The 137,467-nt window shown below is 52.0% G+C and overlaps 3 protein-coding genes across 4 annotated transcripts; 2 read left to right on the top strand and 1 right to left on the bottom strand.

Moving 5' to 3' along the window:
* Nucleotides 1-29,332: 29,332 nt before the first annotated feature.
* On the bottom strand, nt 29,333-120,621 carry TYW1B (tRNA-yW synthesizing protein 1 homolog B). 2 transcript variants are annotated; one of them, XM_066333121.1, is made up of 15 exons: nt 120,411-120,621; nt 119,621-119,761; nt 118,981-119,082; nt 117,957-118,151; nt 116,353-116,634; nt 115,372-115,479; nt 104,707-104,812; nt 92,258-92,310; nt 89,148-89,266; nt 81,004-81,113; nt 75,463-75,640; nt 71,190-71,325; nt 51,315-51,425; nt 43,209-43,376; nt 29,333-30,353 (listed from the first exon to the last, which is right to left on the bottom strand). In XM_066333121.1, exons 1-15 carry the CDS (start codon nt 120,543-120,545, stop codon nt 30,132-30,134), a joined length of 2,166 nt encoding a protein of 721 aa, XP_066189218.1. In that variant the 5' UTR covers nt 120,546-120,621; the 3' UTR covers nt 29,333-30,131. The 2 variants fall into 2 exon arrangements, with proteins under 2 accessions (XP_066189218.1, XP_066189219.1); XM_066333122.1 differs by lacking the exons at nt 104,707-104,812; nt 115,372-115,479; nt 116,353-116,634; ... (2 more) ...; nt 119,621-119,761; nt 120,411-120,621 and adding an exon at nt 96,169-96,301.
* Nucleotides 120,622-122,253: 1,632 nt separating this feature from the next.
* On the top strand, nt 122,254-128,395 carry SBDS (SBDS ribosome maturation factor). The gene is made up of 5 exons (XM_066333127.1): nt 122,254-122,436; nt 123,106-123,235; nt 124,451-124,651; nt 125,209-125,373; nt 126,013-128,395. The coding sequence occupies exons 1-5, from the start codon at nt 122,309-122,311 to the stop codon at nt 126,139-126,141; spliced, it is 753 nt and encodes a 250-aa protein (XP_066189224.1). The 5' UTR covers nt 122,254-122,308; the 3' UTR covers nt 126,142-128,395.
* A 235-nt stretch (nt 128,396-128,630) lies between these two features.
* LOC136369964 (coiled-coil domain-containing protein 183-like) lies at nt 128,631-134,070 on the top strand. Its single transcript, XM_066333111.1, is given in 14 exon segments — nt 128,631-128,957; nt 129,041-129,162; nt 129,302-129,373; nt 130,068-130,235; nt 130,362-130,466; nt 130,610-130,717; nt 131,309-131,437; nt 131,548-131,625; nt 131,628-131,786; nt 132,042-132,202; nt 132,537-132,696; nt 132,817-132,936; nt 133,154-133,250; nt 133,871-134,070. Coding segments are annotated over 14 exon segments (1,815 nt in total). The 5' UTR covers nt 128,631-128,734; the 3' UTR covers nt 133,984-134,070.
* Nucleotides 134,071-137,467: the final 3,397 nt, after the last annotated feature.

Genomic DNA, 137,467 nt, shown 5'->3' with positions numbered 1-137,467 from the left:
GCGGGATTTTTTTTTTTTTTTTGCTGCGCTAACACCTGAACGAGCAAAACATAAACAGCTCCTCTCCTGATTTCCTGAGAGGTGGCCACCATCGAGCACTTCTCAAGGAGATTAGTGGCTGCTTTTCCAATCCTATTTCAAGCCTCGAGGAGGCTGCTATTTGTCAAAAGTGTTACTAACCTCCAATAGGCACCAGGATAAATGTTTGCTGGCACAGCCTCTCTCCCTCCGGATCCATGCAGGAGAGAGGCTCCCAGGGACCCCGCTCACCTGGGACCCGCCTGCAAACACTCAAATGGGCTCTCGTTAAGGTCAGGGCACCTTAAAGGTGCGCCCACCTGAGACGGGGGCGAAGGAACAACAATCCATAATTTAAGGAAAAAGCCACGTTCTATGGAAATATAAACAGAGAGTCACTCGGTTAAGGAGGAGAGGAAAATCCCTGGCTGAGCGGGGCAGTTCACAGTTCAATGTTCTCTGGGAACAGGGCTCCTGCCGAAGGGCGAATGATCAGCCCAGCTAAGGCTGGGGTGGGTGACCGTGCTGGGGAGAGGAGACTCCAGCGTGCAAACAACGCTGTCGTTCCCAATAACCCGGGATTCGCTCGGCGAGGCTCTCCAGAACTGCTCTGCATTGCGAGTGCAATGCGCATGGAAGGATGTGGCAAAACTCCCCTAACCTGGGAGAGAGGGGGGACGGAGAGGAGGCGAGCGGCGGCAGCGCGGCGGGGACCAACTTCTGCCGTGATTTATGGGCCAGGCATCCCAACTTATCTTCTGCTGAACGGCAGCTCCGCGATATAAGCAGCGAGGGGGGGGAAAAAAGCCACAACTCCGGGTCATGCACTCAATTATCTCAAAGGGAAGGAGGGGAGAGGGAAGGGAGCAGAGGGGGCAGGACAGGCGGCCCCGGGCCCCAGGTGCGCGGTGGGGAGGCTCCTCCTGCCACCGGCCCCGCGTGAGCCGCAGCCACGCGTTCGACTTTCTCCCCGGTAAAGGAAAACACATGGGAAAACCAGGGGGATGCTCCCAGCCGCCAGCCGGGAGAAGCCGTGCCCGCAGCCCCGTCCCTCCGCGCGTACCTCCAGCCGCCGGTGCCCGCGGAGCCGCGGTGCCCGTCCATGCCGTGCCCACAGAGCCCGAGGTGTCCTGGGGAAGCGCGGGCGGCTGCCGTGACTTGGGAATACAGAATATGGTACAAGCTTTAATTAAAAGAGTCTGAAGGCTCTCTCCTGCTCGCTGGTCCTTTTTTTTTTTTTTTTTTTTTGCAGTACCGGATCGGATTTAAAGGGCTAGAACCCCAATTTGGCACTGCTGCTGCCCCCGGAGCGCCGCGCTGCCGCCCGGGCCTGCCAGCGCCAGCATCCTGCCGCCGCCCGTCGGGGGCATCCTGGCAGCCCGCGGGGCCGGAGCCGGCGGCACCGGGAGCTGCGGTGGCAGCGGCAACAAGCTGGAAATCAAGGCTCCTTCCAGCAGGCGCGGTGGGTGGCGAGAGGGGATCCCGCAGACGCCGGGGTAGGCGAGGGCAGCCGGAGCGCTCCTGAGGGCGCACGGAGCAAAGTTGGTGCTCTACCAGCGCTCCAGAGAAGTGGGAGGAGGAGGATCGTGTCCCTCTGTTCCTGGTGATGCCACCACCCCGTGGCAGTGCCCAAAGGCGTTGCCCTCCCAGTGCCAGCCCTGGGTGGAGCGGGGTTGTTGGGAAGGGCTGCGTCACCCAGGGTGGTGGGGAAGAGCTGTGTCACCCCAGCCCAGCTCTGCAAGACGGGGTCCTCAGCCTCCTGCCCGCATCCCGTGAGCAGGGAAGCAATTCCATTTGGATTTGGAGGCCACTTGCTGGTGCCAAGGCAGTGGGGAGACAACCTGGCGCTGGCAGCGTGCGAGTGACGCTGATCCTTCCTCCATCTCCAGGTCCCTCTCCAGATCCAGTCGTTCTCCAGACGTCCATGAAAACACCCATCTGCAACAGGCTGGGCTCTCAGTGCCCCCTGGGCTGCTCGGCAGGGCAGGGATGGCCAAGACATGGCGTCAACCTTTAATCTAGCTTTCTCAAAACAAGGAAAGAGGGGACGAAGAGCAGGGTTTCCATGGAGCCCTCCTTGGTCCAGATTTTGAGCTCAAATGGAAAAAACCAAAGGAAACAAGGAGCAAATCTTTCTTCTTCTACTTTTTCTTCTTCTTATCTTCTTTTGCCCGGTCTGACCCCCAGGTGCCCCCCTCCCTCCCCGAGGCTGGCTGGGAACATCCCGCTCTCGATGTCCGATCGATGTGTGCTGTGCTCTCCGGGCTGACCCGCGTGTTCTGGCTTCCTCTCGCCTCATTAATTACACCCAGGGGTGGGTGCCAAAAGGAAAAGCTGGTTCTAATTCCATGCTGCAGCCCAGCTCCAAGCTGCTGGGATAATTAGCAGGTTATTAATGAACCAGAAGATTCCCACCATGGAGGGAGGAAGGATGGGGAAGGAGGGGAACACCATTTGGGCCTGATTGGAAAACCACAGTGGAGTGGAGACTCCGTCCCTCAATCCAAGGCTTTTGAGCCGCCTTCAGTGCCCAGGAAGACGCTCCCAGCCCCGGGGCTGCCGGACAGATCCGCAGAGCAAAATCCAAGGATTCTGCTTGGCCGGGGGCCACGCTGGGAGCGGAACAGCTCCAGCTCCCAGCCTGCGGACATCCATCTGGTTCTGGGGATGGAGGAGGTGGCTTTGGAGCCTCCTGCTCCAGTCCTGGGTGATGGTGACTCTGGGCTGTGGGGTTTGTGGAGCATCGCCATCACCATCTGCCAGGGATCCTGCTGGGGGCTGGGGAGCGTCACCCCAAACACTTCTCTTTGAACCTCTCATAAACTGTGGGAACAGCCCAGTCTTCCTTCAAAATCAATCTGATACCAAGTGTTGGTACCATTTCCCCGGGTTTAGGCACCAGCTGAAAATCCCTGGGAAAGGCAGAGCCTGGTGGGAAAGTGCCTCTCTAAATCCTGAGGGGCAGGGGTGGGCTTCCAGCAAAACCAGGGTGTCCTCAGAGGCTCCAGCCCGAGCTGCTGCCATCTCGTGTGTCTCTCCAAGGCATGTGGTTGTTGTTCCTTTAATTATTAATCCTTGCATTGACGTAATCAAATTTGCCCAAGCTTTTAACGGATGCCTTGATGTAAAAAATGAAGAATAAATTTCTTTCCCTCCCTGAAAACTTGTCTCAATCCCATGACCAATTTTATTGCCGTTCTGCTCTAATTTTAAATATAACGAGAAACATTAAGGTTTTCAATTAAAAGATCCCTTCCTTCAGATATTGGAACATAGCCTGAAGTGCAGACCACGTGTGATATTTTTCATTGGGATGGTGTGGGCTAAATCTGATTCCCAGATCAAACACAGTCAGACTCAGGCTGGAGAGGCTGAGCTGTTCCACTTCGGGAAGGGCCTCAGCCTTGTTTGTGTTTTTAGCTGACTCCTTGTGTTTCTGAAATGACCCTTGCATTTATTCCTTCTCTTTTGTTAGCCTGGGAGTCTGTGGTGAGCGGCAGATGAACCTCATGATGCCATCCTGGACTTGTGGAATTTTTGGCTTTTGACTGCAATACATTTGTTTTTGCCTTTCCTTTAGAATGAGCTGAACCATGGCCACAACAGAGGAGATGCTGCTTGTGTAGGGAGCTCAAACCTCAGCTTGATGCCATCCTGGAATCGTGGAATTTTTTGGATTTTGACTGCAAATACTCACTTTTCCCTTTTCTTTAGAATGAGCAGATCCATGGCCACAACAAAGCAGCTTTTCCTTTTGCAGTGAGCTCTAACCCTTCATATGCCACAGTTTCAGTGTTGAGTTCACTGGACACCATTAATGTGAAGTTTGGGTCATGGGAGGTTTTTTCTTGTGTTCTCTCCCACAAACCTTAAATCTTGCACTTGTCCTCCAGCCTAAATTGTGCAGGTGGGCCCATCTGGAACTGTGTCCTCAGGCCAGGTCCCCGGGAGGGTTTGCAGCTGGGCAGATGTTCAGCCCCAGCAGGAGGTGCCAGCTGGGCTTGCCGGGGTGCAGCATCGCTCCCTGCCCACTGTCGGAGCTCATTTCACTCCTGGTGGATTTTGCTTTCCTAATGGAAGTGGCACCACTGATTGAACCGTCCCTGAGGGTGCTCAAGGACTGTTTCTCACAGAAACATGAGATGGTTTGTGCACATGAGGTGGAAAGACAGAGTTAGAGACTTCCAAAAGGCACCGAGGGAGAGGCACTTCAGTGGAGAGGAGCAGAGCCGGGATCAGCCCCTGGCTCCACCCGCCTGGCCCAGAGCCCGCAGACCCTGCTTGTTCTGCACGGGGCACCTCTTGTTTCCAGCAGCTCAGCCTCCCTTCCCCAGGCCCGGGGCTGGTGCCCTCAGGAGCAGAGCTGGGCAGGAGCTCATCCCAACACCACCTCGTGTTCCTGCTCCGTTCCTTTTCCAACCCAACGAGGCTGCTTGGAAAGCCAGGAATGGCTGAGCTCACGGGAGAGCTGAACTTTCTACTCTTGAGCCAAAGAGTGTGAATTTTGTCTTTTCTGAGCCCACGAGTTTTAACTTTTGCCATTCCTGAGCTCAGGAGTGTTAACTTCTGCCATTCCTGCAAGTTGTGATGTGCCAGGATGCATCTTGTCTCACTCCATCAGGTTTTTTGGAGGCCACACCACCTCACTTGCTTTGGCTTCAGGGTTGGAAGAGCCCCTTGCTGCCTTCCTCATTCCGAGTTCCCAGAGCACAGTCCAGGGGTTTCAGTGCTCAGCCCTCCCTCTAACTGAATTAATGAATTCCTGATTCCCAGAGGGGTTTCTGTGATAAACCTTCTGTGCTGCATGGAGCAGGACCCCAGGGATCTGCTCTGGGCAGACAATGGCCTCTCCAAGTGTAAAATTGTGTCAGGCCAAGGAAATTGCAGGCTGCATTTGCAATGAATCACCCAAATTACAGCCCTTTAATAAAGATAAAAAGCAGAGAGAATAGAACACGCTGCAAACCTATGGGCAGGGGGTTGGTCTCCTGAATCTGAAGGCAAAGCTTTGAAACCCTTGTTTGCTTTGCACAGGGGGATTGATTTGGAGAACTTCAAAAGGAATTTGGAAACAAACAAAAAACTGGTTAAACATGGGGGAGCTGATAATTACAAATTATTCTCCTTTTTTCCCCAGATTTGTGAATTAAACTGCATTCCTGCTGCCTGGAGTGGCTTTTCCCCATAAAGCTTCTGCCTTCTTGATCCTGCCCAGCACAGGATGGGCTTCAGCTTGATCTTGACCCTGCTCAATGCCAGGTTGGCCTCCAAGGAGAGACCCTTTCAAAAGCTGCAAATCTGGCAAAAAACCACCTCAGCTTCTCCTGTGTTTGAAAGGCAGAAATTGGTATCAAACTAATCTTTACCTGGTCTGCTGGAGGAGGAGATGATAGTGACAAATAAGAAGCAGTATCTGGGTTCCAGATATGGGGAAAAGGGATTTTTTGTTTCCACAGTTGGTGGGTGATATTTGTGCAAGACACACTGAGAGCCAGGGCTGAGCAGGACTGAGAGAAACTGTCCGTGGATAAATGATGGGAATCCCCACTTCCACTTGCAAGCAGCTTGGGAGAAAAATGTGAAGGAGTCCTAAATCATCCTATTTCAGGATATAAATCAGCCTCTAACTGCCAGTGGGAACAGAAGAGCCTTTATTGATGGGTTAGGTTTTCCAAATGTAAAAGAGGAACTAAGGAGCTGTGAGCTGACAGCTTAAACAACTGCTGCTCCTCTCTGGCTGCTCCCAGCTGCAGCCTCAGGAAAAGCCGAGGTCACAGAGCCAGAGCCCCAATCCCTGAACTGCCCATCTTGCTCCCTTCCACGGATACTGCCCTCCTCAAACTCCAGTTCATCCTGGAGCAGAGATCCCAAGGATCTGGTCTTCCAACAGGTTTCAGGACAAGTGGTTGAATAAGCCCAAAATAAATTCTGTGAGAGGAAGAGACGAATTCAGCTCTGTCCTGTGCAGAGACAACACTGCTGCCCAGCCCAAACACGAGGCTTCAATCTCTAAAATCACAGATTCCCTGAGCTTGGGAAAGGCCATGTGGATTTCCAACCCTTCTGGGCATGGGGACTCACCCCTGCCCTGGGAAGCTGTGCCAGGGCTGGACAATCCTTTCCCCAAGGGAAGTTTTCCTGCCAGGCTGGTGCAGGCTGAAGGAAGGAGCTGAGAGTGCTGGGTGAAGATTTTAAGGCCATAACTCCATGGAAAGCAGGTCCTGTTGGCTCTGGTGCCCACAGAGTTTTTTGACTGGTTTTTGTTGCCTTTAGCTGAGTCACACACAGCTGGAAAATTCCAAATTGCCTCAAATCAGGAAAACCTTCAACTAAACCCCCCCAAGGTTTTGTCCCTGCAGTCTGCTCTGCTGCTCTCCCTGCCCCACACCTGCAGCCCTGGCTGCATTTCCGGGGCTTCTCCATCCCCACAGTTCTCAGCTGCCAGCCCAGCTGTATCCCTCCATCCATCCAGGCAAGAGGGGAAGCCAAGGAGAGCCTCAGCAAAGAGCCCAACCTGCCCATTCCCTATTCCTGACGCATTTTTCAGGCTGTTGGGGTGACTTTGTTCTCTTTTGCTCTTTCAGGAGGACACAGAGCTCACATTTAGGATGGAGTGAGTCAGGCTTTATTACAAGCAGCCATATCCCCCGTGTGTGGTTTTTCATGTGCCACCACCAGTTCTCCATCCAGCGTGGCCAAACCAGTCCATGCCCAGCTCCAGGAGCCCTGTCCTGGGGCACCCAGTTCTGTTGGGTGGTCTGGCAGTGTGGGACAGAGCTGGGAACCCTCAGCACCACGGAAACTCAGTCCCTGAGCCCAGGCCCTGCCACCTCCATCTGAGATCAGTCACATACCAAAGGGGCTTTGCAAGTAGTTTCCAGACTTTCTTGGCCTCTCCAGGCTTTCCAGCCCCCCAAGAGCCAAGGAAAGGGGCTGGTACTGGGCTCAGGTGTTGCACAGAGCAGCAGCCCCTGCCCAGGAATGGGATCCTTGCCCAGCACAGGGACCCAGTCCCAGCACAGGGACCCAGTCCCAGCACCTCACCCTGGCTGGGGGAGTGTCCCCAGCAGGGAGGAGAGAGTTTGGCTCCCAGTTCACTAGAGCAGGAAAACAGCCATCCATGTGCACTGGGAACCACCCAGAATCCCCAAATCCTGCCTGATCCCAGCACAGGCAGCACCTGGAGCTGCTGGAGGAGCCCAGAGGAGGCTCCAGGATGAGCAGAGGGATGGAGCAGCTCTGCTGGGAGGAAAGGCTGCGAGAGCTGGGAATGTTCAGCCTGGAGAGGAGAAGCTTTGGGGTGAGCTCACTGTGACCTTGCAGGGCCTGAGGGAGCTGACAGGAAACATGGAGAGAGACTTTGGATAAGGGATGGAGTGACAGGATAAGGGGAATGGCTTCCCACTGCCCAGGGGCAGGGCTGGGTGGGATATTGGGCAGGAATTGTTCCCTGGCAGGGTGGGCAGGGCTGGCACAGGGTGCCCAGAGCAGCTGTGGCTGCCCCTGGATCCCTGGCAGTGCCCAAGGCCAGGCTGGACACTGGGGCTTGGAGCAGCCTGGGACAGTGGGAGGTGTCCCTGCCATGGCAGGGGTGGCACTGGGTGGGATTTAAGATCCCTCCCAGCCCAACGCTTTCCATGATTCTGTGATTCCATAACATCGTGACAACCAGGGGGGGTTCAGTCACACTCCAGCCCCTCCGTGCTTCCATCTGCTGTGATTTTGGCTGGATTTTGGTTCGCTGGGGCCGTGGCAGAGGCTGCCGTGCCCTCGGGCTCCGTTCTGCCCCCGAAGCTCCCGGGCAGCCCGAGTGGACTGGGAGCGGCTCCTGCGCTGCGCTCGGGCGCCCGCGGCTCCGGCGGCTCAGCACATTCATTAAAGCGCTCTTTGAAGTGCAGCTTTTCTTCCCTGAAATGCATGGCACGATTTGGGGCCACCCGATTGTGTCACTGCCCCGTGGGGAACACACGACCCCTGCCCCCCCGTCCTGTGCCGGGAGGGAGCGGGGAAGGGAAGGCTCCAGCCTGGAACGGAATATTTGTGTCCCACACGGAGCAGAGGCAATACTTCAAATAAAACCCCCTCGTTCAGCCCTGCCAGTGATGGCAGCGCGTGTTTGCAGCCGGGAATGTCTGTCCCCTGCCCCGTGCCCCAGCAGAGGCTGCGGGATCGGTCCCTGCTCCCGGGATGTGGCAGGAGCAGCTCCGGCTCCTTGCCTTGGCTTCCCGTCTCCATGGCGATGCTCTGCGTCATCCTCTGAGCGCGGCGACATCAGCCTGTGCCACGGCTGGCCTGTCCTGGGGACAGCGCGGGGAGCGGTCCTGCTGTGCTGGGGGACGGGATGGCATTGGGATGGGATTCAGACGGGACGGGACGGGACGGGACGGGATTGGGATGGGATGGGATGGGATGGCATGGGATGGGATGGGATTGGGATTGGGATTGGGATTGGGATGGGATGGGATTGGGATGGGATGGGATTGGGATGGGATTGGGATGGGATGGGATGGGATTGGGATTGGGATTGGGATGGGATGGGATGGCATGGGATGGGATGGGATGGGATGGGATGGGATGGGATGGGATGGGATGGGATGGGATGGGATGGGATGGCCAGGAATGCTGCTGGGCTGCCTGGCTGTGCCCAACCCTCCCACAGGAAAAGGTTGGGAAGATGCACAAAGCCCCCTGCTCCAGGTGCCCTGCAGAGCCCGGTGGAGGGGCTGCAAAGTCACCTCCAGTGTCACCTCCCTGCTCCCCACCCCCGGCACGGGTCACCCTGTCCCCTGAGGAGGGATTTTGTCACCCTTGCCACGCTGTCCCCTGCATGGGCAGTGCCTGGCCCTCCATGGGGACAGCTCACCACAAATGCCAGCTGGAGTTTGCTGCCTGCAAAGAAACACTCAGATCAAAGGCAAAGCCCCACCCAGGAGCCCAAGGGGTGCCCAGAACCTCGGGGTGTCTGTGCTACCCCTTCCCCACGGCCCTGCTCAGGGCTGGGTCCCTCCTGCTCCAGCACCTCCCAGCAGGAGCAGAGGAGCTTCCAGGGATGGGATGGGATGGGATGGGATGGGATGGGATGGGATGGGATGGGATGGGATGGGATGGGATGGGATGGGATGGGATGATGGCTCTTCACTTTGTGCCTGGCCCGCAGGCAGATGTGCTATCCACACTCATCAGCTCTAGTGCAGCCCCCAGGGGAGAGGAGATGGCCTGAGGCAGAAAAAAAAAAAATCTGCTAAACTCCCAAATTGGAGAGGAAGATTTTATTAAGGCGTCTTGGAAGGAAGAAGAAAAATAAGAGAGATGTGTTTGGTTTATTTGAAGCAGACATTGGAACCACTCTGGCTGTCCCAGACCCATCCACCCCCAGGCTGCTCTGTGCCTTTATCCTTCCCTAAATCACCTCCCCTTAATCAGCAGAGGCAATTGTTCGAACGAATTTTAGATTAAAATTAAAGAGTAAGAGCTTCTCCTGCCTAAAACCTCATTTTGGGTTAATCCTGTATTTATCCTAAATGTGAATGAATCAAATAATTGAAGGACAAGGACATGAGAACAAGGAGTATCATCATGGAGAGGTTCCCATTATCGTGTGTGGGATTACATCCATCCAATTCCGTGCTGGAGAATGTGGATTAACCCTTCCCGTGGCCTCACCACATCCTGGGAATCCTCTCTGCTGCTGGCCCTTGCTGGCCATGCCCTGGGCTGGAGGAGCAGCAGGAGAGGAGCAGCCAATGGACCATCCCTTTGGGATGAGGAGGAAATAGCACAGTCCTGGCGGGTCCTGAGGGGGGCAGGGGAGGGGACAGGATGGGAGCAAACAGGAGAGAGGGATGGGAATAAACTGCAAAAGACAGGCAGGTGACAGTGTCCCTGTGCCACCCTTGGCTTGGCCACCGAGCAGCTGCTTGGTCAGGCAGGATCTCCTCAGGGATGGAGGGGGCAACAGGGGCCATCCTGCAAGAGAAATGCCTTTGGGCAAGCCTGGAATTGGGATAAATGCCTTTGGACACAACTGGAATTCTGGTAAACGCCTTTGGACACCCGTGGAGTCATGGTTTGGGAAGCTGCTTGTCAGAGGAGATTCTCCAAGCAGGGTCCACCTGTAGAGCCCCCTGGGAACTCCTGCTCAAGCTGCTGGAGGAGCCCAGAGGAGGCTCCAGGATGAGCAGAGGGATGGAGCAGCTCTGCTGGGAGGAAAGGCTGGGAGAGCTGGGAATGTTCAGCCTGGAGAGGAGAAGCTTTGGGGTGAGCTCACTGTGACCTTGCAGGGCCTGAGGGAGCTGACAGGAAACATGGAGAGAGGCTCCCTGAGAGCCAGGAGCAGCAGCTGGACAGAGGAGCTCAGACAAGGGACCTTCCTCATGAAGTTCCTCCAGCCTGGTCCCAGACTTCCAGAGGAATCATCCTTAGCTGGGAGTGTGACCCTGAAGAAAGAGCTGGAAGGACTCCCTGGACAAAAGGGGCTCAGGAGGTGGGTGGGGTGAGAAGCTCAGGATCAGCAGGAGATGGAAGTGAACCAGGAGCTGGGAAGCCCCTGGGATGGGTTTGTTCCCATGGTCACCCCTGCTGCTCCTTCCCAGCCCCTTCCCAAAGCTCAGCCTGGGCCCAGGGCTCTGCACGGGCTCTCCTGAGCCCCAGCCCCGGGCACCTCGTACAGGGAGGTGGGATGTTTTTCCAGGATTCAGAGGCCATTCCGAGGCAGGAGCATCCCCAGGGATGAGCACATCTCTCCGTGCATGAAATCCCCCAGCCGGGACAGCTCAGGGATCATCCCCTGGCCTGCTGCAGGAGCAGAGAGGAGAATTCCCACCCCGCTCCCCTCTCCAAAGGATTATCCAAGGAGACACCAGCCTCACAAACACCTCCTCCCCAGGGGCGTTTTTCCTCCTGTGGTTGTTCAGTGAGTGACAAAAGGTCTCAGGGTTTTGCCACGAATAATAAAAAGCCAGTGCAGGAGCAGGTTCCAGCTTCGTGACCCCTTTGTAATTCCTGGCAGTTCCAGAGGCAGCCTGGCTTTGCACAGAGCTGTGGCTGCTAAAAACACAAACCTGCTCCTGCGGGGTTTATTTGGATTGCAGGAATCCTCAGGTTCAAGGGAAAAGAGGCAGCACTTGGCCAACCTGCACTTGGCCAACGCAGCAGTGCAATCCTGTCTGGCACCAACCTGCCACGACCCGCTTCACCCACGGAAAACACATTTCCCAGGTGGAACCAACAGTGGAAATTCCTGGGCGGCTGTCCTGTCCCAGTTTCCACCTCTTCTCACTCCCAGTGATGATCACCCCTCTGCTCTGCCCCCACCTTCCCTGGGAGTCACACCAGGAAAGGGGGAGGGCACCAGTTGCTCCAGTTTAGGGAGAAAGAAATGCAGTGGTAGCAACATCACACATGTGCTCAGATGTTAAAGAAAAGAACAAGAAAGAAAAAACCCAAACAAACTAAAAGAGTAAAACTCTGGAAGAAATGAAAGGGAAACAAATCCCAAAGCTGGGGCTGTTCCTGTGAGGAGCGCCCTGAGGAATGAGCAGGCATGGAATGGAAATGGATTGAGGGGATGTATGCAGAGGACAGTCCAGTCATGGAACCACTGAGCAGCTTGGGCTGGAGGGGACCCACAGGGATCATCCAGCTCCTGGCCCTGCACAGACACCCAACAATCCCACCCTGGGCATCCCTGGGAGCTCCTGGAGCTGTGGCAGCCTCAGGCTGTGCCCATTCCCTGGGCAGTGCCCAGCACCCTCTGGGGGAAGAACCTTTCCCAAAATCCAACCTGACCCTCCCTGGCCCAGCTCCAGCCCTGCCCTGGTGCTGTCTCAGGGAGCAGGGACCGGCACTGGCCGGGTGCACTCAGAGCCCTCCCCAGCAGCTCTCTGGTGGATGTGGCCCCTGGGTTTGGAGCAGGAATGCTTCTCTCATGAAGCTTTTGCTGCAGGCAGCTGCTTCGGTGGTGCGAGACGGGCCAGGAGGGCACAGGGCGGGGAAGGTTTGGGTTTGGCTGCCGCAGCCCGGGATGGTCCAGCCCCGGGGCAGAGCCGGGGGATGCCAGCGAGGGGCTGCCGGCGCCGTGTGCCTGCCCTCCCTGGGCTGCGGGGCCGGAGGTGACAGCGGGGCGTGGGCAGCCCGGGATGGAGCCTGGCCGTGTCCCTGATCCCTGCGGAGCCCCAGCGCATGGAGCGGTGCCTCTGCTGCTCGCCCCGGCCACGAGGGCTCTGCCCCCCCAGCTCCCACATCAAACATCACTGCCCGGCCAGTTCTACCCTCACTTCAGGTTCATGGAAAAAAAAACACAAACTAATCCAAAGGAATTGTTTTGCACGACCTCAATCCATTTAAGGCGGGTTCTTTTCCAGAATGATAGAAGCCATTTATCGTTAAAAAAATATCTATGTCATATTATTGCTCCTGTGATTGATGGCATTACAGATGCTGATGGAGCATTAGATGTGACATCACAGAATGCTCTTATTTAAAGGGACAAAGTCAAGTTAAATTTACCAGCCAGGGGAACGAGACAGGGAACAAATCCGGTTCATTAAAACTGCTCCTGACTCCTGTCAGAGTGCTGTAATTTGTTCAAATACACATAATTTCCTTTTCCATTCTGTTAGGACTGCAGAGAGAGACACGGTGTCAAAACCCAGATCAAAATGATGGAGTGCTGCCAGAGACACCCAGGGTTTGTCAGCCGGGGCTGCTGATCCCTCAGGAGCAGAGGGATTGTGAGGGATTGTGAGGAATTGTGAGGAATTGTGAGGAATTGTGTCCTGCTGCTCCCCAGGCTCTGCCCCAGCACCCCCAAACCTCCTCAGCACCCACACCTGGCTGCGAAGCCTCTCCTGGGAAACCCTCAGGGGAGCAGGGAAAAACCCACAGCGATTTTTGCCTCAGCTCCAGAAACATTCCCTGATTTCTGGAGTCCCACACAGAGCTCCTGGGACGCTGAGGGCTGCCACAGGCTGCAGCCGGAGTCAGGATACAACAGTCAATGAGCCAAAGGGGCAGGAAGGTTTGATGGGATGGAGGTGGGAAGGAGAGTGAGGGATCAGGCTGCAGCACTGAGGGAAATGCTGAACACCTGGAAGGAGAGGGGACCAGAGCCTGGAGATGCCCGGAGAGGCAGAAAAGGAAATGCCCCATGGAGGGTCCAGGGAAACAGCAATAAAGGTGCAGGTAAAGATGTTTTCAAGAGTGGTTTAGGAAGCTTAAACTCCCTTTTATGCAGGACTTCAATTTGCATGGGCTGCCAGTGAGATCTGAGCTACAGAGAACCTGACTTCAGGATATTGAAATACCTCAAACGCAGTTTGGGCTCTGAGGATGGAAGGTTTTCACTCTGAAGAAGTGCCCTCAGCATGACCAGCATCTTCCAAAGCCTCTGGCCAGGCTCCTGCAGATCCATCCCAGGAACCTGAGCCGCTGCAGGAACGGGATTGGAGGCAGACTGAAAGCTTTGCCCAAGAGGCCATTTCTGCCAGTGACCGTGGCTGAGTTTGGCTGAGCAGTCGCCTGGACCAGGACGCAGTGGCTGCCAGCCCCTGGGCTGGAGCCTGGGGAGTGGAGCAGGAGCAGCCAGCTGGGATCCAGAGGGGACTCACAGGAGCAGGCTGCTCCATGGGAAAGGAGGAGAAAGCAGGGCCAGGGCCCCAGGCCCGTGTCAGGGACACAGGAGCACAGAGGGACGGGGCAGGGCTGGGGCTGCCCAGCACAGCCTGACAGCAGGGGAGGCTTTGGGGAGCACAGGACGGGGCAGGGCTGGAGAAGGCCACTGTGGAACCCTGATCCTCAGGATGGTGTCCAGGCAGGGACCCAGGCACAGCACTTGGCTCCAGGGCACGGCTGCTTTTTACCCCTTGGTAGATCAGCTCCCAGGAGAGGCTCCTTGGAATGCTGGAAGGAGGAGCAGCTAAACTCCTCCAGTGACAGGGTTTTTTCTTTTTCATTCCATTCCTGCAGCCAAGGAAGCTTTTCCAGATCCATTTGATCTCCCCTTATCACCCAGCCCAGGACACAGATGGTGCTCTCTCTACATTCCACTCCAATTCCGTGTCCATTCATCCAGACATTTTCTCCTCCCATTCTCTCCTCCTCTCTGGCCCGTCCCTGGCAAAGGCCCAGGGTACCCAGGGGTGCTCTGTCCACTGCTGCTCAGCAGGAACACTTCCCTTTTCTCTTCCAGAGCCAGCTCAGCCCAGCACCCCAGGAGCTCCACACCAAATTCCTCATGGGAAGCTCCTGGCTCCCTCAGTCGTGGTTCCAATCATCCCCTCTCCAATGAGGCACCCTGGTGGGTTATTAAACCCCTCCAAAAATCCCCTGGAGACCCTCCAGCGTTGCCCTGGGTGTGTGGGGCTGGGAGTGCCCCTCAGCACACAGCCCTTGGGTTGGGACATGGAGCCCATCCGTGATCCTGGATCTCCTCAGGAGGCTCCATCCCCCTGGGGCAGCACCAGGAGGGGCACAGAGGGCAAAACAAGCAGAGAAGAATTAAATGTGACCCACTGCAGGGTGTCCCGGATTTTGGCTGCCTCTGGCTTGGAGTTAGCTCAGTGCAGTTCTCCCCCTTGTTCCTGCCAGGGCTTGATTTCCTCATCCCCAAAATACAGAATGAAGAGAGAAGCTCTGGAGGACTCAGGCACTTGAACAAATCACAAATGTGCTGCTTCATAAATCCTAGTGTGGCTGAAGGCTTGGGAGCTGCAGGAAGGGATTGATGGATGGGTTTTTCTGTTCTTATTAAGCCTAAAAAAACTTTCCCAGGAGATGTAAGGCTTTGATACCTCCTTCCTTCTGTCTTTGGGACACCCAAGGGAAAGGAACAAATAAGAATATTCCTTCTCCTGCCGTTTCCTCAACTGCACATTGAGCAAATCCCCTCAACTCTGGAAGGTTTTGTCTTGTGCAGGGCTTGGTCAGAGAATTGCTGCTGTATTCCTGTATTCCTGCCCCTCCTGGGGCTCTGAGGGGAGATCTGGCTGGGCCAGGCTCTCCACGGACACAGGACTCACCTTCCTCTGCCCCTTGGTGACAGAGCCTGGAGTCCCAGGGCTGTGATGGATAAGGCTCCATCCTGAGCCCAGCACCCAGCACATCAGTCTCCCCAAACTTCATATTTTTGTGCCTCCAGGTGAGGATAGAACATCTCCAATCCATCATTTCCAGCAGAGCAGGGAGGATGTGGCTGCAGTCCCAAACTGTTGCTCTGGGGATGGTGTTCATGACTCAGCCACTGCTCCTGGTGTGGGAATGGACAAGAACCAACCCCTCCCATGTCCCTCCGCCACCTGCAAGAGCAGCTCTGAAGGATTCATTTTGCTCCCAGATTTTTGCTGCTTTTCTGTTTTAAAATTGAAATCTGCCATGGCCAGAGATGGTTGAAAAACTCACACAGCCTGAAGGCTTTTCTTGCACGAATTGCAGAATCGCAGAGTCACTGTGGTTAAAAAACTCATAATTCTGAGATCATCGAGTCCAACCACCCCCAGCACTGCCAAGGCCACCACTGCCCCATGTCCCCAGGTGCCACATCCACAGGGCTGTCCCCAAGGGATGGGGACTCTGCCACTGCCCTGGGCAGCTGTGCCAGGGCTGGACAACCCTTTCCATGAAGGAATTTTCCCAATATCCAACCTGAGCCTTCCATGAGGTTCCCTCTCCTCCTGTCCCTGTTCCCTGGAGCACAGCCCGACCCCCCCGGCTGTCCCCTCCTGTCAGGGAGTTGTGCAGAGCCACAAGGTCCCCCCTGAGCCTCCTTTTCTCCAGGCTGAGCCCCTTCCCAGCTCCCTCAGGAGTTCTCCAGCCCCTTCCCAGCTCCTGGGAGTTTCCACCCTGGCAATCCAAAGCTCGTTAGTGCTGACTCAGCACCTTCAGCCAGTGACTCTCACAGCCGGGGGTCTCTGAGATGGGATTTCACCCATAAAAAAAGCCTCAGTGAGGACCCTCAGCCCCTTGTCACGGGTGGTGGCCCCTGGTGGCCGTGGGGCTGTGCTGAGTTGTTTGGGCTGTGACAGGTGTGGGAGTGACAGACACGGAGAGCTCAAAGGAAAATGTCCAACCCCCCCATTTGATCCAGTCCAGCTCTTATTAGAAATGCAAGGAAAGTAACCAGGCATATGCAGGTAGCACCAGGATGATTTATTTTATTACCCTTACAATTATTAGTAGAGCCCAGAAGCTCCTGAGGCACAGCAGGATCATTGGAATAACACATGGAAGCAAAGTGCAGAAAAGGAATAGAGCAGAAGTGAGGTGTGCAAACGCCTCATGCACAAGGAAATACTGTGATCCAGGATTCCCAGTGCTGTGAAACTCGGAGCCTTCCTTAGGCAAATCAAGGAGCAGCTGTTTGGAACTGAAGAGCTTAAAACAGGCAGCACAGAACAGTTCTGGATTTTGGAGGGAATGCCAAGACTGGGGGATCACAGACAGGAGAGATCACTTCTGATCCTCCCTGGGGCTCTGCTGGAGATGGAGGCTGGATGGATGGAGCCAGCTGGGGGCTCAGGCCCAGGGCAGTGAGCCAGAACCTCCCCTGCAGCCTGCTCCTGATCCAGGGGCTCCAGGGCTTTCCCTGGAAGGGGGAGATGCTGGGGAGTCCCTGGTTAGCAGCAGGGCTGAGAGCTCCTCCCTGCCTGACCTGCATCCCCTGCACTTGGTGCTCCCCAGCCTCCCAGATCTGCCTGGTTTTCCATCTGGGATCCTCTCCCGTGGGATCCCCCGGAGCAGCAAATCAGCCCAGCTCACTGAACTCATCAAACACATCAAACTCCTCCCTGTGGCCTGAGCAGATGCTGCCCAGGCAGGGGTGACACCCGCACAAAGCAAAGGCCACCCTGGGTCACCTCGTCGAGCTTTTCACCCTTCCTGGAGCCCGTGGCCTCAGCAGGGCCCTGACTGCTCAGTGCCAGGGATTGGGACAGCAGAAGAGATGGAGAATCAAAGGACTGGGACATTGTTCCTGCAGCAGAAGCCTGGGGTGATTCCAGACCTGAGCCTGTAGAGCAAGGGACTAAAAAATGACCGGCAAGGAAGGACTGGCCAAGACCTCTGGGAGTCCCAGCTGGAGAAAGGCCCAATCCTCTCTTCCCAGTGAAAGTTCCCCTGAAGAATTCCTGCCATTCCCAGAATCTCTGCATTGCTGATGGTGCGGCACTTTGGACATGGGACAAGAGCTCCTCGTGTATTTTAGGGATCCTGCAGAGCCTTTCCCTGTTCTCCTGAGGGATTGGATCCTCTCCTCCTGTTCCCAGGCAGCAGCAGACAGGGCAGTGAGTGAGGGCTGCTCCTTGGTTTTACAGCTGCACAAGGAGCAGCTGCAGGTGCTGGACCAGTCCCAGGGACACCGAGGATGTGGCTGTCACCCTTCTGCCCCTGCCATCACCGGTGACACCAGGGGGGACAATGAGCTGCCATCCAAGAGCACCTGTGAGGAGGTGGGAGGCTCTTCACGGTCCAGTTTTGTCCTTCCCAGCTCCTTGCACCTCTCCAGGGGGGATTGGGAGGGTCTGGTCCTGTTTCAAGCCCTATTCCTTACAGAGCTCTCCAACTGTCACCTCCCTAAGGATCATCAGGACACTGTGGGACTGGGGAAGAAGGTGGTGGGTTCAGGTGGCTGCCCTGGACCTCAGGAAGAGCAGGAATCTCTTGATTATCCCTGAACAGCCCCAAGGCTCTCTTGGCTCTCCTTGGTTACCCTCTCCTGGTTATCCCACTTGGTTCTCTCTGCGTTTCCAGTGTGGGCTGGAACCTGCTGAGCCCACAGCAGAACCTCATCCTCCCAGCTCGGCTCAGGCACCACGTGAAGCATCTTTTTCAAAGCAGGGGAGACATTTGATTGTCCATAAATGTTCCTTGGGCTCTGCACAGGAGGATGTCGGTGGGAGGACACAAAACTGACATCAAGAATTCCCTAAATCCAAGTTGGGGAAATGTGTCTGCCATGGAGCCCCAGCTGCCCGGGGCGAGGTGTTCACAGCAGCTCCTTTGCTGCCTGGGGGTTCCTCCCCTCTGCATGTGCCAGCAAGACTATTTCTATTTCTCAGTCCAAGTCTCCATCAGTGCTTTTCCTCTTTCCCTGGATTTTGGTGGATTTCAGACCGTGCCAGTGCGAGGTTATCAGTAAAGTGTTCCTCAGCTCACTGGTGTGGTGCTGAGGGCCAGGTCAGGGTGGGGTTATCATTCCAGCCCTTCCGTGCTGGGTGATCCAACGGGAGGCAGAGAACTCCACAAAGTTGGTTCCTGGCCCTGGGACCTTGGGCAGGGCTTTGCTTTCAGCTCAGTGGCTGCTGCCGTGAGCACATCAAACCCAGGCTGGGGTGGGTTCGGGGCTCAGCTCCTTTGGTTTCCCAGGGAGCCAGGGCACCCCTGGAACAGCTGGATTGCCCAGGAGAAGAGGGAAGGGCTGGGAAGGGCTGGGGGGTTGTCCTCAGTTCAGTGGGGATGAGAACAGACACAGCCCCAGGTGGAACAGGCTCCAGATGGGTTCCACCTGCAGCAGGAGCCTGGGGAACCCACCCTCCTGCCTTTCACGGGGTTTTCACACAGGAGTGAAGAAGACGACAGAGGCAGAAAAGGGCTGAAGGAAAGACACAGAGAAAAGGGAACTTCCCCAAGCTGCTGGCATTTGCTGTGAAGGGTGAAGGGCAGGGACTGAGCCCGACCCCTTCTTCCAGAGACCTCTCCTGTGCTCTCAGCACTCCTGCAGCAGTGGGTTCACTGGCTGCCTTTCCCTGCGCCTTGAACTGGAGTTTATCCCGCAGTTAACACAAGCCCCTGTCAGGGTGATGAGTGTGAGCACTAAAGGCTTTGCATTTTTAATGGAGGCACAGAGCTCTCACTGGAGGGAAGCTCAGGCCGAGCAGCCCTCGAGCCTTTGGGGCTGGGTTTGGAGGGGAGCTCAGCTTTGCCATCGTTTGTTGGTGCAGAATGTGCTGTACCTGTGTTGTGCCCAGCGCCCCCCCAGCAAAGCACCCAGCTCAGTTCCAGGGCAAACCCTGCCCAGCGCGGCTCTGGGCTGCCCAAAGCACTCCCCAGACAGGGCTAAAGCCGTGCTGTGCCCTCCCTTCCTGAGGAACTGATGAATAACTAATACAGCCACTTGACTCCACTTGACCCCTATCGTTAATTCTTACAGCCGAGGGAAGGCTGAGGCCATGGAGCGCCCAGACAGGGCTGGGATCCTGTCCTGGTGCCACAAACCTGCACACAAAACTGGAATACGGATGGTCAACAGCCCCCCAGCCAGCCACAGGGTGATGGTGCTGCAGGGAGCTGTGGACCCCAGAGGCTGAGCCAGGGCAGGGGCTGCTCTGCACCAGCCTTGGGAGAGGAAGCTCCAGGGTGGGTTTTGAAAAGCCCAACAGGGGGCTCAGGAGAGGGAGGAGGCAGACCCAGCTCTTGCAGCTGCTTTCTCACTCACACCAAGGAATCACTGGCCTTGCCCCAAAGCCTGGGTTTGGTGTTCAAGGATTAACAGCAGCAGAACAAATCCATGGCCAGCAGAGTGCCAGGGAGCACTGAGGGCACAGGAACTGGTGCCTTGGGAAGATTGACCTGGAACAGAGACTGAACAGAGCTGGAGAATAAAGTAGATATTTATTGAGAGGCCTTTAGGGTACACCTTGGGCAGGACAAGAGGCTACACCCAAGGTGGATCCCAAATGGTCACTAAATGGTCACAAAATGGATGACCAGTCACGAGGTCTCACACTTTTATACATTTTGGCTCATTTGCTTATTGGGGCTTAGTTGTCCAATTACAGCTTCAGGTTGTGAGGTCTCATCCTTCTTTTTCTTCACTTCAGCCCACCATGTTTGTGCTTTTGGGATGAAAGCTGTCCTTTGTCTCCAGCAGGAAAAGGATTTGTTTTGTCCCTCTGCTCTGTGCAGAGCTGACTAACACTTAATGTGAGGCACAGAACTGCACCCCTGGGCAGCACAGAACCTGAAAATATGAAAGCTAAAGGTAAAGCATCAGAACAAATCCAGGCCAAGGGTTTAACGTCTCATAGCATTGCCTTGTTTGGATCCATCCCTTCAGGATGATCCTGAAGCCCACTGGGACAGGACCAGAGCACACGAGGGTGTGAGGTGCAGCAGGCAGGGCTGGGGCTCAGGGAACTGGTTCATCCTCCAGGAGCACCTGGAACCCTCTGGACCAGGCTGGATCCCCATGGAAGTGTGTGAGACCCGAAATGACGTGGAGCCACAGCGACACGGGGCTTTGTGGGGATGTTTATGGGCTCCTACCCCGTGGAAAAGGAGCTGATAAACCTCCTGGAGCTGCCTGTGCTTGCACTGCACAGCAGATTTACAGCCTCATCTGCACAGCCCTGCAAGGACACAGCTCCCTGTCCTCAGGAAGGACAGCACTGCCTCTCCTCCTCCTCCTGGCCCAGCAGCTCCTTCCCTGGCTCTGAGACTTTTAACACAGCCCCAGCCCTGGCTCTTCCCTCCCCTTCCCCAAGCTCAGCTTTTGTTTGCCCAGCTCCCCAGCCCCTCTCTCAGAGCCAGCCCAGCTCCTGAACCACCCCAGCAGCACCAGTGGCTCTGCAGGGACCTGCCCAGGGTCACCCCCAGCCCCTGGTCCCCTCCTGTCCCCTCCTGTCCCTCATTCACAGTCCCTGAGCCCCAAATCCCTGCTCTGTCTCCCAAACCCCTCGTGCTGTGTCCATCCTCCTGGGCTCAGGTCCCCGAGGAGAGGGGCTTTGGGAGCCCTTCCCTGGCCCCTGCCCCTGCACACAAATATATTCTCATGCTCCCAGAAATTCACATCATTAACAGTGATGAGATTAAACATTTTCAATTTAACAATTTCCAGGTCCCCGAGGGCTCTCAGTTCCCTTTGTTTTCCCTCTCCCTTCCCACTGCTACAGCCCAAAGGAGCCTGTTTAGAGGAGATCCAGCCCTTGCTGGCCCTGGCTGGAGGGTCCTGGCCCTGCAGGGCTCCTGGAGAGGTCTCTGCCTCTGGCACACAGAAAACAGCTCCAAGTGACACCATTCATGTCACCAATCCCTCTCACCCTCCATGATGCTCCCTGAGGCTCACTGGAATTTTTGTCACGAGGTTTTTGGTCTGGTTTCACAGGTTTATTTTTTCCCCCCCCTTGCAAACAGGAAACTGCTCCTGCTAAATGCTGTCCCTGCTTTTCTGGCTCTTCCACTCGTCTCTCTCGTCCACTTCCCATTCCCACCAGCCTTCCTTCCCCCTCCCTGCTGTGCCCAGGCTTTTATCTCATGCATCATTCATCCCAGCTTAGTGCCTTCTTTTAGGGCAGCCTTCTGGGAGCTGCAGCTCTCCTTGAATTCCTCCTCTCCTCCTGCCTTGCCCTGGTTTGCACTCACACACACTTTCCCTGGAGTTTTTTGGGGAATGCTGCATCCACGGCAGAGCAGGAGGGAGGAGAGCAGCCTCCACACACCTTGCACCAAACCTGGGGAGACTTCCATGAGTCTTTGATGTGCAGAGCCTGGCCTGGGGCTGGTTTGGGCTAGCAGCTCTGGCACTAACACACAGCCACTGGGAGGGGCCAGGGTGACATCGTGGTGTCCAGCCTGGTAAAACTCAAGGTGCAATTGTCCAGGAGCTGCCAGGATTATTCCCCCAGGCTTTGGGAATGCTCAGGGACGATGCTGTGGTGGCTTCCCAGCCATGGTCCTGCCCCCAGCAGCATCTTTGGGAAGAGCTTTGAGAACAGATCCCATCCCTGCCCCTGCCACCGGGAATTTTACCTGGGACTCAAGCACCCACAGGCCACTGAGGTGTCCCTGCAGCTGCCCCCACAGCGGTGTCCAGGACTGACAGGGACAATGTTTCCAGCCTGGATATTTCCATTGCCTTTCTCTCTTGTTTGGTGGCTGCTCCTGGATCCCTGGAAACGTCCCAGGCCAGGCTGAGGGGGGCTCTGACCAGCCTGGGGTGGTGAAAAGGGTCCCTGCCCATGAGCTTTGGGGTCCCTTCCAACCCCAAATGCTCTGTGGGTCTCTGGTCACCAGTGACAACTGAACACACTGGAAAAAAACCCAAATTCCCCAAAACTGTGTTCTTTGTGATACAAATGATAGTCCCAGGGAGCAAGAACTGAAAGACAAACACAAACAGGAGAAAAAGGTTGGGAAGGGTATTCCAGCCCCTTGGTGGAGCCTCCCAAATTTCCACTGGTGACAGAGGCCTGTAAATGTCCCAGCTCTGTTCCTGACCCCCTTTAAGAGAGAAAAGCTGCTGAGGAATCCCCACCTTTACCAGGAGAGCTCCAGCTGGGATTTGGGCTCTGGCTGGGAGGAAGAAGGAGGCAGAGTCATTCCTACTGCCTTCCATCAGGAGACGCTCTGGGTGTAATTCCCTGGCACACTGGGCCAGAAATGCACACAAATTTTAGAGGCAGAACGTGGCAAATTATTGCTGAGGGGACAGAACTGATTTGGGGTGTTTTGGGCTGAACTGGATGGGTTCATCCCAGCAGCAGCTCCTCTGCTGACTGGGAATCAGAGAGCTTTGTCCAGGCACCTCCATAGGTCTTGCACCTTGGGAGAATGGATAAATAAAAATCACTATAAATACAAATATAACAGGTACACACAGCAGCCATATGACTTTCCACCTGCCTTTGGGCTGTTGGGTGTTTGGCTGCCTTCCCCCAGGGGCTGTGGAAAGGCTGGGACAGGGACAGCCACCAGTGGGGTGGGATCTGGGCATGGGCAGCTCCATCCCAACCACCCATGGACCCCTCCTGGGAGTGCTGGAACTTCTCCAGGGCGGGGTGAGGCACAGGGGAGATGCCTTGAGAGGCAGCTCAGCCGTATCCAATGGCAAATCCCATGGATCAGGGATGCTTGGGCTCGTCCCAAGGCAGTGCTCTGAGATCCCCCCAAGGCTGGAATCCCGGGAGGAGGGGCCCCATCCACCTGTGCCAAAGCACATCCCAGGAGGGGACCAGCCCTAAAGAAGGACACCAGGAGTGCTCTGAGGCTCTGCCTGAGGGCTGGTCCCACCTGGAGCTCCAGACCCGGAGGGCAGGGATCAGCTCCAATCCCTTACTCAGCGTTTGCAAAGCCCCACTCCCTCTGGAGGGGATTTCAGATTAAGCTCTTTAAGTAACAAAGCAATATCTCTGTTTTAAAACTCTGTTTAATCCCATAATCCTGAGGGAAGGCCTCTCCTACCGCTGGGGAAAAAGGAGTTGGAGGTTTTTTGCTGAGGGAGACATAATGACTTCATCCCCACATAACTGGGTGATGTTTGCTGATTAGACACAGAAAGCCTTGGGGAAAGTTGCACTTTGGATAACAATTTAAAGATCTTTACGAAAAAACCAGATATCCCCAAAACTATCCTAAACCCACGGGAAGAGCCAATGGGAGGGGGGGGAAAGATGTTCAGGTGACCTGAAGGTGCAAAGAACAGAGTGGGTTTGCCTTCACTGCAGGAGGAACTCAGGGGTCCCCGTTAAGGGACCCCCAACCCACAGCTGGCCGTGCTGGGAACCAGGGGTTGGACATCTGAGATGGCCCAGGGCAAGGCTCAGATCCTACACGGAACAATCCCCAGAGATTTTGGGGTGGAAGGCAGCTCTGGAGGCCTCCAGCCCAACCTCCTCACTCTCAGTCAGCGCTGGGGTCACACTCGGTCACTCTGGGGCACACAACCCCGCAGGGACAGAGGCAGCACAGGAGCCAGACCTTCCCCTGCACCCTCCCAGCTCCCCAGGGAATGCTGCCGGGCTCTGTGCAGGAGGTTTGGGATCCCCAGGGCCTCCAGGTACAGGGAAAGGAGAGGACCAGCCCGGGGTGGTCCCTGACTTTGAAGGCTTTAGATGGGAGATAAGAAACGTCAAAACCTCACATTGTGTTATCAAAAGAGGAGTGAAGCCCTGCAAACAGCCTAGAAAATCCTGAATACTGTTGATAAAAAATAATATCGAATCTCTAAACAATGTGAACACTCGTTTTCTGTCTCACACTGATCCTGCTACGAATCTTTCTGAGTTTGTTCAGCACTACTCATAGTTAAAGTGATCTCAGCACTAATATCCAAAGGAAGGAGCCAGTGTGAGCTGGAAACCTGTTACAGATGTGGAGCAGGTGGCTCCTGCCAACATTCCTCCAGAGCTGCTCCTCGCTGGGTTAAAGTCTGGGACATCAGTCTGCGAAGGAGAAACACTCTGCTGCCTCTGGGAGCCGCTTGTGTCACTCAGAGACACGAAGGGAGGCGGGAACAGCTCTGATTGCAGGAGCTCCTGCGGGTGTTTAATGGGCACCTCGGGCCACCCCACACCAGAGAAAGGAGCTGCGGCTGTTTCCTTTGCGGTGTCACACTTACAGAATCAGTCACGGAATCTGAGCTGGAAGGATCCATCGGGATCCTTGACCCAGCCCCTGGACGTGCACAGACATCCCAACAGCCCCATCCTGGGCAGCCCTGGCAGCGCTGGCCAAATGCTCCTGGAGCTCTGGCAGCCTCGGGGCTGTGCCCATTCCCTGAGGAACACAAGTCTGCCCAAAATTCCATCAGCCCAACGCTGCCGACAGCCCGGGCTGGTGGCTGAGCAGGGAAAACCTGCCCTTGGCTCACAGGCGGGTGTGGGCATCAGTCAGAAAGAGAAAAGAGGAGTAAAGGTTTTACCTCCCCACCCTGGGCCTGGGAAAGAAGCAAATAAAACAAGAGTCCAAGTGAAACCTCCAGGCTCGAACAAATACATCCCCACTGCTTTCAGCCACAGGATGATTGGAGCTGTGATGGATGGGTGTGAAGAGCTGCCCAGTCCAGAGGGGCTGAGAGAGGACGGGAACCCCCAAATCCCTGAAAGCTGCTGGGCACCTGGATGTGCCCTGGAGGAGAAGAGGGTCTGAAGCTGTTTGAGCCCGACCCCCCCGGCTGTCCCCTCCTGTCAGGGAGTTGTGCAGAGCCACAAGGTCCCCCCTGAGCCTCCTTTTCTCCAGGCTGAGCCCCTTTCCAGCTCCCTCAGCCTCTCCTGGGGCTCCAGCCCCTTCCCAGCTCTGTTCCCTTCCCTGGACGTGCTCCAGCCCCTCAGGAACATTCTGGAGTTGAGGATCCCCACGGCCAGGATGCACCAAACCCATTTCACGGCAGAACTCAGCAGCCAGGTCCCATTTCCATAACTCTGTGGGACCAACCTTCCAGAGGGGTCCGGTGCCATCCTCCCCCAGTCCCAGCCTGGGCAGGGATGGCCGGGTGCTGGTGAGGCTCAGGAGATGAGGATAATTTGACAGGAGGCTCCAGCGTTCCCGGGAAAGGCGCCCCGGGCTGCTCGTTGTACAGCTGCTTACTGCTGCCTTTGATGCTCTCCCTGTTTCCCAGCCTACACGTGTTCAGCGCTGAGATGATTGAACAGCCCAGCCCCTGGCACAGAGAGGGAGTTTAGCGGTGCTTGATCTCCCAGATGGTGCCCCAGAGGTGAGGATTATGTTGTTATCAGCATCCCTAAAAATGCTGCTGATGGAACAGCAGAGACAGGGAGGGGATGGAGGATTTCTCTCATCAGGATTTCACCACCTTTTTTTACTTTTTTACCAGTAATTGCTGCTCTCAGAATTTTTTAACAGTTTCTATGGGTTTTGGTTTCGGTTTTTTGGGTGTTTGGTGGTGGATGGTTTTTTTTGTTGTTGTTTTTTTGGGGTTTTTTTGTTTGTTTGTTTTTTGTGGGTTTTTTTGTTTGTTTGTTTTTGAGGTTTTTTTTTTTGTCTTTTGGTTGGGTTTTTGTTGTTGTTGGGGTTTTTTGTTTTTGTTTTTGTGGGGGTTTTTTTGTTTGTTTTGGTTTGGTTTTGCTTTCGTTTTGAGGGGCGGTTGTTTTTTCATTGTTTTGGGGTTTAGGTGGTTTTTTTGGTTTTGTTTTTGATTTTTTGGGGTTTTTTGGGGGGGTTGTTTGGGGTTTTGTTTTTGTTTGTTTGTTTATTTGGGGTTTTTTTTGTTTGTTTTTTTTTGGTTTTTTCTGGAGTAATTCCTTGCAAACCTTCTCATTGACTTTGGTCTGTCCTGAAGAGATGGGGAATTTTTGGTTTAAAAATTTGTATTTGGAAGATGTCCCCAGTCACCATGCCCTGGGGGTCTGACTGCCCATGCCCAGATGAGGCATCCACTCATCCCAGCAGCTCCAGAGGGCCTTGAGCCTGTCCTGAAATGGGATGGGGAGAAGATGGGACTATATCCTTGAGACAGAAACCAGCCTCAAGGAATCTCAGAATGTTTTGGGTTGAAAGGGACCTCAAAGCCCATCCAGCCCCACCCCTGCCATGGCAGGGACACCTCCCACTGTCCCAGGCTGCTCCAAGCCCCAGTGTCCAGCCTGGCCTTGGGCACTGCCAGGGATCCAGGGGCAGCCACAGCTTCTCTGGGCACCCTGTGCCAGCCCTGCCCACCCTGCCAGGGAACAATTCCTGCCCAGTGTCCCACCCAGCCCTGCCCTCTGGCAGTGGGAAGCCATTCCCTGTGTCCTGTCCCTCCAGCCCTTGTCCCCAGTCCCTCTCCAGCTCTCCAGGAGCCCCTTTAGGCCCTGAAGCTCTGGAATCTCCCTGGAGCCTTCTCCTCTCCAGGTGAGCAGCCCCAGCTCCCAGCCTGGCTCCAGCCCCGGGAGCAGCTCCAGGCCCCTCCAGACTTGGGCACCAGGGATGGGGCACTGGGTGGTGGCAGCCCTAAATCCTTGCACTCCATGGGCTGGAATCTCCTCCACTCTCCTTGGCTTCCCTTGTGCTGCTGCTCCTGGGTTTAGGGGTGAAGATCTGGCCTGGCAGAAGGAGACTGGGGTGAGGGTGGGTCCCCTCCTCTCAAACGTCACTGCTGGACCTGGGACCAGCCACCTCCAGTCCTCGCTCTGGCTTCTGGGCTGGGGCAGGAGGAGAACCAGGAGAGGGGGGGACTGCTGAGCTCCCACCTCTGGGAAAGCTCAGCTCCAGCAGGGCCAGGGCTGCCTTAGAAAGATTTCCCTGGAATTTTTTGCCTCCCCTTCCCCACAGTGGAAGAGCAGAAATGTCCTGGCTGGGTTGGGTCCCAGCTCCTGCCCCAGTTTGTGGGTGACAAAATAAGGACGATGCCCTTCCTTCAATTCATTCCCATCTCTTCTTCCTTCCCCCTCAGGGCACAGCAGCAGCTTCAACATCATAAATGATTTAGGAGCGGAGCCAGATGAAGCCAAAGCTGATGGATGACAATGCTCTGCTTGGGGGAATGTTTTCCTGCTGGAGGTTTTTTGGAAACAAATATATTTATCCTTATTCAAAATTGAAACACAGCCCCCTCCCTGGGTGACTCAGGCCCTGAGTCAGGATCCAGCAGGAGCACAGCTGGGAAGAGCCCATGGAGCAGCCAGGAGGGATGCAGACTGTGCCAGGGAACGGGGAACTGGACCAAACACAGGAGCCCTCAGGGCTCCTCAAATTCTCCTTGGTTTTAAGGGGTTAAAATGATTTTTGTCCATTTTGCCCCTCAGGGTGGAACCTCCCGAGTCTCCAGGTTGGGTTTGGAGGCACCAGGTCCCCCTTGGCTGGAAGTGGCAGGTAGGACACGCTCTGTGCCTTGGCTGTGGGCAGAACCCTCTGAAGCGGGCGGGGCACAGCTCTTTGGGCAGCACCAGGGGCAGGAGGGAGGACGGGGAGCCCCCTGCACCCAGCTGCTCCATGGGCTGTGATCCACATCCAAACCTATGGAAAACGGGTTGGAATTCGTTATTAAGTCAAATATACTCAGGGCAGCATAAGAGCATGGGCTGGTCCTGAATGGTGACACCGGGGAGCTTCTCCCTGACCGAGGTCACTTTTCCAGGAGTGCCTCCCATTCCCTCAAAGCCTCCCTGTGCAATCCCACACCCTCCAGCCCGGGAGCAGCCGGTGAGTGCCAGCCCCTTTGAGCTCCTCCAGGGGCACTTCCAAGGGAGGCAGGAGGTGCTGCTGTTGGACGGCAGCAAATCGCTGCTCCCAGCACGGGCAGAGCAGGATCCCGGAGCTGCAGCTGTGCCAGCCGGGTCCCCAGTTCCCCGTGTCTCCAGACAGACAGAGGGCCGTGTTCTGGGGACTTGTGTTCTCTTGTCCCACTGGAGTGCTGGGTGTGAGCACATCCTGGATGGATTCGTGCGCAGGAAGATTCATTCTGAACATGAAGCAATTCCAGTGGAACTGCAGGAGCGAATCCTGCCCCAGCTGCTCTGGGGGCAGCTTCCAGCTGTGGCCCAGGTGGGTGTCCTGGTTCCACCCTGCCTGGCACTCAGGGTTCTGCTTTCCCACAGGGCAGGGGAAAAGCCCCACTTTAGGACACGGCAGGTGCCAATTCCCATGGGAATGCTGTGGCACTGACCCCATGTCACCCACACAGCCAGCTGGGAGCTGTGGGGAGGAGCAGGGAGAAGAAGGGAGGGAATTCGGGGACACAGGGAGGGTGTGGGGGAGGATGGGGGGAGTGTGGGGACTTGGAGAGGACGGAGGGAATGCAGGGACACACGGAGGATAAAGAAGGATGGAGGGAATGTGAGGACACAGAGGGGATCAGGAGATGGATGAAGGGAGCACAGGGAGGATCAGGAGAGGCCTCGGCTCCAGTGAGACCTGTGAGCTGCCAGCACTCACCAGGGTGAACAGGGGACTGGGATGGACTGGGGGGGTTTGTCAGGGAGGTGGATGCAGGATAGAGGGAATTCAGGAAAGAAGAGGTGCTGAAGGGCTGGGACTCATTGAGGGGAACATGGTGGGTCCTGGTGGACACCAAACACACCAGGCCCCAAAATTCCAGCTGATGGTCCAGGGTTAACTGGAGTCTTGTGTCCAGGGAAGGGAACAGAGCTGGGAAGGGGCTGAAGCCCCAGGAGCAGCTGAGGGAGCTGGAAAGGGGCTCAGCCTGGAGAAAAGGAGGCTCAGGGGGGACCTTGTGGCTCTGCACAACTCCCTGACAGGAGGGGACAGCCGGGGGGGTCGGGCTGTGCTCCAGGGAACAGGGACAGGAGGAGAGGGAACGGCCTCAGGCTGGGCCAGGGGAGCCTCAGGGTGGACATCAGGAGGAATTTCTCTATGGAAAGGAGGGTCAGGCCTTGGTGGGGCTGCCCAGGGAGGTTTGGTGTCCCCATCCCTAAAGGATGGGCTTTTAGTCTTCCCACCCAAATTATCCCAGGATTCTGTGATACTTTAAAAATACACTCAGGAAAGGCACTCACCATCCATCGCCCATGTCCCCCCCGATGCTTTCCCTTCCACCCCACATGTGTTAGGAAATAGTTCTTATGTAACATTTGTGCTTCTCCTCTCCTTCCAATCCATCTCCCACCCTCCCTGACAGACCCTGCTCAGCAGTCACACACCAGAGGCACTCTAGGTAAAACTCCTTTATTTTCCTTCTGTTTTAGAAACTCTTTGTACAGCTTAAGAAAAGAGGTTGCTTTTAAAAAGAAATGGAATCCTCATCCCAGGGATGCTCCATCTACAGCCCCCAGCTGGACACTGGGCACACCCAGCTGGAGCCTGACAGCGCTCTGCAGGACTGGGCCTGCTGTTTAGGGCTGCTGGCAGTGGGATGACACTGCTCCTAAACCTCATTCCCAAAGCCATGGGGTTGCAAGACACTTGGAGAGGTATCAGAAGCTGCAGCTGGTATCCACGGGGTGCTGTTACACCATTCCCAGGTTTTGGCTTCTTGGCAGTGGGGGTTTTACAGGAAATGGCACCTGAACACCTTTAAAACACCTGAACCTGAACAAAGCCCCTAAAATGATGCTCCCAGCAGAGATCAGCTTTTGGATCCAGGTCTGGCTGTGGCCCCACCTGCCCTGATCCAACCTTGTGGGGCTGAAATCCTCTGATATTTTTCCTTAGGGCTGTGGAATGTTGTGCTGCCAGGTTCTCCTTGCACAGGAATCCAAAGAACCCTCTGGGCCCACATCCCACTCCAAACATCCTCCACGGAGGAGACCCCAGCACTGCCCTCACCCACTGCTGCTGAACCACTTCTGATTTCTCTCGAGATAAGAACGTTATCAATATTTTCATCCAGGAAGCCCTAAAAACAGGAGGGAAGGGTTAAATCCAGGCTCACCCCCTTCTCAAACATCAGGATAATCCAGTTGGATGGATCCAAGATCGGTGTCCTGGGAAGGCCAGGGTGGGGCGAGCCCTCAGCACCCCGAGATGTCCCGGGCCTTGTGCTTCCGCTGGAATCTCACATCCAAGGGGTCAAAGCCCCGTTCCCTGGCCCCAAAGAGGGCCCAGGGAGGAGTCCTGGCCGTGTACTCGGCCGCTGTGAAGGTCCTGGAGCCGCCGCTCTGCTCGTACTCCCTGACCAGCTCCTGGAAACGGCTGTAGTCGATCCACGTCCTCCACTCGCCATCCACCTGGAACTGCAGGAAAGGAAACTGTGAGGGAGCCAGGGAGCACCAAACCCAGGTTATGCTGATAGCACCTGGGTAGGGATGAGCTGGGATCCCCAGCTGGTGTTCTTCTAATTTCACATCACACGGAGGTGCAGGTAAAGCTATCCAGAGGCTCCTGTAGGATACAGCTTTAATAAGAAAACAGAAGGAATTCAGGTGGATAAGTACCCAGAGCCAGCAGGGAATTGATTCTCCACCACTACTCTGCCCCTGTGAGACCCCCCTGCAGAGCTCCTTCCAGCTCTGGAATTGTCAGCACTGGAACAACCTCATCCTGTTGGAGCGAGCCCAGAGGAGGCCCCAGAGCTGCTCCCAGGCCTGGAGCCCCTCTGCTCTGAGCCAGGCTGGGAGCTGGGGCTGCTCACCTGGAGAGGAGAAGGCTCCAGGGAGAGCTCAGAGCCCCTTCAGGGCCTAAAGGGGCTCCAGGAGAGCTGGAGAGGGGCTGGGGACAAGGGCTGGAGGGACAGGACACAGGGAATGGCTTCCCACTGCCAGGGGACAGGGCTGGATGGGACATTGGGCAGGAATTGTTCCCTGGCAGGGTGGGGAGGGCTGGCACAGGGTGCCCAGAGCAGCTGTGGCTGCCCCTGGATCCCTGGCAGTGCCCAAGGCCAGGCTGGACACTGGGGCTTGGAGCAGCCTGGGACAGTGGGAGGTGTCCCTGCCCATGGCAGGGGTGGGGCTGGATGGGCTTTGAGGTCTCTTCCTACCCAAATCATCCCAGGATCCTGTGGTATCTCCATGAGGGCTTTCCTGGAGCCTTCAAAGTCCCAGATCTTCCCCCACTTCAGCCCAACTTTCCAGGATAGGAGCTCCTAAAATGCCTCCCAAAGCCTTCCCAGGCCTCCTGCCCTTGCCAGCTGACACTTCCATGAGAAAGCCCTTGGTGTGGGGAGCTGGGAGAGCCCTGAAGGACAGGTGTGGATTTGGGGCCAAGCCCAGGTGCCCCTTGAGGAGGGATCTTGCCAAGGTCACCCCAACCCTGAGCATGGGACTGTGACCCCAGGGCAGCCCAGCCTGGGACAATGACCCAGGAGCAGCACCAGAGCCACGTGCCAAGAGACTGGGATGGATTTGGGTGACTCTGGACAGAGGCAGGAGGGCGGCGTTTGGGAACAGGGGAGATGAAGAGGTTTAACGACACAAATCCTCTTTCCATGTGAAGAATGGCTCACTTTGACAAGCTGGAGCTGCATTTGTCTCCCAGACCTGCTCTGCTCATTTAGCCCCAGCCTCGGCTGAAGCCTCAATTAGGATTTATCTCAGCTAAGAGCTTATTACGCATTTCATCCAAAAAAAGAGGGAAAACAGACTGGCTCCTTGGTTATTGTGGATTTTTTTCCCCCCAAACTTGATGGCTGTGCACTTCAAATGGCACTTGACTTTGTGCCCAAGAGCTAAAAGCTTTTTTGGTTGGGAAAACTGCTGACACCCCTGAAATTCTGCAATCAGCCGTGGCTGATGATCCTCCACCCCTGCCCATGGAATTACAACGTGTCCCTGCTGAAGCCAGAGCCAGGAGGGGACACTGCAGAGTCACAGCACTGGGAACTAGTCCTGGCATAAATCAAGGTGCCCAAAGCTCATTTTTCTTGTGCCAAGGTGGAGACACGTGTAAGGCCACCAAGAAATCAATGGCAAAGGAGACATCATGTCACCTGTAAAGGAAAAATCCCAATGCCAAGGAGGATCCAGGCTCTGCAGAGCTGAGCTCCCTCCCGGGGTGGGAGGTGACGATGTCATACCTCACATCAAACTCTGCTCCCTCCAGGCTTCATCCATGAACACTCAGCAAGTTAAAGGGCAAACCTCAAACCAAAGGATCAAGCAAAGCCTTTAAGGCACAAGGGGGGAATGGCTTCCCATTGCCAGAGGGTTGGATGGGATACTGGGAGGGATTTCTCCCTAGTGAGGGTGGGGAGGGGCTGGGATGGAATTCCCAGAGCAGCTGTGGCTGCCCCTGGATCCCTGGCAGTGCCCAAGGCCAGGTTGGACAGGGCTTGGAGCAGCCTGGGACAGTGGGAGGTGACCCTGCCATGGCAGGGGTGGCTCTGGATGGGATTTAAGGTCCCTCCCCACCCAAATGATTCCATGATCCTGTGACCCCATTCCCACCAGAACAACCAACCTGGGATCTATTCCAAAGCAGATCAGTCAATAATCACCATTTTCAGTGCAGTGACAGCACAGCCATGAACCACAGTGCCAGAGGGGCAGGTGTGTCGTGGGGAGAAATGGCTCCTGCTGAGGAATAAACTCTCCCAAACGCAGAGTGGGGAAGAATAGCCCCAACTGCCCCCGAGATTGACCGCTTGGATTTGACAATGTTGTGATTGTTCCACGGGTAACAAAAGATTTAAGGCTCATGACAGCATGCATGTAACAGGTGAGCCAACCCTAAACATCCCTGGGATCCCAGCCTAACGTGGGCAGGTGTTTTAGGGAATTCCTCATTGCCTGTGGAACCCTTCAGGGTAGTAAATACATCAACAGGAGAAATGGCTCAGACCCCTCCCCTGGTTCTTCTCCACGCTGGAATCAGTGTCACAGCTCCTTCAGCTGGCCCTGGGCTGGCTGCAAAGAGAAACTCTCCCTCCCTGAGGGCTCTGCTCAGCACTGGGGTGACTCAGGAGCCTTCCCTTGCCTCTTGGAGCCCCTGAGCTCCCAGCCCCAGGGTGCCACCACCCACTGCTCCCCACAGACCAGGCACGGATGCACAGCAAGGAAAACCCTGATGGAATTCTGCAGATCCTCCAGGGCACAGAGCACTGCTCCAGGCAGGTATTAATGATGGGATACAGGAAGCACAGGAATGAGGGGAAACTTTCAATCCCCGGCTGGGCCATGCTGGAAGGGAGCACAGAGGGTCAGTGGTGTCACCTCCCTGCTCAGGCAGGGCCATCCCAGAGCACAGGGCACAGGACTGTGTCCAGAGGGCTCTGGAATATCCCCGCTGAGGAGGCTCCAGCCCCTCCCTGGGCAGCCTGTTGAGGGCTGGGCACTGCCCAGGGCAGAAGTTGTGCCTCCTGTGCAGGGGGAATTGCTGGGCTCAGTCCCTGCCCGTTGCTCTGGTGCCACTGCTGGGCCCTGGAGCGGAGCCTGGGCCCTGCTCTGCCCGTCCCTGCACACAGGGACACCCAGGGCTGAGGGCCCCTCTCAGCTGGGGCTCCTCTCCAGGCTGGACAGCCCCAGCTCCCTCAGCCTTTCCTGGCCATGGAGATGCTCCAGTCCCTCCTCATCCTCACAGCTCCTGGGCTGGCCCCGCTCCAGGAATTCCTGCCCCTGCTGTGCCCAGGATCCAGAGCTGGGCACAGCACCCCAGAGGTGCCCCCAGGGCTGGGATCCCTCCCTGACCTGCTGAGTCAGGACACTTAACTAATTAACAGTTCATTACCCCAGGACACACCACTGGCCCCCAGACTCTCTGCTGACCCAGGGACAGCTCTTATCCCCCAGGCCCCCCTGGCACGGGGCAGCCCCACAACAGAGGGGCCAAGGGACAGAGGCACTGTCCCTCACAGAGCCCCAGGCCAAACTGAGAGAGATCCATGTATCCATACATCCAGACTGGGAGAGATCCATAGATCCAAACTGCGATAGCTCTATGTATCTGGACTGGGATATATCCATATATCCAACCAGAAACTGGGATTAAATGGAGAGCCAGGTTCCCGGGGAGCATCTCCAGAGCCTGGCTGAGCCCTCCCTTTGCTCCTGAACTCCCAGGAATGGCGCTGACCAGGACATTTCTATCAGTTCTCTTTGGCAGTAGAGTCACAGCTGCTCTCACTGCAGCGGGAGCAGCTCCTGCTCCCAAAATCCATCAACATTCCTGAAGGAGAGGAGCGACACTCCAGATGTCTTCTCTCATCAACACATTTTCACAAGCACTTTGGGTAGGCAGTTTGGGAACACGTGCACAGATTGAGGACAATCCAGGAGGACCATTCACTACATTCCCCCAGAGAGGAGCATTGCTGAGAAATAATCCCAGGTTTTATCTGACAAGAAAATCCCAGAAATAATCCCAGATGTATCTGACAAGATAAAAATACGTGAGTGAGGCCGGGATGTGACACAGGGAATGCTGAGGAATGGAAGGCACCTAAAACCAATTCGTCTGTCCTACCAAGGGTAATGTTGTATTTCCTTCAGGGCCACCCATGCTGGCATGAGGAGGCTCCTCCTGAGCCACTCACTCCAGTCCTGCACCACAAACATCCAGGGGATTTTCAGGAAAGGACTGAACAGCACAGTAGAGCGGAGCAGAAGAGGAGTTAAGGAAGAGAAGGCTGTGTGGCTCCTGCAGACCCCATCCCTGCAGGGCTGGAAGCACAGGGTCCCTCTCCCCTCCCGGAGCTGTGCTGCACTCCAGGAGCCCTGGCAAGCACAGGGGGAGTGGGAGAGGTCCCAGAGCTTTGGGGCTGCCACAGCTGCTCTTTGGTGAGAATTCTCCAAACAGTGGGAGCGGAAAACTCCTGCAGGATCACTGAGTCCAACCATCCCCAGCACTGCCAAGGCCACCACTGCCCCATGTCCCCAAGTGCCACATCCAGAGGGCTGTAAACCTCCTCCAGGGACAGGGACACTAACGCTACCCCGGGCAGCTGTGCCAGGGCTGGACAATATTTCAGGAAGAATTTTTCCTCAATATCCAAGCTGAGCCTCCCCTGGCACAGCCTGAGGCTGTTCTTTCTCGTCCTGAGGATTCAAGGATACAAAGTCTTCGAATCCAACAAATGGATTTTCCCTGGGGAATGCATGAGATTTAATGGTTAAATACAGCAATTTTCACAGAGTTTTCAAGACCAAACACCAAAAATAACAGTGGCGAGCAGGGAAACCAGCCCCACAAAAAAAACCACAAACAAAAAACACAACCCAGAACAAACAAAACCTTTGCCTTCCAAACCAAACACCCTAAAATAGGAAAAAAAACCCCAAACCCAAATGAAATACCAGAAAAAAAACTCCAAATCCCTCCCCCCCAAAAAATAAACCTGAAGAAAACAAAACAAAGCAAAAAAACCCAAATCAAACAAAAAACCTCAAAGCCAACCAAACCAACCCAAGCTCACCAAAACCAACCAAAAAAGCTCCAAACCAGACTAAGACTCCTCTCAAAGTAAACCAAACCCCAAAACAAACAACTGCAAAAGAAGCCTCACAGAAAATTCCAAACCAAACTCAAAAGCCACACAAAAACCAACCAACCAAAACCCAACCAAAACCAAACCCCAAAGCCACCAATCAAACACTTGTTGCACAGAGACTTTTGGAAATTTTTAGGCATTCCTGGCCTGCAAAGATCCCAATCCTTGCACTCCTGAGCAGGAAGCAGAGGGAATTAGCCTCCCTCCCTCACTCCTGCATCCATTTATCAACATTCCTGAGCAGAATTCCTGTCTCTGAATTATCTCCAGGACCCCTTAGGTCTTGTTTTCCTGGTGTTCCATGAAATCTGCTCTGCTGAGCTGAAATCCATTCCCTGGCAGTTCAGCAAGAGTCTTGTTCTGGGGACGTGGAGCACAGCTCTGCACACAGGACACATTTAGTTAGGTTTAACTTCATGGATTTAGTTTGGTTACTTTTAATCCCACACTCACACATCCATGGAAATTCCAAAATTTCAGAGATCCCTGCAGCCTGTTTCCCTCAGCTGGGAGAGCTCCCACTGGAGCCCCCTCATCCTACACAGACACACTGCAGGTCAATGAATCAGTGTCTGTGATGTTTATTTGGAACATTCTGAGGAAAAGATCCGTAGTAGGGATTTCTCACCCTAAGTTTTCTTGCCTTCTGATTTTGGAATCTTTGTAGTCGAGATGCTCAGGCAGCTTCATGTAAATATTGAGAATAATCTACTTTGTTTACATATTTCTCCTCTGGGAGGGGTCTTTTACTGATGGTGATGTTCAGCTCGGAGGTCGAAGAGGTGACAACCTGTGTAGCCAATCTTTTGCCTTTTGATAAAGTGTATATAAATGGAGTCAGAAAAATTAAACTAGAGCTTTCCTGCTTGACCTCCTGCTGCCTGCCTCGTTCTTTTGTGTCCCTAACAGTGACAGGGAGTCTCATCTCTTCGGGACCCTGTGGCAGGTGCTGGAATAACTCAGCATCAAATCACAGTGAGATCCATCGATCTGAGAGATGGGAATATTCCCGTGGATATATGGGAAGAGAGGAATATGAAATACATGAAGAGTATTTATATATATTTGTTTATAGCTATTCAGAGAATCCCAGGAGGAAAGGGACTTTAAGGATCATCCTATTCCATGGGCAGGGACAACTTCCATTGTCCCAGGGTGCTCCAGGCCCCATCCAACCGGGCTCTGGAGACTTCCAGGGATCCAAGGGCAGCCACAGCTGCTCTGGGTGCCCCGTGCCAGGGCCTCACGGGGAAGAATATTTAATGTATGTATATAAAAACACTCAAGAACCCACTATATATAAATAATGTATATTTTATATATATCCTTGTATATAAAAAGGAGGTATTTATCTCCTATATAAAAGGTTTTACAGCATAAAATACATATATTAAAAAATTGGTAAATCCCCAAATAAATCCATCCCTCCAAGGTTTTACCCTGGCCACACCTGGCCACTAACCCCCACCATTCCTGGATTTTCTCCTCCCATTTGGAGTGTCCCTGAAGTGACCTGAGCCACCTGCAGACCCCAGAACAGCCCCAGGTAGAGGATGTCCCTGTGATGCACACCCAGCCCTGGGGGGACACATCTGGACTGTCCAGAGGGACAGCAGACACCCCATGAGCTGCGTGCACAGGGCTCTCCCAGCTGATGGAACTGCAATCCCACAGCAGCAGCTGAGAGGCTGGGAAGGGCAGATCCATCCTGCTCTGTGCCTGGCACAGCAGAATTCACCTTCACAATTCCCCCTGGAACAGGAACATCCCACCTGCCTGGGGCTGCCTGGCCTGGGCTCACGGGACAGCCTGGGCTGGGAGGAGCTGCAGGGGCTGGAGCCGGAGGTGTCAGAGCAGAGGTGACCAGCTGGGACCCGGGAATGAGCTCCCACTGCAGCTGTGGCTACCAGTCCTGAGCCCTGTGCCCACCAGCAGCGCTGCCCTGGGCACGGCATCAAAAAGGCTCCTGGGAAAATGATCTGGGTGGCTCCATCCTGAACTCCTCCATTTCCCTCTGAGGACAGCCCATCCCTGGGATAGAGCAGCAGCTTTTCACCTTCCCACAGGCTGCCATCAAACACAGCACGATTCACCACCTGCCAACAGCAGCTCTCCAAGACAAACAAATAACTCCCAGAATTATGACCCCCTCCCTTTCTCACCTCATTAAGGCTCACAATTATTTAAGGCTCCTTTTGTTTGACAGGGAAAGTGACTGAACTGGAGTCACTCAGCAAAACAAGGAGAAACATTGTGTGAAATTACTCTGAATAGGGTCACAATGCCTGGCAAAAATCTGCGAACACCTCCAGAGGCAGCACATGGAATGCCTGGAGATGGAATTCACTGTTCTGGATTCCCAAAGGCTGGGACAGCCCGAAGTGCCCTGAGCTCTGCCCAGCGGTGCCACAGCCCATGGAGCCTGTGCTGACCCCCCTGACCCCGGGGAGTTATTCCAAGCCCGCTGCCGAGCAGAACAGCCCAGCTGCCAACGGAACCAGGGCTCCATCTCAGCAGCTCCCATTCCCAGGGATCAAAGCCAGATTACTTCAGCACAACGGAGAGCTGCTTATAATCACTGAGACATTCAGCCCAGCAGAGCCACCTTCTTGCTGCCAGGAGACAAGGGAAATGGAGAAAACCTTCAGGAATTCCACCATCCCGTTCTCATGCCTGGTCTAAGGAGGCTGCTTGGCTGCTGAGACACCTCGTCCACACTTGGGAACACCTTGTCCACACCTGGGCTCCACCCCATCCCCTGCTCTGCTGCAGATCCCAGGATGTTCCACCTCTTTGTGACCCTCTGCCTCCCGGGTTTTGTTTTCTCTGTGATGCTGTCCCTGGATCCGGGATGCTGAATCCCAAGGACAGCTCCCACTCTCCGAAGGACTGAGGCAGGAAGGAACTAAATGTGATGGACTCTTTGTCCTTGATCTACCCCTTGTCAGGGGATGTGCAGCTGGTAGTGAAGTGCTTCCTCTTCCTCCCTAAATATAGCTGGGATGCTCAGCACGGGATGCTCAGCATGGAACAATTCAGTGCCTTCTCCCGAGCTCTGGAGCCTCCTGGGCCCAGCCAAGCCTGGCAGTGCCAACACCAGGAGGAAAAGGCCAAGCTCCTCCTGGGTGGGACGATTTTGTGGCTGAAGGAGAGGGATGGGCACCTCTGGCCAGGCTGATCCCTGTCCCCAACACCTGCCCTGGAGGTGCTATGACACCCCCAGCACTGCAGCCACATAGAATCCTGGGGTGGTTTGGGTGGGAAGGCACCTTAAAGTCCATCTCATTCCACCCCTGCCATGGGCAGGGACACCTTCCACTGTCCCAGGCTGCTCCAAGCCCTGTCCAGTCTGGCCTTGGACACTCACAGGGATCCAGGGGCAGCCATAGCTTCTCTTGTGTCAGGGCGTCCCCACCCTCCCAGGAAAATTTGGATATGGGAAATGAACTTATGGAAGGGATGTCCCCAAAAGCCTCTCCCTTTGTTGATGCCAAGGTGACCTGGCCATGCTGGAGAACACAATGCTATCCCAGACCACATCCAACAGGGAAAGAATCCAGCTGGTGAGGCAAGGGAGGGCTGGAGAACACAACTGCACCACGAGGATCCATGGATGGACACTCTGCTTCTGCAAGTCTTTGCTTTAGGCTGGAGGGAGGTTGGGTGTTAGTCCCTTTTCCCAGGGAACAAGTAACAGGACAAGATGAAGCAATCCCAGGTTGTGCCAGGGGAGGTTCAGGTTGGGTATCAGGGAAAATTTCCTCACTAAAAGAGTGGTCACAGCCTGGCACAGCTGCCCAGGGCAGGGGGGCAGTCCCCATACCTGGAAGTGTCCCAAAGGTGTGTGGACATGGCACCTGGGGACATGGTGGCACTGCTGGGTGGACAGCTGGACTTAATGATCTTGGAGAGCTTTTCCAACCAATCCTTGGATTCTAAGTCAGGCCTACCAGATTAATTAAGGCAGAAAGGGCTGATGGCAGCAGGGTGCTGAGCCCACCCAGTTCATGTCACCTTGTGAGTGGAGACCTCCAGACAGAGCAGGCACTGGAATTCCAGGAGCTTTCCCTGAGCTGCGCATTGTTCAGTCATGTGGAAATCAGCCCTGGGGTCACAGGGATGCTCAGACATGGAACCCAGGAACATGTCTGGGTCAGACATGTCACAGGCATGGATCCATGCCACAGACATGGAGCCCAGGAACTCTGGGAGTGCTTCAGCTGCCTGAGGACAGCAGCAGAACACTGACTGAACTGGCCAGAAATTGTTGTAAAGCCCCAGACAGCTGGAAAACAACCACCTGCTCCAGGGGGGAAAGGGTTAATGAACAAAATGGGCTGGAAGTGCCAGGACGTGCTTCAGGACAAGGACAGGGTGGAACACACATAGAAAGCAAATCCAGCGCCATGGGGCCAAGGGGTTTAGTGCAGGAATGACCAAGATACTGAGCTTCCTTCAGAGAAATCCTCCCTGCAAGTCAGCTGCAGCACCTTCCCCCCTCTCACGAGCTTGTTTGGTGCTCAGGGTGCACTGACTGTCCCACCAGGAACAGCAGCAGCCTCAGGCCTCTCTCTGGAAAAGGCCTCTTGAATTAACTATTCCATTAAAAAGTTGCTTCTGTGTGGATATCTCAGCCCATTAGTTCAAAGCGATGCCTAAATCCCATTTTTGTGATTATGGTTTATGGGATTTACTTGAAAGCAAAGAGAATTACTCAAGAATTCAGCACTGTTGCTATAGAATTAAAGAAGATGGAGCCCAAACATCAGGCAACTCTCAAAGAGAGATGGGAACCAGAGGAGAGCTGGGAGGAGCATGCAGGAAGGGCAGGGAGCTCCCATCCTTGTGAGCCCAGACTGAGCCAAAGGAAAGCTGCACTCAGCCCTGGCTGTCCCCACTTGGCCCTGGCAGTGTCCAAGGTCAGGCTGGACAGGGCTTGGAGCAGCCTGGGACAGCGGAAGGTGTCCCTGCCCAGGGAAGGGGTGGCACTGGATGGGCTTTAAGGTCCCTTCCCACCCAGAGCAGTGTGGGATTCTGAGGACCTGACACCCACTGCCCCAAAGCTGTGGAAATCCCAGTTACAGGTGGATCCTCAGGGCACAGGGAGCAGAGCACAGGGGCTGTTCTCTCAGGTGATCTTTAGGCTTCTGGGAAGGGTAAGTGGAAATCAAACATCTTGCTGTGAGGATTCAGTTTTTAGGACTTTCTGAGCTCCTCCAGGATCCAAAGCTCTCTGAGGTTAAAGTGGGACCGATCATTCTGTGGGTGCTGGAGGCTCCAACGAGCACCTGCCCTGTAGCTGCAGACACTCCCAGAGAGCAGAACCCACTGCTGGCCAGCAGGGAAAAGGGATTGTGTGTGGCAAGAGACCTGGAGGCTGAATGGGAGATTTTTAAGACCCTGAAGGCCCCCAAGTGCCCCAGTTCTCTCTCAGCACCACCCTGTGACCTCCAGAGAGAGAAAATAACAGCAGACAAAAAAACCTGCAGGTTGCTCTCCTTAAAATTCCTTTTCTCCCTAAATTCCTGTCCTTAAGAGGCTTCAGAGCTCAAGTCCTGACCTGTCACTCATCACAAGCAGGTGCCAATCAATGAGTCCCATCCATCCCAGGCAGCAGCTCAGGATGAATTATTCCTGACATTCCCAGACTCTTTCTTACAGGCTGGCATTCAATGGCAGCACTAAATTTATCAGGAGCACTGTTTGAACATCTCCAAACTCAGACCTAGGAAAACACAGTGAAATAAATCACATTTCTTAGTGATTTTTATTACACTCTTTCTGCAACTCCTTAATTTTTTAAAGACTCCTTTGATTTTGCAATTACTCACTCCAGTTTGATCAATCACAGAGCACAGGTTTTCCTGCAAATAATAGGCACTGACAGATTTTATTCTCCACTAGAGCCTGAAACTCAAAAATTAAACCCTAATGGAAATAAATTCATTTTTATTAGCTATTTTAGCATCGACAACAGATTGTTTCCCACAGACACCTTCTGCTAATGGCTGTGGAAGGAGAAGCAGCTGTTGAATTCCTCCTGGGCAGGTACCAATTTATTCTCCTTGCTAATGGTGAAAGAATTCTCCTTACTTAAATTCTGCCTTAAAAAGGTTTCTGCAATCTGTTTGTTTGCTTCCCTGGACCTTACAATGCAAAAGGAGATTTTACTTTCTCAGGAACAGTTGCCAGTGGCAACAGCCAGCAGTGAGACTGTAAATAAAGCCAATTTAAGGTGAGATCAAACACAACCAGTGCCAGGTGTCCTGGTTTTCTCTGCTCCTACCCAGCTGCTCCATTTGCAGATTCCAAAGTAGGTTTACATTGGATATTCAGAAGAAATTCCTCCCTGGGAGGGTGCTGAGGCCCTGCAGGGTGGCCAGAGAAGCTGTGGCTGCCCCTGGTGTCCAAGGCCAGGTTGGAGGAGGCTTGGAGCACCCTGGGATCATGGAAGGTGTCCCTGCCCATGGAATGGGATGGGCTTTAAGGCCCTTCCAACCCAAAGCATTCCAGGAATCTACAACCTCATCAGGTGCCAAGCTGGCATATTATCATCTTTTGCTGTCCTTCTATTAATCTTTTCTGAAGGTTAGAAAGCAAATATGTACTCATTATTTTTCATTTCCTGCATCCTTTAAAATGATTTTTTTTTTTTGCATTTTACTTGTATTTCATTTCCTTTCCACTACTTGAAGGGGAGATGGTGACAAACCTTTCCAGCAGTCCCAGTTGCAAGGGCTGATAGATTTAAACAGCAGAAGGATAAATTTACATTGGATACAAGATAATATTTTTTACTATGAGGGTGTTGAGGCCCTAGCAGAAGTTGCCAGAGAAGCTGTCATGACAAGAAAGTCCCTGAGGGGCTGAAACGTGTCCAGGGAAGGGAACTGAGCTGGGAATGGGCAGGAGCAGCTGAGGGAGCTGGAAAGGGGCTCAGCCTGGAGAAAAGGAGGCTCAGGGGGAACCTTGTGGCTCTGCACAACTCCCTGACAGGAGGGGACAGCCGGGGGGGTCGGGCTGTGCTCCAGGGAACAGGGACAGGAGGAGAGGGAACGGCCTCAGGCTGGGCCAGGGGAGCCTCAGGGTGGGTTTGGGGAAATTCCTTCACTAAAGGGATGGTCAGTTCCTGGCACAGCTGCCCAGGGCAGTGTTGGGAGTGCCCATCCCTGGAGGAATTTAACATTCCTGTGGATGTGGCACTTGGGGACATGGGTTAGTGGTGGCCTTGGCAATCCTCAGGGACTGGTTTGGCTTTCCAACCCAAATGATTCTGTGGTTCTCTGATTCAAATGTGGTGACTCTGCCTCTGGAGAGGTGGCTCAGACCAACAGGAAAACAAAAGAGCATTTCTTGGGTCCAAGTGGCATCCAGGGGTGTGAAGGGCTGGAATCCTGGGGCATGCCATGGATTCTCCTGGCCATGACTGGAGGGGTTTGGGCAGCTTTGAAATGTCCACCCCAGGAGGGCTTTAACACAGGTGTGCATGTGGCACTTGGGGACATGGGTCAGTGGTGGCCTTGTCACTGCTGGGCTGGACATAAAGACCCCAGAGGCCTTTTCCAGCCTGAACAATTCTGGGTAACTGTGGAGAACAAGGCTGTTAGAACCAAAGGCAGCTGCTGGCCCTCCCCAGAGCAGCCCAGGCCAGGCTGCCCCGTCAGCTCACCTTGCTGTGGGCCATCAGCAGGCAGTTGGAGTGCTCGTGCTCGCAGGCGATGCCGTAGTCCGGGAGCAGCCGCGCCAGCTCCTGCACGAAGCTCACCACCTCCCCGTGCCACGGTACATTGGCCATGGTCAGGCTGCTGGCAGAGCTCTCCCCACAGTAGGTCACACCCTGGGGACACAGGGAAACAGGGACAGTCAGCTCAGCCCTCCCCAGCCCTGGCAGTGCCAGTCACAGCAAACTGCAGCTGCTGGCTCTGCCCCCCTGATGATGAATCCCATGGCAAGGTCACAGATTCAGAGATGGCATCAAAAATGGGTCCCTCCTGCAGTGACACATGCCCAAGGCACGGTGCAGGTGCCCCCAGCAGTGACACACAGGCTGGGCTTTATCCTGGAATGCTGCTTTAACGGAGTCAAAGGCAGGATGCTCCTGAGTGACCAAGGGATCTTGGAGAAGGTGACTGGGGTTGGAAACGTGACAATCTATCTGGAAGAGTCTCCTGGACAACCAATGCCATGTCAGTAGGACACTCCCAGAGATCCTGTCCATGTGCTACAGAGGAAACGAGCTCTGAACCTCTTCCCTCCAGGGCTGTGATTTCTGCCCTGTCCTCTGGTATCTATACCCAAATCCAGCAGGTCCCTTGGTGGGTCATACCCGTCCCATACACACAGAGGTGACGGGCACCAGGAGCATCCCTGGGCACAGCAGGGACTGACACAAAGCTCAGCCCCTCCCTGGTGGCAGCACTGGGGCTTTGGGGAGCAGCTTTTACGTTGTGCTCTGGAGACACCCCCAGAACTGACCCCAAGAGGTGACATGGTTCAAGGACACCTCCCCTGCAGATCCCAGGGTGTTCAGAGAAATGGGGCTCCTGCTCAAACCCACCCCCAGCCGAGAATGGATGGAGGGCTCGGAGCAGGACACGTGTCCCTCTGTCCCCACAGAGAGTCACACGAGCACTGCTGCTCTGGGGGACTGCTCAAGGAGTGGAACACCTCCAGCTCTCCCACACCCCATCCACCACCTTCAGGTTCCAAATCCCAGAGTTCCCAAGGCTAGAAAAGTCCTCCAGGATCATTAAGTCCAGCCTGTGACCAGTCCCCACCCAGCCCAGAGTACTGACTGCTGTGTCCTTGCCTCCCTTATCCAGCCTCACCATTCTGGGGCCAGCTACTCCTAACTGGGAGATGTGATCACCTGAATTACTGATCTATTCTCAGCCATTACCTCGAATTTGCTTTTCCTTTTTTCTTTCCCTTTCTTTTCATTTTTCTTCCCTTCTATTTTTCTTTTTTTTTCCTTTCACTTATTTTTTTCTTTTTCTTTCCTTCCTTTCGTCCTTTCCAATAAAATTCACTGAGCTCTGGTTTAACCAGTGCATGGCACAAAACTCACTCACAGAACAGAACACTGTAAAACACTGAATGTTCCTTGTCCTGTCATCTGCCCCAAACCACAGGCAGGTCAGTGGGTGGTGAGCACTCAGTGTCACCCACTTGGAGTGCGGACAGTGCTCGACTATAGGGTGTCCTTTAATGTCTGCTTGAAAATATTTCACAGCCAGGATCATGATCCATGTCAATTCCTCCCAATCAAATAATTCACTGTCAATTTCCCAGCCATTAATCTGCCACTGCTGAGAGATCACCCACCAGATCCCAGGGCTGCTCAACCCTGGCACCCAAAGGGCACACAGAACAAAGGGCTTTTCCTACAGACACGACCCAGCCCCTCTGCTCCCCTCTCTGGGCGGTTCCAGCCCCGTTGCTCTTGGGCTGAGCTCTTTTATTTCAGTCACAAAATCCCATCAAGCACCAGCCTTTACAACATATTTTTATGGATGGCTGTGTCTGGCCTGCTCATGATCTCCCTCCTGGGAAGAACACTCTGACCTCCTTTAAAAGGAATTTGCATTCAGGTTCATGTGTGGCATGGCCATGGCACCTGCTCTCAGCTGCCACCATGCTCCCAATCCCTGATTTACCGGCATTGCCTTGGACATGGAATGTGCAGACACATCTTTGCCAACACTTTCAACCAGAGCACAGGGCGCATACAGGGCTACAGGAGCAACAGCCTGCTGCTAATTGGGAACTGTACAAGTTTTGAAAGCAATTACTTTCTCACCCATAAATTTATGAGGGACCCCCTATTAATCTGTCTAGGCACCATAACTCAGAGCCAGCCTGGAGGAAGATTGACAGGGCACAACCCAGGGAGTGCTCACCAGGGATGTACATTCAGGCTTTTTTAGCCCAGCTCTGTAAGTCTGAACCCAGAGTTTAAACATGCTCATTCTCTATTAGTCAGTGTTACATCAGAGCAACCAGCCATGCAAATCAGGGGTTTGGATCCCCAAAGTTCAGCTGGAGACACACAGCAATATTCTCCCCACACTCATTATCCAGATTATGATTTGAGCAGCATGAAAAATGCATGAGTACAGAGAGGGAAAATTCTTCAGAAGCTCCAACATGATTCATGCTCTCAGTAAACTACAAAGATATCGTTTACAAGCAAAGAAAGCACAGAGGAAAATGGAATAAGTGAGTGTTTGGCTGCCTGATTAATTCCCAGCACAAATCAATGGGAATCAGCTTCCAGCACACCGAAGGAAAGCAGCTTTCAACTTCCCCAACTTCTTCAAACTAGAGTTAATTAACAGCTGATAGCACTTAAAACCCATGTGGAGTTGATGAGGGCGGTCACGTTCTGCTTTGCAGTAATACATGAAGACAGTTATTAAGACATCAAGAATTAAAAAGGAAAGGATCCCATTGTTCACCCAGAGCTCTCTCCCCAGCCTCCCTGCGGCAGGAATGGCAACGATGCTGCCTCTTAATTACCTGCTTAATAAGGTTGCTTTGAGCAGCCTAATCCACAGAGCTCTGGCCAAGTACCTTGAAATGCAGAAGCCTTTGAAAAGCATCCGAGCTCTTCATGGTTCTGCCAGGATGAATCCAAAGCAACTGCGCTGGGCATGCTCTGGATTTCACAGAATCATAGAATCATGGAATGGGTTGGGTTGGAAAAGGCCTTAGAGCCCATCCTGTCCCACCCCAGCCATGGCAGGGACACCTCCCACCATCCCAGGCTGCTCCAAGCCCCAGTGTCCAGCCTGGCCTTGGGCACTGCCAGGGGCAGCCACAGCTGCTCTGGGCACCCTGTGCCAGCCCTGCCCACCCTGCCAGGGAACAATTCCTGCCCAATCTCCCATCTATCCCTGCCTCTGGCAGTGACACAGGAAGCCATTCCCTGTGTCCTGTCACTCCAGGCCCTTGTCCAAAGTCTCTCCATGTTTCCTGTCAGCTCCCTCAGACCCTGCAAGGTCACAGTGAGCTCACCCCAAAGCTTCTCCTCTCCAGGCTGAACATTCCCAGCTCTCCCAGCCTTTCCTCCCAGCAGAGCTGCTCCATCCCTCTGCTCATCCTGGAGCCTCCTCTGGGCTCCTCCAGCAGCTCCAGGTGCTGCCTGTGCTGGGCCCAGGGGTGATCTTCAGCTGTGATGGAGCTGAGTAAGCACATTCCTGCCCCCAGGATGTGGCTCCTGCCCGGGATGCAGACAGCCAACAATCCTTTCAATCCCCAGGGCTCTGAAGGAAACGACTACAGCTGACAGTGCTTTGTTTCTCCACTCACACTCCAGACTTCCCAATTTAATTACTGAACAAAACAGTTCTCTTCACTCCAAGCCCACAAATTATAAATTAAATTGAGTCTCGTGCAAATTAACAGAGAAGAAAGTGTAGGCCAAGCTACTGAATGATGGAGACACTGTTTAAAATCTGGAGCAGCCATGATCCCAGACAAATATAAAGAGCCTCAGTGCCCCGTTGATTGCAGTCTCTGCAATGAAAATGCTCCTGAGCTGAGCAGCAGCACTCCCCAAATTCCAGCCACAAGGCCTCATGCACCTCTGCTCCTGCTGCAGTGGACTCAGGCAGGATTCAACTCCTTGGCTGCTTTTAATCATCACTTTCAAGCTGATTTAACAGAAGCCATCAGTCCTTTGTGTCACTTCAGTCTGCAGGGAAGGCTGGAGATGGCTGGTTGTGCAGTACAGCCCCAGTATTTCCCAGCAGCTCCCCATACACCCCACACCCATGGCTGAGGGCCAAGAGGTGCTGCTCTGCCTGGAAATCTGCAGGGCTTCCCTGGAAGTGGAAACAATTCCTCCTGGGAGAGCTGAACTCAAACACAAGGTCCTGCCTTTCATTCACTCTCCAAATGAGCCAAGTGGGAATCAAGAGAGGAACGGTCACTGCTGAATCACCCCCTCTGCTCCAGGGTCACAACCTGGGTGTGAAAATTTTCCTGGGTGGAAGAAGTCCTCCAGGACCACCAGGTCCAACCTGTGACCGATCAGCCTGGAGAAAAGGAGGCTCAGGAGGGACCTTGTGGCTCTGCACAACTCCCTGACAAGAGGGGACAGCCGGGGGGGTCGGGCTGTGCTCCAGGGAACAGGGACAGGAGGAGAGGGAACGGCCTCAGGCTGGGCCAGGGGAGCCTCAGAGTGGACACCAGGGAAAAATTCATCATGGAAAGGGTGGTCAGTCTTTGGAAGAGGCTGCCCAGGGAGATGGTACAGTCCCATCCCTGGGGGGATTTAACAGATGTATGGATGTGGCACTTGGGGACATTGACAGTGTTGGTGACTAGTTGGATTCAGTCCTGCATGTCCATCCCAATTCAAATGATTCTGTGATTCTCTAACAGCAAGTGGCCAATGCTGGTCGTTCTCCAGGTGTGTGGAAATCATACATTGTTTGGGTTTATTCAGAGCAGGTACCAGAATGGGAGATTCAGCTCCCTGTCTTCATCTAAATTCCAGCTGGGATAGCAGCAGGATCCTGAATGGGTGTTTGACAGGTGGGGGCAATCGCCTCTTGCTGCATGCAATTAAAAACTCATTAAGGCACAGCTCATTTTCTTCATTATTTTAAGCAATTAAATAATCTTTCCTGTTTAACATGACAAGAGTGAGCAGATTGGGATAGACACTTCCCTGTGGCCCTTCCTTGCACACGTTTACTTGGTCACTTCAATTCTGCAGCCAAGCCTCAGGCACCAGAGCAGGAGCTGAACCCAGACCAGCGCCCTGAGCTCGGCTGGACACCAAGATTATCCATCTATGTGAACAAAATCAGCAGGAAAATCAGCCAGAAAAGAGCTTCCAAGTGGCTGAAAACTTTCACAAAGGCTTAGAAAGATTCTGCACTGTGACTTCGATCCTAGCTGTGCCCAAGTCCTGCCCACAGACACCGTGGCAGGAACAACCCTCAAAGGGACAAAGGGCCAGCCTGGCAGCTTTGGGTTTTCTCCTTAAATTCTGAGGGATATGGGGAAACAGGAAGGCTCTGCTCAGGCTGGAGCTCACACTGCTGCTGTAAGCTGGGTGACAAAGCTTCACTCTGCCCAGAGAAGCTGTGGCTGCCCCTGGGTCCCTGGCAGTGTCCAAGGCCAGGCTGGACAGGGCTTGGAGCAACCTGGGATAGTGGGAAGTGTCCCTGCACATGGCAGGGGTGGCACTGGATGGGTCTAAGGTCCTTCCCACCCAAAGCATTCCGTGATTCTAGAATTCACCCCCAAGATGAAGTCTAATCACTGACCCTGCACTGCTGAGCTCACTCTAGCCCATATGCCCAAGTGCCATGTCCAGTCATCTTTCACATCCCTCCAGGGATGGACACTCCACCCCTGCCTTGGGCAGCTGAAACAAGGCCTGACCTCCCTTTTAGTGAAGGAATTTTCTCAAAAGCCACTCTGAGGCTCCCCTGGCCCAGCCTGAGGCCGTTCCCTCTCCTCCTGTCCCTGTTCCCTGGAGCACAGCCCGACCCCCCCGGCTGTCCCCTCCTGTCAGGGAGTTGTGCAGAGCCACAAGGTCCCCCCTGAGCCTCCTTTTCTCCAGGCTGAGCCCCTTTCCAGCTCCCTCAGCCTCTCCTGGGGCTCCAGCCCCTTCCCAGCTCTGTTCCCTTCCCTGGACACAAAAATGCTGCACACCAAACAAACCTCTGGCTTTCAGAACCCAAAGAGGGCACCATGGCAAGAAAAAGAGTTCTGGCACATTCTAGGCCTTAAACACAACCATCAGCTCTGTACAAGTGTGACAGTGACACACTGGGATTAGAACAGATTAAGGCAATAAATCAGTTTGATGCATTTTTAATGACTCAGTCTCCCTTTACTACTGGCTTAAGAGGGAGAATGGGGTCCCACAGAGTTACAGCAATGTGAGGCACTCATGGAAATGAGAACAAGGATTAAGCCCTGCAAGAATCCAAATCTCTCTCCATTCACCCTGTGAGCCTCTCTGGAGCAACACTGGATTAGTTCCCTTCATCTGAAATGGACGTCATTTATCCCAAGTCTTCAACTAGAAAATCCCCAAGCTCAGAGCCATTGTTGGGCAGAGCTTTGCAGAATCTCCTCATCACCCTTTGTTGGTTGGCTTTGAGCACCACCTGGTCCTTGACTTTTTACTCTGGCACACTGAGGGGCTGGAAAAAAGAATGCTGAGGCCTATCCACATCCCAAATATGCTTCATTCTCAAAGGAACACACAAAAAAACTTTTAATCAAAAGTACCAAGTCTTTTGGGGAAAATTGCCTAGTCCCAAATACTGTGTGACCACCACAGTGTGAGGCTGGACCCCCAGTGTCACCATCCCACTACTGAATTCTGGGAATGTCACCCAGCCTCTCCCTGCCCCTCACAGGGGAGCTGTGTTCAGAGCTCACAGAACAGGGTTCAGAAATCCATTAATATCTCTGTCTCAGCTCCCACAAACAGGGTTCAGAGATCCAGATAAAATCCCTGTCCCAGCTGGAAGAGCACGAGGAGTACACCTGTGACCGACCACTCACTCACCTCCTTGGCAGAGCAAGGCAGGATTCTTCCAGGGCAGAGCTCTGGGAAAGCAGGACTGTGACACTGAGGCAGAGGGAAGAGCAGCCCATGCCCTGCAGGAGTCAGATGTTTGCCCTGGAGAGCTCCCACTGGGTGAATCCAGTGCTGAAACATCAACTGGCACCTGCCTCATCTCACTAATTAACATTAATGCCCCAAGCAGAGCAACCTGGACAGCAGCAGTCCCACAGCCTCTGCCCCATCCCTGCTGTCCCCTCCCTGGCAGGATCCTGCACAGCTAGGGAGGCACCCAGGAACGTGGAAAACCGAGGGGTTTTCCCCAAACCAAATTCCAAACCCAAGCAGGGATGAAGCTCCCAACTTCAGCAGCACACCTAGAGAGAAAACCTCCCCATGCTGAGTGAGAGAAGGTATCAAACCTCCACAGCAAAATCCAGGCTATTTCTTCATAGCAGCAGTAAAAAAAGGTTGAAAAATTAAAAAAAAAAAAAAAAAAAAAAAAAACAGGTTAAAAAATGAAAGATGCTTTAAAAAAATTATAAGAGAGAAGGAAAAGAGAGAAGATAAAGGAGAGTTCAGGAGCAACAGAGTCGCACAAACACAGAGCTGAGGGAGCAGTGCTGCTCTGCAGGAGCTGCTGGGGGAAAATGCTCAGAGCACTTGGGAAGGTGCATTTTTTGCAAGTTTGTAACTTTTTTACTGTCTCTACTAAATTGATTAAGCCCAGGATAAAGCCTCTCCTGCCCTATTGTATCTCACATCTCCTGCTGGCAGCCCTCAAATCCAACCAAACACATCACAGAACCTTTCCCTTGGCAAAATTCGAGACCAGAATGGGAAGAACCCTACTCCAAACTACCAGCTGAACCTGGAATATTTTGTTTCAACTGTCAGTTGATATAAAGAAGGAATATCTATTTATCTTTGTTTTCACAGAAATACAAAAAAAGACCAGAGAGTGATGATTCTGTTGGGTAGAAATCGAGGCTGGCTGGTACAGTTTGGTTTGTAGCACAGGGAAACCTGCTCCAAAAGCACACACAGGATACTAGAAAACATCACCTGAATGTTAATTAATTATTATTCACTAATATTAAAAGCAAGAGAGGAGTTTCTTATGCATCACTTTAGAAGAATTTACTTACTCAGAAAGTTTAGACTAAAGGCAGGGGGGAAATGGGGACAAAACAATGGTAAATCCTGCTGGAAAAACTAAACCAGCTCCATGCAGCTCACCTTGACCTCAACGAAGTCTGGTTTCCCGAGGGATATCAGGTCAGCATAAGCTTTGACTTCATCCACATTCCAGGCTTTCACTAGGGTCAGCCTATAAACAGTGCGTTGTTGCTGGAATAAAGGAAAAATCCCATTAACATCCTGTTCTGACCCAGGAACAAAGGAAAAATCCCACTGACATCCCATTTTGACCCAGGGAAGATATTCCAGCCTTGCACACAGATTCAAACAGGAAAAAGAAATTAAATCATTCTTTTATTCCAAGAACTCAGAGATTGAACCAAACCAGACTCAAAGCTGTTCCTTCAGGAAATCTGCTCCACAGCACCTGGGCTGAGCCACTTCATGCCACACTTATCCTCCCTCTGCCACACCTCACATCCCGGGCACTTTGTAAAGAAGTTTAATTTAGTGGCAAAATAAGCAGGAAATGTCTCTCTCCCATTTACTTCCCCAGGCACAAAACCTCCCCATCAGTTACAGGTGTTTTATTGCACCCAGCTGGGTCATCTGGCACTGGGGACTCTCACAGTGAAACATGGAATGATTTATGTTGGAAAAGCAATCAAGACATGGAGTCCAACCTTGACCCAGCAGTGCCAAGGCCACCACTGACCCATGTCCTCAAGTGCCACATCCACGGGGCTATTAAACCCATCCACCACTTCCCAGCACAGCCTGCTCCTGTGTTTGACAATCTTTCCTTGAGAAATTTTCTCCAATATCCACCCTGAGGCTCCCCTGGCCCAGCCTGAGGCCGTTCCCTCTCCTCCTGTCCCTGTTCCCTGGAGCACAGCCCGACCCCCCCAGCTGTCCCCTCCTGTCAGGGAGTTGTGGAGAAGATTTCCAGATCCAGCTTCCTCTGGGGAAGGTGGCAGACAACACTCCCAGAACTTCTCTGCTTGGAGTTATTCTCCAAGTTATTGGTTTGCCCTCTAAGGGCTGCTCTCCGAAGGAGTCACCGGTGACAAAAGGCCTCTCAACAGAAGCACTTGGACAGGGAACAAATCCACTCTTCAGTCCTCACATCCGCTTGTTTCCATCTTTCCCCTCCCCTTCATCTTCTACTGATGTTTTATTTCACTTATTTTTGGAATTTATTTTTATTTATAGAGCAATTTTCCAGCAAATCTGCAGTTTGGATTAACTCCTTTGCTGTCCCTGCACACTGTGGACTGGAAAACATAAATGCTGATCCCAGTGTGGGCAGCAGAGGAGGGACTGGGATCCTGCCCCTGTGCTCAGGTGAGAGCCACCTGCAGAGCTGCCCCAGCCCTGGGCCCAGCACAGGCAGCACCTGGAGCTGCTGGAGGAGCCCAGAGGAGGCTCCAGGATGAGCAGAGGGATGGAGCAGCTCTGCTGGGAGGAAAGGCTGGGAGAGCTGGGAATGTTCAGCCTGGAGAGGAGAAGCTTTGGGGTGAGTTCAGGGTGACCTTGCAGGGCCTGAGGGAGCTGACAGGAAACGTGGAGAGAGACTTTGGACAAGGGCCTGGAGTGACAGGACCAGGAGGGAGAAATTCTTGTGAGGGTGGAGAGGACTTGGCACAGAGTGCCCAGAGAAGCAACATTTTAATCCTTCAGAGCCTCTGCCACCTCAGTGAATTCTGCCCTCTGCATAAAAATCATGGTATCACTCACCTACCACCCATTTCTGTGTGTTCCACGGGGGGAAAAGTCATTTCTACACCAATTTGCTATGGAAACCTTCCAGGTTATTTACTAAGAAATAACTAGAAGAGAAACAAATAAACACCAGGAGCATCTTTTTCCAAATATGTCAAGAACTAAACCAGCTGACCTCCACCCATGGCATTTAAGCAGATATTTAAAGAACAAGAAATGTGTGTGATTTGAAAGGATTGGCAAAAGAAAGGTCAAGAGACAAGTACGAAATCAACTGTTAATTACTGAAGAGAGAAGAACAGTAGAGGAGTTAATACAGAAAAATAAACACAGTGTTTTCACATAACAGGGGAAGAAGAAAGCAGAGGGGAAATATCTAAGGAGGAAAATCTACAGCGCACACACCCCGTCAGTCCTGTGGAATGATCAGATAGCAATTAATGGGAACTGGCTCCCCACAGGGCGGCTCCCAGTGGGGAACAAGTGCAGCAGCTTCAAGGCACCAGTAAATACCAGTTTGTATTTAATATAACTAGTGGTGTTTCATAGCAGCCCCAGTGAAGGCAGCACATCCTCCCAGGCAGGGAAGTGGGCCTTTCTCCCATTTAAATCTCATTTACTACTCTCCGATTTACATCCCAGCTAATTTAGAAGTTTAAGGTCAAGGGCTTCATAAAACTAAATGTGCTGTGAGTCAATTTAAAGGGCTTCTCCTCCCACGGCAGCACTGACAAGGAGCAACTGCAGCCTCTGTGTGTGCACCACTTCAACACCTGAACTACCCCAAAACCTGCACGAACTCACCACAGCTGAGTAAGGAAAGCAGGCAAGGAAACTGAAACTGTGCCAAAGGCAGACAGCCAACAGGTAGAAAAATCAGAAAATTAATCTGGAGAAGCCTCTTTCCAGAGGGCAACATCTCTGCAGTGTTGCTGAGCAGAGAAACGCTGGTAGAAGGCACAGATCAAAATGAGCAGTATCCCAGAACGTTATCTGGGAACAATCCTTGCAGACTGCCAGCAGTACAAACAGCCAGCCTGTGTTATTCATGGATTATTTGTATTTGTTGTACAATAGGGCCCCAGGAGATCCTCTCATAAGCACAGCAAAACAAGAAATAAAGAGCTTAAGCTGTGAGAATTTAACGATCTAAAGCATCAGGCTATGAAAGCAGCCTGGGATGCTCCACACTCCGTGTTTCCAGGAAAAGCAGCTGTTCCTCCACTCCAGTCATGAGGAGAACACAGAGGAAGAGGAGTTAGTGTGAGAACAGCCCTTCAGATGGGTGCCAGTGAAGGCTGTGGGTCTGGTTTATCTCTCTGTGCACAGACTAGCCTGGCAGGGAGGGGCAGTTCCAGGGCTCCCAAAACTGCAAGGCAGTGGGGTGGGTTCCTGAGGCTCTTGAGGGCAAAGGTGGGCACAATGAGCCAGAGAACCCCAGCCTTTTCCCTTTGGGCAATTCCTGCTAAAATCCTTCCAGGCTACCCCAAGGAACACTGCAGCCCTTGAATGTCAGGACAGGGCACTGGGGAAACACAGACTGACCAGGCTTAGGGGAAGATCCTGAGGGTAAAGAATCCTTCCCTTGGGTGGATCTGAGATCCTGGTCTCAGCACATCCAGCAATGGTCCCAGCCCCGAGGCTGCCACAGCTCCAGGGGCATTTGGACAGTGCTGCCAGGGATGCACAGGGTGGGGTTGTTGAGGGGTCTCTACAGGGCCAGGATTGGACTGGATGATCCCTGGGGGTCCTTCCAGTTCAGGACATTCCATGATTCCCTGAGGAAGACCAAACCTTCTGTCTCAGGGTGTTTCATGCCCCAGTCCCACACCAGCGGTGCCCAGAGTCAGGATTAGGATCACCCCCACATGGATACAGCTCCTTCCCTCCAAAGGCTCAGCTGCACCCCAGAGGAGTCCCCAGGCTGCTGCACGCCTGCCCCGCTCCAGCAGCTCCTGCTGGAACACACTAGGCACTGGGAAGCTCCCTGGTCCAGCCTGGAGAGCAGTGGGACAGATCCACCACAACAGAGGACTCGGTGTCACTTTGACAAAGTGCTTCCTTCCCACTCCAGTAACCATGAGGAATTTGGGCTGCTTCTTTTTTATCATTTCTTTTAAATTCCTTCCCCCTCAACATTCACCTTTTCCTAGATCAAATGTAACTATGCTTCATGAAACATCCCAGGTCTAATCCCAGGAGAAAGAGGGAAGGGGGAACACATCATCTGCAAAGAGCAGGCTGCTGGAGGGACACGGGCTTGGCTGGGGCAGGGAGCAGCTCACTTCTCCAACGGGAGTAGGAGAAGCATCTTCCTTCTCTGGGCAGCCCAGCAAACCATCTCCCTTCTCCAAGGGGAGCAGGGAAACATCCTCCAAGACCTTGGATCTGGTCACTTGAACTCACTCTTTTGTTCAGGCAGAGAAACAATGTCCTCCTGTTTGGAAGTAAATGGAATTACACCCAGTTTTTTGTTTCAGCTGCTGGCTTAGGCTCATGTATCCTGAACACTTACATGCATTTCTTAGGTATAGATAAAATTATTTTATTGCCATTTCATCCACTGACTCCTCCACAGAAATCCCTGTTTTTGCAGCTAATGAATCTCAACAGAAACACAGCACAGCTGGACGCAAAAAGCACTCTTGGGGGGAGGAAATGATGGTGCAAACACTAAAGAGAACCTGCCCTTTGTTTCACACAACTTCACACCCCTTTGCCAGCAATGGATGAGGAGCAGGAACCACTTCAAAGGCAACTCCTTTCATCAGGATTTTCCTCCTTTCTTCAAGGAAAGGCTCCACTTGCATACTCCTTTCATAACACTTTCTCAGAGCTCCTGAGCTGGCAGGAGCCGCTGTGATCGTGGCAGGAACCAGCCCAAACAGGGCGGTGAGTGCAGCCCGAGCTCCCCGGGGCAGGAGCAGCCCGGAGCTGCCCCTTCCCAGCTCCGCAGCTGGGTCCCTGCCCGGGTTATGCAACGGCTCCTGAGCGAGCCAGCGCTGAACAGAGATATCACAGCAATTCTCACACTTGGAAATGGCTTGTCACAGGGATGTAGAGCTGGGAAAAAAAAAAGCCCCTGCAGCCAAACTCTCTTCCCCACAGCCAGTAAGGAGCTGCTTTATTCAGAAACCTCACCAGGGAGGAAAGATCCAAAACACAGCCCGAGGCAATCTCAGATCCCAACACTCCCCAGATTCCACGGCTTTCCAAAGCCTTCCAGTTCAGCCCAGAGACAGAGCCCCTCTAAAAGGGCTGGAGGTCACTCCTGCCTCTCCCAATCCAGCTCTGCTGAGCTCCCAGGAGCTCTGCACATCACAGAATCCTGGAATGATTTGGCTGGGGGCATGTTCAAGTGCCTCTCATTCCACTCCTGCCATGGGCGGGGACACCTCTCCCATCCAGCCCTGCCCTCTGGCAGTGGGAAGCCATTCCCTGTGCCCTGTCCCTCCAGCCCTTGTCCCCAGCCCCTCTCCAGCTCTCCTGGAGCCCCTTTAGGCCCTGAAGGGGCTCTGAGCTCTCCCTGGAGCCTTCTCCTCTCCAGGTGAGCACCCCCAGCTCTCCAGTCTGGCTCCAGAGGTGTCTCAGACCTGGGAGCATCTCCATGGCCTCCTCTGGACTCTGCAGGACACATCACACTCCAGAGCACTGTCAGGGAAGGCTCAGTGTCCTTGGAAGGATGCAGATGAATCCATTCTTCTGGTAACCAGGAGCCTCCCTCCCCTCATGGGCTCCTGTCTGCACTGGGTCCATCCCACACTGGAGGTGCCACTCCCTGTGACACTCTGAGGGTTGGGGAGAGCTCAGCTGAACACACTGCACAGCACAGGAGGGATTTTTTCCCCTCACAGCTGAACTCAGCACAGAGCACAGAAGTTTTCAGCTTCCTTTCTTCAGGCAAATGATCATAAAGCAAACCCTAAGCAGGCTCTGCTGCGTAGGAACCCACAAAAACACTGAGCGTTGTTCCAGCAGCTGCTATTAATACTCAGGTGAGAGCAAGTGCAGCCTTTGTCTCCAGTGCTAAAAAGGTGCTCATTAGCATAGGCTAATTAACACATTAACTCTGCTGTGAAACCCCAGCAAAGCTCAGTGCTTGAGAAGTCAGTGCTCAATCCTGAGGCTCAGCTCCAGAGCCCTGGGCTTCACCCAGCACCTCCCAGTTGTCCCCACTCATCCCCAGGATGAGGACAAAGCCACCCCCACCACTGTCACCCTCTTGCTGGACTCTGCACATTTCACCTCATATTAAGGACCTTCTTTGCCTCCTGTCTGCGTGTGGGGTAAAGCAAAACCAAATTACTGATACTCAAGTACTCGAGAATCTGGATTTTCCATGATTCTGAAGTTTCTGAAGGTTCAAAACCTGGAGATGGATCACTTGGCCCTGTGTTTTTCTGCTGTGATGACCCAAAAGTTACTGTAAACTCTGAGCTTAACTGGAATTGAAACATTTCTAATTTTTAGAGGCAGCCTTTAGTTTTCAGTCACACTACACTTCCAAAAGTGAGGTTTTGGTTGGATTTGGATAAACCAAGTTTATTACTGCATAAAGCCATCAGAAAATAATTTGCAACATGGGCATAACAAAAATGTGAAATATGGGTATTTAAAGTAGGGCTCAGAAATTACTCAAGATTTGTGTTTTCAGGTATATCTAAGCACAAAAATATCTCTTTAAGTGCTCAATTTTTCTCAGCTGAGATTTAAAAACTTCCCTCAAAGCAGATGGAGTGGGTGGCACCTCTGCCCATGGCTGGGAGGTGGAAAGGGATGATCTTTAAAGTCATTCCAACCCAACTGATTCCAAGACTCTGAGCGCTAATGCCAAAGAAACTGAGATGTTTCTAAAAAATAATCTCGAACTTATTAAAAAAACAAACATAAGCCCCAAACCAAAACACAAACCTGGCACTACCTTTGCATGTAAAAGCCATTCCTACTCCTTGTGAGGGAATCAGGAAAAAAACCTCATTAGGCAATCAGGAAAAATACAATTACAAGGTGATATCCACATGATGAGGACTGGTCCTGCATCTTGTCTTGAAACTGGAGCCCAAGGCAGTCCCTTTAAAGCAGTTTTTAATTCTTTCAGCTTTAATATAAATGTGTAAGAACCAAAATTGTCTCTCTGAAGTATAATTATTGTGAGGAGCAAAGCCTGATCTCCATATAAAATTCCTTGTTCTTCTAAGGCCTTGAAGATAAGATGAAAACTGTCCTGAATAATAATTAGGAAAACAGCAAAGTTGGACTTTTGGTCTGCATCAGGTTTTTTATCAACCAACATCCACTGCCCTGGTGTTCCCCCCAGCTCTAAAATCCTGCCTGGAAAGAACAAGAAAGTCCCGCAGTGAGATGAACTCATCAGCACTAATTCCCAATGTGAAACTTTACACCAGAAAAGCCCCTCAGCCTCTGCACAGCCCTGCTGAAGCATAAGCACAGGAATGAAGGAACAGGACTGGAAACCAAGTAGAAAAAACCACCAGATTTTACTCCCTTCCACACTCACTCTTCCTGTACTTGCTTGTAATCTACTTTATTGCTTCACACTTCAGCAGAAATTAATCAGATTATTGGAAAATTTCTAGAAATAAAACAAAGTACAGCAACAGCTTTGTTTTGAGAGCTGAAAATGTTGTTCTTAAGTAAATCCAAACCATGACTCTTCTTTATCCATTTTCCATGGACTAGGTTTTAGCACACTTACCCTTGGAAATCAGCACCAACAACATTCCAGTGATTATTTCTCTCTTTCCCATATTACAAGTGCAGTTTCAAGGAATCATGTAAAATTTATATCCAGGGAAAAAGAAGCCCAATGCAAAGGAACTTAAAATAGAACAGCATGAAAACATATCCCATCAAATCAGCAGCAAAACCCACTTCAAGCTTACTGTTAAACAGGATGAGATGGTTCTTCTCCCAGGCAAGAGTGGATGTTCCACTCCAAACAGGCAGGAAAATCATCAGCAGGAGTCTGGGGGTGCTGCCCTCCACTCTGTGCCACAGGCAGAGCACTGCCAGGACCCAGCCTGGGCCAGGAGTGGGAACAAAAACCAATTCCAGCAGCAGAAAAGCTCCAGCGAGTTCCTGCCCGAGTCCCTGTGACTTTCCCAAGACTCAAGGCAGCAGCCTGACAGGGAATGCTGCTGGGAAGGCTCAAGGACAGGCAGGACCAGGACCTTTTCTGCCCCTGGGCTGGAGCAGCAGCAGGGACCTGCCAGGCACATCCCAAGGGACAGGGCCTTGTCCTGCCCCAGCGGCTGCTCTGCCTCATGACAGGAGCTCAGGCAGCCCTGCCCTTGGCTCCAGCCCATCCCTGCCTCCCGTCAGAGCTGCTGCCTCTGGAGAATCCCCAGCTCCTCCTCTCTCACCACGGGAATGGTTCGTTCTCTACTGCCCCATGACACGGCCTGGGGAACACAGACCAGGGCCCGGGGGGAAGAGCCCTTCCCCCAGCACTGCCCAGGGCAGCTCTGACCGTGTCCCCAAATGCCATGTCCCCAGGGCTGCTCAGTAAGTGCCCATGTCTGGTCAGGTGCGGGAAAGAAGAGGCTTCAGAGGGGGAAGAGCTGAAGGCAAAATCTGGGATTTCCCCCAGACTCCTCTCCTTTCACATTCCCCAAAATGTCCCAGACACAGCTCCACAGTCACATCCTGATGCTCCATGACCTGGTGTCACAGTCTTGGCTCCTGGAACAGGATGAGGGAGGTCCTGGAAGTCCTTGGAGAGGCACCATGGCAAAGCTGTCATCTCACAGTGACAAACCTGTCACCTCAGGGCACAGTCAGACCCCAGCAGCACAGGGAAGGCAGGAGAAGGACAATTTAAAGAATAAACTACAGAATAAACTACAGCCCCTCCAAAGAAGGGGCTGGAGCCTGTCCAGGGAAGGGAACAGAGCTGGGAAGGGGCTGGAGCCCCAGGAGCAGCTGAGGGAGCTGGAAAGGGGCTCAGCCTGGAGAAAAGGAGGCTCAGGGGGAACCTTGTGGCTCTGCACAACTCCCTGACAGGAGGGGACAGCCGGGGGGGTCGGGCTGTGCTCCAGGGAACAGGGACAGGAGGAGAGGGAACGGCCTCAGGCTGGGCCAGGGGAGCCTCAGGGGGATATTGAGGAGAATTCCTTCATTGAAGGGATGGTCAGTTCCTGGCACAGCTGCCCAGGGAGGTGGTGGAGTCCCCATCCCTGCAGCGGTTCAGAACACGAGTGGATGTGAGGACAGGGTCAGTGGTGGTCTGGGCAGTGCTGGAGGAATGGCTGGACTCAGTCCCTTGGAGGCTTTTTCAGCCTCAGTGATTGTGTGGCAAGAAGAAGCAGGCCTCTAACAACACGTCAGTGTGTTAACACACAGACTGGGAAATACCTAGAAAGGGTCTGAGAGTAGCACAGGCATAAAGGAAACGGGGGAGAAAAGGAGCTCAAAAAGAGCAGCTCAAACTCAGCCCCACTTTAGGCAAACCTGGGGCTGGGGCAGGAACTGAACTTTCCCAGAGTCACTCCAGATCCAGGCCCAGAGCCCAGCCTGCCCCATGGCACTACCAGCTGCTCAGGAGTTTTAAGCCATCCCAGTTATTTATACACCCAGCGAAGACTTGGATGCTTCCTCACAGATCTCTGTAGCTGGAAATCTCAGCCAGGAAAACAACTTCCCACTGAGATTTCCCAGCGGCCTGAAAGAATATTCCTCAAAATTGCTGTGTTTTGCTCAGCAATAGGGGAAACAGGAAAGGAGAATAAACTGTATTTTAAATAACCCTGTAATACTGAAGGATTGAGGGAGTAACTGCAGATCAGCTGGGAGGAGGGAAAGTTTGCGGGTGACCCATTTGTGGCCTCACCACCTGAAGGATTCCACAGGAAGGATGGTGAGGGACTTTGGACAAGGGCCTGGAGTGCCAGGACAGAGGGCACATCTTCCCACTGCCAGAGGGCAGGGTGAGATGGGATATTGGGAAAGAATTGTTCCTGTGAGGGTGGCACAGACAGAAGCTCAGCCACAGCCTGAGAAGTGGTGACTGTATTTATGGGAACAGTGACACTCATTATCCTGAGGAGTAACAAACCAGCAATGCAACTTCCAGTGATGAAAGCAGAGATTAAGCTACCATAAAAACATAATTACCTCGTTAAAAAACACTCTTGAAGGCTGTGAAGCAAATGATTTATATTTTTCTTCTGGGTTTTGTCCAAATCATCTAAAAATAAATCTGAAAGCCCCACCAGGATTGCTGAAAATCCTGCCCGGTTCACTTCACAAGAACAGTGTAAACAAGGAGTCTAACATAAATTTCTCTTATTGATTAAGCAATCCCTGCAAACCCAGTACTCTTGTAAAGCCTTAATTCAAGAGTTGAGCTCTAAAAGAACTACAATTATGGGCTTTAAACATTTTAAGTGCCCATTCTGGTAAATAGGTGAGCTTGAGCTGGGGCTGAGAGAACTCCTGCAGGTGCTGGAGCAGAGCAGGGGAATGATAAAAATTGCAACACAGGATTTACTCAAATCCTGAGTGTCTGTGAATTCACAATGCAAGGTGTGCTCCACCTGAGGAGCCTGCCCAAGGGACACCTGAAATTGCACCATCTCAAATTACAGCATTCCTTCAGAGACCCGGTGTCCATGAAACACCTTCAGATCCTGCTGCTTCCACAGCAAGCTGGACTCGGAGAGGCCAGAGGGAGATCAGAGTCCCCAGGATTGTTAAGCAAATTCCAACCATGAGCTAGAAGGACATAAAAGCAATGATGCAAACACACACACACTTGTACAGCTCTGTAAACAGTTGTTTTCTATTATTTGTATTTATTACGGATCATCAACTCTCCAGTTCCAGGGCTCATCACCCCCGAACCCTCTGCTGCCTTTAGCACGAAGCTGGGTTTAGCACTAAGCACTTACAGAGATCATCTGCAGTGCATCTCATCTGGTTCTTGCACCAAATCGATTTTGTTCCCCTTGTCCTGTCACTCTTTGCCTGTGTAAAAGTCCCTCTCCCTCCTTTTAAAAGGCCTCTTTAGGCTCTGGAAGGGGCTCTGAGGTCTCCCTGGAGCCTTCTCTTCTCCAGGAACACTCCCAGCTCTCCCAGCCTGGCTCCAGACCTTGGAGCATTTCCAAGGCCTCCCCTGAACTTGCTCCAACAGGTTCATATCTTTTCTGGTGAATTCTATGAATTACCACATTATAATCAGAATTATATTAATTTCTGTGAATTCAATGAAAGATGCCCCAGCAGCTTTGCAGCTTCAGAGGGGACTCTGAACCCTTGTGCTGCAGTTCTTGCACTTCTCCCAAGAATTGCCAAATCCAACAGCAGCTTCACTAAAGGAGAACACACAGGACTTGGCTCCCAAGTGCACAACCTGCAAGTCAACAACCTCGAGGGGTCACTGGAACAGCCATGGAAACCACGGATGTGCCACATGGTCTGGGAGGTCACAGCCAGCACTTAAAGCCACCAGCACATGGCCAGAGCCACCAGCTCCCAGCTCCCCATGGCCTGGTGGGGATGGACAGGAGCAGGACCAAAGCCCCCACACTCCCATGGAACAAGGGAAGCAGCACTCCCTGGCATGAGCCTGTACTGCCCAAAGTCCCTCTGACAAAGGAAGTTTGGGGTCTCTGTGACCCAAAGGAGCTGAACTGGGAGCTGAGGGAGAAGATCAGTGAGCAAGTACTGAAGGCACAGCCATGCCCTGAGTTCTTCTGCCACATTCCTGCTGCAGCATCCTGCCCTGAAGGCCCAAATGAACTAATCAAGCCCAGTCCCCTTGGAGCCAAGCACACCTTGGGGCAGGAGAACCTCTCTAAGCTCACCCACAAGACACTGGCACTGAAGAGCCCTGGGCACCCCGAACATGTGTCCATGTGTCAGTGCAAGCCTGGATCCAGCATTCCAGCCCTGGCATCCAAACACTCCTGCAGACAGCCCATCACAGCCATCCTTCAGGAAAGGATTTCTCCTGTCTCCAGAGCAATGTCTTCCTGATTTTGCCTTTCCCAAACCCAGGAGTGTGTTCCCACCATCACCACATTCCCAGAAAATCCCTTTCCTTGCTTGCAATGCCTCTGCCTCAGTTATGCACTCCCCAACCCAGATGAGCAAACACATCACTCCTGCAGATGCTTTGTCAACTTGTCTTTCCTGAAATGTCAAATGCAAGGATCCAAAGGAATGGATTCAGTGAACCCAATAAATGCTTCTCACCTGACTCCTCGTGTGAGAGCTGTTGGTGATCCGTGAGTGAGGAAAGAAATGCAGAGTTAATGCATTTAACAACTGGAGTACAGTGCCCTGCCCTGCACAGGCCCAATCTGTGCCATTCAGCACTATTAGCTCATCTTTACAGGCTGAAATAAAACCTTAGTTAAAAGCAAAGTGCAGCCCCAAGTTTCTCTTGTTGCCACAAGTAGAATTTTAGGGTTGTTCTTTCCTTCTGCAGAGTTCCTATAAAAACACACACAGGCTCAGCCTCCTCAGGGGGCCTGTCCATGAAAACTGCTCTGGCTCACAACCAGAGAATGAAAATGTGACCAAAGGTCCCCAAGGCCACAAAGGCTGCTGAGGGAGCTGGGCACTCCCAGACCCAAGCCAGGGAACGGAACAGCGCCTGGCTGGTGGTAATAAATAACCTGGAAGGGGAACAGAGACTGGTTTGAACCAAGCTCCCTAAAAGCCAAGGCTGACATCTCTCAGGCAGCTTGTAGAAGAGCTCAAGGCAAAGGAGAGATGCTCTTTAACAGAGGCTAAGAATTGCAAATGCTCCCTACATGTTCAGCAGCAGAAACGCTGAGGCAGATGGAGAATGTCTGCTGCCTGAGGAGGGAAGGGATGAGTGCAGCTGGAAGGGGAGGAGGGCCCTGTTACTCCTACTTCCCAAGGCCACGGGAGGGGGCAGGGGCACTTTGTCCCAACCTCGAGGTGGCACTGGGCACCTCTGCAGCCACAGCCAGGAGCAAACAGTGCCATGCCCAGGCAGGATGAGAGGAGGGGCTTCACCTGGGGTCATGGACCGAGAGAACATGGATTCCACCCCTTACCTGTGCTCGGGCTCGCTGGGTGGCCACAGAACCCTCCCTTCCCCCAGCCTCACCCTCTGCCTCCCCAACACACAGGACAGCAACAGCTGGGATAACACATCCCTTTGACTGGAGCTGTGCTCTGAACATTTCCCCTCTTCCTTGCCTGCAAGCAAACCAGGAGGGACTGGCACTGCCAGAGAAATGAGATTTCACTCCCTCAGCAGCCAAGCATCTTGCTGAAGCCTGGTTTGGATTGCTGTGAGGACACTGAAAGGACAGGATGGATTTCAGAGGCAATAACTCCATATTAACATCATACCTGTGTCACACTCCTCAGGCTGCATTGCCAAAGGCTTTCACCACAAGTCTCATTAGCAATCCCATTAAAACAAGAACACAGCTGGTGAGAGCATTTACTGTGCAGAAGAGTAAAATTCTTCTAAATTTATAGTGGCAAAATTGATTACTGATTCTACATCTGTTGCAGATTTTACATTTAAATTCTCCTTATAAAGTCCCTCAGCTCAGAAATATCAGACATGGCTCCCCTCCCCCAGGAGCCACAGAAATCATCTCCCTGCAAATCAAATGTGTCTTTTCATAAAAACAATTGTTCCTGTCATTTATTACACAATAATCAGCACTAAAACCTGCTGAGGATGTAACTCGACGTATTTATGCTGTTTGTAATCACACAAAGACAAGGGTAACTTAGAAGACAGGATAATGTTGGGAAAAACAAAAAGAGTTAAGTAAATAGCAGCAGATGCAAGGCTGGGAATGTTTAAATATCAAACTGGTCTCTTCATCACCCAGGAACGTAACAGGAGCTACCTGTGAGCAGTGTGAAAATGCAAACCCAGAGACAGTAATGGGAGATGCATTTCTATCTCATGTTTTTGTATCTTTCCCTGGATAAACCATTCCTAGCACATGCCAGCAAGGAATATCCAGCCACCAAACCCAGGCACTGCCAGTGTGTGATATCCTAGCACAGGCAGAGGGAACCATTTTGCTTCTTGATCTTTTTTTAACAAAGGAAAAAACGCAGGTGTCTGCTCCACTTCTCCTAGCAAGCCCTGACCCTGGTTCTCCAGGAAATCCTCATCCCCTTGAGGCAGAAAAAGGTTAGAGGTTAAGGTTAGAGGGCAAGGTTAGAGCCCAGATCTGCAGCAGTGTCACATGTGACGTCCAAAGGCACAATCTGAGATCCTGGAAGTGCCAGTGAGCTGCTTCCTTTGCTTTGTGACCCTCCTGGAAGGAGAGAAGGACAAGGTTCTGCTCCATCATCAGTTCCTGCCGTGCCACACCATCCCATTAACCCGCAGGGCTGATTCCTGCTCTGTGCATGTCTCCAGGCTGTTTGTGAGAACATTGGCACCTAGCCCCTGCAGGTCCCAGCAGCCCAGCTCTGCCTGCCTGGCTCTGGCAGCACAGCAAGTCCTGCCAGGCCAGCCCGTGCCCGGGACAGGATACATCATGAGGAACTCAAGGAGGTACAGACAGAGGAGGTGACACCACACCAGTGCTGGAAGATGTTCCTCAGAGCACAAGTGGCAACAGGGACCTTCAGCCCAGAGCTCAGTGAGCCCATGGACACCCATGGAGCAGCAGCTACTTGTTCATGAGTGTTTTGTTCAACCCAGGTCAGGAGAGGGAGTCGCAGCAGCTCAGGGAGGAATTCAGCAGTTGCTGTGGGCCACAAGCTGCAGGCTGACTTGGTTGTCCGTGGTCCCGGCCTGGCCCAGCCCAGAGCCAGGGCCAGAACCTTTCCCCACAGCTCTGCGGCCGCTGCCTCCCTTCATCTGCTGCCTCCCTCCGGCCACTGCCTCCCTTCATCTGCTGCCTCTCTCTGGCCACTGCCTCCCTCCGGCCACTGCCTCCCTCCGGCCACTGCCTCCCTTCAGCCACTGCCTCCCTTCATCTGCTGCCTCCCTTCAGCCACTGCCTCCCTTCGGCCACTGCCTCCCTTCGGCCACTGCCTCCCTCTGGCCACTGCCTCCCTCCGGCCACTGCCTCCCTTCAGCCGCTGCCTCCCTTCGGCACAGCCCAGCACACACAGCTCAGAGCCCCCCGGGGCTGCGGCTCCTTGCCAGGGCCAGCGCTGGGGCAGCTCCCAGCTGGGCCCCGGGGGAGCAGGGACAGCAGCCCGGGGAATGGCTGGGGCTGGGCCAGGCTGGCTCCAGGCCGCAGAGCAGCAAAAGCTCCTTCCCATACAGGAGCAGCTGGTCCACTGACCAAACTCCCCAGGGAATGCTCACAGCCCTGAGGCTGCTGCAGCTCTGGGAGCCTTTGGACACCCCTCCCAAGGATGCCCAGGCTGCCATTGCCTGCACTCCATCATCCTTCTGCCTCCCTGTCAGCTCAGCCCCTTGTGCCATTCTCACCTCTGCCTCTGCCTGTGTGTCCACTCCAGGGGCTAGCAGAGCTCTGCTGGCTGGGGCAGCAGCAGGGCAGCCCCAACCTTCCCCTCTCTGTGACACCACAGGTGCTGGAAGCCCCCACATGCCCTGCCTGGAGACGCTGCAAGGGAAGCAAGCGTCGGCACTGCCTCTATTCAGCACTAGTGACCGGCCATTGAGCAGCCCTGGCCCGGCCTGCTGGGCCTTCCTCTGTACACAGCTCCAGGAAGATCCTCTTTGGCAACCCCCACCAGGCCACAGGCAAGTGTCACATACACTTACACAGCTCCAGCCAGAGCTGACTGACAGGCGGTGCCCAGTAAAAAACAGAAACCAAACAAACCCTGGGGGCACCTCGGGAGTAATCCTGCCCCTCTTCTCAGCCCGGGGACATCTCTGGGCACCTCTGGGCTGCACAGCAGGGACAGGAGCTCCTGGAGCGGGGCCAGCCCAGGAGCTGTGAGGATGAGGAGGGACTGGAGCATCTCCATGGCCAGGAAAGGCTGAGGGAGCTGGGGCTGTCCAGCCTGGAGAGGAGCCCCAGCTGAGAGGGGCCCTCAGCCCTGGGTGTCCCTGTGTGCAGGGACGGGCAGAGCAGGGCCCAGGCTCCGCTCCAGGGCCCAGCAGTGGCACCAGAGCAACGGGCAGGGACTGAGCCCAGCAATTCCCCCTGCACAGGAGGCACAACTTCTGCCCTGGGCAGTGCCCAGCCCTCAACAGGCTGCCCAGGGAGGGGCTGGAGCCTCCTCAGCGGGGATATTCCAGAGCCCTCTGGACACAGTCCTGTGCCCTGTGCTCTGGGATGGCCCTGCCTGAGCAGGGAGGTGACACCAGTGACCCTCTGTGCTCCCTTCAGGCCTGGCCCAGCCTGGGGTTCTGTGAAGGCAAAAAGCCCCCTCAGAGCCGCTGCCAAGGGATGTGAACCACGAATAGAACATGTGCTGCTCTGTCCATCACTATCTTCTATCCAGCTGTTTTTTCCCAGGGTTGGGTAGAAATCCATTAGCACTTTTTCACACTGGGTCACTGCATCCCAGTTCCATTCCCCAGCAGAGGATTCCCATTTGTCCTAGCCAACATCCCTATTGCTTGGGAAAATCTCCAGTGATTTAAGGACAACAACCAGGACAAATTCCCAAAGTTCCTCAGCCTACAGAATTTGGTCCAGTCTCCCTGAGGGAAACAAAACAAACCAAATACCTAGAGGATCCCAAATCATACTGTGCCGGATGAGAGCCCACAGACCATGGGTTGTTTTCTTGCTCAGCATATCTGGTTAAAGGTACTTTGGAAAAACCATCAACTTGATACCAAAATCTCCAGGGATGGAAAATCTTCCCCTTCCCTCCTAAGCTGGACCCTCATCACTGGTTTGCAACCCATTCCTCACTGGATATGGATTAGAAAGCAGCAATGGCTGAAAGAAACATCTTCCAGCAGAGATACCTCATCCTGATGATGATTCACAGCCTCAGTGCCTGCTCCAAGCACTTGTCTATCAAGCCAAGTCACCTCTCAATCACTCTCACAAACTCAAAGCTGTCAGAGGATGAGGCTCCAAAACTCAGACGTGGTGTTTGGGAAGGGCACAATCTAAATTGCACATGCTCATATCTTTCCCTCTCCATTTAATTTCAGGGGTAGAGGATTCAGGACAAGAAACAAAGGGAGCCTTTGAGAGTCCACCTGCTGTTTAACACAAACTCCTCTCTCAAAAAGTGCTTCTCAGCACAAAAAATTTAACATGGAGATCATTTCAATAAGAGCAGTTCTAGAAAGGATTAAACTTGCTCCAAGCAGCAGTGGACAAAGGCGGGGGGTTCATGTTGTTTGCTACAGAGAGAAATAGCACAAAACCTTTTTATCTTTTATTCCTGGGCTTCCTTTGAAAATGGATGTTGCAACTAATCCCCTACATGTTGGATGAGGCTGTCAGATCATCCTGGGAACAATTTGTTATTAAATTCAGTCTTTTACTGAGGCTCAAGAACTTTGTGCAGAAGTTCAGTCAAAAGCATGAAATCCAGCATCAGCACAACTGGGCCAAGGCCAGGCTGGATGGATGGGGCCTAGAGCAGCCTGGGCTGGTGGAATGGATCCCTGTGGGCTGGAATGAGGTGAGCTTCAGGTCCCTTCCAACCCAAACCATTCCAGGATTCTGAGCTTCTATAACCACCTCACTGGGACATGAGGTTTGAAGCCCATCTTTGCCTAGGCCCTCCCATATTTAACAAGAACTGGGCTTTGACTGGAGGAAAGAGAACAACCAAGCCAAACATCCTCTCTCCTTTCTCACTTAATACCATGTCCTTCCATCTTCCTTTCTCCTGCTTCTCAGTCTGGATTACCAAACCAGAGGATTATTTTGTCACCACCCACCCTTGCAGCCCCAGGCAGAGAGGGATCAGGACAAGCACCTCCCAAACGCTACAAGGGTGACCTCAGCAGGCATAACTTGTGTTCCTATAACTCCCTTTGCCCACTTCTATTTTTCAGTGTGCCCAGCTCAAAGCTGCCCATGACTGCTCAGCAATGACTCAGATGAGCTGCAGTGCCAGCTCCTCTCGGCCTCGGAACGACTGAATCAGCCTGGAAGGTTTGTCAGGCACCAGGAAAAATTGGGACTTGTATTTGTTTCCAGATAAATTAACATCACCTTCCCAACAAAAGGCAGCAGCATTCCATACCCAGCCTGGAAAAGGGCCTGTATTTCCCAGGAATTCTCAGCCACCACCTCCCATATTTCACAGTCTCACAGAACAACTGCAAGTTCAGGGCAGGGCAGGTGGGAGGGGAACAGAGAGGTGCTGCTGCCCAGGAGCATTCAGAGGTTTGGGTACCAGAATCCTGTGTTTGGTGAGTGCAAGGACTGTCCCCTTTGCTGGCACTGCTGGGGCACCTCCAATCCAGAGTCAGTTTTGTGCCCCTCAGGACAATGCAGACCCTGAGGGACTGGAGCATGTCCAGGGAAGGGAACAGAGCTGGGAAGGGGCTGGAGCCCCAGGAGCAGCTGAGGGAGCTGGAAAGGGGCTCAGCCTGGAGAAAAGGAGGCTCAGGGGGGACCTTGTGGCTCTGCACAACTCCCTGACAGGAGGGGACAGCCGGGGGGGTCGGGCTGTGCTCCATGGTTAGGCACTGGAAGGAGCTACCCAGGGAGGTTTGGAGTCCCCACCCCTGGAGGTGTCCAAGGAAGGCCTGGATGTGGCACTCAGTGCTCTGAACTGATAATAAGGTGGGCATCAGGCACAGCTTAGACTCCATGGTCTGGGAGGGTTTTTCCAACCTCAATGATTCTGGGATTAAGAGAAAACCAACAAACAGCAGCTTCCCAAGAGTTCCTGCTGTCCCTACATGTGATGCTGCCTTGTGCAGCTGAGCAGGGCTGGCAGAGCAGGGTTTTACCAACTGGAACAACCATTAATTGGCTCTTGCGTTATCAGTGTTTCAAGGACCCTTCAAAGTGCAGTTGCTTGGAGGAGAAAATGCACCTGCTAGTGGAGCTGCTCTCTCCTCTCCTCTTCACCTTGACCAGGGTATTTTTAGCTGTATGGACAGACTTGCCAATACTTTCACCTTCAATTGTTTGCAAGGAAACTTCTCCCAGTAATGAACACTCAGAGTCAAGAGAGGCAGCAGGAAAGAAATGATGGGCAAAAGCAACTTCCCAAAAGGCTTTTTCAGTATTTTGTGCCTTCAGTACTTTAGCTCCCCTTCTTCCCACAGATTTCCCCGCTCACCGAGAATTTAGTTTGCACTTGATTTCAGTACCCTCAGAGTTTTGCCTGAAGTTTTGCACAAGAGAGCTGTACACCCCACACAAAGCACCTGACCATGCTGCCCACGTGCCTTTGCAGCAGAAAGTGCCACTCAATTCCTCTGAGTCTCACAGATCCACTAATCTAAGTTCACTTGGCCGAGAATGGTCCAACACTGTCATCTGAGAAGGAAATTTCATTATTCCAACAAAACCTTATTATTCAAAGGCAACAGTCTCTCTTGGCTGTTTGTCCCAGCAGGTAACGTGTCAATGTCTGTCAGATCAGTAAACAGCCCTGGCTTCTATCAGAGCCCAGGAGAAGGAGCAAGAGAGGCAGACATGCTTGTGAGGCACTATTCTTATCCATTCTTCTGCTGCTGGGCCCAGAATAGCTTCATTAATTACTCCAAAACTCACCTGTCACACAGAGCCTGAGCTGACACCACCCCAGGGCCTCAGGTCACTGCTCAGCTGAGTCCAACACACACAGGGCAAAGATCCCCCCCTGCTGCTATGCTCAGATTCCATGGGTTGGATCAATCTTCCATAAAAAAAGCAGATTTCTCTGCAGCAGGAGGGTGACAGAGCAACCAAACTCCAGCACGCACGTTTTAAATGTCCTTTATGTGCTCCATTTCAAGGGAGCCTCTGAGAACCAGAGCAAAGGAAAACAGGGGATTTACAACTCTTCCCTGAATGTCCAGCTTTCCTTCAGCAGTCTGATTTTAGTGTAACCCCTTTGTTAGAAAATCTACTATTTGATAATCTCTTCATCCCTCACAGCACCTTTTATTCACAGTGTTTACTGCCCCATTTGACACACTCTGCTCTGGAAAACCACTCAAAACTGCTGCACTTCACAGACCTGAACATCCCAACAACAGAAATATACTCCAAACACACCCAGAACCCACTCCATGGTCCATCTTAAAGCCTCTCAAGTCTTCTACTTGTGCAGAAAGTAGAAGCAGGTAAGGTGAGAAGAAAGAAAAAAGGTGTGGTGAGCCAGCAAAGTACAGAAGGAAGGAAAATGTCATTTAAAAGTCCATTCTTAAGTGGGTACCTTTTCAGCCAAGGCCTTTAAGCTGTCTAGAAACCTCTGCCAGAAGTCCTTGAAGAGGGGTCTGTCAATCCTCCTCAGGCTCTCCTTGGTGCTGGCATCCACACTGACATAGAGCTGGGTCACAGGCTCCAGCCTCCTGCAAACAGAAAAGGGAATTGCTGCTTTAACAAATCTGCTGCTGGAGTTTGTGTTCTCCTACAAAAGCAGGAACAGGAACTGGACAGTATTTCCAGGGAAAGTTCATCTCTGCCAAGTGACCAGCAGCAGCAGCAAGGTGTCTAAACAAACACCCCAAAGGCTGAGAACTCACACACACAGCCCTTGGCTGACAATTTCATTGTCACTTCCTCCCTATACCAGGACAGATTTTACTCCACTGGAGCTGTAACACATTGGTGAAAGGCTTCCCAAAGGAAGGGGTTCAGGTGAGGCATGGAGAAGTTCTGCCATGCACAAAGCTCTGCCCTTTCTCCATGACCTATTTGGCCCATGGAAAAACAATCCTATTAAAAAAAAAATGGACAACAGGAGGAATTTCTCCAGGGAAAGGATGGTCAGGCACTGGAAGGGGCTGCCCAGGGAGGTTTGGTGTCCCCATCCCTGCAGGTATCCAAGGAAAGGCTGGACGTGGCACTCAGTGCTCTGGGCTGGGGACAAGGTGGGGATGGGGCACAGCTCGGACCAGATGATCCTGGAGGGATTTTCCAACCTCAGGGATTCTGTGACCCTAAATTCAGCCCTAATAATTCAGCCAATTCCTACTGCTGGACATTCTGAACTCCCCTGACCTGTAGCAGGATCATTAATGACATTTTTGAAGAGATCTCAAAGCTGTTCAGAAAATAAACCCCCACACAAACCACCACTCCTTCCTTCTCTCCTTCCACTGCCAAGGCTCTTATTCCACAGAAATCCTGGAGCAGAGCCTTTCTGGTCACAAGTGCTGGTCCCAGCACCTGGGAGCCCAACACTGGGAAGTCCTGAAGGAATTAAACATCCTGTGCTGTGGGAAGAGCCTGGGTGATCCTTTCCATAAATGCCAAGGGAATAAAGGAGAAGCAGCAACACCACAGTCCATCAGCAAAAAGATCAAAGGGATTAAGAACAACCTAGAAAGGAGATCCCTCAGAATACCAGGGATCACTGAGGTTGGAAAAGCCCTTCAGTATCACCAAGCCCAGCCTACGCCCAATCCTCACCTTGTCACCAGCCCAGGGCACTGAGTGCCACATCCAGGTCTTCCTCGGGCACCTCCACGGCTGGGGACACACCTCCAGGATGGAGACAAGCCCTTTACACTGACACAAGTAACCAAGGCAGTGAGTGTAACACACCCACCCCTCGTGGCATCTCCCACCCTGGGGGCTGCAGGATCAACAACCATGTCCCAGCATACCACAGAGCTCTCAACATTTGGGGACTGCCTTTTGGGAGTGTTTTCTGTCAAGTCTGTAATGAGCAGGCACCAGTCCCAGCTTCATTTGGTTCTCTAGAGAAGATGACAAGAAATCAGAAGCCATTGTTCAGCTGCCAAACAGTGCCACCTAAAAATACACTGTCACCCAAAGGTGACAGAGGGATACCAGAGTGAGACAGACCACGGCTCTTTGTGTCCAGAAAAAAATCCACCTAATGTGGACACTCAACCAACCATTGGAACACATTCTCTCTGTGTGTATTTAGACAGCAAAATGAAATAATCTAGAACAAACTGAACGTTTCAGGTTAAAATCTCAGTTTTGTAAACAAGTTTGTCAGGACTGGCAGCCCAAAGTCACAGACTCCAAAATGACCAAATGTTCTGGGCCTAAGTGAATTGAAGTGCTCAGTTTCCAGGAATACTGAGCCAAACTCTTTCTTTACTCAGTGCTGTCTTTGCTTAATTAAAAGGAGCCCTAGTGAAGATGGAGCAGGTGCTTCCCAAAAGAGGGGCTGAGAAAAAACATCTCTTCTCAAACCTAAGGACAGGCAGGAGCCCAAGTCACTGTCAGCATGGGGGAAATGAAGGAATAAGAAATGATCCCAGGGAGGGATTTCAGTACCAAACAGGAATGGTCCAAAGGGCTCAGCATGGTTGGGAATCGAGCCTGAGTGAGCTGGGCACATTCTGCCAAGGGGGAACAAGGAGAGAGGGCAGCCATGGGTGTAGTGAGATCAAGGACTCAGACTGGTGTTTCTGGGACATAGCTCCAGTGCAGAACAGCAGCAAATCCAGCTGTGTGGTATCAGGATGGATTTTGGGTGTGAATTTTCAAGCTAGCTCAGACACCTGAGGTGAAATTCAGGAGACCAAATGCATGGCATTTACACATGGACGTGGACAGAAATCCTGAGCTGAAATTTTCAGCTGAGCTGTGCCACCCAAATAAATTGACTTCAGGCCTCCAGCTCTGAGGTGGCTTAATCAGGCAGGCAGGACAGAGGAACAGGACCAGGAACACCAACACCAAAAATGAGCATTTGCTGGTGAGCATTAATAATCATCTCATTATTGGTATGATTATTGATCATAAAGGCAAACCCACACACAAGGGTTGTTCACACAGCCACAGATCAGACACAGGAGCCAGGCAGGGGTTCAACAGGAGCTCACCTGGTGTAAAACCTCCCTCAGTTTATTGTCAGCCTGGGGCAGGTGAAGCTGCAGTCCAGAGAGGAAGAGGAGAGGAAGGCACAGAGGGCACTTGCTGGAGCCCCTGGCCTGAATCCAGCAATACCCCACACCACGCTGCCCTCTCCCTGAAGGGGTTGGGAGTGATCTTAAAGCTCAACTCACCATGGGCAGGGACACCTTCCACTGTCCCAGGCTGCTCCAAGCCCCAGTGTCCAAACTGGACTTGGACACTTCCAGGGATCCAGGGGCAGCCACAGCTTCTCTGGGCACCTCTGGACCTCCCCACCCTCCCAGGGAACAATTCCTGCCCCATATCCCATCTATCCATCCCTGCCCTCTGGCAGTGGGAAGCCATTTCCCCTGTGTCCTACCCCTCCATCCCTTGTCCCAAGTCCCTCTCATCTCTCTTGCACCAGAGGTCACCCTGCCTATTGCAGGATGAACTTTTTAACTACAGCTCCTCTGCTGACAGCAGTGACAGAAGTGAGCTGGGTGCCTACTTCAGTTCCCATATTAAGCAAATCATCTGCTTTGATGAGCCAAGGATCAGTTGCAATTTTTAAGACAGCAAGACTAGCATTTTATCCCCTTCATTTTTGTTTCTTTTTAAAAAGATTCAGCAGATCCAAAAAGTGCAGCTTCAAAATAGAGTATGTGCTCTCTTTTTAAACTGCTATATTTAGGAAAGAGCAATTTCTATCTACCAGGCACATAATACATGACTTAAAGTAACTTGATTACACAATTATTCAATCATTTGGAATGCCTTTGTAGTGTATAATTACTCACTCCCAAACTGCCTGTGCTCCTCCCTCAGTGCCAGATTCAGACCATGAGGAGTGCAAAGGAAGCTGTCCCAGGAGCACTGACACAGAGGAGGAGCTGGAATGAGCTGGGTGACACACCAAGGCCACCCTGCCACAGCTCCAGGGCTGGATTTGCTGCTGTTCTGAACTGCTGGGATTCTGAGGAGCCTCAGCCTCGCTGGAGCTGCATCTCCCCACCTGCTGCACTTTCTTGCTACACTGCTTCAGACTTTGGTAACAGCAGCCTGGATGCTCCAAAACATCAGAAAAAGTGATTCTTTACCTTTGTAAAGACTCTGAAAGAGCTCATTAAAGTGTTTGGAAGATTTCAGTCAACTCCCTCTGAGGGAGGTAAAGTGGATCCCACTTTGCTGATGAACATGTCACTCCTCCTTATCCTGCTGGGGATGCTGGGCAGGACAGAACTTTGGGTTGAGCCTTTACAGCTGCTCCTCCGGGGTCAGAACAAAAATCAACCCCAAAAGGCAATCTCTGAGCTCAATGCCCTGCAGTGGCTGGCAGAAGGACAGAAGTTATCCCTGCCCCAGGCACAAACCACAGCTCACTCACTGCTCCCCTCCTGCCACACCTTCAGAGGTGCCATATTCCATCTTCTCTGCTTCTACAAGCAATCACGGTTTCTTTAGAAGGTACAGAAAAGAAAATCAAACTGAGGGGGAGAAAGGGATGAGAAGGAGCATAGGGAGACTGAAGTTAAAATCAGATGCTGAGAGGGATTTTCCATTGTGCTCATGCAGAGCTGACTCTGAGGGACCACTAAATGGGATCAGGACACAGGTCAGCACTCCAGTGTTTCAGCAGAAGTTTAGTAGGGATTTCCTGCAGCTCCTACCTGATCTCCTCGGGGAACTGAGCGTTGGTGACCAGGAAGGTGGAGATGCCATGCTGGTGCAGGAGCCTCACAAAGCGGTTGATGTGTGGGTACATGATTGGCTCTCCCACCAGGGACAGGGCACAGTGCTTCACTGCCAGGGCCTCCTCCAGGCGAGCTGCCTTCACTCCTGACACACCTGGAAAGAGGAGAACAGCCCTAAATCAAAAGTGGACAGGGCCCTGAGCAACCTGGTCTGGAGGAAGGTGGCCCTGCCCGTGGCAGAGGTTGGAACAAGATGATTTTAAGGTCCCTTCCAACCTTTCTGTGGTTCTGTAACAAATCCCCCTTCCAAACATCTGTATACAAAACACACCCTGACACAAGGAGGACTGAGAAGAGCAGCTGGAGCCCTCCCAAAGCAGAGGGGACCAGGCCACAGCCAGGGAGCAGCTCTGCAAAACCTGGAAAGCAGCAGCACCCAGAGCCTGGGGCTGGGTGTGCCCTGGGCACTGCTGAGAGCATCTGAGCCAAGATGAAACATTTGAGCCAAGCTCTCCACTGCTGGGACCTCAGGGATGCTGCTGAATGCTGAGACACAAACAAACGCAGGGCAGTTCAATGCCACTTCAAGCAGGTGTGTTAAGAAAACAGCCCAGCTCATGGCTGTGCTGCTGCTGGTCCCCATGGGCATCCAGGAAAAGCTCCTCCTGGAGGAGCCAAGCACAGCTCCCCAAACATAGCAAGGAACTAAACCCAGACTGGAAACACAGAACATGCAGCTCTGCAGAGGATGTGATCAAAACAAAATCCAGCACATGGCACGGTCCTGAACAGCCAGAGACCTTTCAGAAGGAAGAGGAAAACACAAGGAGCTCAAATGTAGCGTCCACGTGAAAACACCACCCGAGTCCCACTCCTGATGCCCACGGGAGGGAGGGGGAGCTGGATGCTCCTCCAGCACACCCACACCTGACCAGGTGCTCAGGACCCCAGATGAAATCACCTGCCTCCAAACAAACCTTTGTTCCAAATCTGTCAATTCACATTTCCCTGACGTGCTTTGATGTACTCGAATCCTATCTGAGGCTTTAGACTGGGGGCTGGTCTGTTTTAAAGATAAAAAACAAAGCGTGGAGTGTGAATCCAGGTCCTCAGCTCTCCTCTCGTTGCCTTGACGCTGCAGTACAGAAAATTACAGCTCTGCTGCAAAGCCCAGATAAAAGAGGTATTTGTGGATATTGCTCCAGCCTCACGTAGCAAAGCTGGTTTGGAATCAGAGCAGGGCTCAGTGCATTTTCAGGCAGCCAGGCTCAGTCCTGAGGAAGTGACAGGACTAATGGTTATTCCATAGAAACCTGACAGCACTAAATGAGAGCTTTATTGGAGAAGAAAGCAGCATCTTCAGCACATGCTGAGACTGAAGGACTAAGTTTCATATTCCTAAAACTACTGCAAGTCAGTTTTGAAATTAATTAATTTCTCTCTCTCAGCATTTTGCATCTGGACTCTCATAATTACCCTGGCCAGCTTTATAAGCAGAAGAACAAAATCCCAACATCCCCTAAAGTTTTAGTGGAACTTTCCAAAAACAGTTTACACCAAACCTGGCCCATCCACTCAGAGGAGGAAGTGGGTGTGTACACAACCATTGGAGCACACAAATCACCAGCCAGGAAGGGACAAACTGCCCAGGACTGGTGTATTCCAGGAGGGTAGGGACTCTCCTGAATCCCTATGGCTGTGCTCCTGCCATCACCCCCCAGCAGAGCACATCTCCCTGATATTCTGGGGAAAAAAAAAAAAAAAAAGGAAAAAAAAAATGCTGATTCCAGCTGCTCCACTAACTTGGGAAAGGAGAGCCTGGGGGACAGGGAAATGAGGGATCTGCTCCATCCACGCTGGTCCATGGGTACTCCAAGGATTTCCTAGAACAGGTCATGCATTTCTCTTTGGCTTTTTCCCTATATTATCAGACTCCCACTCTCCCATTCCTGAGTTATGTTTCCATCCTGTGTGTGCCCTTTGCAAGGGCACAGAGATTTACAAGTCACTCCCCAGAAAAATGTATCCATCAAATAAACTTCCCAGGCTCACTCCCTATCAGTGAGGTGTCTCTCCATCATTTACTCCAAGAGAGAATTATGGGGCTTTAATGGCTGTGCTCTCCAAACCCAGTACAAATTGTGGCAACACTAAAGCAGAAGATGATTTATCATCACCTGCAGGCACCAGAGTATACAGGGCTATCCTGTAGGGTATCCTAAAGGATAAAGGGACATAAGAATTCTGCTCCTTCAAAGCAAATCTCATTTTTACTGCCATGGGTTGAATGAATAAAGCACCAGATGAGCTCACCAGTTTCTCTGACCCATGGAATGAATGTGTGGATGGATCTGCCTGCAAAGCTGTGGGACTGGGACTGAAAAGAGCACATCAATTTACTCAAATAGCTCAGGGAAGTACCTGAGCAGCAGCCCCAGATACTCCAGCCCTGAGGACTCCCCAGCTAAGAGTCCTAACTTCCCATGGTTTGATTCCCCAGAAGCCCAAACAGTCTGCTCTACCTCAGGGGCCATGGTCCAACCCCTCAGCCCTGCTGGGACACCTCTGGAGTCCCTGTTGGTGCCCAGCCAGTGCTGCAGGATCAGACACATTAATGTTGGGATATGGAGATGGAATCCAACCATCCAGCACTGCAAGGTCACCATTAACCCGTGTCCCCAAGCACCACATTCCAAACAGTTTGTAAATCCCTCCAAGGATGGGGACTCCAAACCTCCCTGGCAGCTGTGCCAGGGCTGGACAGCCCTTTCCATGAAGGAATTGTTTCCAATATCCACCCTGAGGCTCCCCTGGCCCAGCCTGAGGCCGTTCCCTCTCCTCCTGTCCCTGTTCCCTGGAGCACAGCCCGACCCCCCCGGCTGTCCCCTCCTGTCAGGGAGTTGTGCAGAGCCACAAGGTTCCCCCTGAGCCTCCTTTTCTCCAGGCTGAGCCCCTTTCCAGCTCCCTCAGCTGCTCCTGGGGCTCCGGACTCTTCCCTGGACACAATCCAGTCTCTTGCTGTCTTTCCTGGAGGTGCCCCAGCAGTGCCAGCACATGGGACAGAGCCCAGCCACAACCTGTCCTCCATTCCCTAAAGCAACCAGGGCCACCTCACTGCTCCAGCAGGTGGTTCCTGCGGTTTTGCTGTTTTTTTTCTCAAAAATCAATCCCAATAAATGCCCCTGGTCTCTGTGCAGAGCTGCTGGGCCAGCTGGAGAAGCCACTCCTGTTCCTGCCCAAGGCAGCTCCAGCCCTGGTACCACATGCTGGGGACTCTGGTCTTGCCAGAGCTGAATCTTTGCCTGTCCCTGGCTCAGTTCACTCGCATTGCTCCTACTCAACTTGGCTTTTGCTGCTTCCTTTCTAACAACATTTCCCCACACACCTGAGGGAAGAACGACGTAAAATTCACTAAATGGAACAGGAGCTCCTGGGCTTTTCTTACCGATTTTTCTTCTCCTTAATAAACTTTAACTCACAGCAGCCGGGACAAGAATGTTGCCATCTATCACTAGAAAAATAAACCAGTTTTTCTTTTCCTACTTTACAGCACAGTTCTGGTCCAGAGCTTTTATTTTTTCTCCTTTCACAGTTCCAGGTCAATGGTAACTGTGCTCAGATGCACAGGCACATTTCGAGTAATATTTATGCATTTGTTTAACAGAAAATAGGCTCCAAAAAGAGAGAATTGGGATGTCCCTGATAGGCCCCCTGACACTTCAGCAGTATTTCAGATGCCAAAACATCTATTCACAATCGTTCCCTCTCCTCAACCCATTTTGGGAAGACAGCAGGGTCAGGGAAGGAGAAGGTTATTCCTCAGTCCAGGGTGATAATGGCTTTTCTCCAGAGACTTGAAAGCCTCCAGAGCTGGAGGGTTCCCACCCCTCCAGGTCCCACCCTGGCTGAACAAGCTCATTTTGATGTGTAACTTGACTCTCCCAAAGAGAAACCAAGTCTCTTGTCCCTTGTTCTGGGGACAGGGACAACAGACAGGTGGGACTCCCAGCATGGACTGATCTGAGGCTGTGGGTCTCCTACAGAACTTCCCAGTGCTCAGAACCATGGAATAAAGGAGGTTGGGAAAAGCCTCCAGGATGATCAAGTCCAAACGTTCCCCCAAGTACTGCCAAGGCCGCCACTAAAACTGTGACCCCGAGTGCCACATTGACATGAATTCTGAACATTTCTAGGCATGGAGGCTCCACCCCTGCCCTGCAGAGCTTGTGCCAGGGCTGGACTCCCTTTCAGTGCAGAAATTTTCACAAAATCCAACTTGAGCCTCCCCTGGCCCAGCCTGAGGCCATTCCCTCTCCTCCTGTCCATCCTTCCCTGCACGCATTGGCTCAACCATGATGTTTCTCCAGGTGCCTCTGACATAAAGCCCTGCCCTTAGAGTGTCTCTCACCCTCCCCAAACTCCCCAGAAAAGCTGCTGAGGGTGTTTCAGTACCACCATTCCCTGGGGCAGGGGATGTTTGACACAGTGCCAAAGAAACCCCAGGCTTCCCTGGAGCTGCTGCTCCAAACTAGTGAGGTGAGACGAATGAAGCCCACGGGGCCCTAACCTGAGCTATTTTTTCACCCATTATCCAACCGCAGAGATTGAGACAGAGCCGCTCTGCTTTGCTGACAGACGGTTTTGTGCCTGTTACATCCTGGATCCATTGGATTCTCTTTGAGCACAGCCAACTTAAACAATCGAGTTCCCAAAATGACAGCCAAGGCTAGGGCTCATCTTGCACGTTTTATGGCTGTTCCACTCCATCTGTGGTGTTCACAGGCAGCTGGGGAGAGCAGAACCCTGGAGCTGTCCTACCAAGCTGGCAAGCCCTGCCAGCACACACAGCTGACCTTGGCAGAGCAACTAGACCATCACATTTGGGAAATAAAACCCCCAGCCTTCTCTATAGTTATAGACACAGAATATCAAACTCCCAGGGAATTTCAGGGGGAAGCAAGCTGCAGTGATTTCTAGAGGTGCTGTGGAACTGCAGCTTCAGTCACAAACACAGGTACAGAATAATTCCTGAAAATCAAAATCCCCTGCTTGCTGCTGTTTCATTATTAACGAGACAAACGCAACCCAGAAGTTCCAGGGCTAACACAAAGCTGGGTATTAAGGCTGGCAGTGTATTTTCTATAAGGGAAGAGGCTGATTGCTTTTGCTTCCTACCTGCCCTCACTTTTCCAGAGGAGCCAGGATCCCTCATCATCCAGGCTGGCTTTAACCACTGTGGAAGTCTCTGTGCACACCAAGGGAAAGGATTTGACAACTACCAGGATGCACCAGAGGCAACTCCACTCTACTCCCTCCAGGCAGCAGCACATACTCAGTGGCTGAGACTCACTTCAGAAAACATTAAATGTGCCACAGCAGTTTCTTCTCCCCCATCTTCATGATACCCTGAACCTCAGGCCTCTTTCCCATAGGACCAGAACGTTCTCACCTCTTCTGAAGATGTCACTGCTGGTTATCTTCTAACAGCATCAGGGGTGGGGACAGAGGAGAAGTTACCTTTGAACTGCTTGATCATGTTCTGGTGCTTCTCAATGGCCTCCTGCAGGATCACCTCAGGCTGGTCCATCTTCCACCGCCACTCGGTGCCCACGGGGTTCGTGTGGTGTCTGAGGGAAGAGGGGACAGTCACTCAGTGTCACCTGGAACCCACCTGGAGAACTCACCTGTCACCTGGGGCCTTTGGCATCAACAACATGCAAAACAACAAGAAATCCCCAGCAACTCCTGCTGCTGCCCCAACCTTTGGATGTCACCTCTTGAACGCCACTCTCACACCCCTCTCTTCCAGGCTATGGTCTCCCAGAAGTAAGAATGGGCCTTGTGGATAATATTAAACTTTATACGCCTATTTTCAAGCACAGGTAAAAGGTTCCCAAGCTAAAATAATGTCTGCAAAAATCTTTGTAAAGAAAGGGAAACTGGTTCTGCCTCCTCTTCTGCTCACAGCTGCACAAAGCTCTGGAGAATGGTCCCAGGCCATTTTTGGTTCCATTTCAAAGGTACCAAGCACCACCCTGAGGACAGGATTTCTTTCTACCCCGATGTTTGTGTGGTGCTCTGGTATCAGGACAGATGGGAACAGGCTCCTCCAAACCCCCTGAAGACAGCAGGAAGTCTGCATTGTACCAAGAATGCATTCCTGGGGGATCTGGGTCATCTCCCAGATTTTAATCCCTCTGACCCAAGCAGGTTGCAGGGGAAAAATCCCAAATCTTCCATCTGAGGAACAGCTGGGTCACACTGGCTTGGGAAGCCAACCTTGCCTGCAAAGGATCACTGTCCCTGTATTTCATTTTCTTGGAAAACAGCAAAAGCCAACCCAGGTAAATCAACCCAAGCACCTGGAAGACCCATGGATTCCTCCTTTCTTATTTTATTGGTATGAGAGGATCATCCAGGCCTTAAAGACCATTAAGGATTACTATCATTCACTGATTAAGGAAATCAGTGAAATTTTGTGGGTTTGCCTCCTTGTTCTCTCTACATCTTTTCCTGCTTCATCCCAAAATATTCTCCAAAAGTCCCTTCAGTTTTTCCCTACCACTCACCCTGCAGCCACAGAGTTCATTAGGAGCAGCACATTGTGCTGGGTCTTTCACAAAAGCTCTTGGATTAACTCACCTCTGGATAGGAAAACAAGGCCAAGCAAAATATACTCCTGAAACCCCATTTTCCAGCCAGGTGACCTCTGCTACCTTCACCCCTCTCCATCATCCCTGGAAGTCAGTTCCCTCTCAGGGAACATCTGAGAGATTGCAGCTGCCTTCAGCCTTCCAGCTGCAGGGGATTAGGACAGGACTCCCAGCATCTAACAAAGGACAGGGAAGCACATTTCAGGATGAGGGGGCTGGTCCAGTCATCACCAAAGGCTCCCAATGATTTCTGGAAAAGGGGAAAGTGATTCAAACTGAAAGAGAGTAGGTTTGGTTTGGATAGCAGGAAAAAAATTCTCCCTGGCAGGGTGGGCAGGGCTGGCACAGGGTGCCCAGAGCAGCTGTGGCTGCCCCTGGATCCCTGGCAGTGCCCAAGGCCAGGCTGGACACTGGGGCTTGGAGCAGCCTGGGACAGTGGGAGGTGTCCCTGCCCATGGCAGGGGTGGCACTGGATGGGCTTTAAGGTTCCTTCCAACCCAAACCAGTCTGGGATTCTGGGATTCTCAAAGTGAGAAAGACCTGCAGCTGCACACTCTGACAGTGCTCAAATACAAACTCCAAACCCAGGCTCAATAAAATCAGCCTTTTGGCCCAAACATTTCTTCATCCACTTCAGGAGCAAAGATTCAAACACTGCTCTCAAACTTCACCACCTCAAGAATCCTTTAAGTCAAAGCAGCTTTCTGAATTTCCCCTTTATTTCCTCATCTGGCAACACTGAAAGTTTTCTGAATGTCAGCTATAAAAGGCATTTATAAAACTCTTCCACATTTAACTGCAAAACTTGTACCTTGTATATTTAATAGGGCCAGCCAGCAGGAAATCAATAGGCTCTGGGTGCACCCTGGACAGCTATTAGTGTCCAACAGGCCCTGCATTTTTAACACATCACACTGTTTAATAAACACACCAGGTCAAGTCTACAGAGATGCTTATTTGGCAAAAAGGAGGCTCTCTGCCAAGAGGAGGATAAAGCAGTAATGCCTTGGGCTCAGGAGATTGCTCCCCGACTCCCAGCACAGAGAGAATTCCAGAGTCACCTTCCCATTCCCCCCAGGCTCTGTGACCTCCCATCATCCACCTTACTGGCTGCACCAGTATTGAGCAGGAATTCGTGTCAGGGATTCCTTCCTTTCCAAAATAGCACAAGTAAAATGAAATCTCACCCAAACCCACACACAGCAGAAAACCTTGATTTTAGCAGAGATTCCAGGTGTGAAACACGTTTGGTTTGCTCCTTCAGAGAGACACCTCAGTGCCACAGCCCCACAGACTGCAGAGAACATTATGGGAAGCTCCTGCTGGCTCCCCTGGAGTCTCCCCATCCACCCAGCCTGTTCCCATCCAGCTTCCCCTGCAGGGTCAGCACACCTCTGATCCACCAGGAGCAGGGGACAGCATTCCCAGTGTCCCTGGCAGGTCCTGGGAGCCCTGTGAAGGTGCAGCTTCCCCAGGGCTGTGATCTGCCTCCTCAGTCACTTGGGGGCTATGTTAATAAATCAGCTTTTGCTTTATACATTCTCCAAATGGTTATTAAGAAGCTCTGAGGGCAGATGCAGCTCAGCTATAAAATATCATTTACTGCAGGCATTGACTGACCCAACGTGATACCTGGTGGGGAACAGGAAGGTGAGGAAGTGCTGGTGGCAGTGACATGAGAGGACAGAGCACACCATTCGCAGGGAGAGCAGGAGCAGAATAAAAATATGAAGAATTCAAGAAGCAGTCTCAGTGAACCCTGAGAGCCAGCAGAGAGATTCCAGAGGAGAAGAACTTAAGGGAAAAGAAGTTCAGGAGAAGTGGCAGTTTTGGAAGCTCTATTAAGGCAGAAGTGCAAACTGCAGCAATAAAAACCAAAGACAGAACAACAAAATCAATCTGCTCTTCTTCAGCCCTGTGAGCCTCCAGCAGCAAACAAAAGGAGGAGACAAAAACACAGGGGCATCAGCAGAAAGTGGAAGGCAAAACATCAGCCGTGACCAGGAAAGGACACATAAAATAGATCACAAGGACTTTCCCTGGAATGATGGGAGCAGAAAGAGGGAGACCACAAAAACAGCTTGGCCAATGCACAAGCCAATCATGTTTAATGTTCCTGCTGGTACGATCTGAAACCTGGCTGTACCTTGTCTTCTGCACCTCCTGAGAGCAACAAGAGGGCCCCAGATTGGGCTGGGCAGAGACTAGAACCAAGAATCTGAATGAAGTGCTTTCCCCAGAAAGGGTATAGTCACCCTGGAGCAGGCTGGATAAACTGGCTGACAGGATCAGAGGGTGCCAGGGCTGGCTTAGACTGGATATTAAGGGAAATCTCTTCATGGAAAGGGTTGTCACAGGGCAGTGGTGGAGAGGTCTAAGGGCCCCATGGATGTGGCACTTGAGGACAGGGTCTGGTGGCCTTGGCAGTGCAGGGGAAACAACTGGACTCAAGGATATTAATTTTCCAACCAAAAGAATTCTGTGATTCTCTTCCAACTGAAACCTTATAGATGGAAGATGCCCCATGCTGAAAAGCTCATCCCAACTCTGAGATGCTCCCTCTTTGAAGAGCAGAATCTCCTGAAAGGCAGGTGATGCTCAGTATCCTGCGCTTGTGTCCACCCACCCCATCCCTAAACCCTGCTCAGCACAGCTTCCCACACTATTCCAAAACTCACTTGGATGTCAAAAGTGCAAATTCACTTTCAAAGCCCCCAGTCACTGCCCCACATCAGTGACTGCTGGACCTGGCACGAGCCCCTGTAGGGATAACCAAGGCCAGCATGGACATTTCACAGCCCATAATCTGTTTATATTCACTACTGAGGCCATGAATTTGGGAGCTGATTGTAGTAAGCCCCAGGATGTCCAAGAAGTCCAAGTCCAGGAGAACAGAGAGAGTCTCTGAGTTTTCAGGCTCAGCTTCCAGGTGCTCCAAACCTTCAGTGTCCACTCCTTTGATATCAATACTCCCCATTTCCCTGAAGAATTTATCCTCTGGAATCAAGTTACTGAGGAGAAGCTTTTGTTTTCATCTGTTTTCAGTTTCTTCCTAATTTTTTAATGACGTTAAGAACTTCTCCTGCAAAAGACCATTAATTTTTAATCTCTGTATTTTGCAGGGTTTACTGTGATGCCTGGCTTTTGGCCACCCACAGATTTAGTGTCTGAATACAACTTCAGTTGCTGTCTACAAGCAAAACCTGAAACCTCCAAGCACAGGTATAAGTATTAAAATTACAGCAGAAGAAATACGAGCCAATTTCTTCACAGGATATTTCACTCTGTCTGGTTTCACTCCTCCTCAGATGCAAAAGTAATAAACCCTATTAATTTAAATCTTATTTAGCTGTTCCATTTCTCCACAATAATTGATTGGGCTTTGGACACTAAGCCAAAAACCATCATCAAATCAGGTCTGCCTGGTGCCTGTGCTGCAGGGAGATGTCACAGAGCTCCGAACCCACACTTGCTCTAATTGATTAAAAGATTTGGTCACTTGCACATTTCCATTTAGGCAATTAAGCTAAAGAGACACAGTCCCAGTGAGAGCAGCTGGGAGCAGGGATGGAGAGTGACAGACTCCCTTGGAGGATAGGATTATGACTGGGGATGCTGCAGTAATTAAGGTGTGGGGTGTCCCCTTCAATGCTTTTGATGGAAGCCTCAGTGCTGCCTGGGGGGACACCAAACAATCCACCTTGGAGAATCGCGGAATAGCCTGAGATGGAAAGGACCACAAGGACCACCCAGTTCAACCCCTGGCCCTGCACAGACACCCCAACAATTCCACCCTGGGCATCCCCAGGGGCTCCTGGAGCTGTGGCAGCCTCAGGGCTGTGTCCATTCCCTGGGGAGCCTGGGCAGTGCCCAGCACCCTCTGAGGGAAGAGCCTTTTCCAAAATCCTACCTGACACAGCTCCACCTGTTCCCATCTCCCAGTCTGCTTTTCCTGTCCCCACAAAAAGCTGCCACATAATCCTGCATCCCTAACCTCTCTGAAGCAGACAGGCAGGGAAGCACGAGCCAGTGAGGGGGCCCTCGCAGCTGTGAATGCTCCCAGGGACAAGGGGGACAAGGAGAGCATCCAATGCAGAGTGAAGTCACACCTCTGACAAAACCTGAATTTTCTGAGGGTGTTTCAATACTGGCTCCAGCCATGTGCTCCAGCAGAGGTGACTGCCCACAGCAGGGGTTGGAACTGATGCCCTTAAAGGCCTCAACCCAAACCATTCTGTGATTCCATGATTACTGGTTTGGGGCCAAAATGTGCCAGTCAGGACCAGCCAATTCCAGTGATATCCAATTCCCAGGGAAAGCAGCTGAACTGTAGCATTTCTTGCCAAAGTGAGGAAGAGAGAATAAACCAGTTCCTTGGCCTTTCCTTCAGCCATCCAGGGAGAGGATGGTGGTTGTGCAGTTGGAAACATTGGCAAAATCCATAAATGTCAACATCCTGAAAGAAGAAATCAAGAAGAAAGAATCCCAGCAGCTTTATTTGCAAGGCAGCATGCAGAGCTGAGGAGCCCAGCACAAAACCTGTATGAACAACATTCTGCCAGCAGCAGATCAAAACTGGGATTTCACATGTCTGCACCAGCACAGATGGCACCTGCTGCTCAGGAGCTGCCTTGTTTATCCTGCCCATCCACCAGGGCCTGCACTTCCACTTCAGTCCCACACGCTGAACAATCTTCAAGGTGTAGGAGATAAAACAAGAAGTACAGAGAGGCCTGACTGCAGGGTTTGGGAGCTGGGCTGGCACAGGATCAACAGGGATTGGGTGTGGCAAGGAGGGAGCAAGATCCCTCTCATAGCATCAGGAAGACTGCAGCAGCTCAGGCACAGGAGCTAAAAGCAGTTCTGGTTTAAGTCAAGCTTAAGGTCCTGGGATGAGCCCCAAACTGAGCCTTACATCTTCCAACTGAAACCTTCCAGTTTCCAGGGGAGGCCTGAAGACAGCTGCATTCCATATGGGAGAGTCCAACATCTGCCACCCACCTTACCCACAGCAGGGAAATAAATGAATCAATGCTAAACCCTCTGAGCTCAGTGCCCTGGGAAGCTGTTTCCTTCCACTCAGTGATTCAGGTTGTAGCCATCAGGAAAATCAGCACTGCAGCACTTGTTGTCATCAGGCTGCTGCTGCCAGATCCCTCTGAAGTGACAGGTGACAGTGACAGCATGATGAGTTAGACACACAGGGAACAGTGCTACCTTCTCTGGGTCTCTACACTAATGGACTGATCTATCAATTATTGATAAATCTGTACTGTCTCATTTATCATTTTCTGCACTCCCCAGTTCACACTTGCTGGATTTCCCTGATTCAACCTATTCCACATCCAGGCCGCTGCCAGGAAGTCCTGAATGAGGGCATTTAGATGAGAAACTGGAAAATGCTCTGTGGAGCAATGCTGGGAACAAAGCCTCTCATCCTGACAACATTCTTGCTTGTTCTTTAGCATGTACCTTGTGTGTGGGGACAGAGGGACAAGCACAGGCAGGGCAATGTCCCTCCCAGCACAGTCCCACTGCAGGACTCCATGCACACCACGTGGAAAACAGACATGAGCAAAAGGTTTCCCTTCCCAGTCACTGCCCTGCTCTGAAGCAAAGCAGAAGCTGCACAGTAAAGGTACCACTTGCTGCCTCCTCCCCAGCCAGGGTATGAGGAAAGCCCATCCAGAGCACCAAGGAACTTTGGAGCAGACTCCCAAACGCAAACTGCAGAAGATGCCCAGTGTCCAATGCTCATATTGAACATGGGAGACAGCATTTAAGAGCCCTACAAGTTAGGGCAGTCCTTTAGATGCTCCCATGAAATGTCTGCATTATTAAAACATGATGACTATGAAAGATAATTAGAGGCACTCAGAGAAATTTGGTTGGTTTTGCATGGAAACATTATCACAGAATCCCAGAATGGTTTGGATGGGAAGAGACCTTCAAGCCCATGTCATTCCACTCCCTGCCATGGCAGGGACACCTTCCACCGGCCCAGGCTGCCCAGGGAATACTCACTGACATACTGGACCACCATCTTCCAGGCTGGGGGATGGAATGGGTGTCGTTGGCAGCCTGGGGTAAGGTGTAAGTCCCAGAAGAAGTACAGCTCCCATGGGATGATTTAGCAGGGTGGAAGACAAAAGAGCTCAAAACACAACCTCCCTGTCCTCCCACTCCAGGCACTCTCACGTCACTGCTGGCATTTCTGCCGAGCCTCAGCCTCTTCCCAATCCCACCCTGCACTCCCCCAGCCTGGCACACACCTCCCTTGGAAGCCCAGGCAGGAGTGAGTGAGTAGTGGTAGAGAAGCTTGGATCCAGCACAGCTCCCTCCCTTCAGGAATTCACCACCAACAGGAAGTCATTGAGTTGAGGACAGATTGTCCAGCCTAGAGAAAAGGAGGCTCAGGGGGGACCTTGTGGCTCTGCACAACTCCCTGACAGGAGGGGACAGCCGGGGGGGTCGGGCTGTGCTCCAGGGAACAGAGACAGGAGGAGAGGGAACGGCCTCAGGCTGGGCCAGGGGAGCCTCAGGGTGGACATCAGGAGGAATTTCACCATGGAAAGCATTGTCAAGAATTGGAAGGGGCTGCCCAGGGAGGTTTAGAGTCCCCATCATTGGAGATGCCCAAGGAAGGGCTGGACATGGCACTCAGCGCTCTGGGCTGGTGACAAGGTGGGGATCAGGCACAGCTCAGACTGGATGATCCCGGATGGTTCTTTCTACCTCAGTGATTCTAGGATTTATCAGCTGCTGTTCTTGGAACGCAACCATTACTGAGTGATCACTTTTCACTTGTTTAGAGCAATGGAATTGGTGGGAGTGAAGCTACTTTAAATATGGAAAATGGTCCAATTTCCAAAGACACTGCCATTGCTCAGCACCTGGGGGTGTGCACACCACACAGCCAGCCCACACTCCTCAGAGCACAGCTGGCTCAGGGACAGCTGCCTGTGTCCCACACAGCCCCCACCCTGGCCAAAGCCCTGGCTGCCTTACCTCCAGCAGAAGACACACTTGTTGGCACAGGCCAGGCTGGGGGTGGCCTCCATGCAGCGGTGGCTCTCAATGCCGTAGAAGGTGTGCTTGTAGCAGCCTCCTCGGCCCCGCAGCATCGACTGAGGGCAGGGAAACACACAGCATGAGAGTTAAAAACCCATCTGGGGTCAGATTGAGGGCAGGGGAACACACACACACACACACACACACACACACTACAAGAGTTAAAACTCCCCCTCTGGAGCCAAACTGAGGGCACAGCCGTGGATCTGCTCCCTTCAGCCACCTGTGACTTCAGTTCCAAGTCCAGCAATGTCCTGAGCAGGCCTGAGGGACACCAGTGCCACCTGCCCCGAGAAACTCCCAGCTCCCTATAAAATGTGACTCCTTACATTGCAGCTTGACTGCATTTAGGAGGTCAAACTCATCCCTGTGTTAGAGGAGAAAGAACTTTAAACCACTCAGTCCCTTCTCTGGCAGACTCCAGCACAACAATGTGCTCGCCCACAGTTTTTCAGACTCAGCCCATGAAGAGCAGGTGAAGCCTCTTGAGCTGCAGGAAGTGTTCCTGGAAAAGCTAACTCAGGAGCAACAAGGATCCATTTCAAGGCTGTCCTACTGAACACTCCATTCTTTTCATTTATCTGGCAGAGTATTTCTTGCAGCACTAAATTAAACAAATGTCCTGACCTTATAAACCCTCATTCACAGCCGACAGTGGCTCCAGCAGGATGCTGCACTTCCCTTCGCAGCACAACCACAGCAGCTTTCCCAACAGGATTCAACTCCTATTTAACATGCAGGCAGCTTGCAGAAAAGGCTGTCTTTCATTAACTCAGTTAAATAATAAAAAATGAGAAAGAAACTTTACTACTCTCAAGAGAAAATCTGAAATGTAACACAGCAGCTTTTAATCTGCCTTCCTCTTCCTGGAGAGTCCTGGTGATCCAACAGAAAGGAACAGCAGGGAAAAACCTACAGCTAATCCCAAGCTGGTTGTACAGGTGGAAGATTAAATGACATGGAAAATGCTGTTGATTCTACCCATTCTTCAAATGATAGAGACTTCGGGAGATTGACAAATTCAGGAGAGCAAGTTATATTTGGCTTTTCCTAAGGCAAACAGACTCTTCCTGAAACATACAGGGTTTCTGGTTTTTTCTGGGATTTGACAGAACCCAATCTTTTCCATCTGAGATGCCTCTATGAAACTCTACTTAAGGCTGATCCTGCCAGTCCTGCTCCTCCTCTCCTCTGATACAAATCTCCACAAAGGCTCCTGAAGACTTTCACACACTGGTGTGAACCTGAGGCAAAGCCATTGCCTGGAACCGATTTCAGCTCAATTTATTAGAAGACTTTACATCCAATTCCTGCTTAAGCTAAAAATAGTGTGGGCCCATCTAAGCACACAGAGCTGCTATTTATTTTGTGAAATGGCTTTACCATGCTGCATTAAAGTCTAGGTCTTTCATAAAAATAGGTTCTCTGGCTTTCTCAGTCACGACGTTGAGGTTTGGCAAGTTTTTCTTTAAACATTTTGTGATCATGTCTGCCACTAAAAATGATAGAAGAGAGAAATGGGTGTAAGAGTGACCAGCAGAGCAGCAGTGGGATCAATGCATGCTACAGCACTCCTGACAGCCCAGGGTGGGCTCTCAATGCTGCTCAGGAGAACAAGGCTCTTGACCAAACAGTTCATTGACACCAGGCACTGCAATGAAAACTCTCTGCAGCCCACCATGGGATGGCATCTAAGGGCTCTTTCAAAATGAAACAAAGTTAATCCTGCAGCAAAGGAGAGCTCAGACAGCAAGGACTGATCACTGCCACAGCACAGGAATTACGGGTGTGCTGGTATCTTAACAAGGTGCTGATTCCAGAGGTTCCCATCCAGGGATGCTCAAGGGTGCAGGAAGTTGCAACATGGTGGGTGAAGGGTCTGGAGCCCCAGGAGCAGCTGAGGGAGCTGGAAAGGGGCTCAGCCTGGAGAAAAGGAGGCTCAGGGGGGACCTTGTGGCTCTGCACAACTCCCTGACAGGAGGGGACAGCCGGGGGGGTCGGGCTGTGCTCCAGGGAACAGGGACAGGAGGAGAGGGAACGGCCTCAGGCTGGGCCAGGGGAGCCTCAGGGTGGATATTGAGGAAAATTCCTTCATTGAAGGGATGGTCAGTTCCTGGCACAGCTGCCCAGGGCAGTGGTGGAGTCCCCACCCCTGGAGGGGTTTTACACTGTGGGTGTGGCACTTGGGGACATGGGGCAGTGGTGGCCCTGGCAGTGCTGGGGAAATGGTTGGACTTCATGATCTCAAAGGTTTTTTCCATCCTTAATGATTCTGTGATCAATGTTGCTTCCCAAATGTACAACATTAGGGACCTGTGAGCTCCAGACGGACCAGCCAAGGACAGCTGAAACTACACCCACGCTGAAGGGGCTGCAGTTTGTTCTCCAGGGCTTTGTGCCTTTACTGGGAATGTTTTTAAGTCTGGAAACTGCTTGAAAAGCTACTGAGTTCCAGCTCCTCCAAGATCCACGTGCAAGGCTGGAAGGAAGCAGCATCACACAGCTGTGCTCACACCCACAGACACTGTACACAACCACATCCACAAACACCCCACAGAGCAGGGAAATCATTAACAACAGTGAAATCAAACAACATCTCCTCGTGGAAATCTGATCTGATAAATGCTGAGAACCAGGGGAGCCCTGACTGTCACAACCCATCCCCAGGACAGGGGCTCAAACAGTCTCATGTGCCTGTTCAGGTGTGGCAATGGCTGAGTTATCCCTGTCCCACAACCTCACACCAGGGACAGAACCCTCCCACCTTTCCCTCACATGGATTTCAGTAGGCAGAAGATGTTTTAGCAGCAGAACAGCAGGAAAAACCAGAAAAGGATGTTCCCAGCTCTGTGCCACAACTGCATTCTCACTCTTTGCAGAGGGATTTTAATAGTTGGAAATGCAAGGTTGTAGTTTGGAAGATGGAATTTGGGTTTGTGCAAATAATAGCACATTTTAAACTGATATTTCATCAGGAAATTGGAGTACCTGAGCAAGTCGCTAGCTTTGTTTTTATTTATGAAATAAGAAAAGGAAACAGATCATACTTTTGTCCATCGGCAGAGCTTCACCCCAGAATGGCTCCCAATGAGTTTATAACCTGAGAACAAAACACAGATCATCAAACAATTGAGTTTAGTCTGCAAGAATTGACATACAAATATACCAAGTGGTACCCAGACTGACTGACACCATGAACTCAATGCTGCTCCTCCCCAGTGGCCCCAAGGTGACACCACCAGCAATGACAGTGCCACTCCAGCCACCTCAGCCAAGTTGAAATGGTTTCTTTTAGTGGGACATGTACTGATATCGCTGAGTCTGATTTGAACCAGGGTGCCCAAGGGACTCCTGCATGGACTGGATGGCAGAGGCTGGCTAACCCAGGCTGTGGGACAGCTCAGAGACCCAAGGAACAGGACAGGGAACCAGGAGCATCCCCCTGGCCCCAAGCCATGACCCCAGAACAGCCTCCTACTCACAATCCAGGATCCCTGTCCCAGCCCACAGGACAGGAGCTGATTCCCAGTGCAGCTGGGAACTGCAGCCAGGGCTCAGCCTGAACCCCACCTGAGCTTCACCAGTTCCACCCCACTGTGAGCCACAGGGAGGGAGCTGATCCTCCACACTCAAAGGAAAGCTGAGCTCAGATCAGCTCCTCATTCCCCAGCCAAGATCAACACAATTCCATTCCAATGGGTCCAGGAGGATTAATTGCACAACATTTATTAAGCACTAAGTGCTATTATTACCCAAACTGCTCGAGTGGGGTTATATTCCTCTTGGAGAGAAGTGCTTAGAGGCCATTATGTCCAAAGGATTAAAAGTCCCTTCAAAAATCAGCATAAAAATAAGAGGGATTTGAGACGCCTCACTGCGTCCCTCACAGTGGCGTTCAGACGTCACTGGCCTGGCTGTTCCCAAACCCAGCACCTCTCACCTGCCTACTGCAGGCTGCTGCTCTTATTGACACTTTCAAGGGAAGGAAAAATATCAAACTTAGCTGTCAAGTCTTCTTCCTGCCAACCAGCACAAACTTCAGCCAAAGCCTTCAGCCCAGCAAACTGGCCTTCAGCTCCTCCACAGAGCAGCAGCGCAAGTGCCCTGCCCTGCTCATCTGTCCCTGAGCAACTCTGGCACAGCAAGGTCCCAGCAAGAGCAACTGCATCCCAAAGTCCCTCACACCTGCAAGGACACCGAGCCAGCCAGGAGCAGCAGATGCCACACCAGCTGCAGCAAGCAGAAATTAAACTGTGTGCACACAAACAGGGCTAACAGGGAATCAAACAATGCTCTGCTCCTGCCATTCAAACCCAGCAGGGACCTGCACAGGCTCCTCTGCCCACTACACCTGATGGTGTGTGATCCATCTCCTCACACTGGAATATGCAGGCAGAGTGACCTCTGCTGCAGGAAGGCTGGAGAGGGACTGGGGACAAGGGATGGAGGGACAGGACACAGAATGGCTTCCCACTGCCAGAGGGCAGGGTTAGATGGGATATTGGGAAGGGACTGTTCCCTGTGAGAATGGGGAGGCCCTGGTACAGGGTGCCCAGAGAAGCTGGGGCTGCCCCTGGATCCCTGGAAGGCCAGGCTGAACAGGGCTTGGAGCAACCTGGGATACTGGAAGGTGTCCCTGTCCTGTCCCTTTAAGGTCTCTTCCAGCCAAAAGCATTCTGGGATTCTATGACAGCCCTTCTAGGACAATCCCCAAAGGCACGTGCAGTCTTGGGGACACCTTTACCTCAGACTGGCTGGGACCCAGAAGCTGCCTGTACAAGCTTCCAGGGGCATGTTCCACACACACACAGCTGCACGTGCCTGGAACCCAACACCTCCCCACCCTGGCTCTGTCCTGCCTCTTTCTACAGCTTTCTCTGCAAACAGCTTGTCCAGCAAGGTCTAATCTCAGCTGAGACCTCCCTGCCCTGCTAAACTGTGTCCTGACAGGATTTGTGGATGAGAGCTGAAAAGGTGCTGCATTCCTCCTCCCTCTAATGCAGCTGTCCAAGGCACACTCTGCTGCTGTCACCTAGCACAGCCCAAGTCTTATTTTTCCCATTTCTCCAAATCCAGCACCAGAAGTCATATAAGATTATTTTCTCACAGATCACTTGTCAGTAACAACAAAATGGTGGCTTTCAGATGGGTTTTGCAGAAAAATTACATTGGAAATAGGACATGCCCACCCAGATCTGCTATTGAGTTGTTTGAGGGAAGGGAGGAAGCAGCTGAACTGAGCAAGGTGACAAGCTCCAGAGCTCCAGCATTTTCTCTTAAGTTCCTTAAATCAACTTCCACCATCTGGAGCACCCACAGCTTCCTTTAAAGGCCCAGAAAATTGTACATGTTCAACATCAAAACAGTCATACAAACACCAGGCAGCTTTGGGGATGAGAGGGGGTTACTCATCTCTGTCACTGCCAGGAGTCTCAGCCATAGGGACAGTAGGGAGCAGCAGAAATGTGCAGAACTCCTAAAGCCACAGAACTTGGGTCCTGCACCATGTGGGGAACTGGGAGAAGGTGTGGTCACCCAGCACAGGGTGCTGGCCATGCCAAGCTTCTGACACTTAGAAATGAGAGAAAATACCAGAGACCAAGGGTGGACATTTGTTCCACCCCTGCTGCAAGAGAGCAGAGACTCTGCAACACTGCAAAGCCTTTCTTCAGCACTGGCTGCTCTGCTTGGAAGGAGGCAGCAGAGCAGTCTGGGCCAAAAGAAAGCACAAAAGGTTAAGCAAGAAACTGGGAGTGTCCCAGAATCACAGAACTGTTCTGGCTGGGAAACCCCTCTGAGATCACGGAGCCCAACAATTCCCCACCACTGCCCCATGTCCCCAAGTGTCACATCCACAGGGCAGTAAAACCCCTCCAGGGATGGGGACTCCACCACCTCCCTGGGCAGCTGTGCCCGGGCTGGACAACCCTTTCAGTGAGAAATTTTCCTCAAACCCACCCCGAGGCTCCCCTGGCCCAGCCTGAGGCCGTTCCCTCTCCTCCTGTCCCTGTTCCCTGGAGCACAGCCCGACCCCCCCGGCTGTCCCCTCCTGTCAGGGAGTTGTGCAGAGCCACAAGGTCCCCCCTGAGCCTCCTTTTCTCCAGGCTGAGCCCCTTTCCAGCTCCCTCAGCTGCTCCTGGAGCTCCAGCCCCTTCCCAGCTCTGTTCCCTTCCCTGGACGTGCTCCAACCCCTTGATGTCCTCTCTGCAGTCAGGGCCCAGAACCGACCCCAGGATTGGGGTGTGACCCCAGCAGTGCCAGCACAGGGGGACAGGCACATCATTACTGCAAAGTTTCCAATTAAACATGCGAAAAAATGTGATCAAAGCCAGCCTGAGGGTTTCCAGCCCTGTTCCCACACTGCAGCTCCTGCTGAGCCTCCCTTCTGGAAGCTCAGGCCAGCTCCACTCTTCCATCAGCTTTGCCACAACGTCCCTGTGGCTCTGCCAAGGCCAATGGTGCTTGAATCCAATCCTCCTGATGGCCCCAAGTCTGGAGCTTTGGGTGCCAGGAGCCCCTGTGAACCCTTGCTTTATAGGGCTGTGACTTGTGACCAATAACTCTAAGTGGATATTTGGATACAGCACCTTCCAAACAATCCAGTGTTTGATGGACCTGCTGCTCCCCAGCCCTGTGTACCTTCAGACACTAAAGCTGAACAAACCAATCTATTTATTATTTCCACAGTCTAATATGCAAAGGATTCCTTCATTTGTAAGCAGGCTCACAGTAATCAGCTCAGTTCCCAACTAAAGGAAAGAACACCTCATCTGAAGGCTGGGTATGAGTTGATCCTGCTCTAGATGATAAATTGTAGATGACCTAGAAGCTTGCCAAACTTCACTGAAATTAAGTGTCACTTTTATAGATGTGAATTAAGCTTTTAAGCAACCTTTGGGGTGAAACGAGTGTTATCAGGCAGTAACACCAGGCTGAGGAACATGTGGTGATTGCTCACCCTGACAGGCCAACTGGAGTTTAATAGAGCACAGAGGGACATAGAACTGGAGAGATGGCCAAAGTCACAGCTCCTGACTGCTCTAGAGGCTGGGGCAGGACTGTGCGCAGCTCTTTGTAACCACATTGCAGCATTTCCACTCCATCCTGGAAATAAGAGTTTAAAAGTCCTTTCTCTGAAACTCAAAGAACTCATGGAGGGACCCAGCTGAACTCTCAGCACTAAGCCAGGACACTGCTGTCTGTATTCCCAGGGCACATTTCAACATTCAGGGGCTCAAGGTGTGGTTTGCCAGTTTACTAGGGCCAGACACACATCCAGTCTTTCCAAACTCCTGGACATGTATGAATTACATCCATAACTGAGCAATTCTGATATTCCTGAGAGCAGAGCAGATCAGCTGAATTTCTGCAAGCATAACTGTCCCTATCAGGAGCCGTGTCACGCCACCTGCACTCTCTGAACAACTCTAAAGGCTGTGCTGAACAGCCTTCAGGGATTCCAAACTATCTCCAGTTGGCAAAACCTCCAGAACAAAACTCACAAACACTGAATCCTTGAGGTCAGAAAAAATTTCCAAGGTCATCGAGTCCCAGCTGTGCCCCATCCCCACCTTGTTCCCACCTCAGAGCCCTGAGTGCCACCACCAGCCTTTCCTTGGACACCTCCAGGGATGGGCACTCCAAACCTCCCTGGGCAGCCCCACCAAGGCCTGAGCCCCCTTTCCTTGGGGAAATTCCCCCTGATGTCCACCCTGAGGCTCCCCTGGCCCAGCCTGAGGCCGTTCCCTCTCCTCCTGTCCCTGTTCCCTGGAGCACAGCCCGACCCCCCCGGCTGTCCCCTCCTGTCAGGGAGTTGTGCAGAGCCACAAGGTTCCCCCTGAGCCTCCTTTTCTCCAGTTCTCCAGGCTGAGCCCCTTTCCAGCTCCCTCAGCTGCTCCTGGGGCTCCAGCCCCTTCCCAGCTCTGTTCCCTTCCCTGGACATGCTCCAGCCCCTCAGGGTTTGTATTGTCCTGAGGGGCTCAGGGCTACCTCCAGGACTGGAGGTGCCCCAGCAGTGCCAGCAAAGGGGACAATCCCTGCCTGGTTAACACCTCCCAGTTCAGATCTCTACACCACCAAAAGTTTGCTTTGACCCAAAATCCCAAAGCAAAAGATCCAATACTGAAAGAAAGAAGGCGATCCGTAGCTGAAAAGGTGCCAAAAACCAGAGGGAAAAGACTGAGCCATCCTTCCCTGAGTGCAGGCACTGGGAGCTGGGGAAAGCCACTCCGAGGCCTCACTGTGCATCCCAAACTCTGCTGGCTGTCAGAGGACTGCCCTGAGAGGAGCAAAGTACAACTGACACCTCTGTGTGACGCTATCCAGAACTCTCCTGTAATAAAATCACTGCTCTGAGGCAGTGATTATCTGCTAGAACTACAGCTCAGGGTAGTCTCACACTAGCAGAAGGTTTACAGGGAAAGAATTCCCAATTTCCTGGGGTTCTGAAAGAGTGCAGTTTAACAAGACCAGAGCCAAAGGTCAGTGACACAACAGGATCCATGCCCACCACGTGTAAGGACCATTTTCCACACTCAAACACAGCTGCTGTGCTTGACTCACCACCCAAAACACAAAGAATACTTGGAAATTAAAAATGTTAGTAATAATAATAACAACAACAAACTTCCCTGGTGAGGGGAAACCTGTTCATATTGTATCAGTATTTTATAAAAATCTAGAAAGAAGGGGGACTCTGTGAAGCGGAATTTTTCAGATTGCCCAAGCATGACAAGAGACACCTCCAGGTTCAGTCCTAGAGCTGCTCAACTCCGAAGAAATTCTTACCAGGTCCGCCAAGACCTATTTTAGATTGTCTCTTTGTTTGAAAAAAAATCTCTTAAAAAGTGCAAAAGGCTTATGATTTGGGAAGGATTTCTCCATGAGCTGAAAGCAGGAGTGGGACAGGAGCAGGGACTGCAGGACTGTCTCTCGTTAGTACAAACCCTGTCCCCTCCCAAAAGGATGGGAGGTTTGGCCTCTCAACTGCCTCAGATCCCACTCACTGGATACAACACAAACATCTTGAACACTTTTAAGACACAGTTAAAGCCCCCTGGGGCCAGTGAAAGGGATTCAGCTGCTGCACAAGCAACCCAGAGCCAACCTAGAGCCAAGAAAATGAGACTGGCAAGGGGTGGCAATGCCAGGAGCTACCACAAATTCCAGCCTCCACAGGTGACTGTAAGACACCTCAAGGATTCTCAAAGTCTGGCTTATCCCCTAGACCCAGATGTCTCTTAATCCAAGAGCACCTTTTGCTCTGAAGCACAGGAATATAAATCCTCCCATAGCCAAAGGCATAATTTCGGTCCAATTGTGCCTTTGCCAGAAACAGCCTCAGAGACCACTGCAACTCTCACCTGGATCAACACCTGAGAGAACGCAGCAGAGCCCCTTGTATCTGGCTCCTTTGTCTAAAAGCATCACCAAGCCAGAGCATTCCCAAAAAAGGATCATGGACTGGTTTGGGTTGGAAGGGACCTCAAGGATCACCCAATCCAACTGGTGATTCAGCTATTCCCATGGGGAATGGTTTCCCACTGCCAGAGGGCAGGGCTGGATGGGAGATTGGGCAGGAATTGTTCCCTGGCAGGGTGGGCAGGGCTGGCACAGGGTGCCCAGGGCAGCTGTGGCTGCCCCTGGATCCCTGGCAGTGCCCAAGGCCAGGCTGGACACTGGGGCTTGGAGCAGCCTGGGACAGTGGAAGGTGACCCTGCCCATGGAGGGGGTGGAATGAGATGAGCTTTAAGACCCTTTCCAACCAAAACTAGTCTGGGATTCTGCAATTCTTTACTCATAGAAAAACTCAAGAAATCTGCAAGCACTTGGCATTTTCAAGAGCTGTACCTCAGGGTCAGCCTTGGCTGAAGTGTGGAATGGGAGGTTCCACCTGCACAAATCTCCTCCTGAACCACCTAGAACAAACTCAAAAGGTAACAGACAGAACTGCTGACTGCTGTGAGCTGCATCTCCTTTCTGTTTTCCTGAGCCACTTTTCAGTCATTCAGGGCACATTCCCTTCTCCACATTTCCATTTGTCTGAACTGTCCCCTTGTGTGTGGCGAGTGTCACATTATGAAGAAAGGACAGCAAATTTTACCCTTGCCTGAATATATCCTGTACTTAGTTCCAGCTTAGACTTAATTTCAAAGCCCAGTACTCCCCAAAGCCCTGCCAAAACCTAAAACAAACCGAAAAAAAGATGCACTTCAATTATAGATATTTTTATTTTCCACTGTTATACATGAGGTTATTTTACCAGCTCTGGTAACACATGAGAGGATAATCAGCCCCCTAAACATGATTTTTCCCATCTCCTCTGCTCCTGCTCAGATGCTACAGCTGTGCCAGCACATCAGAATTGCAATCAGCTCTCTACCAGCTCCTGGCAGATCTCATGCAGTGGGGCTTAAGCATCTTCTAGTGCCTGAACTCCTTCCTTTTACCTGCATGCTTGCCCTTTATTTACAGACATTTCCTAAGGAATTTATCAAATCTTCTCTGTGCCTGGCTATGGTCACTGCATTTATTCTGCTCACCACGAGTAATTTGTTAGTTAGCAAAGTTATTTTTAATCTGCCCATGGCCAGTATTGGATTTCTGAGGCATATTCTGAGGACTGCACCAGTGTCACCAACCTCGGAGCCAGCTGTGGGCTGCTAGTGCCACCTGGAGTTAAACAGCTCCTCCCAAAGCCTGTCAGATCCCAAACCCTGGGATCTCTGTCATGTGTCTGTGCCGTGGCTTGGGATCCCATTTCCACAGGCTGGACACTCCAAAGGCTCAGCACAGAGAGCCAGGCTGAACTGGGCACAAGAGCTGCAGGCACTGGGAACCTCAGCCCCAAGAAGGGCAGCAAAAGCCATCAAAGCTTTTAAAAAACTCAACTCCAGGTCGGTGAGCACTTAAAAAAATACTTCAGTATTTTTCTGAAGTCAGCCTCTTGCCTGCATTTCCCCACTAAAAGCCACAGGCCAAGGCACAGCTTCAGCTGCAGCACAAAGTCAGAGCACAAGAGTTTAAGTGGCTGCTGAAGCCCAGACTATTTCAAATAAGAGCTGTCTCTTAATGCACCACTGGTCTTCAGAGACAAGTAAAATAGAGGTGTGCTGGGAACCCTGGGGCTAAATTGTAGCCTTCCTTAACCAGTAAGGACAGAAGCAACTGAACTGCAGCAAAACTGTCCTTATGGGACAGAACAATTTATCCAATGTCAGCAGGGTCAGCCTTGGGCATCATTAACCCATTCCCACTGTGCTGCCAGGCAGGGAGAGCAGGGATTTGTTCGGTCCTGTTACAGCAGGAGAGAGCAAAGCAAAGACCACGTCAGAAACACAGTGTAAGCAGCTTCAGAAATGCTGGAATCATGGAATGGTCTGACCTGAAGGGATCTAAAGCCCATCCAGTGCCACCCCTGCCATGGGCAGGGACACCTTCCACTATCCCAGGGTGCTCCAAGCCCCATCCACCCTGGCCTTGAGCACTTCCAGGGATCCAGAGGCAGCCACAGCCTTTCTGGGCACCCTGTGCCAGGGCCTCATCATCCTAAAAGGGCACAATTCCATCCCAATACCCCATCCATCCTGCCCTGTGGCAGCGGGAAGCCATTCCCCACTGGGGCCTCCTCAGCAAACACTCAGCTCTTACGGCTTTGGGCTCATTGCTCCTGTTCCATTCCTGCCCCATTGAGGGAAATGCGTCAGAGCCGACATGGGCCTGCTGAACAACCCCTGAGACAAGACAGGGCTGATGGAGGTGGCCAGCACTGAGACACATCATGTCTGAGCTCCAAATAGCTCAGGCAGGCAGTGAACAATCCCTCCTCTAGCTGCCAGCATCCAGCAGGACGTGGTTGGCTTCAGCCAGACCATCAGCGTCAATAAAACATTTGGCAAATCCAGGAGCAGCTGTGACTAATGATGGCACCAACCCCAGCAGAGCACAAAGTCATGGTCAGTCCCTGAGTCATTAACAGCCTGACTGGAGGGGACCACAGAGATCATCAGTCCAGCCCCTGTTCCTGCACAGACACCCAACAATCCCACCCTGGGCATCCCTGAGGGCTCCCGGAGCTGTGGCAGCCCCAGGCTGTGCCCATTCCCTGGGCACCATCTGAGGGAAGAACCTTTCCTGATATCCAACCTAACCTTCCCTGACACAGAGAAGGGTGTTTTGGTTTTTTGTTTGTTTTACAGAAAAATAAAAAACCCACTGTGGTTTTCTGCTTTCATCTTTCCTATTCAAACAGCAGCCTGAGATTCTCTCTAAAGCTCACCATGGATTTAAATGCACTTCCTGAGAAAACAAGAACACTGCAAAGGCTCACCAGTCCTTCACCCCATACCAAATCCTCCTGGCACCCAGGCCAAGCAAAAGCAACTTTCAGCCCAGAAGGGATAGTGTCAAAAATTTACAAGCAACCTCAAAATTGGGCTTTATTTGCAAAGAACCACGTGAAGTGTGAGTATGGATAGTTTGTTTCTATTTTCAGTTCATTTCTTTCAGGCTACCTGAACACAGAATGACTGAAGCACTGCAAACCAACACACAACCACTGCCAGCCTCTCCCCCACTGCACTGGGCACTCACCAAGGCCTCAGGGCTGTGGTGGTGTTTCAGGCAGGGCTGGGCACTGATGGAAATGGAATTGGAATTGTGTTGTCTCTAGCTGGGACTTTCAAAAGCAGCTCTTGCTGAGTACCTGTTATCAAGGCATCTGCAAGCAGGTAGCTCCAAGGGCTCACACCTCTGCAACCCAATGGGGAGGCTAAATTTAGCCAATATTCAATGCCAGGGCTAAAATAAAAACCTTTGCTTAAACACTGTTCCCTTTACTTCCAGGAAGGTAAATTGCTTTGAAGGTGAATCCACAGTGAGCACTACCATGGTCTAAGGAGATGCTTCGTCAAGGAAAACCTCTGTTATGCAACTGCAGTATCAAAGAACAGCTCCCCCTCAAGCACTAATACTCATTTTCCTTCTTCTGGGCTAATTATGCCCTCAGGGATACTCTTGAAAAGACACTGAGCCTACCCCTAAATAAACCAGTTGGTGCAAAATAAATGAGATAATCTTTTAACTACACTGCACTTGTTATTTTAGGGGGAATGATGCTGAGGGAAGAAGGGAATTGTTTTATTTTTGTAGCCATGAAGCCTTCCTGGTGTGTTATTTACAGGAAAAAATGTTATATGACATTAAAAAAAAAACAACACAGCTTCTCTTTTTCACAGCTGAGTGACCACTGAAGAATTTGATGAGCAACAGATGAGGGAGAGCTGGAGAGGCAGCTGGGCTGTAAGGACACAACAGTTTAGAGTCTTTGAAAGTGCAGCTTTATGTAAGCAGATTCTACCAGTGGCTCCAAGACTGGCACTACCATGAGCACTGCAGGAAGGCAGAAACGTGGACCCACTTACCAGAATAATGAATTCCTGTCCCTGGAGTGTCACAAGGAAATCAGAGCTCTCTGGGGAGCCTTCTTTGAGTCAAAAGAATTATGGTAGGAAGGAGACCTCCCCTCCAGCAGTGTTTTATTTTCCAAATGGCCACTTTGTACAAAAGCACAGTTCCATTCACACCAAAACCAGCAGGGACTGGTGAGACTGAGCCAAGGGGAAATGCTCCAACCACCACGGAGAGCACAGGGCCAGCACAGAGCACTGCCCCCATACCCCATTTTCTTTAGTAGTAATTAAATAAATGAATACATAAAAATGGAAGGCTGCCACCTTAAACACAAAACAAAGTAAAATATAAACAACAAAGTCAAATGCATGACAAACAAAACCAAAGCAACTGCCACCACACCACAGCCTTCAGGACTGAGGCTGTAAAGATGGATTGGTCCAAGGCCTGCACTGGTCCCAGCCAGCAGCAGTTCCCTGGGAGCCACGAGGAGAAGGCAAAGTCTCTGCCAGTCCTTGCTGAGCCCTTGGGTCATTTCTCACACAGTTAAAGAATGGCTCATTGCTTCCCAGCTGTGCCAAGGCTGATGCAAACCCAGTGACCAAAGCTGCAGCCACGGGCTGGGCAGAACACTGCAAAGCTCAGGCCAAAGAGCAGCCAGGCCCTGGGAACAGCAGGGCTGGGGAACACAGCTGGACCTGCTCAGGACGGGCCACACTCCAGAGCTCAGCTCCCAGTGACATTGGGACATTCTCAGGAGCTTCAGGAGATAGGCCCAGGGCAGTGGGGGAGTCCTCATCCCTGGAAGTGCCCAATAAATGTGAGGATGTGGCACTTGAGGTCATGCTTTAGTGCTGAGCATGGGGGTGGCATTGGTGGCTGACCTGGATGATCTTAAAGATCTTTTCCAACCTTAACAACATTATAATACTGATTTAGCAGCAAATCAAGCACACTCCACCTCAAGAGAGAAAAGAAATCAGACTAAACTCCCTTCAGTCTCCATGTGAGCAGCAAAAGGAAGCTCCCATCATCTCTTCCTGGCTCTGACACTCCCATCTGAGGCTCTTGAACTGCAGGGCTCAGTCTGGCTCTCCTAATGCTGGTCCTTTGTTTTAAAAAAAGACATTAAATCCACTCCAACTGCTCTCATTGGAGAGCTGCGGATCTAAACATCTAGTGGATGGTTAAAATTAGTTTGAACTACTTCTTTTTCTGGAAACAGTGTTTTAGCAACAAATCAGAGTCTGAAACTGAGATAAAAGCAAGGGACTAAGATGCAAAACAGATGCAAAGCTGATCTTTAAATATTCCTTGACAAACGTATACGGTGGGAGCTGCAGAGTGTGACCACTGGCACCTCTCAAGCTGCCCCAGCAGGTCCATCAAACCCTGGGAGCTCCAGGCACTGTATGAGGAGCCAGCAGAGTGTCCTGGGGGCATGGGGAAGAGCGTTCCCAGCAAGTCAGGGAATGATCCTGCCCCTCTGCTCAGCCCAGGTGAGGCACCTCTGCAGTGCTGTGCCCAGTTCTGGGCTCCACAGCTCAAGAAAGACCAGGAGCTATTGGAGAGGGTCCACTGGAGGCCACAAGGATGTGGTCTGGAGCATCTCCTTGGTCAGAAGAGACTGTGTGAGCTGGGCCTGGTCAGTCTGGAGAAGGGCAGGCTGAGAAGGATCCCATCAATCCATAAAATATCCCCAAGGGGTATCAGAGGATGGTGCCAGTGACAGGATGAGGAGCAATGGCCATGAACTAAACCACAAAAAATTCCACCTCCAATGAGGAAGAACCTCTCCCCAGAGTGGCAGAGCTCTGGAAGAGCTGCCCAGGGCAGGCCCAGAGCCTCCCTCTACGGCCACATCCCAAACCCCCTCAGACACATTCCTGTGCCAGCTGCTCTGGGGGACCCTGCCTCGGTGCTGTTGGACTGGGGATCTCCAGAGGCCCGTCCAGCCCCAGCCATTCCACGTGTCCTGTCTTTGGTTCAGCCTGCAATGAGGGCCCAGGGCAGCCCTTTCCCACACAGGGCCCCTCTCCCACTGCTCTGCTCCAAGTCAGCACCAAGATTCTGAGCTGTGCCCCACCTTGTTTTGTGAGTGCGTCCCTCAGGGCCGGGGTGATCATCTCTCTCCTCTCAGCCTCCTCCTTCCTCCCAGATCCAGCAGCTCCTTCCTCCAGCTCCTGCTCTCTCTGTTGGAAGACAGGGAATTACAGCCAGTTAGTCAGGCATCACCTCAAACACTGGGGCACAGCCACACACCTGCTGGACTGAACTGAGCCAAGTGTCACACAGCAATTCCTGCTTCCCTGTAATCCTGCATCTCATCCCTCTTCCCATCAGAAACTTAGGACAGTAAACTGGAAAAGGAACACTCCCCAGCACACCAGATTTGTCCCACTGACACAGCACTAAAATTCCCAAGCGTATTTTAACAGCCAGGGTGTGAAATCTCATCCAAGAGCAATTCCAGGTTTTAAGCCCAAATGCTTCGTGAGTGCACAATAACCTCACAATAACCAAAGCAGTGTATGCCTGGAGTGCCACTGCTCGGGAGAGCTCAGGAAGAACCCCCAGGAGTTCACAGAGCAGAGGAGCCCTGAAGCAGCAGCCACCTGCACCACCAAAATTCAGCCACAACAAAGGCCTGCAGGAAAAGGCTGCTCCCCCTGTCCCACAGCCCCCTCCAGTAGCAGCCCATGGAAGTCTGGCTTCCAGCTACTTCCACACACAGCTAAGCCCTGGGCAGGAGTTCCAGATACTGGGATAAAGTCACAGGCAGGAGAAGCAAACCCAGGCACGTAACAAGTGGTGACTCCCCTGCTGTGTGAGTGTCACTGCTGAGACTTTATGGGTATTTATTGTTTCATGTCTGCACAAAGAAGCATCAAAGTGGAAATAATTACTTGGATGTTTCATGCAACTTGTAATCTGTCAGTCCTTTATGGCTTTTATTGAAGGAGTTATGGATAAACAACAAACAAAAACCAGCAGAGGACATTTTGTCTTGACAACACTGAGGCTATTTCACATCCAAGCCTCTTTTGTGCCAAAGCCACGGAAAAGTTAATGGAAATGCTCCCAGTTTCAGTTTCCCCACCAACTGTCTGTTTCACTAAGGAAACCAGCATTTCTGACTCGCCAAACTGCTCTTCACAAACAGCGAGAGGAGTCTGGCTGCTCCTGCACATAAACAGACTGGTTCTAACCTGAGCAACATCACAGAAAATAAAAGGTACCTCCAAACAAAAATAAATTTAAATATTAAATCACACACAGAGGTTCAAGTACAAAACAGAGCTCCTAATAAACACTTGAGAAGGAAACAGGAGAGTAAAACATTCAGTGACAGAGATTATTACCTTCCCTACTCGTTTTGAATAAAACTGTGCTCACAGTCTCAGGGATGCTGCTCAGAAACGTATTTTTCAACAATCAGTACCATAACATGGTCCTTTCTGAAGGAGAAAGCTGTATCTACCTTCTGCTTCCTTCCACTCAGCTTCTTGAGCCTTTAGGCAGGGCTTCATTGGTTTCTGTAACACATCAAAACTCCCCTGGAAGCCTACATCTAATAATTAATTGTCACTTAGTGGGTTTTAAAGCTCATTTCTTGAGCCTTGATCTTAATTTATCAGCAAGACTCTTCAACAGTAAAATATTAATATTGCTGGGAAAGCTTCATGCATAAGGAAGGAAGGAGAAAATAGATATGAACTTCATCTTCCAAGTGTTAAAGGCTTGTCCTGCCACAAGCCATCACTTAACCCAGGCCCCAGGCAAGGTCCTACCTTAGCACAGACTGAGACCTGGGCTGGAGGAAGGAGGCCTTGTCCATGGCAGGAGACTGGAACTCAAAGAGCTTTAGGGTCCCTTCCCATCAAAATCACTCCTTGATCCTGTGATGTGGGAGCCCCTGGAAGTCCTGAGAGAATTTAAATGTGGACACCTCCCGTCCTCCTGTGGCACCACAGGCCTGTGCTTGACCATCTCAGGCCAGGTCAATCCTCCCTGAAGAACTCAATCTCCACTACGGAGCATATCTTAATATTAAAAATGCAGCCATTGATTTAATTACAAGTGAGAGACCACATCCAAGAGAGCCTCCAAACACAGACAAAGTCCTTCTGTACGGAAAACGTTTGCATTTCTACCTCCCTGCCTTCAGCACCTGAGAAAAGAAACTCAATAAAACAACATCCAATTCCTTCCTGGCAGGGCAGAAATACAGTTCATTTTCCCCTCACAGAGAGGACCACAATTCCCCCTGCCCACACCCCGATGTGAGAGCCCATAAACAATGCTTTGTTTTTCTCTGCCCTGCAATACCTGACCTGCTCACTTTGGCAGGGGATTGGATGCACATATTCCTGGTGGGAAATGGAATTCACTGCACAGGGATTTTTACTTATTTGCTTAACAAACCTTTCAGATCTGTTATTTAGGGTTGGAGAGGAGGGAAAAAAACATTAAATTTGCACAGAGCAAGCTTCTCCAGTTGTGGTCATTTAGTAGAAAGCCCTGCAGTAAATCCAAGGGCATATCACTGTCTTTCCATAACAAATCAAACAAGCAGTGACAAGAGCCAGCCTTTCAGGCCCTTCACTGCCAAACACTGGAGGTGCAGCTCACAAAGCACTGAGCACAGAGATGAGGAAAACCTCTGGATGCACCCCAATTCCTTGGAAGGCTCAGCACAGGTCTGCTGCAGGCTGGAGGGGTTTCATTGTGAATAAAGGCAGAACCTCAGGTATGATCCCCTTCTCGGCAGCTGAGGGGAAAAGGAAACCTTCCCTTTCCCTCTCACACAGGCAGCACAACAGGCAGAGGCAGCACATTCCCAAGGCAAGGAGAACACACAGCTTCCAGGGACAAGAGCTCCTGACACAAGTGAGGGCCTCAGCATTCCCTGCCCCAGGACAAATCCCAGTGCTAATGTTTCAAAGGCCTTCCTCCAAATCTGCCTTCCAAACTCAGCCCCAGCCACCCCCAAAGGTGACCACCAGGATGTACTACTGTCACATGTCCTCTTCTCTGAAGTGCTCTCTCCAGGATGTCCAGGTGACATCCCTGTGTTTCCTACATCCATCAAACACTCTTCAAACTGATTGTGCAGGGGGAAGAAAAATAAAAAAGGCATCGAAACTCCACACAAAGGCTGAGAAAGTTGGGGCTGTTCACCTTAGGGAAGAGGAGATTGTGTGGAGACCTCACAGCACCTCCCAGGGTCTGGAGGGGACACAGGGAAACCAGAGAGGGACCCTGTATCAGAAACTGGAGTGACAGGACAAGAAATAACAGCTTCAGTCTGACAGAGGGGAAATTAGGGTTACGTATTAAGGAGAAATTCTTTCCTGTGAGGGTGGACAGGCCCTGGCACAAGTTGCCCAGAGCAGCTGTGGCTGCTCCTGGATCCCTGGAAGTGTTCAAGGCCAGGCTGGATGGTGTGTGGAGCCGCCTGGGATAGTGGAAGGTGTCCCTGCCCACGGAACAAGATGAGCTTTAAGGTCTCTTCAAACCCAAACCATTCTGTGATTCCCTAAATTAATTTAGCACTTTTAGCCTCGTGGCTCTATTTACTAATGTGCCATGGCAGGGGGAAAAAAACCTCCCCCAAAAGCTTTTACTCTCAGAAAAAATTTACACCCAATTATGACTCAACTTTCCTGTTTAACCTCCCAGTGGTCAAACAAAGGGAACTCCTGGCCTTGCCATGATTTACAGCCTCATCCATCTCCAAGCTCCAGGATCTTTTCCCAAATGAAAAGCACAAGCATTAAGCAAACAGAAACACAGCAGGGCTGGAGCCAGCACTAACAGAACAGCACTGAGGGAACGCTGACCGGGCTGTCAGGAAAAGCTGCCTGGCAGCAAGAATGATTAGCGACACCTCCCCAGGGGCTGGCGAATGACCTATTAAAGTTCATGAATTACATGAACGAGAATTAAAGTTCATGGAGCAGAGCTCTGGAAGCAATACTCTATGGGCAGCAGGACAGCCAGCAATGCTGGCAGCTCCTCCCTTCACTCAGCCTCATCTGGCTGGGGCAGCTCTTGACAGCAACCTCGTGAGGATTTGGGGAGCTGATGGGACACCAGGCTGCCCACAGGAACGGCACTGCTTCCCTTACAAAACAACCTTTCTGGAAGGCTGAAACACATGGGGAAAAGGGGACAGGGGACTCCACAAAGACATCCCTGAACACAAGCACAGGAGCAGAGGGTGCACGGTAGGGACTGTCCTCCTGCAGGAACACAGCTGTAGCTGTCACAATTCAGCTGTGACAGGCAGAGACAGAGCTGCAACTTGCTGAGCCCAGGGATGAACATCCTGTCAATCCCACAGCACCCCAGCCCTCGCTGCTGTCAGTCACCAGCAGAGATGGCCTGGACCTCCTACAGGAGAGAGGAGAACTGAGAACTAAGAGTGAGCAAGCTGTGAACCAGCAAACAGCCCAACAGACAGAAAATCTTATTAAAAACAGCTGTCAGAGTCTACATAATCACAGGCTACACACCCACCCCAGCACTGCCCAGTGAAGCACAAAGAGCTGAGAGCAGCACAAGGAGTTGGGATGGGAACGGTGCAATGGAGCACCTGGCCATGACTGAAACATCAGCTGCCTGGGGCAGAAGGGAAGATTGGGGAAGGTGCTCTCAAACAGTGGCCCTAAAGTCACAGAATCATGGAATCAATTGGGAGGGACCCTAAAGCTCACTCTGCTGCCCCTCGCCATGGGCAGGGACACCGGTGTCCAGCCTGGCCTTGGGCACTGCCAGGGATCCAGGGGCAGCCACAGCTGCTCTGGGCACCCTGTGCCAGCCCTGCCCACCCTCACAGAGAACAATTCCTGCCCAATATCCCATCTAACCCTGTCCCCCTGGCAGTGGAAGCCATTCCCTGTGTCCTGGCACTCCATCCTCCTTGTAGGTTTCCTTCAAAACAGAGAAAGTCTCTGTGAAGTTCTGACTGATACGAAAAAAAAACCCAAATTCAGAAACAGGACTTTTCTCTCCCAATGTAGAAACCCCTGTGAATTTTAAATAAGGAGGTGAAACCCTGATCTCCCTCCCTGTGCTGTAGGATAACAGAAGGTCCCTGGTTTTATCCTGAGACAGCAGCTCCCAGCTCCCACTTAAACAAAGGAAAACAGACCTGCAGCTCCATCCTCACAGAGGGAATTTTTCACTTCCTTTTTCTGAAAAGTCAGTGCTGAGATTTCTGGACATTTACAGCAACATTTTAAATCCCAAACTCCTGCACACAAGCAGTGATAGGAGCTTATGCTGCCATCCAAGTGCATCAGCCTGAAAGGGCACTGAGCATCTTCCATGAAATGCAGAGGCAAAAATGATCCCACCAATGTCATTTTCTTGTAGGTTCAGCATCAGCCCAAGTCCTGAAGGACAAGAAACCTCCCAGGTCACAACTTTCCAGTGTATCTGCAAGGGGGATTCAGAGTGCTGTACTGAGCTCCAGCAGCACTGCTCTGCTGTAGGGCAGCTTTTACAAGGTGCTGCTGAAGCACAGCTCCAACTCACACACTGCTGAGGGACCCTGCCAGAGTCTGTTTGATTTGGGAGACTTCCTTGGACAAGCCAGGAAGAAGATTGATTTTCAAAGACACCAAAAGAGTCAAAACTAACAATGTGTCTGTGTCCACCCAAAAAGGACTTCTTATACTTGAAAAATGAGCTATATTTTCACATTTTATTTATTTCTCCTGTGCTACAAAAATCCCAACTGAAACTCAGTTAACACAGTTTAACAAGTGTCCAAAATGCCTAAACTCAAACCAGTAATATTTTCCATTTAGTTTCTTCTGCTCACTCATGCCGAGCAGGCAGCACACATCCTTCCACACTTGCCACCTTTCGCAGATTCTTTTTTAAATGGCTCTGTAGAGGCTTCCCCACTCCATTTCCCTCTTTTCCATTGAGTTCAGGACTAAAAGAACATCTAATTTCAACAGCAATTTTTCAAGTGGTCAAAAAAGCCCCACAGAATTCTGGAATGGTTTGGGTTGGAAGCCCATCCAGTGCCACCCCTGCCATGGCAGGGACACCTCCCACTGTCCCAGGCTGCTCCAAGCCCCAGTGTCCAGCCTGGCCTTGGGCACTGCCAGGGATCCAGGGGCAGCCACAGCTGCTCTGGGCACCCTGTGCCAGCCCTGCCCACCCTGCCAGGGAACAATTCCTGCCCAATGTCCCATCTAACCCTGTCCCCTGGCAGTGGAAGCCATTCCCTGTGTCCTGTCCCTCCAGCCCTTGTCCCCAGCCCCTCTCCAGCTCTCCTGGAGTCCCTTTAGGCCCTGAAGGGGCTCTGAGCTCTTCCTGGAGCTCTCTCTTCTCCCAGTGAACACCCCCAGCTCTCCCAGCCTGGCTCCAGAGCAGAGGGGCTCTGCTGCATTGATTTGTAGAATTTGGGGAAGTCTGCTCAAATCCATCATTAGACAGGCAGGAAACTTAAAAAATTCACAACAAAAACAAAACCACCTGAAAAATGCAGCACAAAGTTGGTGAGAAATGGTGAGCAGGAGGGCTGTGCTACTGCAGGGTCAGTCCTGACCATCTCCACCAAAGGATGTGGTGAGGAAAATGCTGCAAATAAACACTCAGAGCTCTCAAATGTCTTTACCAAGGAGCCCACTTCCACACCACATGTAACCTGTAACACGGGTTACATTCAAGTTATTTTGGAGGTATAGCCTCAAGATCTCTTGTAATTTTGTTTAGCAATTGTAATCCTTTCCATTAGCCAGGGTTTAGAGAAAAAAATATTTGAACCAGGAAAGGAGAAGGGTGAAGTGTCCCTATGGCAAATCCTGCTGTTAATGACAGAAGTAGTCCCCAAGAAGTTAAATCAAAATTCTTAAAGCTCATTTTAAACTGTAGGCTCACACTGAATTCTGAGCCAGAGTAGCCCAGGTCAGAATCTGGTCCAGAGCAGCTGCTGCAGATAAGGGCAGATTTTTCATGAAGGAACCCTTCACCTATTAAAAGCTGAAGCTTTTGGAGATGTCCACATCAGCTTTAACTGAAAGTTATATACCCCAACTTCGTTCCATTTGGTTAACATATCACTGACTATTCTCTCCTCCTTTAAAAGGCTCCTAGCTGTAGCACAAAGTTCTGCATGACCCTTGGCCTGTAAACCTTAGGCCTTAAATACCTCATTGCCCACTGCCCCACTCCAACCAAGCCCAGCTTCCTTAAGAGTTCTCTAAACCAGAGCCTGCAAGGTTTGGGTTTCTCAGCAGCCCCAGGCTCCAAGGGCTCCCAGGAAATGCTGGAAGGAGCAGCTTTTACAATGGCTAACCCAGGGTGACTGTTCAGGGTGCCAGTGCTAAAGGGCCCAGGGATACAGAGGGCACAAACTGAACACTCTGGGGCAGGGTTTGGTTCCTGGAAACTCTTGGTGTGTCCCAATCACTCCCCTCTCTCTCTTTACATTGCAAATGAGCATCTGTCAGCATCATTACGCTGCTTGTTGTAGAAAACATGAGCATTAATCTCAAAATTGTGTCAACAAAATACACTCATTTGATTGCTTCCAAACCCATCAAACAAGGAATAAGGATATTATTTTTGCTATTACTCATGCCTGAAGTTTATAAATGTGAAGGTTAATAAAGTCATTCCATTCCCTGGGAATGAGTGTAGACAGATCTGTCGCCTACAGATGATCTTTCAGCTGATCTCCCAGCTAGGGGAGATATCCCACATTAAGAACTGGTGTCCCTGAGATTAATGGCACCTTGCAAGCCACAACACCATCAGAGTTCACCTTCCCTGACAAATCCCCATCAGAGAGGAACTCGAGAGGACAGGCAAAGTGCACCACAACTACAAAACTCCTAAGTCCATCTCATTCTTAAATGCATTAAAAACCATCAGCACGTATTCTGAGATTTGATAAACTCATGTGGAATTGGTTGTTAGATCAGCTACCAGTTAATATAGCTAAATATATATCCAATATCTACCCAACCTTGTGTCAGTTTGGGCTCAGACTCTGCACAGAAAGCACCATCACCATGAATTGTTTAATTTCATATTAAAGAGCTCTTTAAAAATCCATCTCTTCTCTAACTCAGTCTGTAATATCTATAATTTAACCCAGCAGAGAGGTTCTGGCATTCCCCTAGAACTCCTGAATCCATCTGCCTGGTCCAAGTGGCTGCAGGAATCCAGTACCTGCCTCAAGTCCTGTGACAACACTTTACAAACCTGCAGATTATGGAGGGGGGGGGAAGCTGTAAGACAAATCTAAGACAAATCTCAGCCTCGATTTCCATCAAGGCAAACAAGAAAAGACAGATGAAAATTAAATTAGGATGACACGCAGAGATGTGAGCAAGCATTTATTAGATCCCATCACCTCCACAGCCTCACTCTGCCTACCCAGAAAAGGCAGGACAGTAAGGAATTCTGACTATCTGTGCCCTGCACAGCTGCCTTACCTGCTAGTATGTCTCACAAGAGCCAATCCATGCAGAAGAGCTGAAAGATGGACCCAAAAGCATTTCAAATTAACTACAGTGCACAAAGCAGAACCTCCTGTTCCACATCCCATAGGCAGAGGGGTGAATACCCAGCACTCATAGAACTCCTGTTGGAAAGTGTCAGGCACATTCCAGACCCAAGAAACTCTGAGGAGGAAGAACTTTCTGTGATATAACCCTGAAAATACTCAGTTTCTCTCAGACTTGCTCACCTGTGTGTGACTAGATCAGATCCTAAAGCTCAGAGCACTTGGCTGTGCGGGCAAGAAGTCTTCCAGGACAACAGGTTAGCTCAGTGTGAAACAACAGTCACACCCATTTTACACAGTTCAGCATTGCCTTAGTGGGAAAATGGCTAAAATGGCCAAAGGGAGAACTACTCACTTGGCACAGGAAACCTCTCAGTGCTGACTCAGAGTCTAGAAACGGGACAGGACCCCAACAGAGGTCCCTTATGCTCACTCAGAGTGAGCTCTCAGGCCCACACCAACACTTGCCCTCTCAGGATTTAATCCTCTGCAGAAGGGCAGTGCTCAACTCTCACAGCAGAACAGCTCTGCCAATGCCTCCAAGGAAAAGGCTCAAAGGATCAACAGCTGCAGGCTCCAGGTGAGTGAGTGTCTGTGCTCAGATAGCATTTGCCCCTCTGATCAGGGTGGCACTTGGGTCACAGCAACAGCAACTTTATCTGCACAGTCACAGTTACTGCAGAACACCACCACATCCAACACCCAGGCCTCTCCCTGCTCCAGCAGAGCACCAGGAAGGCTGAGGAGAAAGCAGTTTGGATCCTGCCTAAGCCAAGGCACAGATAGCAGTGAACTTCCCCTGCCTGTATACAAACACACACCACGCTGACCTCAGCACTGACTTCTGCCAGTGAACAGCAGGAAGTATTTTATTGCTGTGCTCACTTTTTATTTGCAAACTGGCCTACGATATGTGGTTTTCCTGGATTACACTGCTCCTAGATGATGATGTTGCTCTATTCTGTCAGTCAGGGAAAGCTCAATGCCCAATTCTTCACACGACTGCAGGCTGTCACCACTGCCCCGGCAGGGCTGGAGCACCGCCCAGGAGCTGCTGCAGCACCCGCGGTTCCCTTTTGGCCGCTGACCTCTAGCGGTGAGCGTAGGGGAGAGCAGACAGGAACAACGTTCTCCATGAGGAACTGCGGTCCTTCCTCCCTCCAAAGGGAAGCCAGAAGGTTCCCCAGCCTTCCCCCACGAGCCGCAGTGCACAGCCCAACCCCGGCTCCGAACAGCCCTCCCACAGCAGCCGGCCTTGCCCCGTCACTGGAGCTCGTCTCCTCACAGAGCTGGTAACAAACAGCAGCGTTTGACTGACCTCCTTCCCCACCCTAAGGGGAGGAACAGAGATCCCCACGCTCCCCCTGTAAGCTCCTGCCCTCCAAGCACACACCCTCCTGCGAGCCACAGCCTGGCTTCAGGCGGCCCAGCACAGACACCGAGGACATTGTTTTTTCATAGTCACAGAGCAGACTGGATTGGCAGGGACCTCAGAGATCATCTCATTCCACATCCCTTCCACAGGCAGGAACACCTTCCACTACCCCAGGCTGCTCCAAACCCCATCCAACCTGGCCTTGGGCACTGCCAGGGATCCAAGGGGCAGCCACAGCTTCTCTGGGCACCCTGTGCCAGGGCCCCACTTCGGGAGAGAGCAGTGAGAAGCCCCACAGTGCAGACACACCCGAGGTAAGGAAGGTGTAATTACAGAGATCAGTTTGGTGAGAAGGGCACTGACAGCGGCCCAAGCATGCACAAGCAACAACAGCACAGTGCAAAGGTCATTGAGTGAAGGGGGTCAGCAGATGGGCTCAGAGCACAACAGGCTGCCCCTCCCCACCCTGACCAACAACTGCTCAGCCAGCAAAGAGTGGGGAGCACAGCAAGGCCCTGCAGCTGTTCCCTGTCCCTAGTCCTTTGTGTGAGTGAGGCGAGTGTGACACATCCCAGCTCAGACTGAGCACAGGAAAGGGACACCAACAGAACCACTGGGAACAGAGGCTGCAGGAGTCTGGGATGGAGCAGAAACCTAGGCTGTGTGACAGCCCCAACACACCTCCAAAGATGTTCTTTTTGGGGACAGGCTCATCAATAGCTCATATTTCGCTCTCCCTCTAACCAAACCCGACAGATGCAAATCCAGCCAGTTACATTTTAATCAATCCAGCTGCTCAGTGACCAAGATCTGACCACTCCATACCCCCCGAACAGCAGTACCTTTGCTTTCTTCATGTGGCCCATGATATTGCCAAGATCTTCAACATCGATGACAGAATCTGTGCCTCCAGCTTCCTCCTCACTACTGCTTTCAAACAATTCTTCTGCCTGCAGCAGAGTGCAGAGAAAACAAATTAAAAATTTATCTCACTGTTAAATGTAAGACTAAGCTAACCAGAGAAATGAGCTCTCCTCATTAGTAAGGACCACTGAAAACTGGCAATAGACTACCAAAAACCTGCAGGGTGGATATGGAACCCTGAACCCCTTTAAACCCAAGTGCCTTGCTGACAGCAAGATTTACTTCCCCTGTTCTGCAGCAGCCAGGACTCCCAAAGCTAGCCAGAAGAGCCACTTAAATTTCCTATAAAATTCAACCCAGCAATAACTTCCAACCCACAGTAAATGGCTTGAGGGAGGATTAAAGTGCCATAGCAGCTCTGGGTCTTGCACTGGAGAGCAATAGAGAGGATTTCTTAGTCAAAATCTGCAACCAATAAATATTCCAGAAAAGAGAAATTATTACAGGCAGACAAACAAAAAGAACAAAACAGGCTTGCTCAGGTAACAGACCCCAGCTACCTTTGGAAAACCCTGAGATGCAGGCAGACAGGTGAGCTTCAGCAGACTGAAGTGGAAGCAGGTTAACGACTCACAAGGAACTGAACAGAGGTCCTCTTGGCTTTGGGACAAGGCAAAGGTGCTGCTGAGAGCTCAGCTCGGCTCTCTGGAGCATCTGACCCCAGTCAGGAGCAAGACTCGCTCATCACACAAATGCCCTCGAGCCTGGGTCCATCACTAACTCTTTGGTCTTTCTTTTGGATGGCTCATTCTACTTGTTATTGCCAGGGGATCTCAACTCCCTCCTCCCCCTGCTCCAGAACAAGTACCAGGCTCCCACAGCAGCCCTCTGGTCTGCAGGAGGAAGGGGAGAAGTCAAACAGTCCAAATAAAACAAGGCCTCAAGGATTTTGGCTGTACCTCAGTATTCTCATGCTCTGATGTCCCATGTTCAAGGTCTGAGCTTTCCTTACTCTGCTTCCCTGAAGATTTGCACTTCCCTTTCTTGCACTTCCCACTGCAGGGCTTCCTTTCACCTTTGCAGAGCACCTGGAGCCGAGTGAGAAATTTGGTTTTCCAGGCCTCAAAGTCAGCTTCGATGCTGCCATGCTTGCTCTGGGTCACATTGCAGTCCCCCTCAGCCCGAGTCATGATCCTGCTGGCACTGAGCATCCACAGCCATCTGTCCATCCTCCTTCCAACCTAGGGCAGGAGGGAAGGTTGGAAAGGAAATTAAACCACAGCCAAGTGCAAGCAGCCAACCAGAAAAGCAAGGATCAGCCCTGGGAAGAGCCAGCGAGCTGCATGACAGAGACCTGGGGAGTCCCCCTCATGTGTTGGCTCAGCACAGACACAGCAGCGTGAACAGCACCATGCCCCCTCAGACTCCACTGGAAAATGCCTCTGCCATCCCTGGGGTGAAGGGATGGGCTCTGGGAACAGACAGCTCTGTGTGGTGCTTATCAGTCACGAGTGACACACGGCCCCAGCTCTGAACACAACCTGTGACAAGTGATGCCATTTTTCTGTGTGACATGAGAGCCATGACCAGGCAGAGACACTGCCACGGTTCACATCAGGAAATAAAGCTAAAACCCACATCATAAATAGGAGTCAAGTTTAAAAGGCAGCAAGAGTTTACAGTGCAGTGCCCTCAGGTGATTCCAGAAAGCTGAGAAATGAACTTGGCAAGGATTTACCAAATGTGTTACCACACCTTCCAGTGCCTGTGGGACTCATTTCCCATTGGAAATCCAATTTCTTCAAAGCTGAATTGCCCAGGTGGCCAAGAAGGCAAATGGCACTGGCCTGTACCAGCAATGGTGTGGCAGCAAGACCAGAGCAGTAACTGTCCCTCTGCACTCCTACTGCTGAGGCACCTCCAATCTTGGGGGCAGTTTTGGGTCCCTCACCCCAAGAAAGACATCAAGGGGCTGGACTGTGTCCAGGGGAGGGAATGGAATGGAGCTGGGAATGGGTTGGAGCCCCAGGAGCAGCTGAGGGAGCTGGAAAGGGGCTCAGCCTGGAGAAAAGGAGGCTCAGGGGGGACCTTGTGGCTCTGCACAACTCCCTGACAGGAGGGGACAGCCGGGGGGGTCGGGCTGTGCTCCAGGGAACAGGGACAGGAGGAGAGGGAACGGCCTCAGGCTGGGCCAGGGGAGCCTCAGGGTGGACATCAGGAGGAATTTCCCCAAGGAAAGGGTGGTCAGGCCTTGGTGGGGCTGCCCAGGGAGACTTGGAGTGCCCATCCCTGGAGGTGTCCAAGGAAGGTCTGGACATGGCACTCAGCACTGGGGACAAGGAAGGGATCAGGCACAAGGTGGGTTCAGTGGGATCCTGGAGGTTTTTTCCTAAGTTCAGTGACTCTGAGATTCTGCCCATGCCCTAAACCCAGTGCTTCACCCAGCCAGCACAACAGCTGCAATTTCCCCACACACCACCAGCCTCATTCAGGTTTGAAGCACTTCATGCAGCTGAGGCTCTCAAGGAGCAGGAGCCAAGCAGGGAGCTGGAGGGACACTCACTGTGTTGTAGTAATCCACATAGGCTGAGTTCCCCAGGCCGAACACAGCATATCTCAGACCCTGCAGGAAGCTCTTCCCAACACGGAAATCATTGGCTGCCTCTTCCAGCCACTTGCAGAACCAGGCGGCACTCTCCGGGGGCTGCCCCTCGGTGTAGGTGGCCACCAGGAACACACAGATGTTCCTGCTGGTTGTCTGGTCACATAAACAGGACAGGAGAGAAAAAAAACCCACTGCATTTTACAGAACTTTCTTGTAAAGCAAGGAGTTACCACACCCAGGCAGCTGGGAGAAATCAAAAGACAAGGCTGTCCCCTGTTGGGGTGGGGTGGTGCAGGTGACAATCCCAAGGGTGCTGGACAATCTGCACAGCACTTTAAATTAAGCAGAGGGAGGTCAAGCTGAACAGGGACACAGTGGCAGAACAAAACTCGACATCCAGCCCAATCAGCAGGCTCCTGGCGCAACTCCTTCAGCAGGGAAGTGCCCCAAATATTTCAAACTCCTCAACCCACACTTACAGGTGTGTTTCTACTGAAACATGAACAAATTCCCAGCATGCAGTTCCCAAAACTTTTTGTTACGATTAATTAAAATTCTCAAGTAGCAATTATCAATATTCACAGAAGAAAAACCCATCAAGGATTACTCCGCATAAATACACCTCGCAAGCAGTTTCTAACTTAAAAGCCTCTAAAGGCTGCAGAGGCATCACCACCTTCCTGTTCTGGTTCTGAACCTTGCCCAGGTGTACAGGGCACCCGGGGCAGCCACTCTCACCCAGCTCACCCCTGAGTTACAGAACTGGCACATACAGAGTCACTGTCACAGCAAGACGTCCAGCTGGTGCTTTGAAATTCTCAAAATGTATGTATTCTCTGCTGAGGGCTGATGGACCTCATTTGCATTGGTAGGGAAATAGTTGGGCATTTCCAGAAAAACAGGAGAGAAATAAAAGAGGGAAACAGCCTTGACAACCCCAGGTAAAGCTTGTACTTATTACTGGTGTTTATGCCATACCCACCTCCTCTACTAAACCATCTTCTGGATCATAGTCTCCCATGTTAATAACTTCCACAGGCAAATTAAGGGAAGCAACAGCTTCAGCCAGAGTTTTGGCAAATCTCTGAACAAAAAAAACATAGGAAGTTATCAATTATTTCAAGCCACATAAGCCCTGTTGTGCTCAGCCACAAGACTTCTCCCAGCACAGGAAGAATAATGACACAGGAGGTCTGGACACTGGCACTGCAATTCCCCACATTAAAACTAAAATGGAGTATATGGGCTGAGACTTACAACGTTATAATGACTAATCACTTCACAGTTATACCCACAAATTACATTTCTTTTTGAGAATGCACCAAAAGCAGCACTTCCCTCTACAAAGCCTTCCTAGAAAATTAAAATTATGGTGCAAGAGTGAACTTTCAGCTTTATAATCAATCTCTATTGCACACCTTGTTTAAAGGGAGGAGAAAATTGTTATTTTTATTTAATTTTTCACTTCCCTTGCATGTTGGGCAATGACTGTAACAAGCTAATGAATACACTGATGAATCCCCAGATCTGCACCCAGGGCAGTGTTTTAAGGCAGGTGACGTCTTTGGATCCCAACAATACTTTAAGGCAATTTCACAAATGTGCAATAAAAGTACAGATACCTTTGCTGTGCCAGTCTGAGAGCCATAAAAAATCTTCACTCCAGCAACATGGACCTCCTGTGCTTGAGGAGGGGCACATCCATTTCTCAGCTTGTCTGTTGTTCCCTCGGGGGAAGAAGGACTCCCATGGGATTTCTCACCCTATGAAACAAGAGCTGTGTCACATGCAGTCCCTTCTCCAAGAGCTGTCAAACCAAGAGCATGTCAAATTCAAATCTTGGGGCCACTCTCAGCAACAGTCATAGCATTGTGGTACCTCTCACAACCAGACAAACACAGCAGGACCTGTTTTCCTGACCTAGGCCATGCTACAATACTCGCCTGTCTGGGAGGTAACAGAATCCAGCTGAACCTCCCAAGTCCTGCAGCAGACCTTTACCCACCTGCACCGAGAGTTTTCAATTCCTGAATGGCCTAATGCCCTCCCATCCCAAAACCAGCTCATCCCAAAACCCAGTCATTAGCATCATGAAAACATGAAGGTGCAAACACTGGGCACAAGCAGGGAGGTTTACCTGGAGTGACAGAGTGACCCAGGGGGACACATCCTCCCAGGAACAGTGTGAGGAGCATCCTGCTGAGCTCTGTCCCAATGTCAGATCAACAAGTGCATTTCGTGACCCACAGACACAAAAAATCCAGGCTGAGGATCATAACCAGATACCCAAACTTATCTGAGATCTGCAATATCCTCAGTAGGCCCATGGCAGGTGCCTCTATCCAGTAACTACTCACTTCCACCCAGGTTTTTGGGGTCTTCTCAGAGAGAAGTGCTGACAGGCTCAGTTACCTTCCTCTTGGTTCTGGTGGTGGTGAACTGAAAGACAATCCAAAGGCTGATCCCAAAAGCAACAGCAGAATAGATGTAAAATCTGTGCAGCCATATGGACGCCAGGCAAGTATGGAAGTAGCTCCACGTATCCATTGAGACATCTAAATCTGGAATGTCAGATTCCTTCGGAGTGAATATGGAATGAGCACACACAAAATAATCACACAGTACCCACAGCCTCACATCATCAGCTATTGCCCAGGTTTTGCAGATAACAGCTTTTGGGTAAAGACAAGGCACTAAAATTGAGTCAAGAAGCCTTCATCTCCTCAGGTGTGTCAGCTGAGCTCCAAGCTTGCATTCCACACTATGCTACACAGTCAGAGGGAAACTGTTTTTCCTTGATAGGACAGCTCTGTTACAAGGAAAAGCAGAAAATACTTGTGCTGTCAAGTGCCAGAAAGAAAAGAGTCCTTGTGAAACAGCCAGTGGATCATACTGGCTTTAGTTTTACACAAACAAAAGAACTGCAGCTTTCTGGAATGAGAAAGTTCCAGTCCAAAGGAGAAATCACCTGCACAGAACCTTCTGCTGAACACAACCCTTGCTTGCACACATTAGATGTCACACTGATTACAAGGAGAGTTTCAAGGGCAGACTGAAACATGGATTCAATTGGAAATACTTTCACAGAATTTTATGATGCAAGTGAAGTTTGACTTAGAACCACTGAGATGTTTCAGGTTGGTTCAGAACATTCGGGGCACAGTAAGCCAGGGTACAGCCAGGAATGCACCTACGTGGTGTCTGGGAATATCTATTTCATATGGACTATTCAGGCACTCCGAAAAGGCTGGTTTGTGATACTTATTGACTAAGAAACACAGCTGACACCCTCATACTATCATCTGCAGCTTGGATCTTGTTTTTACAGATATCAGTTGAGAGCACAGAATCTAAGTATTTCCAAGAGGAAACTCATACCAGTTGTTACTCAAATTTCCAGAGCAAAAGCTTAAGGGGATGCCCTTCACCCCTCCAGCAGGATCACTGAGACTTACAAAAGAGAAGAGCCAAGAGCACTTGCCCAGTGTTCCCAATGCTGCCCAAAACACCTATAGGGATCCCCTTAACCTCTACACAATTTCCTCAAATGCAATAGATGCTATATACATTCAAGAGAATTTCCACTCCAAAACAGACGCACACACTCGCTCTGATCCCCTACACAAGTACACACACCCCCTATGGTTATCACTCCCACACACCTCCACCCTCGTGGTTATGCCTCCTCTGACGATTAATGCCCGTCTCTCCCCCAAATACTCCTCACGTTTAGTACCCCCCGTGCCTCTCACGGCTACCATCTCACCACCACAATTATTAAACACGCCCCTCAGAGTTCCTACCCCCGTGCACCGCTCACGGGTAACCAACACCCGCACGGTCGTTCCCCTCATCTCTGTGCACAGCACCCTCGCCCAGTTTTACCCGCACTCACACACGCTGATTGTATCCCCCCTCACGGTTATTAGCCCATACACACAGTTATTACCCCGCAAACACAGTTATTACACACCCCCTCGCGGTTACCACCCCCACGGACACAGTCAGTACCCCACGGACACGGTTAATTCTGTTCCCATCTCCCGGTGCCCTCCCGGCTCCCCCATCCCGCACGGACCCGGCTCCCCGCCCGGCTCCCCGATCCCGCACGGACCCGGCTCCCCGATCCCGCACGGACCCGGCTCCCCGCCTGGCTCCCCGATCCCGCACGGACCCGGCTCCCCGATCCCGCACGGCCCCGGCGCCCGCCCGGCTCCCTCACGCCGCCATGCGCCGCTCCCGCCCCTTCCGCCCGTGCCGGAGCGGCCGCCATTCACTGCCGGCCCGGGGGCGGAGCGGGCGCCGCCGCCATGTCCATCTTCACTCCCACCAACCAGATCCGCCTCACCAATGTGGCCGTGGTGCGGGCACGGCGCGCCGGGAAGCGCTTCGAGATTGCCTGTTACCGCAATAAGGTCATGGGCTGGCGCAGCGGAGCGTGAGTGCCCGGGAAGCCGGCGGGGAGGGCGCGGGCCTGGCGCGGGGCCCGGGGAAAGGCCCGTGTCAGGGGCCCGTGTGGGGACTCGGCATGGCGCGGGAGGGGAGCCCGTGTGGGGACCGGGAGGGGCCCGGGGTGTGGAGGTGCGGGTCGGCAGTGACCGGGCCGGACCCCGCTGCCCCGGTCCCACGATCTGACCCCGGAAGGAGGCGCGGGGCCGGGAACCGGAGCGCTGTGCCCGGCCTGGGCAGGACACCTCTGTGCGGGAAGGTTCCAGCTGTGCTGATCCAGCCCCGGGCAGCGGGAGCTGTTTCTCATCGCTGAACACAGCTGTGCTCCTGGCATTGCTGCTTTGATAGAGAGGGGCTTTGGACAAGGCATGGAGTGCCACGACAAGGGGCGGTGGTTTCAAACTTTCCACCTCAGAAAACAAGGAAGGATAGATGGGATATTGGGCAGGAATTGTTCCCTGGCAGGGTGGGCAGTGCTGGCACAGGGTGCCCAGAGCACCTGTGGCTGCCCCTGGATCCCTGGCAGTGCCCAAGGCCAGGCTGGACACTGGGGCTTGGAGCAGCCTGGGACAGTGGGAGGTGTCCCTGCCATGGCTGGGGTAGCACTGGCACCGTTTTGGAATTATTCTGAGTTTTCTACATTTGTTTCAATCTCTAGGGAGAAAGATCTTGACGAGGTCCTGCAGACACACACAGTGTTTGTCAATGTCTCTAAAGGCCAGGTGGCAAAGAAGGAAGATCTGGTTAAAGCATTTGGGACAGATGACCAAACAGAAATCTGTAAGATGGTAGGTTTCACACACTTCGCTTTATAAAAGATGTGAGAAGATTTACTCACACACTTAGGTCAGTTTGTACTGAAGGATTTGTAGAATGCTTCTATAGGTGACAGGGTGATTTGTTAATAAATGGCTAAAAAGGAGCAGTAGTTCTGTTTTATAGTTTTAAATTTGGTATATGCATGTGGGTGGAAAGAATTCTAACACACAACTTGCACGCACCAATGTGTGTGGACACAACCAGCACTGAAGGGTTCCTCACATAAGATAAGTTATTAAGAATGCAGAGAAAGCAATGGGACTGTTGCTTACTTTGGAGAGTTCACTTAGGTGTTAGTAACAGATGTAATTTCTTAGTCCTTACTGGTGGGAAACTAACTGTGGGCGATAAGATTTCAGTAAATCTCTTGAGTTAACAGTGCCCTGGCAGCCAGGAGGGACATCTCCTGGGGTCACCAGGCCCAGCATCAGCCAGGGAAGGGATTGTCCTGCTCTGCTGTGGGCTGGGGTGGCCTCACCTCCAGTGCTGGGGAAGTTTTGGGTGCAGCAATGTAAGAAAGATCTAAAGCTGTCAGAGTCCAAAGAAAGCCACAAAGAAGGTGAAGGGCCTTGGAGGGGCCATGCAAGGAGCAGCTGAGGGCACTTGGTCTTTCAGCCTGAGGAGACTGAGGTCAGACCTCATCAGGGTCTGCAGCTCCTCCCAAGGGCCAGCTCTGATCTCTGCTCTGTGTGACAGGGATAGGACACAGGGAATAGCTGGAGCTGTGCCAGGGCAGGTTTAGGTTGGATTTTAAGGAAAGGTTCTTCCCCCAGAGGGTGCTGGATGATGACTAGGCTCCCCAGGGAACGGGGACAGCCCTGAGGAGCTCCAGGACCGTTTGGACGCTACTCCCAGGGATGCCCAGGGTGGGATTTTGGGGTGCCTGTGCAGGGCCAGGGGTTGGACTGGATGATCCCCTGGGGGTCCTTTCCAACTCAAGATACTCTGTGATTCTTGAAATCTGTGCTTCTCTCGCTGCAGATTAGTGTTTCTGTGGTGAGTTTTTTTTTTGTCTAGACCTTTTCAATGCTGTTTGTTGTAATGATTCACATTATTAATTTGGTTATTGTTTGCTGCACTTCAGGTCTCACCCAACCTTCCAAGCAGCTGTCAAATTTAATAAAGTTACTCGACTTGTCAATCTTCAAATCCACGACGTTCGTTAAGCGGTTTCTGTTTTACAGATTTTATCCAAAGGGGAGCTGCAGGTGTCGGACAAGGAGCGACACACGCAGCTGGAGCAGATGTTCCGAGACATCGCCACCATCGTGGCCGACAAGTGCGTGAACCCTGAGACAAAGCGGCCCTACACCGTGATCCTCATCGAAAGGGCCATGAAGGACATTCACTACTCTGTCAAACCCAACAAGAGCACAAAGCAGCAGGTGAGTTTCCTGCCCTATCAGCTCCTGCTCCGAGGTGGTGCCATCCAGTGTAATTCCTCATGCCTCAGCCACCCAGGGACCAGCAGAGCCCCAGGATCTGAGGCCTGCACAAGGTTTACTCAACCATCTCACTGCTGAGGGCTGGAGAGAAGCAGATCCTGAAACTCGGGCAATTTGCTAAGAATTCAGGGAAGGGAGAAAGAAAGGAAAAAAAAAAAAAACCAAACAGTGAACAGAACACTTAGAACAGAAATAAAAGGTTTATGATTTATGCTAATTGAGGTGGTATATCAGGTTTGCATCTGAGCCACGTGGGTTGGTGCTGTTTTGCAGTATAGCTATTTAATTTTATTTCAGACAGCTTTTAAGTGTTCAAAGATCACAAACAACAAGAAGTCTACCTTTTCTTGGTAACCTGTCAAAAGAGCATGATAGCAACCTCCCTGCAGCAGAGTAGCACTGAGAGATGGCTCTGAAGCTGGGGAAGATGTTCAAGATTTGGATCTGGGTGCTGAGTTTTAAGCAGGTGTGTAAATGCTCTTTTTCTTGTCCAACAGGCCCTGGAAGTGATCAGGCAGCTGAAGGAGACCATGCAGATTGAACGTGCTCACATGAGGCTGAGGTTTATCCTGCCAGCAAAGGAGGGCAAGAAGCTGAAAGAGAAGCTCAAGCCACTGATTAAAGTTACTGAGAGTGAAGACTTCCAGGAACAGCTGGAAATTGTAAGCAAAATGCAGTCCCTGGGGTTCAGGTTTGATTTGAGCTACACATGTATTTTACTAGGAGTTTAGTTCATAGATGGAAGTTGTTTAGATATACTGCAGGCTTACCAGAGATGCTGAATTTTTGTGCATCTGAATTTTTAATGCATGTGAGTTTTAATTTCACACAATCCTAGTGATGTGGGCACGGGAGCAGCCTTTGGTATCCAGAGGTTTCTGCTCCAAGCTGAGGAGTGCACAGTGCAATTCCTCTTAGCAGTGATGAGCCTGCAACACTGATAAATTTCTGTCATATGTGGAATGTTACTGTTAATAATTTGGTGGCTTGGGTCTGGATTTTAATAGTGGTTTGGGGTTTTTTTAAGTTGGTATGTGGTAAAGCAAAATTTGGTATTAAAATCTTCATATGAACAGATTAGAATCCAGCAATCCCAATTGGCAGACCCCATATCCAGCATGGGGAACTGGAACTGTAGAGCTCTGTGGAAAGATTGCTGCAAGACAGAGCTTGTCAACTCTTCAAAGTCCTCCTCAGTAACTAACCAAGATTGTTTTAGTGAAAGTGAATGTTAGGCCTTGGGTAGGGGCTGATAAAATTCAAACATTCTTGGCTGACTGATGAAATGTGGAACATTCCAGGTGTGCCTTATTGACCCAGGCTGCTTCAGGGAGATTGACGAGCTGATCCGCAGCGAGACCAAAGGGAAAGGATCCCTGGAAGTGCTCAGTCTGAAGGATGTGGAAGAAGGAGATGAAAAGCTTGAATAACAAAACCTTCCTGCGGCAGACCTGCTTCAACAACCTCCCCACAGTGACTGGTGTAGCCACTCTTCTGTTAGGCCTTCATGGTTTTTTCCAATCTCTTGCTGCCAAATATTTTCTGACACTAATCTTTTGGGATTTTTCCATGCAGTGTGGGTTGTTTGGTTTTTTTTATCATTTTACACTTGCTTGGTTTACAGATGTCTTTGCCTGTAAGATTTTGTGTCAGAGTTGCACTAATAAGGACTGAGTTAGGGTGTGGTAGGAGGTTACTCTGGCTTTGCTTTAGTTTCAGGGTTGCTGTTGAGAGTGTTGGAGTGGTTTGGTGCCAATCGTTTGTACCTTCAGGTTGTCAGTGTTGAGTGGGAGATTGCACTGGTCACTGAGGAGTGGCTTTGTATGTGAGGAGAGGGACTTTAAGAAAAGAGAGCTGCCTTTTCACTTTTAAATGGCTGCTAAGTGTGGATTATGTCTAAAAATCAGTCTCTTGGCAGTGTGAAAACTGATTTAGCCTTCCATAATTGGCTGCTCGATAAGTAAAGTGATTCAAAGGACCATTTATAAAGAATTCCTTCACTGTCTATAACAGCACTTGCTGACATAATGTTCTCCAGATAACTTATTTGTAGAATATATTTAGCTACATTAATAAAAACAAATTATCATCTATTTATATATTATAGATACAGAAAGAAATAAGATACTTATTTTTGTTGATAGTAGAGAAGATATCCCTGGCTGTGGCAGTGCTTTTGTAGGCTGAGGGAGTAGCCTGTGCTTGGGAGCTGCTGCTTTCACAGGATAAAATGAATCTCAAACAGGCAGTGGTGGCCTCTGGCCATGGAGCCAGACAGGCTTTTGTTGGACAGTAATTCCCAGCAGGAATTGTTTGTGCGTGCCCCTTTGCTTTATAGTGTAACAGGACAATTCTGGCAGCTGTCCTTTATCCTCTGTCCTTTTTTTTTGCTGCTCTCTAATCCACGCACAGAATTTCCAGCCAGCTCCTGAGGCATGGGATATAGTTCTTGCTAATTCTGTTAAATCTTGCTGCAGCTGTGTTAAAACAAATGATTTGAAGTTGAACCGAGGTATTTCAAAGAAGAGGGGAAGAGAGGACAACAACGGGGAAAGGAGATACTAGAAATACAAACCACCAGGCAAAGCAGATATGGTTCAGTGACTAAAAGCTAAATTAGCAGGAATCTGAGGAGCCTTTAATATTACATTCCTGTTTCTTTGCAGATAGCAGGCAGCAGGTGAGGAGCTCTGGGCCAGCCAGGGAGATGTCTCCCAGGTGAGTGTGGTGTTCTTTGGTTGCTGTTGCCTTCCAGAGACTCCTCATGTGACAGTTAACCAGAGCTGGGTCCTGCTGACCTTTCTTCTGCACCTTTAACTTACTGTGAATTTCATGGAATTTCATCAGGGAGAGTGGAGATCAGCTGGAGGAGGGGAGTTTTGGCATGTGAGGTGGCTGCAGGGCTGGAGACTACGTCCAAGGCTGTCCCTTGGGAGTGGATTTCTGCAGCAGCCAATTTGTGCGCACTTGTGCAAGGCCAGGATCAATTCCTTCAGCAGTATTTTGGGAGGATCTGCCTCTCTAGAGCCTGAGTTTTGCTGAGAGCAAGTGAAGCAGAGATTCTTGAACCACTTTATCCATTTTAAAATGCTTTGTTCGTTCCCAGGGGTATAAATGGTGCCTAGGAAATGCAGGGGGATAGTGACAGGATTATGCCATGTGGACAGGGCTCAGTGTGCTCAGTGTGCACAGACAACTCCCCCTGGGTACCACCTTGGGCTGCTGCCTTCATGTGCCCCTCTCTGCAGACACACTTTGGGAAGCACTGAAGATGATCATGTTTCTATTTAGCTTGTCACTGGCAATTAGCACTAACATGCAATTCATAAATATGCAAAGGAGATGCTGAGCAAGAGCCTCAGAGGATATATTGTGTCAGTAATACCTGCTTTCACAATTCTTTAATTTCTTGGTTTGCTGTGTTAAACAACACAACAGCATGGCAGCAGGTTAAAGATCTGGAGTTCCAGAGCCTGAATCTAAGCTGATTCATGAGCTTGGTGCTAGGAAGGCAATTTCTTTATAAAGTCTTTTTCTGCAAATCCAAACATTAAGGATTTTCTCTGGTAGAGGGTGCCTGAGTTTATTTATGGACAAATAAAGATACATGCTGCCATTTCTTGTTATGTTTGTAGTTCAGCAAGAACATATGGTGAGCATCAGAATAAAGCTCAGGATTGGTAACTGATTTGTCTTTGCCCATTCCAACAAGAGCATAACTCCCTGCACGACCATTTCCTGGCTGGTTAACTGGTATTTCCAAATAGGTGGGCATTTAAATAAGCTGGCAGCTTCAGGAGAGCACTGCTGGTGTGTTTGGGTGCACATGCACATGTGATTGCCCTGAAATACTCTGTTCCTAGTGGGTCTCAGAATGGTCCCTAACAGCTGCCACTGCCACGACAATGGAAGACAAAGCTGGGATGCTTCTCTGCCGCCCTCCAAGAGCTCATTAATGAGATGTTAATTAACCTGTTCCTTGCAGAAGTGCAGAGGGGGCTGGGCTGTGGCTGAACAGGAGCCATGTGGCCGGTGGCAGTTGGCAGTGCCGCGGTGACAGTTCCACGGTGGAACCCTGTGGTCACAACACTGCGGCTCCTTCCCGGGGCAGCAGGGCCTCAGTGTCTGTCCCCCAGGGGTCTGGGAATGGTGGGCCAAGGGATGGAGGCCCCCAGCAGGAAGCGGGGCCCCAAGGCCGACCTGAGCCAGCGCAGCCAGGAGCTGAGTGTCCTCGTGGGCCTGCAAGGTGCTGCCTCGGGCTGCTCAGGGACAGGGGGGTCCCAGCCCCCTCGTCCCGTGAGGTACCATTGGCTCCATGATGTCCCCCAGAGCAAGGCAGGAAGATTTTCGCTCAGTCCTGCGAGGAAAAGCTCCGTCAGAACAGGGAGCTGCTCCCCAGCCTGCAGGCGGCTTTGCAGGAGGACTCCAATATCCTGAAATTTGTCCTGAAGGTACCAGCAGGTCCCTTCTGCTGTACCCTTGCCTTGCCTGGCACCCCCAGCTCTTCCAGGAGCTGGCAGCACAGGCCAGCAAAAGGATGTCATTCCCAGGCTGACGATGAGCATCTGTTTGTCCCTCCCCTGCCCACAGTACAACAAACTCCCCATTAAGGATGCTTTTGGAGAAGGACAGGACCTCCTTTCACTCACTGAGAGCCTGGAGGTAACGGCAGGGCCGGGAGCAGGGGCTGCTCACAGGGGCTGGGACTCTGGGGACACTGAGGAGAAAAGTGCATGGCAGAGGGACAGGGTGCCAGCACCAGGACAGCTCCACGGGGCAGCTCTAGAGGCATGGAGTTTTCCCATCTTGGTCTCATGGGTCCCTTTCCGCTATGGCAGCCATCCCTTTGTCCCAGCAGACCTCCTGGCTGGCCCACTCCATATGTCCCTGTCACTGCCTGGGTTCCTGCAGGGTCCAGTTCTATCCCTGGCAGAGAGATGCTGTCCCTGCCCTTCACTGCCTGTCCCAAGGTTGTGCCCTGGTTATAAACCCGTGGAGATTGAGGCACTGTGCCTGCGGAACTGCCTTTGCCTAAGGGCCTCTTGCAGGGACAGAGCAGCGCCGCCACTCTGACATCCCCATCTGGGCCCTGATCAATTTTATTGATCCTCAGCCTGCTCCATGTTATGCAGAGTCCCTAAGCCCAGCCCAGCCCTGCCATCAGCAGTTGCCCACCTCTGCCTTACCCCAGCCAGCCCTGAGAGCAAAGTTCAACCAGTCCCCATCCTGTCAAACGAGTGACAACATCCTGGAGCAGAATCTCAGTGTCCCCAGGCCTATCTTATGGGGAGTTTCCTGGGCAGCACACCCTTCTCCTGCAGCATCCAGCCTGGACAATGGTCTCATGCCCAACCAGGTGGTCATAAAGAAGATTGAGGCCAAAGTCCATGAGCAGGTGAAGGCGTGCAACATGCTGCAGCATCAGCTGAAACGGTGGAGCCAAGCCAGGGATGAGCGCCAGAGGCACCTGCAGGAGCTGCAGGATGCTGAGACAGATCCTAAGTGGCAAGAGCCACAGTTGCAGGTACCCAGGAGCCCTTCCTGGTGTGCCAGCACCCACGGGGGGCTTTAATCCAGCCTGTACCCCCAGCTGGGCACCAGGCATGGCACACGTAGTCACCTCGTGTCCTCCACCCTGTGTCCACCCCAGACCATTCGACAGCTGGGCAATGACATTGAGAAGATGCTCATGAAAATTCACAGTGGAGAAATCGTTACCAAACTGTACCTGCAGCTGCAGGAGGTCCTGAAGAGGGTGAGCTCCTCCTCGCTATCCACCTGCTCTCCCTGCAAAGGCACTGGGTGCCCAAGGGGCTGTGACCCTGCTGGTCCCCTCTGTGCCCTGTCACAGCACGGGCGACCGCAGTGGGTGACATGCTGTGGCTCCCTGTGTGCCAGGAGCTGGTGTACCTGCCTCAATACCTGAACCTCCTGTGTGGGATGACTGTGATGTACCACGAGGAGCTCACGGCCCAGAGTAGCCTCAAAGCCAATGATGCCATTAAGGTGAGATAATTTGGGCCCTTTCCCACCCTCCAGCGCCCCCAGACAGCACCATGTACCTGGGCCTGAGAGCCTTCCTTCAGCAAGGGGGAAAAGAGATGGAGCTGAAGTGGCCCACAGCACCCAGAGGCCTCCATAGGTCCTCCCAGGTCTCCCTCTTGTCCTCTGGGGCTGGGGTCAGCCTGTCTGAAGTACCAGCCATGGCAAAGGCGGTGTGTCCCACACCCCAGCCCACCTTCCTTCACAGCCTGATCGGGATCACTTTGGGTGTCTCAGTAGCTCATCCAGTAGCTCAAATCACAGATTCATGGAATGGTTTGGGTTAGCAGGGACCTTAAAGCTCGTCTCATTCCAGCCCCCTGCCATGGGCAGGGACACCTTCCACTCTCCAAGTTTGTTCCAAGCCCTGTCCAACCTGACCTTGAACACTTCCAGGGATCCAGGGTCAGCCACAGCTCCTCTGGGTAACCTCACCACTCTCACAGGAGAAGAATTTCTTCCTTATGTCAATCTAAACCAATACTTGAACCTAACAACCAATCTGTAGAAAACTCCAAGTGACTGGCAGCAACTCTTCACTTTGTTTTGCTCCAGAAACTCATGGCCAAGGCAGGACCCCAGGTCCGTGTGGAGAAGCAGCTCAGGGACCAGTCCCTGGTTGAGCAGAGGAAGCACATCGAGAGCCTCCGGCACCAAGAAGAGAGCGAAAGGCAGCAGAGGCAGGTGAGCTGGGGTGTGGGGCAGGTGAACTGGAGTGTGGGGCAGGCAGGGCTGGGCACAGGGGGCAGCTTGCACAGCTGAGCCCCCAGGGGTGACAGTGACTGTCCTTACAGCAAGCTGTGTCCATGCTCTCTGCAGAGCAGGACCTGAGCTCCTCGGACACGGCAGGTGAGTGCCTGGCAGGGGGCAGGGTGGGGGGGATGTGGGCACAACCACGGGCATCCTGCCCTGCTCCTTCCCTGCCACCCCAGGTACTGATGTGGAGGCCGCCAAGGCCATGATGGAGCGTGAGGCCTTCATGACTGAGAAGATGGAGAAGGCAAAGACTGCCCTGCAGTGCTCCTCCCTCTGGGTAATGGAAAACTCATCACTTCTAAAACCTGAGGCTGCTGGAGCGCTGGGGAGCTGTGACCTCTCTGCTCCCCCTGTTTCCCTGTGGAGTTCTCTCCTCTCCCTAGAGCCCCACAAAGCCCCTCTGTGCAGGCAGGCATGGAGCTGCCCCTCTCCATGACCAGAGACTGCAGAGCTCCATGATGCTGTAGCCCCCCTAAGGCCCTGCTTCCAGCAGGAGCACCTTGGGCTGAGTCCATGTGTCTCCCCTGGTCAGGACATCCCCAGCAGCATCCAGGCCCAGAGGAAATCCCTGGGGAACCTGGAGCGGCACATCGATGCGTGCAACGAGAAGAAGGAGGAACTGAAGAAGACACTACAGGAGCTGGAGTTGAAGCAGGCTAAACTGAAGTTTAACCAGCCCACCAGCAGCACAAGGTGCTGCTGGCCTCGCAGCAGTTGAACCAACCAGGCCACCGCCCTTGGGGGAAACATGTCCCTACAGGCACCCCGACCTCCACTCCAGTGCAGCCACACTCCCTTCTCATACTGGGAGGGTTTCTGAGCTCCCGGCTCTGCTGCTGGCAGAGCAGCCAAAGCTCCCATTGGGGTCCCAGAACTTCCTTTCTCCTTGGCTGGAATGGGAAATGCTGCCAGCAGCATGGAGCTGGGCTGCAATTGCGGGTGGGGGAACCTGAACAGCTTTTGGAGCAGATTTGGGGTGTCCCCACATCCCTCTGCAGCTGTGTGATGTGAGCGTGGCTCGCTCCAGGCTGCGGGAAGACGAGCTGAGGGAGAACCTGAAGCAGGAGGAGGCCCGGCTGGAGCAGATGCGAGCCCACATGTTGAATAACCAGAAGCAGCTGATTGAGTTTGAGAACATCGTTGACAACCTGTTCCTCCGTATGAAGGGCATTGTCATTCCCGGCCAGGTACAACAGGGCACCAGGGGAGCAGGGCCACACAGGCAGGGCTGCACAGGGGCACCTGGCACGGCCACCACCACCACCAGGGCCTTGCTGTCTCCACCAAGGTGGTTCTGTCTCCCCTAGGAGGACTCCGTTGCAGTGGTAGGGCTGGAGGAGAAGCTGAAGGACTGTGAGCAGAAGCTGAAGTTCCTGAAGGGGAGGGTGACAGCCCGGCCTGAGGACAGCACTGATGAGCGCACTGAGGTATGGGTGCTCTGGCCCTCTGTGCCCCTGGGGACACACACAGGGCCCTCATGGATTACCACCCAACCCATCCTTCCTCAGCAAGGCCACAGGGAAGGGCCATGGAGCAGCTCAGCCCTGGATGGCAGGGGGTACCCACAGTGTACCTTGAGTGTGGCACCCTTGGATTGTAACACCCACCTGCCCTCCAGCACTTAACCCACGCTGTCTTTCACAGACTTTTGCCAAGGTCAGGAGCCTTCTGGAGAAAAAAGCTGCAGGTGAAACACGGAACCTGAAGATTTCCTTTGAGGATGAAGACGCTATGGAAGATGGTAGGAGAGCACAGGGGGGACATGTCCCACTATGACTGCCCCAGCCCCTGCCCCCTGGGATTTTTGGGAGTCCTTATCTGTCTCCCACTGCCCCAGCAGACACCAACCCACAAATTGCCTCCAGGTCTTGAGGCTCACCTTGGCTGTTAATAAGGCTTCTGACATGGGTGGTGGTTTTAGGCAGGGAAGAAGGAAAGCAGATGGTGATGAGCACCAAGCCACTGCAGGAACAAGAAGAGATGTTGTGGGGCAAGAGGGGACACCCTCATCTTTAAAATCAATTGGTTATGAAGAATAATCAGTGCTTGGTTCTGCCTGTGAGTGGCCCTGGAAGAGGCAAAGAACTTTTGGCAGATCATCACCTTTCTTTAGCAAAGCAGGAGCTGTGCCCACCACACTGTAGCTCCAGACCTTTATGGGAAGCCCCAGCAGTGTTGGAAATGGGCCACAGTGGTGGTATCACCAGGTCCAAGAGGTCACCCTGGGATGCTGGGGTGGAAAAGCCCACGAGGACTCCCTGGATCCCACAAGTCCGACAAAATGTGCCAGCTCTCCCAGGGACATGGGCACAGCAGAGATGGCCTCCAGACCCTCCCCAGCCTCTCCAATCTCCCCTCCAGATACCTTGGATTTTGAGGACGAAGAAGTTGACTACGTCCCCAGCCGGGAGGACATCAAGAAGCAGGGAATGCAGCTGATCAGAATGAACACCAGACGTCGCAAGAAGAAGTAGTGCTTTCTCCACGTGAGCATTGGGAGCCCCAGGCCACCCCTTGTATGCTTTTCCTAGCAGGTTTAATAAATCATATATTCTTCATTCTTCCCAGTTCTGTGGTAAGGCTGGAACAGGTGGTCACTTCTGTCACTCAGAATACATTGGGGTCCATCCTGAGGGGTTCTGAGCTGGGTTTGGAGGTGGAAATGGGCTGGGTTAGGACAGCTTTAGCCCCTGGAACAAAGCTGGGGCTGGCCTGGCTTTCTCCCCCTTGGTGCTGTGGGACCAACCCTTTCCCAGGACCTCTGATGCCCCAGGGGCTAGAGCCTGTCTGAGCCAGTGATGGGGAAATGTGGGGCACGGCTGAGTCCTGTGGGGCCCCCAGGGTGGATGTCCTCGTGTCCGTGCATGGGAGCAGAAGGGCAGAGCCTACCCAGGGAAGAGAGACCCAGCCTGAGCTGAATCCCCACTCTGGAGCCTCTCCCCTCCCTGCTCCTGCACATGCATCCTGCAGCTCCTGCCCTGACCTTGGAGCAAGCCCCAGGTGTCACCCTCAGGCTGCAGGAGGGTCTGGCAGTCAGGAATGTCCTGGTGTGACCCAGGACAGCAGAGCTGCTGCTCCGGGGTGGGATCCCTAGTCCTGCTGAGGGGCACAGCCCCGGAGGCCACCTCGTCCCCTCTCCTCTCGTGCTGCAAATAGATGGTGCTGTTTCTCCAAGAACAGCCGGCCCCGAGGGGCTCTGCCTGTGTTCCTGGATAGAGAGCCGGGGCAGGGGCACCTTGTCCATTTCCACAAGAGGATGCCAGTGTCAGAGCAGCCTTTCCCTGCCCCTTCTGCTCAGTCCCTGTGCTTCGTGCTGGCATAATCAATTACATCACCACCGAGGGGAGGAACGGCTGCTGCTCCCAAGCCTCTCAGCACTGTTCCTGATGGGTCTCGTGGAATGGGCATTATCTTCACAAAATACAGCACAACTTGAGATTTTCCAGGGAAGCTCCAGAAATAACATCACGTGTCAGTAAAGGCATCTCATGGAGCTTCCCAGAATCCACAGACACAGGTGGGCTCTTCTGCAAGTAATTGCATATCCATCTGTTCATGTCATGTTCTTGTGCACACACCACAGCCTCACCACCCTCACAGAGAAGATTTTCCTCCCAATATCCATTCTATCCCTGCCCTCTGGCAGTGGGAAGCCATTCCTCCTTGTCCTGTCCTTCCATCCCTTGTCCAGAGTCCCTCTCTGGCTCTCCTGGAGCCCCTTTAGGCTCTGGAAGGTGCTCTGAGGTCTCCCAGGAGCCTTCTCTTCTCCAGGTGAATACCCCCAGCTCTCCCAACCTGAGAAATGTGTCAAGCTCTTGGTCTGGTCTTTCAGCACTGGCTGTGGGGAACAGTGAAGCAGGAAAAGGTGTGGAAGAGCTGGCTGGAGGCTCCGTTTTCAGTGACCCATTTTCTAGCTGGAAGGTAATTTAGGGGTGTATTAGCTGCCTTTAGAGGAGGGGCAGAGCAGCAGCAATGGGTTTTCACTTCTCTGAGCTCCTCCTGCCCTGAGCAGGGAACCCAAGACTACCTGTTCCATCAGGAGCATCCACTGGATGTGTTCAGACACCACATCCCAAACACTCGTCACAGCTGCCAGGAGAGGGGAAGGGCTGTCATCCCCGGCCAGCAGCTCCCAGGCACGCAGACAAAGTCGGGTGCAATCAGAATGACGTCTCCTGGCTCCCCTGGATCCAGAGAGACGGGAATGGGTGCAATCAGAATGACTGCTCCTGGCTCCCTTGGATCCGGGAGAGGCGGAGCCAGGAATGGATGTGACAAGTGGAGAAGAGGCGTGAGAGAGGGGGAAAAGAACCGGAGGCAGTGCCTTGGTTTCTGGATTTGAAAGGATGGGAAAAGGTGGGGCTTCAGGGGCTCTCTCATAGGGGAAAATATCGTTAATTATATAAGGAACAAATGAATAAGTAGGGAAGGGAATGGGAAAAGGGCAATGGAAAGGAAGGGGAAAGGGAAACAACAGGACTGATGCTACCTGAGATCTCATTAGGTGTCAGGCATGGGTGGCACAGCCCAGAGAAAGAGATGAGAGTTTTCCTTTTCTGCCTTAACAAACCTTTATTCCCTTCCTCCAAGCTCGACTGAAACTCCAGCATGGATGCTGCAACCAGTGCCAGGACTTGTGAGAAACCAAAAATAGGATGTTGGGGAATTGCATGGAAGCATTTGCCATGTGGAAATATCAATCTCTGCCTTGGGAAGGCTGGTTTTGAGTGGGTTTGAGGCTTTTTATTTTTAATGGTGTGATGAAAATCACATGGAATGGAGTCCAGGGAAGGGTGGGCACAGCTGGGGCTGTCAGTGGAGCATCAGTGCTGGATTTTATCCTTCGGGAAAAGGGGAGCCAGGTAAATCAGCCAGTCTGGGCCAAAAGCAGAGGCTCTATTGGCTGTTCTAGGGTGGGAGAGGCAGCCAGGAGATCCTTCTTGGAGCTGCAATGGTGGGATGGGGGAGGTTTGTGTATCCCAGCCCTTGGGGTGAGAGCTGCTTCCAGCCAAGGAAGCACAAAGATTTTCCATTCCCATGTTGATAAGAGGGTTCATGGGGGGAATGGAGGGGGGTTGGCCTGGTGAAGAGCAGGAATTGGCATCACAGCCACAATGGAGCTCAGCATCCTGGGCCAAGCAAGGTGGGGCTGAGGCAGTGCTGGTAAAGGAGAGAAGGACCCCAAGGAGGTGGGGTCCAATGCTCTGACCTTCAGCAAGGGGAGAAGTAGCTGCAACAGAGCAGAGGGTGGGGCTTGCTAGTCTCACAAGGCAGCTTTCCTCCGCAGCAGAGACCATGGAACCACCTCAGACTATTTTGGTGGCCTCCTCTGGGCCTGCTCTACCAACTCCATGTCTGTGCTGGCATGAGCTGAAGGCAGCTCCAAAGAGGTCTCAGGAGAGCAGAGCAGAGAGGGGGAGCATCCCCTCCCTCCCCTGCTGCCCACTCAGCTGGGATGAGCGCAGGAGAGACTTGGCTTCCTGGGCTGCCAATGCCCATGTCATGGCCAGGTCATGTCCCATTTGTCACCCACCAGAACCCCCAGTTCTCCTCTACAGGGTGCCACCCATCCACCCACCCATCCATCCATCCATCCATCCATCCATCCATCCATCCAGCCATCCATCCACCCCTCCCCAGTTTGTGCTGGCCCCAGGGCCCTGCCCCTGCACTCAGCTGGGCTGTTTCAGCCCAAGGGCTTTGTGGGGAGGAGAGAGAGGAGATGCAGGGGCAGGAGTGGGGTATTGGGGTGCAGGGTGGGATAATGGGGTGCAGGTGGATGATGCCCACTGGGAGGCAGCTGGAGATGCAGCCCATCCATCCCTGTGCTGCTCTGCCCACCCCTCCTGCTCCTCCACCCCAGCAGCTTCTGCGGGACCCAAACTGGGATGACTGGGCACAGGTACTGGTGGTGTCTCCTGGCAGGGCTCCTCCACTGCGGGGGAACTGGGGCAGCAC

This window comes from Sylvia atricapilla, chromosome 20 (assembly GCF_009819655.1).
Source record: "Sylvia atricapilla isolate bSylAtr1 chromosome 20, bSylAtr1.pri, whole genome shotgun sequence".
NCBI classification, from domain to species: Eukaryota; Metazoa; Chordata; class Aves; order Passeriformes; family Sylviidae; genus Sylvia; species Sylvia atricapilla.
The sequence above is the reverse complement of the archived record's forward strand: the minus strand, read 5'-3'. Positions and strand labels throughout refer to the sequence as shown.

Coding starts and splice junctions, on each gene's coding strand:
- TYW1B (XM_066333121.1), bottom strand. CDS start 120,545: ATGGATACGTGGAGCTACTTCCATACTTGCCTGGCGTCCATATGGCTG. Junction 89,267..92,257: donor AGCTCTGCCGATGGACAAAA/GTATGATCTGTT, acceptor CCCTGCCCTCAG/TCGATGCTGCGGGGCCGAGG. Junction 75,641..81,003: donor CATGATCAAGCAGTTCAAAG/GTAACTTCTCCT, acceptor TCCTCTTTCCAG/GTGTGTCAGGAGTGAAGGCA.
- SBDS (XM_066333127.1), top strand. CDS start 122,309: ATGTCCATCTTCACTCCCACCAACCAGATCCGCCTCACCAATGTGGCC. Junction 124,652..125,208: donor ACAAGAGCACAAAGCAGCAG/GTGAGTTTCCTG, acceptor CTTGTCCAACAG/GCCCTGGAAGTGATCAGGCA. Junction 125,374..126,012: donor TCCAGGAACAGCTGGAAATT/GTAAGCAAAATG, acceptor GGAACATTCCAG/GTGTGCCTTATTGACCCAGG.